This window comes from Harpia harpyja, chromosome 9 (genome assembly GCF_026419915.1).
Source record: "Harpia harpyja isolate bHarHar1 chromosome 9, bHarHar1 primary haplotype, whole genome shotgun sequence".
Taxonomy (NCBI): domain Eukaryota; kingdom Metazoa; phylum Chordata; class Aves; order Accipitriformes; family Accipitridae; genus Harpia; species Harpia harpyja.
Genome location: NC_068948.1, coordinates 47,237,123 through 47,340,162, shown reverse-complemented (window position 1 = coordinate 47,340,162; position 103,040 = coordinate 47,237,123). Strand labels below are relative to the sequence as shown.

At 49.6% G+C, this 103,040-nt stretch overlaps 3 protein-coding genes across 7 annotated transcripts; 1 reads left to right on the top strand and 2 right to left on the bottom strand.

Moving 5' to 3' along the window:
* Positions 1-13,341: 13,341 nt before the first annotated feature.
* On the bottom strand, positions 13,342-15,202 carry LOC128145601 (uncharacterized). The gene is made up of 2 exons (XM_052795955.1): positions 14,267-15,202; positions 13,342-13,971 (listed from the first exon to the last, which is right to left on the bottom strand). Exons 1-2 carry the CDS (start codon positions 15,200-15,202, stop codon positions 13,945-13,947), a joined length of 963 nt encoding a protein of 320 aa, XP_052651915.1. The 3' UTR covers positions 13,342-13,944.
* A 166-nt stretch (positions 15,203-15,368) lies between these two features.
* Positions 15,369-16,511, top strand: LOC128145603 (apelin receptor A-like). The gene has a single exon (XM_052795967.1). The coding sequence runs from the start codon at positions 15,396-15,398 to the stop codon at positions 16,461-16,463; it is 1,068 nt and encodes a 355-aa protein (XP_052651927.1). The 5' UTR covers positions 15,369-15,395; the 3' UTR covers positions 16,464-16,511.
* A 7,812-nt stretch (positions 16,512-24,323) lies between these two features.
* On the bottom strand, positions 24,324-86,069 carry MORC2 (MORC family CW-type zinc finger 2). Of its 5 annotated transcripts, none has more exons than XM_052795947.1 (26): positions 85,889-86,069; positions 79,130-79,183; positions 77,565-77,599; positions 76,530-76,598; positions 59,593-59,683; positions 57,898-58,006; positions 55,822-55,981; positions 55,629-55,740; positions 53,720-53,845; positions 48,269-48,348; positions 42,287-42,369; positions 41,795-41,880; positions 38,378-38,518; positions 37,690-37,844; positions 37,417-37,545; positions 35,973-36,078; positions 30,891-31,023; positions 30,475-30,549; positions 29,969-30,361; positions 29,449-29,592; positions 29,302-29,356; positions 28,371-28,512; positions 27,840-28,031; positions 27,652-27,745; positions 26,196-26,384; positions 24,324-25,272 (listed from the first exon to the last, which is right to left on the bottom strand). In XM_052795947.1, exons 1-26 carry the CDS (start codon positions 85,954-85,956, stop codon positions 25,204-25,206), a joined length of 3,090 nt encoding a protein of 1,029 aa, XP_052651907.1. In that variant the 5' UTR covers positions 85,957-86,069; the 3' UTR covers positions 24,324-25,203. The 5 variants fall into 5 exon arrangements, with proteins under 5 accessions (XP_052651907.1, XP_052651908.1, XP_052651909.1 ...); XM_052795948.1 differs by lacking the exon at positions 85,889-86,069 and adding an exon at positions 85,362-85,519; XM_052795949.1 differs by lacking the exon at positions 85,889-86,069 and adding an exon at positions 85,226-85,347.
* Between the last annotated feature and the right edge of the window lie 16,971 nt (positions 86,070-103,040).

The window sequence follows — 103,040 nt, the reverse complement described above, 5'->3', positions numbered from 1 at the left end:
GCTATAAAGCGGCAATGAAGAACAAGGACGGCCCGTCAAGACGGCAGGAGGAACACAGAGAGCCTCCAGCATTAGCCAGGCAGGGCTTCCAACTCACCTCGTGTCGTGGTTTAACGCCAGCCGGCAACGAAGCCCCACGCGACCGCTCACTCGCTCCCCTGCCCCCAGTGGGACGGGGAGACAATCGGAAGGGCGGAAGTGGGAAAACTCGTGGCTCGAAACAAAAACAGTTGAATCATTAAAAAGAAACAACAACTTGTAAAGAAAAGAAGAAAAAAAATGACAGAGAATGGGGTGCAGGCAGCATGCAGAAGTCTGGAGCCTGACAGATGATGGGGGGGTGGGTGTGTGGAATACAGAGGAGGGAAAAGGGGGTGGGGGCAGGAGATAGGAGAGCAGGGGATGCGGGGGGGAAACAACTCGCGTGGGTGAAGGGGGCGGGCCGGAGCAACAGGGGGGCGTACGGGGGAGAAACACACACGGCAGGAGGGGAGGGGAGGGTACAAAGGTGCACGGGGGGACACGGGTGGGGATGACCTACCCCAGGGAGTCCACCCGGGACGATCCACAGCAGGTAACTCACCTGGGATAACCCGCAACAGAGAATCCACACCAGATCATCCACACTGGGAGGACCCCCAGCAATGCCCCTCAAACTGCCTGTGCTTCACCCCCAATCTTCCCCAAACTGGGGAGTTTTCTGCTTTTTCAAAATACTCAGTTTGGGGTGTGTTTCAGTGCTTTTCCACAACATAAAAAGGGGTGATCTTTTGGTTGTGGTTTTGTGCATGAAAATGGGGTGGGTTTTTTTGCTTTCCAGCTGCACAAATCCAGGCGGATTTGGCTTTCCCGGGAGTCCCAAATTCGTTTGGTCTTTTCCATTGCAGACCCAGAATCAGGGGCTTTGGGGTTGTCCTGGTTTCGGCTGGAATAAAGTTAATTTTCTTCTGAGTAGCTGGTACAGGGCCATTTTGGATTTAGGATGAGAATAATGTTGACAACACACCGACGCTTTAGTTGTTGCTAAGCAGTGTTTATACTAAGTCAAGGACCTTCCAGCTTCTCATACCGCCCTGCCAGCGGAGGCTGGGGGTGCACAAGAAGAGTCGCTGAGCTAAAGGAGGATTCCAGGTAAACAGGTCAGCTCGAAATACACCACCTCCTTTAAAAGTTAAGAGCAATTTGAACGCTTAAAATCAGCATTTAGGCTAATCGATACCATTTTGAACACCTTCTTAGCATACAAGTAAACACTCTTGCCGGTGTTGGAAAACGTCTCCTCCCTTCCTTACAGCACTGCTGCAGGGAGATAACCCTGGGAGGCTGCGGGACGAGGTCGTACGCAATCAGAATCTACGCTTACGGATCCACCGCAACAGCTACGGACACAAAGGGAGGTCAAGGGAGAGAAACACCCACTGACACGGAGCGGGGGGACGGGACGGGACGGGACAACGACACCAACAGATAAGTGTGGGAGCCAAATGTGTCCACCCACCCGCGGTCACTTAGCGAGAGCAGGTAGACGCACCCACAGACATGCAGGGGGGCAGTGGGGGAGGGCCACACCCATGGACATGCCGGGGGGGGGGGGGGGGGGGAAGTGGGAGCACCCCCACAGACAGGCAAGGGAAGGCGGTGACACACCCAGGGACATGCAAGGGGGGTGAGGGACACACCCACAGACACGTGGGGTGGGGGCAGGGGGGAGACACACCCACAGACACACAGTGGGGCTGCGGGGAGACACACCCACGGACACACCGGCAGGGTGGTGGAGGAGACATGCCCACGGAGGGACAAGATGGGCGGGGAGGTAGACACGCCCACATACACACAAGGGGGGCTGGGCAGGAGACACACTGTCATGTCCCAATTTCTCAGGATGACTCAGGTTTGCTGATTCCCAGGTCAGGATTAAGGTGAAACAACACCAGGGATCCTATAAGTCACAAAACTCAATTTTTATTTGCTCACAACAAGAACTGGCATGCTCACCACCAAAACTGGTATGAAACTACGTCAGTAAACTGTGTAACGTGCTAACCCTACATCACCAAACGTATCCTAGACACCTGGCTTATTTGGGAATCAGTTCAGGGAAGACAATAAGGCAAGCCCTCCCGTCGAGTCACGAGGTTCAGAGCAGACCCCCTCACTTTCTAGACTCCTTCTCACAGAGGAGCCCAGGGGTGGCTGGATCCACTCCTAGTCCCAGACTTGGTCAACAAGACAAGGTGTAGGGATTACGGAAAAGGGAAAGAGAGAGAGAGAGAAGGGAAAGATTTCACCGGTCCTGGGTCCAGTGTTGGTTCAGTCAGCCGAGGGGTCCAGTCCTGGTGGGCTTCAGTTTGTGTCCTTTTATCATCCTTGCCCCTCCTTCAGGAGGGTACTCGAACTTATTAGGCTAATTAGGTGTCATGAGCGGTTTCTGAGCCTTTGGGACTTGGGGGTCATTTGAGGAGTAACTTCCCCTTCCCTGCACGGTGAGTTGCCCAGCTCAGCACATCAGACCAGGGAGCTGTGCACCCTCCAGCATGACCTCCCCTCCCCTCCTGTTGCCGATGGGTGCTGATCAGCTCCTTTTCACCTGGGGTTCCTTCCTAGGCAGAGATCCTTGTTATGCAGTCAGTCCTTAAGCAGAACTTGCCCCACCACAATGTTTGAGATATTAACTCTTTCAGTCCCTCACAGAGAGTTTCCTCCAAAGGAGAAAAATCATCTTGGGTAGCTCCCTTGGAGAAGTCTGGGGTGGCTCCAAAAGAAGAAAAGCCCCACTCCTGGCACAACCGAGCCCTGCCGCGGGGGCCCCGCCTTGCCATTACGTTGCCTCACACCCCACCCGCAAAAAGTGTGGAGAGGCAGGGACACAGCGGACTCAGAGCTGCACGCCCTGCTGCGACTGACCCTGCCTTTAGCATTGGACTAGATGATCTCCGGAGGCACCTTCCAATTACAACGATTCTGTGATTCTGTGGTATTAATCATTACAGCATCCATACCATATTTATAGCCTATAACTGTAGAGTTATACCAGCTACTAGGAAGACAATTAACTCTATTCCAGCTGAATCCAGGACAGCCCTGTGATGCTGGGAGTTGTGTACTGCCCACATCAAACTGTGTTCCCAACTATTAACTACACCTTTTGTAAGCCAGCTTCTCAAAAGTTGTTTGCTCCTAGGTATCGGCCAACAATAAAATGCACAGGGAGAGACAAAGTCTCAAAGAAAAGCCGAACCCATTAAAAAGTAAACAGATGTTGCACAAATGCCACTTGGAAATAAGGAAATATGGTGCAGTGTAAGGAATTACAGCGTGCAAGTATCCTCTGGTATATGGTCTGGCAGGCAGCCATTCTCATATCCTCCACATTCAGGGGCCCCAGGCAGAACTCGGTCAGAGATGAGAACTTTCCTTCCTCTTCAGAAATGCTCTCTCCTTGCTTAATACGGAACAAATTAATGAAAGGAATTACACAGCGCGCCACAGCAGAAGGACAGATATCACCCACCCAAGACTTACGCTGTGGTCATGAAGTCTTCATGAATCAGCAGGGTCACAAAAGTACGATTCAGGAAGGGACGCTGCCGTGGTGATGAGGAGAAGAGGGTAGAAAGAATGGAAGAAAGCAAGGAGCAATGACAGACTGCCAAACTCAAACAAATACAGTGCGCTCTCTACTATCAGGAGATCAAACACCTGCAGGCTGTTCAGAAACATACACACACTACTGGCAGTGCCTTCCAAAGGGATTACACTGAGGGAAAGAACCTTAGTCACAGACAAGAGCAACATTTCAAGCATCTTCTGAACACTACACGACACCGCAAGACATACAGCAGAATTTCAAGGACCCAGCCTACTTCTCCAAAGGAGAAAGGAGACAAGTGTGGCACAAGATTTAATGTAGCTTCAGGTCTGGAGACAGCCTAATTGGCATGGTGTTCATAGCACATTCTCTTCAATTCTTCTGCAGCTAACAACAGTCACTTCCAGAGTAAACCCAGGCCCTGGCAATGCCTGTGCACATCTCATTGCAAAAGCAAATTCACTCACACTCATAAAACCACTCTCTAGGCAGAGGCTTGAGTCATTGCCTATGGCATTTTAGCCCTGCTGCAACCGCACTGGCATGAAAACGGGTTTCGGAATGCCACAACGCTGTTCTGTTTCTCTGATGCAGGGATACTTCTGGGCTCAAAAGGATCTCAGTCCTAGTTTCTGCATGGGTGCCACCACCTGAAAAGAGACTTAACCTCAACAGTTTAGAAGACTTTCCAAAAGCCTGTGAGGGCATCAACCTTGAACTGCTGTCTGATGATGATCACAGCCTTGAAGGATGTACACAGGGAGGCAAATTATGCTGAGCTACTGCTTTGGCTTATGAATACTATCGTTATTAATTACTTATCAGAGGCTGAGACAGCCACAACTCATAAAGTTTCAGACCAAGTTTGAGCCCTACAGAACACTCCTTCAGCAGGACCCAATCTATAAGCACCTGCTTTGGAATACCACCCTCAAACCTAAGCAGCTCCAGCTCCTTTTTCAGAGCAGCTCAAACTTCTAGAATTATTATAGATTGCAGCCTCCAGGATTCTCAGTCCCCTCTCGAACTAAAAGCTCCAGAGTTCCTTGAGTGAGCTGGTCAAGGTTTTGCCCACTCACAAAAGCACTTGCCCATCATCTCTGTGTGCCTGACTAGCAGTCAAAAGCAGATTCCTCCAGGGCAATACCCTCAGGGAAACTCTCTTTTTCACTTCTAAAGGACCATCCTCTTCACTCGTTTTACATCTTCCCCAGCTGACCAGACTGGTCAGCACCCTGTGCTTTAGTTACTTTTCCGGCTACTAACTCAAGCTTCCCATTTGAGGCTTACCACACAACTGTTACCTCCCACAACCCTCCTATTAATTGTCCCCTGCATACCCAAAGGCTGCTTTACTTTCTCTGCCTTGCATGCCAGCAGTACCACAGACTAAAACACTCTCCCTTCACTCTCATTTCTCAGGCTTGCCACTACAGTGCCTTCTAGAAACTGAGAGCAGCAGTTATCCTAGAAGTCCTGCTCAGCCCCTCTGCCTGCAGGAGAGGCACGCTGTTGTTTCAAAATAACAGGACGGGTTTGTCACAAACACATTTGAAAGAGGAGTGGCAGTGCAAAGGGAACCTTGCAAGAGAAAAAATCCCAAGAGCACAACAAACAACTACTGCCAGCGAGAGTTTCCAAAGACTCCTTCTACATCCACACTTGAGCGCCAGATTGCCAGGCCAGCAAAAGGCACATTGCTAACAGCTGACAGCCCAAGAAATAAGTACATACTTTGAGTACAGAGCTCCACAGCTGTGCTGGTTTTGACTGGGAGAGAGTTAATTTTCCCCACAGTAGCTTGCATGGGGCTATATTTTGGATTTGTGCTGAAAGCAGTGCTTAAACAGCGTCAAGGCCTTTTCTGCTCCTCACACTGCCCCACCAGAGAGTCAGCTCAGGGGGTGCACAAGAAGCTGGGGGGGGGGACAAGGCTGGGATGGCTGACCCCAACTGACCCAAGGGATATTCCAGACCATAGGATGTCACGCTCAGCAATAAAACTGGGGGAAGAAGAAGGAAGGGGGGACATGCCCAAGTAACCGTTAGGCATGATGGAGCCCTGCTTTCCTGCAAATTAAACACCTGCCAGACAATGGGAAGCAGTGAATGAATTCCTGATTTTGCTTTGCTCGCATGCACAGCTTTTGGTTTACTTATTAAACCATCTTTATCCCAACCTGCGAGTTGATTCACCCTTCCGATTCTTTCCCTCTTCCCACTGCAGGGCAGCGAGCGGGCGTGCAGGGCTTAGCTGCTGGCTGGGGTTAAACCACTACAAAGGCTCTAGAGCTTCTCAGTTGAACGCTTTAAACAAAATTTCAAAATACCGTCAGTAAAACCAGCCTCTTTTCCCACTGAAGCACGAAATCCACACACGGCAGTGAAACAGGAGCGTTTTTTACAGCGCACATTACTCTCTCAGGCCAATGCTCAGCCTGTGCAAGGGCAGTAGCCACTCGGAAGTGACCGCTTCCATGGTCAGTGAAAGAAGGCAGGAAAAGAGCAGCCCCCACCGTCTGAATTTAGGGTCTCCTATGAACTCACTGCTACCTGCAGTCACCAACCTGCAGGCTGTAGCTTCAACATGCTCACCTGCTGGATTTTAAGTCTGTACACAAGCCTGCCTGCATGAAGAAACCTGGTTTCAGGCAACCAACAGGTACCTGCTTTCGAGGACATCCTCCTTTCTCCCGGAACGCCAGCCTAGGGAAGGAAGCAGGAGAGCCAACGGGACGGGACTGCTCTGCAAATGCCGCTGCCGACCTCCCTGAAGCCTGACAGGCCTCTTGCCCCGGGGGCTGCCAAGAACGCCCGGGCAGGACTGTGTCGCAGCCCGCCACCGACGCCGGGCTGTGAGGGACACCCCCGGCGGCTGCGGGTCCCTGCGGGGACAGCCGGCAGAAACTCCTTTCTCTCCACAGCCGCACGTCTCCGCGGTGCCCCCCCCAGCGGCAGGCAGTCCCCTGCTGCCCCCGCAGCCCCGGGGGCGGCAGGGAGGGGCCGGGGCTGGCCGGGCCTGCGGGGGGAAGGCCGGGACCCGGCGCCCCGGCCTGCCGCGAGGGGAGATGCCGCCGCCGCCGCCTCAGCCCCGCTGCCGGCCTGCGAGGCCCCCGGGCAGCCCCGGCGCTGGCGACCGCCGGGCAGCCCACCGCTCCACGGACGGGGAGGAGCCCCCGCCACGGCCACCGGCCCCGCCGCCCGCCCTTGCCTCAGGCGGGGCCGGGCCGGGGCTGCGGCCAGAGCGGAGCCGAGCCCAGCCGAAACGAGATGAGCGAACGGAGCCGAGCGGAGCCGAGCCCAGCCGAAACGAGGGGAGCCGAGCCCAGCCGAAACGAGGGGAGCCGAGTTCAGCCGAAACGAGATGAGCCGAAGGGAGCCGAAACGAGATCAGCCGAGGGGAGCCGAGCCCAGCCGAAACGAGATCAGCCGAGCGGAGCCGAAACGAGATGAGCCGAGCGGAGCCGAGCCCAGCCGAAACGAGATGAGCCGAGCGGAGCCGAGCCCAGCCGAAACGAGATGAACCGAAACTAGCCGAGGGGAGCCGAGCCCAGCCGAAACGAGATCAGCCGAACGGAGCCGAAACGAGATGAGCCGAGCGGAGCCGAGCCCAACCGAAACGAGATCAGCCGAACGGAGCCGAGCCCAGCCGAAACGAGATCAGCCGAACGGAGCCGAGCCCAGCCGAAACGAGATCAGCCGAACGGAGCCGAGTCCAGCCGAAACGAGATGAGCCGAGCGGAGCCGAGCCCAGCCGAAACGAGATGAGCGGAGCCGAGCCCGGCCCGGGCGCCCCCTCCCTCTGCTCCAGCTCCCCACGGCCTCACGCAGCTCTGCACTGGCTGCTGCTGCTGCTGCGCTGCAGAGGCAGCTGCATTTTGGGGCTTGGAGCGCTTTGGGTTCCAGCGTGAGCCCGAAGCATCAGAGGAGTTGGCCTGTACCTCGTGGCAGGTCTTGCAGCTGCTTTCAGGGGGGTCTGGGCTCTGCCCAGGCCTCTCGAGTCAACGTTAACTCTGGTGCCTAATGACAGTATGCTGGCAGTGGCCCTGGTAGCTCAGCCCTTTTTTTCCCAAATTGCGATGATGTCAGCAGGTTTGCCCTTTCTTGGTTTAGGCACCCTTAATGCAAAGATTCCCAGAGATTTTTTCATTCCTCCCCTACACACACACTGGGATTCCTGGAGGGCCACAGAAATGCAACAGCAGCAGCATTAGGATCTTCTGGGGTTTGGGGGAGGAAATGCCCTCGTAGATAGCTGTCAGGAGCCTTTCTAGCAGACACCTTTTACTTCTCAAACAGACACAACCAGAAAAGCTCCGATGGTCAGTGACCTAGCTGAGCAATGATCAAAAAAGAAGCCACTTTTTATCCCATGAAAGCCTAACAGCGACGTTTGTAGGAAAAACAAATGTCCCCATTAGTTCTCTTGTGCCAAACACAAAAACAGATTTTGGTGTAAAAGAAGAGGCTCCTAATGAACTAAATAAAAACCTAAACACAGAATGAAAGCAGACACTGATTTGCCTCCTCGGGGCAGGACAGTCAGCATTTCCCTTTGCTCTGTAAAGTACATCCTTTCCATTAAAATGAGTAGCTCCTTTGTTGAACCAGGAGGCAGTCAGTGTTCACAGGCTTCTGACAGCAGCCCTGCCTGGGGAACCGGGCTCAGACAAGCACTTGCACCACTTTGGTGCTGCTCGGGAGCATCTGGACTCCTCCTGCCTTTCAGGAAATGCCTGGATCAGAAATGAGCTCAGCCCTTCTACTCTGTCTGGGGAACTGCTCGCTGGAAACTGGAGTGGCATTTTTTCCAGGAGGAATCCGCTTTTCTGATTGCTTTACCTCACAACTCACGTACCCGGGCATCTAGGGTCAAGGTAGGTTTTCCATCCCACTTCCTCATGTCCTCTCCATGGTCCCACAGGTAAAACCACAGGGTACACCATGGTGTGTACCTTCTAGCTCCTCTCTCCTGAGCAGAGGAACGCTTACTCCTAATAGCAGAGATGCAGGCCCATACAGGTGGGGAGAAGGACATAGCCTCTTTGAATTGCTGGAACTCCCGGGACAGCTCCTCTACAGCCGAGACACAGGCCCATCAGGAGGAAGAGAGACTTCCTTTGTATTGCCGGAGTTGGCCAGCCACTTCATCCACCGTTTGTCCCTCGCCTTCTTTCCAGGACATCACTGCCAATGAGTTGGCATACGATGCTGGTGCACGTTGTAGAAACTTCCACCACATTGGACTTCATCTGGATCTGTGGGTAACTGCTCGTTATCTGGATCATTATAAATCACCTCCAGCATGGCTAATTCCCTCAGGTACTGGATAGCTCTCTCCATAGTGGTCCACTTGCCTAGATGACATGTAACATCTTCCTTGAAGGGGCACCTTTCCGTCATGCCTGACAGAAGTTGCCTCCAGAGGCTGAGGACTTGAGTCTTTTTCCCAATCGCCTTGTCAATGGCCCCTTCCCTAGACAGGGATCCCACCTGCTTGCCTTCCCTACCCTCTAATTCCAAGCTACTGGCCCGTTACCCCAGCATCGGAGCAGCCAGGTAACAATGTGCTCACCTGGATAGCGGCTGAAATCCTTTCTCATACCTCGCAGCTCAGTCAGGGATCAGGATTGGGTGATTATCTCAGGTTCTGCCTCTTTCTCCTGTTCTCGTGATGACCCTGGTTCACCTTCATCCCTCGCTAAGCAAACTGATTTCTCCGTGTATTTCTTCTTCTGCATAGGGGCGACTGACACCGGCACAGGTTGGTTCTCTGGTTCAGCTGCAGTGCCTGGCGCCAGGTTTGGGGTAGCTGCAGTGCTTGTCATGAGGGTTGGAATAGCTGCAGTGCCTGTTGGTCTGTTTGGCCTCCCTTCCACCTCAGGGTGCTGCATAACATCAAGCAGTGTTTGGCAGATACTGGTCAGGGCCCGGCACAACGCGGTTCCTTTCCAATATTCTATCACTTCACCAGGGTCCTGTAGCTGTTTGGGAGTGAAATCCCAAACCACTGGAGGCGAGAAGTTCTCTAGATACCTGCCCATCTTCTCCCATATGCCACACCACCCATGACTATCCAGCCTTGGGGCAGCTCTCTGGGTGGTATTCTTAAAAAACTTCTTTGGAGCCCTTAAACAAGACCTGAAACACATTCGGGAGACATAGCAAGACAAGCATGCTGGCTTGAACATCCCAATTATGTTCAGACTTCTCGAAAGCTGTTTTAATTAGCCTGAAGGAGGAAGGGGAGGTGAATGAGCAGGGAGAAATTATCCCCCCCATCTTCCCCACAGATTGGTTGCGATTACCAACAAATTCCGAGAGAGGGCGCCCGAGGTTCAGGAATGACATCGACGCCACACAGCTACCAGCTTAACCTCAGGACCCGTGACGTAATCATTTTGTAAGTCGACGTCACCCAGTACAGCAAAATGACAGTCCTGAGCCCGCGCCCAGAGGTGTTAAACATCACCGCAGGGAACACAGAGTGCATGTAAGAACTCACATAACACCGCCACGTGAACAAATGAGCCAACACTGGGACCAGCGACTATTTAACTAATATAAGAAATGCGTATAACAAATTTAACACGCTCTGGCCAGATCAGGAGGAAACAGGGAAGCCAGCGTTACCTTAGCAGGGCGGGAAACAAGGCTTATCCGATCGACGCCGAAGTGCTGTGTGAAGCCAGAGCGCAAAGCTGGGCAAAACCGGGGGGGCGGGGGGAAAGCCCGGCCCGGCCCCTTGGGAGCCCCGAGGGTCCCCGGGGAGCGCAAAGCCGGGCAGCTGCCCTTCCTCACGCTCCCGGCCCGCTCCTCCCTGTTAAAGCGGGCACCGGCCTCCTCAGCCATCCCGGGGGCCCGGCCGGGAAGACCCCCGCCAGGGACAGCCCCGGGCGGTGCTGCCCAGAGCCCACCCAGCCCCGCCGCTCTCCCCTCCGCCGCACCCACCCCTTCTCCCCCGGGGGTTTGTCCCCGCGGCAGCTGCAGCAGCATCGCGCCGCTTGCCGTCCCCAGCGTGCGGGGCAGGGCTGCCCAAACGGAGCCCGAGGGGTCACGGCCCGCGGGCCGGGACCAGCGGAGAGCCGCCAGGGAAACCGCCGCCTCCGTCCATCGCACGGAAGGGAGCCGCAGCAGCCGGAGAACGCTCCCGAGCCGTGCCGCTCCCAGGGCAAGCCCAGGCACCGCTTCACGCGTGGGACGTGCCGTCCCGAGAGCGGGGCTAGCCCAGGGGCGGCGGGGACAGGCTGGCCAGCAGCGCGGAGCCCGAGGCAAAGTCTGCCGAGGGTGCAGCCTTAGTCCTGGCTGGCCCTCGGCGCCTCTGGAGAGCGCCGGAGCCACGAGAACCGGCTCGGTCCCTTTGCATCGGTGTCCTTGCCACCGGGGCAATCGCTGCCAGAGACGCGGGGCCCCCCGGGCCGCTCCCCGGCCCCTGGCAGTGTCCCTCTCCATCTGCCCGCCCGCCCCTGCCGTGGGCAGGAGGTCTCCGCGCCCGCGCTCCCCCGGACGAGGAGCTGCAGCGCCCGGTGCGCGGTGCCGAGGGGCCGGCTCCTGCCCACCATCACCTGCGGCTGGAGGAGCCGCACCGCGCCCGCAGGCAGCGCTGCCCGCCCTGCCCGCCCATGCCGCTGCGCCCGACCGCCCCCGCTCGGCTCGGCTCGGCTCGGCAAAGCTCGGCAAAGCTCGGCTTCGGCTCGGCAAAGCTCGGCTCCATTCGGCTCGGCTCGGCTTCGCTGGGCTTGGCTCCGCTCGGCTCGGCTCGGCGGAGCTCGGCACAGCGCCGGAGCCCCCCCCAAGGCGAAGCGGTCAGGATGCTGACCAAGCAGGAGCTCTCCTTCGGCGGGTCCCGGGACGTCCCTGCTGAGCTCAGCCGAACCCTCCTCGCTGGGCAGCAGCTGGCAGGACAAAGAAACCCGGGTGGGCGCAGGACAGAGACACGGCGAGAGCGACCTGCCCTTCCCGGGAAAGAGGAGTCAGCGACGGCTCTCCCGGGACCGATGTCCCACGCCCACCCGTGCCTCTGCACCGAACAGGCTGGAAAAGGTCCCTGGCTGCCGATCCCCAACGCGCTCCCCCGCAGGAGCTCCCCGGACCCTGCTCGGGGCACCAGGGCTGGGCTCAGGAAGGAGTTTTTTTGGCACAGGTCCCGGGGGGGTTTGGCCTCCCTCTGCAGCACTGAGCACAGCCCCTTGCCAGGGTCCTCGGGGCCATTTCTGGCCAGCGAGTCCCTGCTGTTGCAGGAGCAGGAGTCCAGCTGTGCCCTCCAGCCCTCCGCCTCTCTTCCCTGGGCCAGCTTGGCAGGGGAACCGCAGGGACCTCCTCGTCCCCAGGTCACCTGGGGCTCCTCCCTCTTTCCTCTGCAAAACATGGCCTGCTTGGAAAGGCTGCAGGCAGGCGTGACGCTCCGTCAGGAAGGAGCTGCCGCTGCCTGCCCGGCCGTGCATGCCATGAAAGCTGCTGCTGGGGCCGGGGGTCTGGCGGGGCCCTCGCAGGCACTGGGCTGTCCGCTGGGCAGTGGGGATGCGGAGGGGGGGTCGGGCTCTGGCAAGAGGCTCCTGTCCCATCCCTGCCCGCGGGGACAGGCCCTGGGAAAGCCAGGCTGCCGGCATGGCAGAGGCTGCCAGACCCCCCTGGAGTGGGCTGCTGGAGATTGACGCCTGTGGAGCACCAGGCACCCAAGGCACCCCTTTGCCTGGTACAACAGCCCGACCCCCAGTGTCCAGGAGACAGCAGATGAACACACTGTGGGCAGACACTGCTGACGGAACCTCCCCCCCCAGGATAAAACTCCTTCCTGACCCAAGAACTGGCCATCGGCTGTTCCCTGAGCACATGAGCAAGACTTGCCGCCCAGCCCCCTGGGGCTGCCACGGCTCCAGGGGACACCAGCACTGCCCGACCGCTTTCCTTCCTCCCCTGGAAGCATCTCAGGGGCTTCCCAGCATGGACACCTGATACAGGTTTCTTCCTCTGGCAGGTCTCTCTAATCCCAGGTAGCCACCATGGGCTCCTCCCAGGCAGCTGCCTGAGCTGTTGGGTCTCTTTTGGAGGAACCTTTCTCCTCTGAGATCCGCCTGAGACTCCTCCCAGGCATCTCCCGGAGTCTTCTGACCTTTTTTTATAGGGACCAGAGATCACAGGTAGCAGTCCCAGACTCCTCCAAGGAAGCTACCCTAGATGTTTTTTTCTCCTCTGGAGGAAACTCTCTCCTCCCGGATCTACCCGAGACTCCTCCCCGAGTCTTTTGACCTTTTGTTATAGGGACCTGAGATCTCAGGTAGCAGCCCCAGAATCCTCCAAGGAAGATACCCGAGGTGATTTTTCTCTTTTGGAGGAAGTTGCCACTGCAATTTCCCTACCTGACAGCAATTTTAAGACCTCCACTGTGCACTGGCCCTTCCTTATTGAATTCTGTTGTAAACTGAAAAGAACCAAATGTGAATCCATTCTATTGAATCACAGAATCACAGGATGGTTTACGTTGGAGAGGACCTTTGCAGATCACCTAGTCCAACCTCCTAGCATGGGCAGGCACTCCTTTCTCTAGATCAGGTTGCTCAAAGCCCCATCCAACCTGACCTTGAACACTTCCAGGGATGGGGCATCTACCACCTCTCTGGGCAGTCTTTTCCAGTGTCTCACCACCCTCATTGTAAAAAAATGTCTTCCTCCTATCTAGTCTAACTCTACTCAACACAACCCTGCCCTTGGCAGTGCCTGTGCGGCGGTGGAAAACTCTTCACCTCCTCGGAGCACCACCTCCCCTGCACCTGTCACAGCTCCAGGTGGTGACCAAAGACATCTCCATCTTCTCCTAGGGTGCACCTCATCACCGTGCAGCCATGAGGGCTTGGAGAGCCCTCCTGCGTGTATGTGCAGCACAGCCCCAGGATGTCCTCAGTGGCACCGACATGTCCTCACTGCCCGCAGCACCCCAGCACAGACACCACTGCCCACTCACAAGCTGCCGCAGGTGTGGGGCACCCTCCCTGCTCAACCCGCAGCCCCCTATGACCCCAAGCTTTGTGCAGCGTGGCAGCTGAGGCTGAGGAAAGGCTCTCCAGTGTTGGGCACACAGTCCAGAGGACGAAGAAGACCCAGAAATGTCCCTGCTGCCCAGGGAGGTCCTCTTGCCTGGCTCCCAGGTACTTACTGCCCATGGTCCAGGGTTCAGGTTGCCCTCTTCCCACTGTGGGACAGGAGCCACTCCCCTCCCAGTGAGGGAAAAACCTCTGCTGGGAGCAAGCAGCCCACCACAGCCCAGCACTCCCTCCCTGCTCCTGGCAGCGCTGCAGCTGGCCACCCGCCACGTCGGGACCAACACAGGGGAAGCATCTTCTGCGAGGCTCTCCTCAGACAAGGATGTTTTTATGGTGTGTCTGAGAGGGGGAAAAGAAAGAAAAGAAAATTTCTCTGAAATAAAGTGACCATGATCTGTAGGAAACCAGCCCAGTGGAGAGAGAACTTGCTTCCGGAGACCTTGCAGATGCTGCTGGCTCCGGGGCTCCCAACAATCCCACCTGCTCCCCACCCTCCGTGCAGCTGCAGAAGGGGAGAGTGAGGATCCTTAGTGGGTGCAGTCTCATTGGGGAATGTATAAACACTTGACAAAGGGCCCTGCTGCCGCTGAATGCTGCGAACCAGGGGGTGGCCCAGCATGTCCAGGTAACCCACCTGCAATTTCAAAAGGAAGTCTGCGCTCTCAGCTGCAGCATCAGCCTCTCCTTCCGACTTTCCTGTACCGAGCGGTGCTAAGAGCTCCTTCCCCTGCTTCAGCGCAGGCTCACTCTTCTCCTGTGCTCGGCACATAGAGATTGCTTTGCAGGAGGCGGCCACCTTCTCCTTATCACCAGGTCCAGTGGGAACAAGGACCTGACAGCTCTTACAAAACACTGGCCAGAACGGAACAAACTCGCCTCTGCCTTTGAGAAAGCACAGTAAATGTGCAGGTCTCTGCAGAAAGCAGTAGGAGGGACGTCCCGCCACCTCTCCTCCAATCCTCTGCGCTTGAACAGGGAGGTGAGAGCAGGTTTGGTGCCGGAGGTAGCCGCTGGAGGAAGGCATGAGGTGCTGGTGGAGAGGTGGGGGATGGTGCTTCACGAGGCCAGGATGCTCTTGGCCCTGCTTCATCTCCTTCCCCCAGACCTCCAAGTCCCAGTCGGCCAAGGCTGTGCTCCAGCACAGCAACACCAAGGAGCACCTGGCGCAAGGACAGAGTGCCGACATGCCCGGAGCAGGGACCCCACAGGCTCCCCACGCTGAGTGCTGCCCTGCTTCCCTGCCGTGCTCACCGGGAGGCTTTTGCGCCCTTTGCTTTCCGCATCTTTGCCTGCTCATCCTGCCTGATGCCTGGCACTCTGCTCCAGTCTTCAGCTCCGGCACCGCGCCGGGCGCGCGCTCGCTTTTAAAGGCTGCGGGAACGTGGATTCGGGGTGCGTTGGCACCGCATCCCCCTCGGGGGGCACCGCAGGAGGCATCGTGCGTTTTATACCGAAATCCCCCCGCGCCTGCCGGCCGCCCCTCCTCGCCCGTCGCCCTCGGTGCCCCGCGGGCAGCGGTGCGGGGATCGGGCGGCGAACCGCTCCTGCCGCCGCTCCGCTCCTCGTGCATCCCGGTGCGGGATGCCGGCGGCGGCTGGGGCCGGGGGCGAGCGGGGCAGCACCCGGCCGGGGCGGTGCGGGGGGCGGCTGTTGCGCCGGGGCGGAGCGACGGCCCCGGGGCCGCCCCAGGGCGGGGGCGGCGGCGGGGCCGACGGCCCCCTTATAGCGGCGCGGCGGGGCGCGGGGGGGCGGCGGTGGTCGCGATGGAGTACGCGGAGGCAGAGGAGTACTACTACGGGGAGGAGACGGCGGGCAACGCGACGGGGGAGGCGTGCGAGTGGCAGGCGGACTGGGAGGCATCCTTCTCGCTGCTGCCGCTGCTCTACCTGCTGGTCTTCGCCCTAGGGCTGTCGGGCAACGGGCTGGTGCTGCTGACGGTGTGGCGCGGCCCGCGGGCGCGGCGCCGCTCCGCCGACGCCTACATCGGGAACCTGGCGCTGGCCGACCTGGCCTTCGTGGCCACGCTGCCGCTCTGGGCCGCCTACACGGCGCTGCGCTTCCACTGGCCCTTCGGCGCGGCGCTCTGCAAGCTCAGCAGCTTCCTGGTGCTGCTCAGCATGTTCGCCTCCGCCTTCTGCCTGGGCGGCCTCAGCGCCGAGCGCTGCCGCGCCGCCGCCCGCGCCGCCCCGCCGGCCCGCGCCGCCCCCCGCCGCCGCCCCGCCGGGCTGGGCCCGCTGGCCGCGCTCTGGGCGGCGGCGGCGGCGGCGGCGCTGCCGGCGCTGCTGCTGCGGGAGGCGCGGCGGGGGCCGCGCAACCGGACGCTCTGCGAGCTGGCGGCGGGCGGCGCGGGGCGGGCGGCGGCGCTCAGCCTGGGCGCCACGGCGCTGGGCTTCGCCGCCCCGCTGCTGCTGATGGCCGTCTGCTACTGCTGCGTGGGCGCCGCCGTCCGCCGCCACCTCCGCCCGCGGCGTGCCGAGGCGGCGGCGCGGCGGCGGCTGCTGCGGCTGATCGCGGCGCTGGTGGCCGTCTTCGCCGGCTGCTGGCTGCCCTTCCACCTGCTCAAGAGCCTCTTCGCGCTGGCGGCCGCCGGGCTGCTGGAGCTGCCCTGCGCGCTGCTGGGGCTCATCGCCCGCCTGCACCCCTACGCCACCTGCCTGGCCTACCTCAACAGCTGCCTCAACCCGCTGCTCTACGCCTTCCTCGACGGCCGCTTCCGCGCCCGCTGCCGCCTGCTGCTGGGGCCGCGCCGCCCGCCCGCCGCCACCGCCTCCTCCACGCTCAGCGGCCCCACGCAGCGCTCCGAGCTGCCCTCGGCCGGCACCAAGCTGTAGCGCCCGCGGCCCCGCCGCGCCCCAATAAATGCCCTTTCAGCCGCCGGAGCCCGCTGCCTTCTTCCTCCGGCTCGGCAGCTCACACGCAAAACCCCCCGCCCCGCCCCGCCCCACCGCCGGCGGGGGAGGGCAGAGACCCGAGGCGGGGGGGGGTCGGGGGCGCAGCACCCGCGGCCTCGGGTCACCCGGGGGCGCCGCCAGCCTCGCCCCCACCTCCCTACCCCGCCCCGACCCCCCGCCGAAGCGCCGGCGGCTGGCCCCGGGCCTCCCGGGCGGCGCCACGACCGGGCGCTGCTCCCCGCGAAGCTCCGGCCGGGACCGCCCGTTTGCCAGCCCCGGGTCAGCCCCTGTGCCGCCGGCCCCGGGCCCGGCCCCCCCGCCACCGCCCGGGGCCGCGCCTGCCCTCCACCGGCGGCTCCCTGCGGCGAGGGGGCTCTGGCACGGCCGCTGTCACCTTTCTAAGCCACCGCTCTCACGGCCGTCCAGGCAGTGTCCCCTCTGCCCCGCTTGCCTTGGGGGCCCATCCAGCCTCTGTAGAGCCACGTCTGGAGGCGGCTCAGCTCTTCTCCTCGCAGACAGAAGCTCCTTGAGGGTTGTCCAAGACAGCTGGGCGAGGACACGGGCATGCTGCCATCCCCTGGGCATGGTTGTCCCCGAGGGGCCCGGTGGTCCGCTGGACCCAGCGTGCAGGGAGCTGGGTGCATTTTCCTTGAGCTCAGGCAAGCCAGCCTTTCCCCAGGCACCATCTGGTGCTGCAGGTGTCCTCTAGGAAAACCCTTCCTATATGCAAGGGGTGACACCTGGGGCACCAGGTGTCTGCCTGCTGAGCCGACACCAGGCAGGCAGCACAGGGTCTTTGGAGCATTGCATTGGGTAGAAGAGTTACCCGTCCCATGCTGCTGCCAGCATGAGCATGCCGTACTTTGGGCTGTGATGGTATCTCATTTCTGGAACACCACGGACGTGTCACCCCTTTCTGGCTGGCAACGGGCAGTCCTTTCATGGAGTCTAATGGCCATCTCTGAGGGCTGAGCTTCTCCGAGGATGCAGCTGCTGATGCGGGAGCTGCAACAGGGCCAGCCAAGCCTTGTGGTGGCGATGCTGCCCCACTAGAGAAGTTGCACTAGAGAAAGCTGGGTCTGAGCTGAGTGGATGCCCCACTTGGCAGCGCTTCACATGCTGGTGGATGTGCTTTCCTCCTCCCCCTGGCTCTGCAAATCCTGCTGCGTTTTGCCATCTTGTCTCGGCACCCACAGATACCTCTGCAGGCACAGCCTGCTGGGTCCAGACCGAAGTGAGACCTGTGCCCTTGCAGAGAGTGACAGGCTGTGCTCCTCAGAGCCATGCATGCAGGGTGACAGGGGAACCTCAGGCAGCACAGACATAGGTAGGAGATCCTCAGGCCCACATGGTCAGGGCAGCGTAACACAGGGCTGTAAGCACTGTCCCACCGAGGCACCGGTGAAGAGTCCCTCCCTGTAGCAGTCCCTGCTGCTGCTCTCCTGTGGAAAGCTGCTGTCTCTCCATGCCCAGGCCAGCCCAGGGCATCAGCACCAAACTGGGGCAGGGTCACACTCCATAGCCTCCTGTTGCTCCTCTTTCCCCTTCAGCTCAGCTGGGCAGCTCTACCTAACCAACAGCATGTTAAAAAAACCCAAATCCTGCCCATCCCTCCTTCCAGGCATTGCCTGCCCCTGCCCAAGCCTTGCTTCTGTAGGGCTGTGGACTTTTCTTTCCCTGTGAAATGTTTAAACGATTTGGGACACCTGCCAGGGCAGCCATGGACATGGCTCCAGAGCACGCAAGGGGAACATGAATCCCAGTAAGGAGAGCCCTTGAAGAAGGGTGGAGGGTGCAGGGGGATCCCAGGAGGGGCAGGCACCCACCACAGCCCCCTTCCTCCACAGAAGCACAGCAGAGAAGAGATGGCAACGGTAGGGCTGGCAGGTGGGAGCTGTCCCACTGCAGGCACCTCTTTCCCTCGAGGGAAGGCCAGGAAAAAGGGCCTGCTGCCCTCGGGGTGGCCCCACACGCTTGCGTCCATGCCAGTCACCTGCTCTGTCCCCAGACCCTCCCTGGAAGACCCACTGTCTGTGTCGCACCCCAGCACAAGACGCGCTCGCTGTCCTCCAGCCCACGCCCTGAGGCACCTGCCCCACAGCAGCCCTGTGGGCTGCAGGGCCTGGTCCTGCGCTCCAGGGACAGAGCGGGCTCTGCCATCACCCTCACCATCCTCCGGGGCTTTCCCTGGGGAAAGGTCGGAGCGATGCTCGGGGCCAAAGCCCACGCAGAGGCGACTGGGGCTGGCCCCGCTGCGCTCCAGCAACCATCACAGCCCCTGTGCAGGGTGAAGCCATGTGAGACCCACCTGTCCTCCAGGCTGGTGGCAACACAGACCCTGAGCATCAGCTATTCAGGCACGGTGTCAGCACGGGGACAGGCTGGGGCCATGCGAGGAGTAACCAAGCCAGCCAGGGCATATGCCTTCCCTGCTCTGGGGTGCAAGCACCTGTGCAGAGGAAGAGCAGAGACAGCTCTGTGTCCGTCCAGGGTTTCTGCTCCACGTGCATCCACTGCTTTGCACTTGGAAGATGCATCCAGAGTATCCGTGCTCCTGCTGCCCACAGATGCTACATCCAGCTTCAAAACCAGCTCTCAAAGCTCAGGCTCTCTGGGCAACGGCTGGTTTGGACCTGCAGCATGAGTTTGGGGGAAACTGAGAGGTGGGAGGCTGGTCCTGCCCATGCCGTGGGGCAGCGCAGCTCTCCTCTTCAGCTACCGCTGTGCCTGAAGGCAGGCAAGCAGCTCTGAGGAGTGGAGGGCTGCCAGGAGCGGACAGTGCTGAGGTCATGGCCCCACCTAAGCCAAAGGCCAGCAAGGCAAGAGCAGGATCTGGGAGAAGCAGTTGGGAGCTGGGCCCCAAGGCACCCGGGGAGTCCCAGGGTGGCTGCACAAGGAGGAACAGTGCTCCCCCCCCGCCAGCACCGCTCCATACACTGAATGCTGTCACATCTTCTCTATCTCACTGCAGCTGCCTGCCCCAGCACCCCAGAGGAACATGCCTGTACCATGGCACTCCAGCAGGGAGCTGGGCTGATGGTGGGGGCAAGGGAGATGTGAGAAACCTCCTATGGTCACCCTCAGGTGCTGCAGGAAGAGGATTTAAAAAAAAAAACCCACAACCCAGCCTGCTCCAGCCATCCCCAGCTCGGTACATCAGGGCAGTGGCTTGTGCCAGACAGGCTCAGGAGGGGCAGAAGCAAAAGAGGGGAAACAACCATGTGGGAGTCTCAGTGGCCCAGAGCCAGCACCTGCACCCTGGCACCCAGGCTGCACCCAGGGCAAAGCAGCACCAGCATCATCTCTGCTGTGCCCTGGCGGCTCCTCCTTCCCGGGCTGGAGCAGCTGGACCGGGCAGAGGATGCCCAGCTGCCTGCAGGGCCCGGGACAAGGAGCTGCCAGTGGCTCCTGATGCTCTGACAAGGGCCCCACTGTGTGCTCAGCCACAGGCAGCCCCGGGCACTGCTGCACCTTGGCCCAGGGCTGGCTCCAGCGCTGAGTGCCTGCCTTCACTCCTCCGGGGAGATGCCAGCTGACCCTTTCAGGGCAAGGGGAGCCGCTTCCAGGCAGCTGCAGCAGGAGCTGGCGGCTGGCAGGAAAAGGAAGACTTTATCCCCTTGTCTCCCAAAGAAATGCGGCGGAGCCAACAAAGGCATGGTAGGGGTGCCCTGGCAGGGGCCGGGGATGCCTCTCCCGCTGGGGGATGTTTCCCTGGAGACAGGGCAGCACCAGGGGCTGATGCCTCCACACGTGTCCTGTATTCCCAGGCGCTGCATAGACAAAGAGGCACTTGATGAGCCATTGGCAGTGCCCTCGCTCGAGGGGTCCTGCCATGCAGCCCAGGCCTGGCGGCTGAGCCGGGAGCTTCACCTCAGCCTGGCCGAGTGTGACCCAGGGGAGGCAGAAGGGGAATGGCCCTGGTGTCAGAGCCACCCTGGCGGGGAGGGCACGAGGCCACCGGACCTGCAGCACCGCAGCTGCCCGGGCCTTCCTTGGTGAGCAAAACCAAAGCCATGTACTCTTGAGATCAGACAGGGATGCAGGCAGCAGGAGCCAGTGTGGTGGCACTGGCCCCCAGCCTAGCTTCTTGCTGCAGCTTCTCAGCAGCAGTTTGCAGAGCCCAGCCAGACCAGAGCCCACCCCATCACCTGCGCACACAGCACAGGCTCATCTGCGCGTCCAGCCCCAGGCACAGCAGCCCTGCGCACAGTAGCACAGCACCATCGCTGCTCGCTGCCGGTGGCCACAGCTTCTCAGAGACAGGGAAAACAAAGGGCTGTGGCCTCGGTGCACCATGCAAACACCCTGCACTGGTACCCACCTTCCCTTCTTCCAGGCTGAGCCAAGGCTTCTGGGTTTTTTTTTCTTCCAGTCCCAGCTGCCCATGACACTGGGAGTCAGGCTCCTCCTTCCCAAAGAGAGCTATGGGCTCTGCAGCACTGTACTCCTGCTGTACTTATACAACTCAACACGTCCCTCCCTGCCCAGATGCTTTGCTCAGCGTGTTCAAGTAACGGCAGCCTTAGAAGGGTCCCAAGATCCCCAGCCCTGTCCCCTGCCCTCTTCTGGGGCAGCCAGAGTGGTGGTACCCCTCAGTGGGGGGCTCCTGGCAGGACAAGGAGACAGTGAATCTACAATTTGTTCTGCTCAGTGGGCTGCAGCCCAGGGAGAAGAGGGAGCATTTGAGGTCTGGAGTGGCCCAAAGCGCCTGGTTTCTGCACACACCGAAACCACAGGGCAGGGACCCCTGGAGATGCAGCCTGGGCTCCCAGAGGTCCCCATGAACCTGGTCTTTCATTCCACTAATGTGGCAGGTGCCCAGAGCCCTCTAGGCCTCCCAAGGGGTGCTGAAGAGCTTTCTTGGAGCCTTCCCTCCATTGCAGGCTTAGAGGAGGGTCTCCTCTGCTCCTGCCGTGCAGCTGCAGCTTTGCTGATGAGAAAGGGCATAGCAAGATCATCCAAGAGTTGCCTGTCTAGTCTCATCCCACACAGTGGGCACTGGTCAAGTTAGGTTGCATATGACCAGGACTCTCAGACCATGAACAAATTCAGATGCTGCTCAGAGGGATTTTGAGATAACTGGCACTCTCCTGAGTAGATCAAGATACCCTGGGGCCTGGAGACCAGAAAGACTTTCTTGGCAGAGAAGTTTGCTGTGCCTTTCAGGTAAGGCAGTGGCAGAAGAGGAGACTGAGTATGCCCCACTGCATGAGAAAAAATAGCCCTGTAAGGTAGCTGGAAGCAAGCAGCACCCCAACACCCAGCCAGTCCTCGCTATAGGCTGCAGGAATGACTTGCAAAAAAAGGAAATGTTGATCATGTTGCTGTAAAATCAAACCCCGGATCTGACGCTGGTGACATGGAGTTTCAAGCCTTAAGGAACAGCAGCAATACATGACCCTTCAAAGACGTGCAGGCAGGACCGTGTCCCTCACACCGGGAGAGGGACCAGTTGCCACGAGCTCAGGTGTTCTTGTTCCACTCTGCAAGAGAACTGGGCAAATCTGTACGAGGTGGAGGATCACCAGCAAAGACCTCGGGTTCCAGGGTAAGGCTGGCAGGACAATCACGGTCCTGCTGGCAGGAGCCCCCGAAGGCTGTGCGCTACAGCAGGTGAGAAGCCGAGGCAAAGTTGGCCTGTAACAATAATCATCGCGAGACCCAGAAGTTCACGCTAAAAAAGTTATTTTCCTGCCTCGTTGTTAAATACATAAATGAGCAACCTTACCAATAGAAATATGTATGTTACGAAGTATCTAGGTGATGGCTGTGGGAAGACTTTCCAAAATGGATGACTGTAACAACGGCACAAAGGAGGGACTTAAGGTGGTCTTATAAAGAGAGGGGACATTGTACAAAATGCAACTCGCATACTTAGTATTTCTGCTGTAAGAACCAGCTGGAAGCAGAGGAAGACTGAGGGAACTGACCACAGACGTGACATCAACAGGCTTTACTGTAGCATGAAGGTGTAACTGCCAAGGCTGCAGCAGGTGAGATTTTTTCAACAGGCAGCTGCAACAGCCTCCAAAGCTGCAGCAGGGACACCCTTGTTAGATGCAAGGGAAGAACACACTCATGGGAGAGGTGTGCGATGCAGAAAAGTGGTGCAACCTCCACCCCTTGAAGATTTTAAGAGCTCAATTGGAAAAGGCCCTGAGCAACGTGATACAGCTTTTGGGTACACCTTGCTTGGAGCAGGTTATTTAGATGACCTCCAGAGGTCATTTTGTTCCTATGTTTTTTAAAGGCACTACTAAACCTTAATGTTACACATAGGTCTACCTAAAGTTACAAAAAAAAAAAAAAATCAAATTGAAGTAGCTGCAGAGAAGTTACAGGAAAGTTTTGAGAACGAAGAAAGTTTTATTGGGAATTAAAAGTTCTTGGCTTGCTTTTCCTAGCAAAACGGAATTTTAGAGAGGACACATCAATTGTACTGATGAAAGTAACTCCAGGGAAGAAATGTAACTGAAACAAAAATACTTGGTACAACATCAAAAAAATGAAATGCCATAAAAAGAAGTTAAAACTGGAAATGAGAAGTTTCCAGAGAACAGAAGAAAAAAACCTGAGTAACACCTTCCTAACAGAAGAGTGGGAGTAGGGGATCAAACTGCGTCAGGAAGCTCAAGAAATGTGTAAGAGCTATTTGTCCCACAATGGTATACTCCGGGTGTTAGGAATTAAAGTTTGCAAGCAGCAGCATCTCTGAACTGTATTTTAATGAAATCTTGTTCTTTAGAATTTCTGCTGGCCACCTGGAAAGGACAAAGATTTCTTCTTTCACTTTAATATAAAACTCAGCTTCTACAGAAGGATCACTTTCATCTGAAGCACTAGTGCGCCGTCACAATTAACAAAACCTCCAATATGCGTAAGGAAATCAAGAAGACTGGTGGAACTTGCTCCTACATTTAAGGAACACTGCCCCTCTGTCCAGGAAGGTGTAGGGGGGTGGGGGGATGCTCCTTACTTTCATTTATACCAGGATGCCCAGACCCAGATCCTGAATGAAAGCAGTTATTACCATACCTGGAATTCAGGTAATAAGCAAAAGTCTTCCCTCTCTCCTGCAGTATGTAGAGCTTGAGAGTTTTCCAGGACTATAAACCATTAGTGCTTAAGATCCTCTGTGCAACGGATGTTTAATTTGGAAATTTTTTTGCAGAACATCTATTACACATTTAGCTGTCCAAAGAACCCCAATGGTCCATTTAATTTGATGTTCCTGAAGGTGGGTACTTCTTGGTCATGCTGTGTTTTTTCAAACCGCCAGGCTGTAGGGGATTTCCATTTTCTGAGCACCGAGTTCATACACATCTTGTCCTACCAGACCTGAGAAGCTGGCTAGCCAGCGAATTCAAACCAAGCCACCTTGGCCACAAGTGGTCTGCCAGGAGCTGTAGTGGGACCTGGGGAGGGGGGTTCACTGCCAACTGAGGTGAGAGACCGCTAGGACCCCCATCGGGGAGTGGCCAGGTGCCAGCCATGCCTGCCCCCCATTCATTCTGCCCTGACAGAAAACCTGCGGCAGGACTTTGTTTAATCACTGGGTTGTGACAGGATTAAACGATTAAAGCTGCAGTTCCTCCCCGGTGCCGACACCGTGTTCGGATGACCTTTAGCAGTGGCGGGGATCCAAACGGCGGGGTGGTGGGTGGCAGAGCATTGTCCTTGCTGCTGACCCAGGGCCAGATGTGACTCAGCGATGCAGGGCTCCAAAGGCTCAAAATTCCAGCACTCTAATAAAATTACCCGAAAGAGCAAGTTGATCAAAGCAATGCAAGCCTGAAGAAGTGACAACAGAACAGAGGGTCACTTTATTTTCAGCTGGTCGAGGAGTTCTGCTGTTGCAACTTCGCCTCAAAGAAATAGCAGCAAAAGTGTGCAATAAGGTGACTGCTAGAAAAGAATCTGCTCCAGCTTTCTCCCTCTGATGATCACAACCCACTGTGAGCAGCCTAAGAGGCCATCTTCTTCTAAAAGGATCCTCAGCCTCTGACTGTTAGCATGGTGACAACTCCACCTGCTTATAGAGGAGACCTCATATTCAGGAACCTCACTGCACTGGCAAGTGCCAATCCCCTGCCCCTAACCCTCTCAGAACCACCAAGATTTCATCCCCTCCACTCACGCTTACACAGGGAATGTGTTTTGATCTCCTCCGTGTAGCTCAAATTCCTGACTTCACTATCTCTAGCCCAAGTTCAGTATCTTCAAAGTCTAAGTCCTAACCTCTTCTTCCATAACTCAAGGCTTATTTTTAAGTTGCTGCCAGGTTCTTACTTGAGACAACCTACTAGGCAGGATGTTCTCGTCTTCCAGGTTCAGCACATGAATATACCCCAGATGCAAAAAGGGTACTCACACTTTTACCTCACTAAAAACACACAGCAACCCTCCCATCATATCAGGCACAGTTCCTATTTCTTTTAAAAATAAATATTTATAAACAAAAGGAAGAGATTCAGAGAACTACAATGTTAAAAATTTTCCTGCCAACAGCACGAATCTCTTTTTTATGTAAAGTCACAAGAACAAGTTGTACACCAACACAAGTACTGTCTAAAAACCCTCTCTCCTCATCAGCTGCCACAGTCCTCTACTGCAGGAATCCACATCTCCCATCGCAGCAACCAGCTCCTCTGCACTTCTCTAGAACTTGTACTGGGGCTGCTCAGTCTCCTTTTGTGATCAAGTCCTCAATATATGCATCCAGTTCATCATCTGTATTAATATCAATGTCCTGAAACCAAAAGCACAAGAAATACCAGTGAAAAGTGAATCTTGAAGAACAGTGCAAGAAGGGATAAGACAGAGCAACACAGCATCATCTGCAACATCTGTGCTGGTCAGCCTTTATGCCCTGACTTCCAGGACTCTCCAGCTGCTGACATCTGCTGTGAAAGCACCACTAGCTTTCTTTGTCAGAGCCTGCCTGACCGTGCCCGGAAACCAGTCAGCATTTGATGCTCAAACACCACATTCAAGCAACAGTTTTACTGTGCTGATCTGGTTCAAGTATTTTTTTTTTTAGCTTTAAAACACATTTTCCTAATAGGGAGCAACTGCTTCCATCTGCCTTCAGTAGCTTTTCCATTGGGTGGTCTTAATTTTCTGTAAAGTACTTTTTTATTTAAAGTTTATTTATTTAAAGCTTTTATTTAAATATATATTTGCTATTTTAATTTACTATTTAATAGTATAATTAATAGATTTCACCATAAAATTTTTATATTATTTGTTTAAAGGTTTGCATTTCTATACATGGGGTTCAGAATCTAGCACATTTCTGCCCAAGAATGGAGCAGAAATACCCTGCAGAACACTGCCTATGCCCAGAGAAATTTTCCTGCAGCCCCATGTTTCATAGCAGAAAGTAGAAAACAAATGGAAGCTGTGCACTATGGACACACCATGAAAAATCCATCTGTGAAAATCAGCACTCATCAGGACCTCCACGGCCTGGGATCCCAAAAGATGGGCAGCGACAGCAGCTACGCACTCAGCTGCTTCTGATGGTCTAAGACCAAGTTGCACCCAATTGAGAAAAAGCTGAAGCCCAGTTAAATGCTGGACTAAAACATCTCAAGTGCCTGGCGGGGCCTGGGTCTGGGGAAGGTTGCTGCTTGTGGGGCAGCTTTGGTTTTGCACCCCTTCCTCACCCACCTCCTGCACTTTCTGCAGAAGGGCCACAATGTTAGTCCTCAGCTTCTGCAGTTTCTCCTCCGTTTCCTTCAGCTTTCTCTCTGAGTTGCGGAGGTTTTCTTCACAGGCTTTGGCCCGGGCATCAGCACGTGTCTGATATGAATTGCACAGGTTCTGCAGACCTACCTCATACTGTTTGAAATATTCTTTCTGTAGAAGACAAAACACAGCAGATGACGCATTAAGAAGCACCGAGCATCAAGAAAAGCCCAGCACTCGCAGCTTGTAGAAGAGTTCAGCTACCGGCACCCCGTGACCACACACCCTGCCTGCGGTCGTTACCACACTCACATTTACATTCCTGATTTGCCTACTGCAGGCAGCACAAAAATCGTATGGGTTTTCACATTCCTCAAAGACCAGAACTGCAACAAAAGCTGCCTGAATTCAGATTAAGGATGCAGCATGTTTTAAAAAGCCTAAAACCGCAGTTAGGCTGCAGAAAGATCTGACAGGCTCTGTACGCAGTGAGTTTCTTTAGTATAGACCACCCAGACAACACAGCTTATTATTGCAAGGTAGGAACATCTATACTTGCAGAAAACTCCAGACAAGACCAACATGACCTGCAGAAGCAGCAGGACCGGTAACTCAAAGCAGACACCTGAATTAGCAAGAGAAAAGAGGAAGAGACAAGAGAGACTGCCAACACATACACTCCAAGTGAGGGAGTAGGGCGTTTTGAAGACTACCAAATAAGCAGTGGCTGTTGTCATTTGGTCATTTGTAGGTGGCTTTTGTCATTTGTAGGTGGCTTTTGTCGCCTACAGATGCCTCCTGAAAAGGTCTCCCTTTGTGGTATGTCAGAGAAGAGAGAAGTCAAGAGAAGCCAGTACCATTTCTCTGCATTTCAGCCTGCACTGGACCTTCCAATACCAGCACGCAGACACTGGTGCAGGCTCAGTCCCATATGTTCCTTCCTCAAATAAATGGAGGCCACGCCAAAAGCCTTAAGATGTACAGCTGACTCACAGGTGGTCAGCCTGCTCACCTGGAGAAGTGTGAGGGGGGTGGCTTCTGTGTTCTCTCCCATTTTTAAGATTGCCTCTGCAGAAGTTAGATTTATAAGGCTGGGGACAAAACAAACGTGTACCTACATCCTATTTCTACAAACCTCTGACCTGGCCTTTCTTTTTTAAAAGCTTAATAGCAATGGACAAGATGTTAGGATAATAGCAGCCAACAGCTTTCCCACACAGAAGTATGGTAATTAAAAAAATCCTCAGACAACAACTGCCAAAAGACCTAAGGCATGTTTCAGAGGCTCTCATTCTTTTTCTCAGCTATGTTAGTCTAAGGATCCAAATAACCTTTTGCAGAGTGCGATCTTGCATCAACAGGATGCACACTTGCTGTAAGAATGGAATGTGTGTGTGGAAAAATCCCAAACTTACTTTTCTAGAAATACTGAACTCACCAAGGGAAACGCCAACAACCCTTCCGAGCTCATGGAACTCAGCTCCTTCTTGGAGATAGGAAAATTTGGAGGTAAGAAGTACCGCAAACAATTTCTATGCAGGAAAGAAAAACACAAAGCCAGAATTGGAGTTTAAAAGACTAAAGCAATCAGACTGTAGCAGCTCACAAGAACTGCAGTGAACCCACCGAAGAATCTGGACTAGTAAGTCTACTGTTTCTTGGCTGCTGCTGGGACCAGTGGTATCTGGCTCAATTCTGACACAGTCTGAGGTAGAAGGTTCAGCCACAACAAACTCCCCTTCCTGCTGTGTATCTGGAGCCTGGTACTCGGGAGAGGGAGGCTTCATCAACCTCACATCCTCACTGCCCTTCTCTACCCTGAAAAAAAAAAAATTAAGGGAAAGTCATATATCTTTTTCTACACTGGCCATACCTGAAACACTGTTAATGGCTTCATCAGAACCCGTACCCAGCTGTCACTCTAAGACCTCTAGATTATACAACAGCTGCCTCCATCAAAGCGATGGGCAGACTGTATGGAATCTGTCATGCTCATTGGAATCAGTCTGGTCATGAAGCAGCTGGACAGTCCTGAGCACACACACGCTCCCTGACATGACAGCAACATATTTGTCTTCAGCATCCATGGAAGTAAAATGGGGTCTTCCTCCTGAAAGCAAAACAAGCCTCCAAAATCCAGTAGCTAGAGATAGTTACCAGCGATCCCTTGGTGTGGTGTCTGTAGGAACATAATCAAACTTCACCTTCCAGCGTACTGCATGCTTGCCCATTTCCACAGCTGTGACACGGCCCGTGAACCACTCCTTGTTCACACGCACTTCCACATGCAGCCCTTTATCTGCAAGGAGGATAACAGTAAGGATGTTTGCAAACATTCAGATGCTGGAGAGCACATTCTGCATGAGCTCTAGAAAAGAGAGCCACCCTCAGCGGGGAGCAAACCTAAACCTGTGACAATTCCTTCAAATGGTATGTAAACCATAAAAACACCACTGTCCTACTTAAGAGTCGGAAGATGCAAGGAAATTATATGGCATTTTCAGACAGAGGGTTTCTCCTGTACTCTGGGCTGTTTGACATGGGCTTTCCACGTTTGTGTTGGCCACTAGGACAATTTGCCACGTGCTCCTAGTGGCTCACTTTCCGGACAGCTCCTTGGGATCAAGCTGAAGAAATGCCCTGCTCTGGCAGAAGGTGCAATACCATCCTGGCTATCATCTTTCCTGGGGGTCTCTCAGCATCTCTTCTCTCACAGCAGCACAGCAGGTCTAGATACAGTCCTCAGCATTTCCCAGCTAACATAGCTCCATGATCCATTCAGTTAGGAAGGGTGAGCACGACATCAGTCTACACCACGCAGCCAAGCATCACACCCGTCAATGTGATGCAGCCCTCAGATTACAGATGTTCCCACGCCACAGCTGCCTCTTGTCTACTCAAGGGGTTCCTGGCCAAAAAGTTTCATGTGAGTTAGAGTCATCTCGGGGTTTGGGACCCAAATTTACACTAATTCTTATTTTAAAAAGCTCATTAATCAAATTACACGTTTAACCAGTGAGCCTAGTTCTGCAACAGTTCTTTTCCACTGTGTTAGATGACAGAGGCAGTTCAAGGGTTCATTTCTCACCTTTCTGAGCCTTCTTCAGTTCTGCCAGATCTTCTTCCCCAGCACTGTCTGTGAGCTGTGAGCAGAGAGGGCTCAGATTAGCTGTCTCCCACCAACATTATAAACACTTGACAAATACTTTCTGCTGGGAAACCAGTTTACTCTCACCTCTACCACCACCTCACTGGAATCCTTCTTCTCTTCTTTCACTGCCACAAATTTGCCCCGTTTTGCCTTCTCCTTCTTGTGCTCCCCCTCATCCTCAGACCCATCCTCTGTGGTGTTCAAGGTCCTCTTCCGAGTGGTGGAGGCCTGTAGGAAGCAAACAAGCTCTAGCTATAATTCCAGCATGCTACCAACCAAAACCTTCCTTCAGCCAAGTTAAAAAAAAATGCACAGCATCCAGTATTTCATTTGATAGTTAATTAGCTTTTCCAGAAGGTTTTAGCAGGTGCTACGTGATCATGCAAATGCTCACCCCACCACTCCACATTCTTTTTTTTTTCTAGAGAAACAATCTGGTCTAACAGGAAAGAGATGAAACAGGTCTTCACCCTAACCCAAGAGTAAAGTAAAAGTTATCTTGTCCCGCACAGGGACTATAGTGCAAATCCCATGCAACAGAGCAAGACAGGCTACGCAGAATAGTAGGTAAGGAGCTGATAGCTTTCATCCCATCGAGTCTCACCTGTGGGTATTTGACAGTGGCAGATTTCTTCAGTGCTGGCACTTTGGCAGCTTTTGGGCTGGGTGTCTCACGTGAGCTTTTGGGGCTCTGCAGGACAGCAGAAGGTGGTTTCGTTGTTGTACCTGGTTTGGCAAGAGTTTTTAAAGCGCTGTTGGACTTTCCAGCTGTCACAGTGTGCTGGTGTGTCCTGGAAGTGCTGGCCTCCTCCTTGGAGAGCATGCTTGCCAGTTTGGGAGTGCTGATGTTTGGCCAAGGTGAAGAGCTCTTTTTCAGCTGACTGATGGACTTGGGAAGAGACACAGGTGGTGGTGGTGGTCTGCTGGGAGCGTTCTTGATTACATCAGGTAAAGGAGGAGATCGTGGGCGCTGAGGTCGGGTCTGTGACTGGGTGTTCTGAAACAAATGAGGGTATACAGAGAGAAAGGACGGAAGAGTCAGGCACTGCTTTTCAGAGCAGCTAAGGACAGCACAGAAGAGTACAAAGCCTACAGTGGTATCCCATTTACCTCCTCTGCAGGCCGTGTGGTCACTTCCAGAGGCAGTTTCTTTAAGTCAGCTTGAGATCGAATGGGAGTGGTTTTCTATTTTTATTAAAAAAAAAAAAAAAATCAGAAAGGCCATCTTTAAAAGCTGTCAGGGCCTGCCTGACCCCAGCCCCGCAAACAGTTTTCAAGTTTAAAATCAACAATTATAAGAAGGCTTTTTCTGTGTCCTTCATCCGAACACCAGCAGTCACTCCCATTTTCCTAGCAGAAAATGAAATGCAAGCTGAAATGCTTGTTTTCTGTTATTAAAACAACCCCTACCCCATGAAGGAGCACAGGTGGCATTAGAGGCTGAGACAGACATGACTCAGCATCAACCATCTGCACTAGGAGGTCCCTCAAACCTGCTGTGCTTAGCTGGAGACCTCCAGATTCACCTGCAGTGCTTCCAGCTTCTCCTGCTGCTGGCGGATTTTCTCTGTCAGTTGTTTCTGCTTTTCCTCCTGTGATTTCAAGTCTTTCTTCAGAGTTCCCAATGGCACCTTCTGCTTCTGCTCTGCAGCTTCACATCTAGCACGAAGGGAATGCAAGACAACCTCAGCAACGACAGCAGAACCTGCATTGCCTTATACACACAGCATTGTCCCCATATCCCATCCCAAATGCAGCAGTAAAACCACTTTCCTTTCTGCAGTAGCCACAATCTCAAAAACAGTGGTTTTCTTCTTGGGAATCATATATATGATTTAAGGATCAAAAGCATAGTTAAAAAACAAGCCATTTACACTGGGAATTACCAATTCAGAGCCCAGGAGCTAAACAAAGCTTAGGAATGAACAGCTGTGACTGGTTTTGTGTAATTTCTGTACTCTGGACTTTTACAGCAATTTTCCTTCCTATCAACTTATGTCTTCATATCAATTCTTCTTTTTACAGACTTCCTTTCCATTTAGAAAGGAAAGCTTATTACCAGTAACCTGTGATTAAGACGTCATTTACATGAGTCTTCCAATAGAAGATGCACTTTGCCTTGTCGCCCAAGGCCACAAAGTTTTCCTTTGCAATATCCCTTAACTATTTGCTTTTCCCATCCTCTTCAGCTCACAGCCTACAGAACAGTGGCGAGTATTCTACTCCCTCAGGTCCTCTCAGGTGCAGAATCCTGGAAGAGTCCTTGAGAGAGGAGGAAAACGCAGGTAGGAAATACATGAAAGTGGACTGGCATCACCTTCAAATTTCTGGCTGAGCAGCTGGTTATCAGGAGCATTGCCAGAGGAAGAAGAGGGGACTGAGGGGTTCCCAGGCTCACCTCCTGTCACAGAACTGAGTCACAGACAGACACACCAGGATCAAACCCTTCAGGACAAAGTCACGCAGGGATAATGTGAGACAGGAAAGCAGCAGTCCCAAAACAACTCTTGCACAACGCAAGAGATCCAGCTGACTCCTACACTTCCTTGGAGGCAAGCCGTTAAAAACTTCCCACAAGTGTGAGTCTTACAGATAAAGGGAGGACCCCGCTCTCCTTGTGGATCACACAGAGCTCCAAGAGGCTGATGAGAGATGATTTTAATCTCGATCTCTGATCCTGAACCTGCCAATTGATGGGATATCCCCTAGCCTGCGAGATACGTACTGTGATCAGCTTTGTCAGTGGAAAGGAGCACAAGCAGCAGTTTCTCCATCAGCCTCTTCTCAGCTGAAGCACTGCAGGGGATTTTTTCATAGAACGATTACTTCCTCCGCTAAGAAAGCATCTGTCATCACTGCAAAATGACTGCCTGACACCAAAGCTGCAATTCCCAAAGATAAAGCTGAACAAGTGGCACCATATGCAAGTTTCCCAGCAAATGCCATCTCCTATGCCATTGCATGGATTGAGGCTGAAAATATTGTTAAGCTGTATCTTACAGCACAAGAAAGTACAAAAGTGCCTGTTAGTTCTGCCGACAGGAAAAAATTAAGACTACTCATGACACTCAAAACCACAGATTGCATCACTAGAGGCAGCAAGTCAGAAAAAAGGAATTATCTTTGTAGTCAGAATAGTCTGCAACTCAGCACCGAGACTTTCATAGTCTTCTGGTGCCAGGAGACAGTCTGAACATCAACTCTGACAGTGCTTCATCTTCAACTCAGCTGGATGAGATTCTGCACAGACCCTTATGCCGCGCAACCTTGAGGACCCCCCCCACCATGGTGGCAACACCAATGCTTCCCAAATCCTCAGTCCTCCCTCAGACAGTACAAATACATGGAATGGAACAACTGGGGCACATGGTCAAGACACGGAGGTGAAAGTGTCCAAACCCATGGCACAAGGACACAGCAAGAAACACCAGGCAGTAGAGGACTTAGAAGGGAAGTTCAGAAGTGCAGTGACTGCAAGGAAGCCCTGCTTTGTACTGGCACCAACCAAGCCACAGGAGTGCTAGTGCAACTTCTGTAGAAAACTTTCTGCCTTGTGTAAAAGGACACAATCACACTCACTGTTGGAAGGTGCACGTGAGCCTACTCAATCCAAAAATATTCTAGTTATTTATCCTCCCAGAGTAAGACTCCTGAGATCCCTTTCAAAGAAGCTGAAATGACCAGAAGTTTGGATCACCTGCCCAAAGCACCTCACCCGCCCTTTACCACCTCTCTGCAAGGCGGATGTGGGACGACAGCATGCGTGCGCACACTGCGGAGGCACTCTAACTCACGCCAACCAATGTCCCAACATGTTCTCACATGAAATGCAGCCAAACCCCTCCAAATTTTCAAGGTATTACAAATACAAAATTTAAATTCTTTCATTAGTACATCACATTCCTTTTAGGTTATATGATAAAAAAATCTCATCTGCACATACACAGAAGAGCACAAAGACAATGGCAGGTGGGGGAACCTGAGTAACACCCTTCCCTGGCTACTCCCAGGCCATCCCAGGAACCACCAGCCCATCCAAGGCCTATTTCCACAAGCCCAGAGGCCCAAAGGCAGATCAGGAGATGCAAATTAGGTACTTAGAAGAACAGATACCCAGCCTGGGCTCCTGCCAGGGCTGCCCCAGGGCAGCCTCAGCCCCAGTGTCCAGTCAACAAGAGCGGCTCTCCGAAGCATCTTTTGGACCAATGGGAGGAACCAAAAGCAGGTAAAGGAAGGGACTGAGATGATTTGCGGAGGAACAAACATGGAAAAACAGAGAAATAAAAGGCTAAAGAGGGCCAGTTGTACATAAACAGTTGGCTGATCAGTGCACTTGCCTTTGTACTAAATTCCATTTCTAACTGTTTTCCTGGGCGAGGGGCTCTATTCTGCATGCACATGTGTGTATGGGGGTCCAAGTGCCGGCAGCTGGAGCGAGACCACTGGTCGCAGGGGCCTGGGTGCCACCAGCTGCAGTGATTGCAGGCATGCACATGAACATGTGATTCACAGCAATCAGGCAGCCAGACAAGCCAGCAAGGAGGTGGCCTGGGAGCAAGGGGAGGGGGTGTCTAAGGGTGAGCTAGCAGGAGCTGACTACTGGACGGACCAGGGAGTCCTGCCAGACTGCAGGAGACAGGTATGGGAGTGTAGGCAGAGCTGTGGGCACCTCTAGGCAGGAAGCACCTGGGAAGAGCAAGAATCCAGATCCGCTATGGGATGGAGAGCGTTCCTAAGGCGAGACGCTAGGAGGTCTGTAGTGTGTATGTGTTATTTGTGTCCACGTGAGGAGGTCTGTACCCCTCACCCCCTGGAGCTGCAAGCCTCGGGCCTCATCTATTGCAGTGTAAGTAACCAGAGGGACAGGATCCAGCAGCCAGCTATGGACATATTTCCACTAGTGGTCCTTCGTCCTGATCAGCCAAGAGGGAGAAGGATGAGGCTGCTGGTGTGGTTTGCGTTGAGTGCTGCGCATGTCCGGCTGTGTTGATCTGCATGGCTGGACACGCATACACATGTGGTCTATCTGTGTTTGTGTGTGTGTCTACCAGCAACACATTCCCAGCCTCGCTACTGCTTCCACCTGGGTAGCTGGAGGTGTAGCAGCCTCTCCTCGGGCTTGCAGATTCATCCCTGCCCCAGCAGTTTAGTCAGAAGACATCCTCAGCACAACCACACTCTTCGTAGCTCCACACCAGGGCACAAATACGTGCAGCAACAGGGAAGCTAACATTGGTACTTTTCCAATGACAGGTGCCAAAAGGAAGAAGCCAGAAAATCAATACTTTCCAAATATCAACATCAACACTTCTTTGCAGACTTTTCAGCCACAGATGTTAAAATTTTTATTCCAATTAAAAGTTACCACCTGTATTCATTCCCTTTGTCATTAAGCACTGAGCCAAGGTACCTGAATTACAGCTGAGCAGCTTCCCCCGTTACACAATAAAGACAAGAATCGGCTTCTAGCAGTGTCTCTCTCCACACAGAAGCAGCAGCCTAGAGCAATCATTTTCCTCATTCAAATAATGACTAGGTTCTACCTAAATTTTCTAACTGTGAAACACACCGCTGGGAAATGAATCGACGCGTTGCTCCCTCAAATGTGCAAATGTCATTCTTGGGCTCACTGCAACTCAGAGGTGTTGCTGCAGTTTGCGTGTTTAATGGGTTGGAGCTATAGTAGCAATAAAAACAATTGCTGAGATCCCACTGAATATATATTGCTCCTGGCCTGCGCTTATGACTATTCTTCAATTGCTGTCTATGCTACCTACATTAAAATTAACATGCATAAACTAAGGCTACAATCATTATTTCCAGTGGCAGTGCAGAAAAAACATAAAGGAACTTAATTCACCAAGTCACTGGTTGAGGTGTGAGAGGCCTCCAGAGGTCATCTGGTCCAACCCCCTGCTTAGGCAGGGCCACTTGGAACGGGTTGCCCAGGACCGTGTCCTGGAATATCTCCATGGATGGAGACTGCACGTCCTCCCTGGGCAAGCTGTGCCTGTGCTTGGTCACCCTCACAGGGAGAAAGTGTTTCCCGATGTTCAGAGGGAACCTCCTGTGTTCCGGTTTGTGCCCATTGCCTCTGGTCCTGCCACTGGGCACCACTGAGAAGAGCCAGGCTCCGTCCTCTGTGCACTCTCCCTTCAGGTATTTATATACATTGATGAGATCCCCTTGAGCCTTCTCTGCTCCAGGCTGAACAGCATGTATTGGTGCCTGGGGTTGTTCCTCCCCAGGGGCAGGACGTTGCACTTCTCCTGGTTGAACCTCATGAGGTTCCTGTTGGCCCATTTCTCCAGCCTGTCCAGGTCCCTCTGGATGGATGCATCACCCTCTGGCCTATCAGCCACTCGTTTGGTGTCATCTACAAACTTGCTGAGGGTGCGCTCTGCAATTTGTGTATTGCACAAATGCCCACCAACATGTCAGTTCCAAATATGTACGTCATCACTATTTCACAGATTGAGCACAGCTTAAAGGTATAGAATTACTGCCTATCCCTCCAATTGTTCTCAAAGAAGAGATGACCAGAAAAAAACCCCAAACATGCAGATAAGGCGTACTGCAGGAAAGTCTTTATATTAACTGATTCTTACCTGTCTTGTTCAGGATCAGGGTTCATAGAGCATACCCAGGTATCAGGGTAATTCTTCTCCACTGAACTCAGCTGGAATGGGAGAGTCCGCCATTTCAGACATACATCTGTTAGAGAAACACTTCAGAAGTCAGAAATATACAGCCTGAGCCACAAGATCATTTTTTTCCATAGCACTTCTCAAGCCCATTTAACGCCCAAGGACCACACCAATTTCCAAAGTATATCCAACGATAATAAGACCAGTGGCCAAAAAAAAAAAGTGAGACAGCCACAGGACATACTGAGCGAATTCTTGCTTCATGCTCACAAAATGCTTGGAGGAAGACCTCAGATCTTGTACAAGGCATTCATTACAAGAATCTGATGAAGCCTGGCATCAACCGATACTAAAGGACCTCACATTCACTGCTGCAATGACAGCACGTACAAACCAAACTGAACAGCCAGTCCTGAAATGACTGCTCATCTCAGAAGTCAGTCTCTTACTGCTATCAACACAAAACAAGGTCAGAGATTTATCCGTTAAAAAAAATAATTTATAATAATCTAATACATTTTAGATGAGCCAGGAAGACAAATTTGGCTTCCAGAGCATTGCTGGCTTACCAGGAAATCACCAGCTTAAAAAAATCAAGTTTTGCCAAGAAAATGCAAACATTCTTAAATCAGGCTCTGGAAGGATGTCAACAGCAGAGGACAAGAAGAATGACAGGAAAGCCCCTCCTCTTTGGGAGGAACTTGGAAAGGACTGAGAAAACTGTCAAGGCAGGAGGACCTAACAAAATAATTCCACAAGACTGGCCTCACATTCCTTGCTACATCCTCATCCCCAAGTCCTGTGGGGAAAATGAGGTCGACGGAGTCTGGTGCCTCTCTACTAAGAGACAAAGTAGTTGTGTTGAGATCTCCCTTACCCCCAGAAGCGCTTAGCCAGAGCTGTTCAGAGGTGCGCAGAAGAGAACCTGCATTAAATTTGAAAGTCGACTGTAAACGGTTCCCTTCTGTGCTCACACCTAGTACCGATTAGCAGGCCAGTGCATCAGAATACAAATTACTTGGCTACTTTCCATTGCCTATGGGGAAGTTTCAGATCTTATTCTAGTGTTGGGATGGGTGGCTTTGGCCAGTTCCAGTTCATATGACATTTCTAAGCCCATTCTCAATACTGCTACTGGCCACACCTGCCCCATTCTGTACGGGCACCCGAAGAACATCATGGTTAGTAAACTGTGCAGGAAAGGAACCTTGTGCCAAGATGCCTAAGTGCACCATCAAGTGCAGACAAAGGCAACTCACAGAAGGAGACAAGACCTAGAAGGGGATAATGATAGCGAAGCTCATCTCAAATCTACCCATTGAGCTGCTCCCCAACTGCAGCCAGGAGTCCCTCCCCACTTCCCCAGGGAGGACCAGCCTCCTACTCGCAACCTGGTCGGACGCACCGCACTGAATTGTGGTAGGGATCTCCATGGCTCTCCGGCGCTTGTAGCGGAGTTCACTGGATGGCGGCTGGTTCCAGTTTGCTGACAAATAACCAAATTCATCCCAGAACTTGATGATACCTCTCTGGGCTGGAAAACAAACAAGCCCTCACTCTGTAAGCAGCCACTACAACAAAAATCACCACCTGCACTCCTGGCTGCCCTCCCCCTTAGCTGCCTTCCAGCCACCAAAGTTTCCCCTTCCAGCCCCTGGTAATTGTGAAGCTTCATTACCTATAGCAACATCCTTCCAATACTGAGCCAAATGCTCTCCCATGGCCTTCAGCAAGTGTCGATACTCTTTGGCATCAGCGAAGTCTTGTTTATTATGGGTAGGCTCCAGAACCAAATAGGGCACGTCCACCACGCCTACTACTCCACCACATGCCCTGGAAGAGGGACACACAGTCACAAACATCATTAAACTACCAGGTCATTGTTCAGAGAAACAACATTGAGAATAGCAGGTTACATAGCACTCAATCACCCACCCATTCCTGCAGCAGTACTGGTTTTAATTCATCAGCTTTCTAAATCAGACTCGAGCCGGCATGCAAAAAGTAAAGTGGGCTCAAATATTTGTATTTGCTTTCAAGACCTATTCTCCCTGTCCCTAGAATAAGGCAGTACTGCTCCCAGTATTCATCAGCCCCAAATGCCAGCACTGAGCACAAAAGCCTCGTAGTGCTGCAGGTATGACCAAAATCTGTGTAAAGAACTCTCTGTCAAGAAACCAGGGAAATATTGGGCAATATTAAATATAATTTATTTTTCAGAATCCAAATTAAAAGCTGACAAAATGAGTAAGCCTCATGCTCGTGCAGAACGATTAATGCAGAACAAGGTTATTGCACAGCCTGTTACATGTAGGAACATGCCAGGCTTAAGCAAAGAGATTGCTGAAAAATCTCCAAGAACTCACATGCCACCCTCCAGCTGTGGGCCCACCTTCTCATACATCTTTATCAGTCGACTGCAATTATAAATGAACATGCCATCCAATTCGCGCTGCTCAATATTCACACCAAAGATAAAATTCAGTTCTTTGGGTTCCTTCAGCGCCCTATAAGAGAAAGAAACAGAGTCTCAGAGATGTTGAAAATAAAACTAATTATTGGCCGTCATTAGAGAGAGGGTATGGAAAACCAGCACCTTTGAGCATTATGGGTTTACTAACACCAGTCCTGTAGTCTGCTATTTCTAAAAAACACAAAGCTTTTGTTTAATGTGCATTACAACTAAACATGAACAAAATACAAAAACTTTGCAATACAGACACCAATTTAGGCTGGACAGTATCTGTTCAGATAATTTAATGATTCATTTGGGTATGTTTTCTCCTTCAGGAGTGGATTCTGGTTTTTATTTCAGATCTGCTTGTTCAAAAAAATTACAGTTAACTAGTTTTATGAAAGTACTGTTAGGTACAGACTGGTCCTCTCCAATGCTATTTTGGTTTGTATTTTCCAGATGTAGATGTCTATGCTAGACAAAGCATGGAAATTAAGATTTTGATACAAAACTACAGTCTTGATATTCAGATTCTGGAAAAGCTATCGTAATCACAGTTTTTACAATGCTATTACTCTAAGTTCGAAAGCTGGAAGATACAACACACAGCCCAAGCAGAGCTTTTTTTCTGGAAATGACAGGATAGCAACTTGTATGATTTCTACTTTATCTATGCAGCAGATGACTTCAACAAAAGTTGGCCTCAAGTATGTTTGTGAGCACATACGGATTTCTGAATCTGAATCTTTGATTATCAGGAATTATATCTCCTGTGATGCAGAAAGCCTCAAGAGATTTAGATCCAACAAAATCCCCATGTCTCACAAACAGAACTACTGCTCTTTAATAGACTAAATTAAGTAAGTTTCACAGCATCCACGAAATCCATGCTAAGGATTTTTCACAGTGAGGATCCTCAGTTTCAGGCTGAAGGCATCATCAAACGTGAGGTCCAAACTTTTAACTATTGAAAGGCATAGTCTATACCACAGTCCCACCCACCCCTCTCATTTCTGATCCCCCTTATTCCCCCCACCAAATTCTTAGCACTTACATGCTTTATCCCAATTAGGAATTTGACTTCTCCTTAAGTGACCAGTTGAAGATAGTGGAATTCTTTAAAATGATCTGTTGACTGTCTACTAATATTAGATATTAAAAGAACCTGAGCTGTGCATGCATGAGCGCTGCGCAATAATAATCTGCAGATATAAGATGTAAGTCTGTCTTAAGGGTCAGCATCTCAAAATACATCCCAGAAATAGATTCATTTCATGTTCATTTTCTGTTTAAAGCCATCCTCTTTCCCACACAGACGTACAGGTACCCCATAACATACCTTCCTTTAAAACAGATGATTCTAAATAAGTTAGTAGGAAAACACCTGGAATAGCAGCTTTCAGTAATTTTAAACCTAAACCTTTGCCAAGAGGTGTTCTGAACACTGTCAAAAATAGAAGCTGGGCTAGAATGTTACCCTTTTGGCCTCAGCTCATGCAGGTGGTCAACTGTGATTTGAAAACGCGAGTAGGTGTGGCAAAACACCCATCTCATGGATTAATTTTCTTTTTCTAACTTCTGGAAAAGGATGTAGAGCCTTAAATTTCAAGTAACAATGTGCACTCACCTACAAAATAGGAAGGGCATCTCCTCATTTTTATTGGAGAGGACAGGAAGTCAAATTATCATCCAAACCATGGAAAATTAAGTGGTGGGCCAAAAGCCCAGGATTTTATTACTAGGACTTTAGTATCTGTCCTATCTGCTGGATTTATAACCTGACCTTACACAGGCTTTGGAAACCAGAAAGCATTTCTTTCATTGATGCACCCAGCACCAGAGAAACAGCAGAAAACTGTCCTAGGACATTCTCTGTAACTCAAGAGTTTTCTGAGAGGCTACAGAAATTATTTTGTACAGAAGGTTTCCCATTATACACATTTTTCAGCAATTTCTTCTGTTTGCTGGATAAAATACAAGATTATGGAAAAGCACGACCCTCTGAACTCTGATCTCTGGTGATGAATGCAGGGACACAGGGAAAGTCATATGCCTGCCCAGAGCTGGTGGAGCACCTGGCAGTTCTCGCCTGGGAGCACACATGGCCGAGTCTGTACAGAAATCCGGACAAAAGGCCTTTTCCTCTGCTGTGGGTTAGCTGTCACATATATGTATTTTCCTCATTATCACATATTTGAAATGTGACTAGAGATAACCTTTTGACATACCTACAACTGTGGTATCCTTCCAAACCAGCTGGTTTACATTTTGTGGCCTACAAACCCTCTTAGATTCAAACAGAAAGAACTGCTGAAGAAAACTTGGAATCTCTCATTTCCAACTAATCAATAAAGGCCATAGAGAAGCTATTTTCAAACAAACTTGTATTGTCCAAGTTCTTTGTTTGTTGTTCAGCTTTTTAAAAGGAAAAAGCAGGAAGGCCAGAAGACCATTCACAAAATTTTACTCTGTGCATTAATGTCATCAAAACCAAGAATTAAAAGACAAGCTGTACATGGAAGAGTACATGGAAGCTGAAGAAAAGAGCTTCTCCCAAGGGTTTCTGCATCCTTCAGATCACAGCTCTAGCACTTTTAAATTAAAGCTGTATTTATTTATTTATTTTTAGCATCTTAAGATGCATTAGGTCTATCTCTGGCAACAAGTCTGGGATAGTTCTGACCTAAGCAGCCATGTAAACTAGCATGCAAAACAACTGGGTGGGAACAGAGACTTGATATATACAAATCCCTAACTTTCTCAGACTCAGCATTTGTTTTAAGAGCATTTGTTTCTGGTTATGACTTCATTTGTTAAATGCATATGACAAATTTGCAAAAAAACTGTATACAAATAGTGAAATATTCCTGTGAGTACGTCAATAGCGAGGTTAATTGCAACCAGAGCTAAGTTAGAACAATGTCTTGGGATTTCACAGCACTGACTGTAACAGAATTCAGCAAGTTTTTAGAAAACACCTCTACAACTCTAAAAGCCATTTCACTCTAACTTGCTAACATTTGTTTGCCTCCCTGAATCTTACCTGCAGATGAAAAAGCAAGAGTGTGAAAAAAGCTGACATGAAAACCACAGAAAACAAGCCAAATCCAAAGATGTCTTTCAGCAAGTAAGAGGGGAATAGCAGAAGCAACCAGAATAGCAAACTCAATCCCCTTGGTTTAACAGCCAGGGCATACAGGATGCCCACAGATATTTAAGCTTTGAGCCGAACTGCTCCCTCCACCACACAGGCAAAGTAGGAGAGACATCTGACCACGTGGAGTGAGCAGCCTGGGAAAATCAGAGCTTTGAACCACCCTGCACTCACCGCTGCTTTGCATCCTTGATCCTTTTCTTGACATCAGCCTCCCGGCGCATGGTTATTGCGGAGTTTTGGACTTGACGTAGCGTCACCTGCAAACAGGCATCACATAGTAAAACTGCTGCTGTGAAATTCATGAAATTAACTCACATTCCCCTGGCCTCTTCTCAGAGGCTGACATCAAACAAAGCACCTGGGGGCTGTGGGTTGCCCTTCCCACTCAGGATATCCTGGAGCTTGTGGGCAGAGAAACATCAGCACGCTTCCCACTTGGGCTGGAAACCACATGCAGATGTTGAAGCATGTCCAGTGGTGATGAGACCACAGAGCTGCCTGAACGCTCCTGGCAACTCACCACTGACTGAAGTCGCCCCCTGCTAAACCTACACACCAGCTGCTACCACCGGGTGCTGACCAGCCAGTGCTGCTCCAAAGCCACCACTCTGAATTGTTCCTCAGTGCCTAAAACGTGATGTGCTGCCAAAGCACAAGGCTCACCCTGGACTCTCGCGTGAGATCCCCTCCTAGGCGCAGCTCAAGGGCACGGGCTTTACTCTCCGCCTCACGAGCCTTCTCCTCCGCTGAAGCACACAGGGAAAAGGATGATGTCAGCCATTCAGTACAGACAGCGTATCATAAGGCATTCACCTGAGAAGACCGATTTCCAGAGAGCCTTTGCTGGACTGACAAGCACAAGGGTACAAAGGTAACACAAAAAGGTACAAAATAAAACCCTACATATGAGAGGGCACCACCGACATGCCATCTTAAACTTGCTCAGAGTTCACAGTCAACATGGGCATAATAGCAGGGCTAAACTCTGTGAAAGCACGTTTAAAGGAAGGACCCACGAGCAAGTTGAAAGAGTAAGGATGCAAGTGGCCCTGCCTGCTCTGCCTGGAAGCATGAAGGCAGAGAAAGGCCCTCACAAAATGAAGACTGAGTTCAGGCTTGAAAAGGAGTTACAAAGAGGTAACTTTCTTGCAGGGATGAAGGGAAAGGACTACTCTCAGAAATGCCTTTAGCTTTGATAATTGCTAAATTTTGCCTGGAAAACAACAATCCGTGCTACACACAAAACAGGACACAGTGTTCTGAAAACCTACCACTACACATGATCTTTGCACGCAAAAAGTTTACGGCTTAAAAGAAACTCCCCTTTTCGCTTCTCTCCCAGACTACCAACAAGACTGCCTGGCAATAGGTACACATCACCCTCATATTGCTTAAGATTCATCCAACAAATTTCATTTTCAGTGAAAAGATCCCTTCCTAAAATTGAGACACAAGGTGCTTTGGTAAATTAGCACCATGTACCTTGCATCTGCATGCTCTCCATCCACAAGCCCATTGGCTACAACTCTCTCATGTTCCCTTTCAGGTCAGACGCCTGTTCTGCTCACAGCTGTATAAGAACTAGTTGAGTGAGTCACCTTCCTCTGTCCCACAGGCTATGAGGTCCACGGGGGTAAACGTGGACTGGCAAGTAATGCCCTGCTTGGGCAGGGCAAGTTGGAGCTGCAGCTGCCACCTGCAAGCACCCGACTCCGGCATGTGTGCTGTGGATGCAGCACTAACCTTGCTGCAATGCTCCTCACGCTCGCTTCCGAGGACAGAAATTTCTGAAAGAGGATGCAGCGACACTGCAGCCTTCATGAACTGTAGAGATTTTTAAAAGAAATAGACTGGTATAAATAAAGTATGAATGGAACTGTTTATGTGCAAGATGACTAGAAGAAACAATAAAGCACAGGTTAAAAGAGTGGTATGTGCTGACAGGCACAGATACGATTTGTGTCACAATTTGTGCCATTATCCATCGTATTTGAGAAGTTGTGGTGGTCCGGTTAAGTTCCCACCAACTGGAAAAGGGGAAACATAACCCCCATTTTTAAAAAGGGAAAAAAGTAAGACATGGGGAACTACAGGCCAGTCAGTGTCACCTCTGTGCCCAGCAAGATCATTGAGGACATCCTCCTGGAAAATATGCTAGGGCACATGGAAAATAAGGAGGTGACTGGTGACAGCCAACATGGCTTCACTAAGGGCAAACTGTACCTGACAAACTTGGTGGCCTTCTATGATAGAGTTACAGCATCAGTGGATAAGGGAAGAGCAACTGACATCATCTACCTGGACTTGTGCAAAGCGTTTGACACTGTCCCACATGACATCCTTGTCTCTAAATTGGAGAGAAATGGATTTCAGGGATGGACCACTTGGTGGATGAGGGATTGGCTGGGTGGTTGTACTCAAAGAGTTGTGGTCAATGGCTTGATGTCCAAGTGAAGACCAGCGACGAGTGGCATTCCTCAGGGGTCAGTACTGGGACCGGTACTGTTTAACATCTTTGTTGGTGACATGGACAGCGGGATTGAGTGCACCCTGAGCAAGTCTGCTGACACCACCAAGCTGTGTGGTGTGGTCAACACACAGGAGGGAAGGGATGCCATCAGAGGGACATTGACAGGCTTGAGAGGCAGGCCCCTGTGAACCTCATGAAGTTCACCAAGACCAAGTGTAAGGTCCTGCACATGGATCGGGGCAATCCCAAACACAAATACAGGCTGGGTGATGAGTGGATTGAGAGCAGCCCTTCAGAGAAGGACTTGGGGGTGTTGGTTGACAGGAAGCTCAACATGACCCAGCAATGTGCACTTGCAGCCCAGAAAGCCAACCGTATCCCTGGCTGCATCAAAAGAAGCGTGACCAGCAGGTTGAGGGAGATGATTTTCCCCCTCTACTCCGCTCTTGTGAGACCCCACCTGCAGTACCGCGTTCAGCTCTGGGGCCCCCAACATAAGAAGGACATGGTCCTGGTGGAGCAGGTCCAGAGGAGGGCCACGAGGATGATCAGAGGGCTGGAGCACCTCTCCTGTGAAGACAGGCTGAGAGACTTGGGTTCTTCAGCCTGGAGAAGAGAAGCTCCGCAGACACTTTATTAGCAGTCACCCAGTACCTAAAGGGAGCCTACAAGAAAGCTGGAGAGGGACTTTTTACGAGTGCATGTAGTGATAGGACAAGGGATAATGGCTTTGAACTGAAAGAGGGTAGATTTAGATTAGATCTAAGGAAGTTCTTTACTAGTGAGACACTGGAACAGGTTGCCCAGAGAGGTTGTGGCTGCCCCATCCCTGGCAGTGTTCAAGGCCAGGTTGGATGGGGCTTTGAGCAACCTGGTCTAGTGGAAGGTGTCCCTGCCCATGGCAGGGGCATTGGAACTACATGATCTTTAAGGTCCCTTCCAACCCAAACCATTCTATGATTCTATAATTTGGAAATACAACTGGTACGCACTGAGGGATAGTGCGGCTTACAACAAGGTGAGCCGTAGGCCTGCAGCCTCATAGCAGGAGGGCAGCAGCGTGGCTGCAGCACACCCTACGAGCCATCTCCCTCCCTGCTCTCCCAACAGGGAGACAAACTGCAGGTGAGACACCCAGAACAAGGAAACACAACAGTGGAGGAGCGACCTCGCCTAAGACTTACAGAGGATGAGGTAAGCAAGAAGATGACAGGATAGCAACTGGCTCCTAGAGATTACCAAGCACCTCTCCAAAAAACAGCACTCAGTTGCCAGCCAGAAGGCATACAGAATGCCGTAGCCAGTGTTTGATAACCGGCATCCACCGTCCTCCATGGCATGGTCAGCATTACTTGTGGAAATGCACATTTTTGGTGTGTGCAGCTACGGGAATGCAAAAGGGCACACTCAACTTACTTAAACCATTACAATAAAAATCACCTTTCTTTTCTATGCAGTGTTACATTTGAGTTTGGTTCCACTCATTCGCACAGAAACACTCTGAGGTTCACAGCAGCTTACCAAGCAAGTCACAGCAGAACTGCACTGTGCAGCCGACTTCATCATCAAGAGACAGCTTGGCTAAATGTGAAAACACAGGTGTTTGGAGACTGCTTAAAACACTTGGTCCATTTAAATCAAAGCTTGTACAGTAGAAGCTGCTGGGCTAAATGCAACTGTGTCTAGAGGGAAGAACACAGCGGTGACCCGTAAGGGCACAGGTCAAACCTGCTCCACTAATGCAAACTGAGAAGGCATGGTTGACAGGGAATGATTCAGTTACGAGTCTGAAGGTTGAGGCCCTAATAGGCAAAAACGCATACCCTAAGCAGGACGATGAGCATACAGCGGCTAGAATCTGCATTCATGTCCTCCCAGGGGACAACAGGCACGGCATACCCATGGTACTGCCAAGCAAGTCACTGGACACACAAAAATACTCCAGACTAACATCCAGTGCAGAACACAGCTGTTAACGACTTTCAATATTGGACACCGACATAACTCCTCACCTTTTCTGTTTGTCTGCTTTTCAAACTTTGTAAGAGGAATTCTTGAAACTAGGCAATGGCAATACCGAGATGCCTCGGTGCAATATTCAGTCTTGGTTCAGAAATACACAGAAAGCAGCTGATGATCTTTCACAGATACCTTGCCCAGGAATGGTTCTTTTTCCCTGTGTCCATCCACTCACTTAGGGATCTGGATGCTACAGCTTATCACATGAGGCAGGAAAGTCAGTTCCCAGGGAACGAAGAGTGGCTTTTCCTCATCTTAAATACATGCTTGTCTTCACTCCTGAGCCATGGCTCTTTTTGGATATGCCAAAGTCATGTCACCAATAGTCATAGCTGCTCATACGTCTTTTTTTCTTTTTTTTTTTCTTCCCCCTTTCCGCCCCTATAGCTCTTTTTCAGTTATTGTAAGTTTTGGTTCAACAAGCTCATAAGCTACTTCCAGAGACTCATCAATCCCTCAGTATGATGGATTCCAACACATCCCTGGCAGGCAGCCACAGCACACTGGAACTGCAGTTAGCTCAGCTGAGACCCACCATTTCTCACAACGCACCCCTAGTTTTGAAAGAGAAAACTGCAAATCATTCCCTGGTGAAGATCCCTCCTAAAAGCGGTGTGCATGCTCAAGAGAAAACGTATGCTGGAGATGACAAGAAATTAACCTTTTCTATCAACAGCAGAACAACAGAACTTGGTTGTTACAGATTAAATTCATTTTACTAGAAGCAAAGAAAGGAGATCTGTGCCACTGAAGCTGAGGCTAATGCTACAAGAATGTTTTAGTCCTGGAGGCTTCATGTGATCAAATCTTGTAGAAAACAGTTTGAGGTCTGCCATGAGTTTTCACCACCATGTTCAAAGCCCTTTTCAAAACCCACTTCAGCACCAGAAGCAGCGGGCTAGCTTTGGTGATGAAAATGAGTTTATGTTTCTGTGCCAATGGTATCTGTTCTTAGCACTAGGACATCGAATGGCAGTATTCTTCAGTGTCAAGACACTAAAGCTCACCTTTTAAACATCATGAAGGCCTCATGGACTGCTGCAAGAAAGAAGCCTCTCTAAATCATGCTATTTGCACTTGGATTGCATTCTTGAAAAGCAATGGCAGTGTGTGCTGAACATAATCTAAATCTAAAAAATAATTCATCTATGAGGATTGAGGCACAGGATAATACCCGCTTAAACTTCATAGTTTCAAGTCTATCTTGTTAGGTTGTACTTCGTAAAGAAGGAATAAGGAACATCACAATTTACACAATTTCATTTTGCTGCTTTGCTTTGGGCGGGGTCGAAATCATGCTGCCCTTAATGTCTCTGCACAGGCTGAACGTGGCACTGTCACTTGTGTATCTGACCTGCGCACACATGCATACGTGCCTAGAGCAGCTTTTACACAGGGAGAGAGGACACATGCCTCTGATTGATTTATGATGTTTATTTATGAAACCTACTAGAAGATATAGGTCAACATGTCTTACAACTTCCAGGATTCTTCCTTCACTACAGCATTTCCCCATCAGAGGTTAGGGAGACCGCTTTGTATGTTAAATTTGTGCAAATTTAATGAAGTGATATGTTATATTTATATGCTTATATAATTTCTATATGATGAACATCCAATAATGACAAATTGGGCTTCTCCTGAGGACTACAGGATTAAAAGGAAGGGAAGACTAGATGGACAAAAGGATGTCTTGAAGGGGAAAAAAAACCAAGAAACAAACCAGGACTCCCTTGTACACCCAGAATCACTTTACATCAAGTGACAGAATCAAAATCTACTTTTTGAACAACTGCCTCAACAGGGAAGGAGCAGAAGAACAGAACCAAAAGCTAATGATATGCAAAAGGTGAGAGCAGAACTGTGGGATAACAGGTGGCCAGGCTTCATATGGAGCAAGGCCAGACAGCTGTGACTCCAAGGGTTATTCTGTACATGTATTCCCCAGGGGAAATGGTCTTAGGGAACAATGTACATTCCTTCCATTGCATGGAAGTAAGTCTGGGTCATCTGTAGTCGTTGTAATAACTAATTTCCTGAGCAACCATAATGATCAAGACCGGAGCAATTTCAGGTCACATCCAGCAAGGCAGCCTCTTTCTGTTCTTTCCTTCACTACAGCAAAATCAGGATGCATGCATACCCCAAAAACTCACCTATCCTCGCCATGTGCTCTGCTTTCTTCACCTCTTGTTCTGCACGGGTCTTGAAACGGTTCGAAGTATATTTGTACATCCTGTGATGATCAAAACTTATTAATCAGCAAAGTCAGCAGTAAGGTCAAACCAAGATTTCATCACTGTAAGAGAGAATAAGGTCTCCACACGTTACTCTACTCTCTCAATAGATTCAACAAATGGAGAAGGAGGTCTACGTATCAGGAACTGGGCATTTTTGGATGCAGTTAGGCAAAAACTTAAGTCAGAGATGCTTTAGTAGTAGCTGCAACCACAACACCCCCTTTTGCATTAGCCAGTGGGGGCAAAATATATCCATATTCTTGGAGGAAATCCCAAGGTTTAGAGGAATAACGTCTTCAGAAGCAGAAAGGAGGAGTGAATACATATGGAAAGCTTGTCAAAAAACTCCCATTACAGATAAATAACCCTTCCTTTCTCCTGCAAACAGCTGTCCACAGGTGCAGTCTGGCAGTGCCCATCTCCACACTGGGCTAGCTCAGAGCCTCTAAGTGGCAGACCAACTCTCTGAACAAAGCTTCAAGTTTCAGCTCTAAAGTTTCAGGACATTTCTGTATGCTACACATCTGACTAACAACCTTGTAAACCGTGCTTGAGTTGCAGTGGTTTGTTTCACCTTCCCTATATCATAACATGCCAAATGTGGATCACAATCTGACTGACTACTGCAGAGTGAAAGAGGCAGGCATGTGTAAGAGGCAGAAGCTCGTGAGTATGCGTCACCTCTGTGCAGAGGCATGTAATTAGGGAAGAGATGACACCAAGAAGGATGATCAGAGCCTGCAGGAGCTCAAACCGCCTTAAGACACGAGGTTTGGGATGTATTGAGAGGAGAATCTCATCCCAAATAACTTTTTATGAAAAAATAAACCTCTCCAGGATTTAGCCAAAGAAAAGTCACTAGAAATGCTGATTTGAGAGCGAGGTGGAAACAAATAAGGACGTAAGGCTTGACTGACTAACTCATTAACATAGGAGGAACTACATTTAGATCCCAATGAGAGACAAGATCCCCCCAAACGGCAGATAATCCATCAGGATCCATGAGAAATCACTTTGCACAGATGAAAAGTTTCGTTTAGGTATGTTTCTGTGGGCGAGCGCACATGGGTGTCGATACTGATGTTAGAAATAGTCTCACCAACAGAAATTCCTTGTTCCCAAATCCAGAAAATTGACACCACAAGCACAGTCCACTTAAATACATTTCTGCATTTACTAAACTCATTTTCTGCTCTTCATAAGGATCTCCTCACTGGGGAAAAAGCAAGCAGGTGCTAACTCTTCCAGAAATCACCCAATAACCATGTTAGGAGATACAGAGTCAGGTTTTTGGTGGCACCACCTCCTCAAATCTACTTAAGTGTGATTAAAGCTACCTGGGTCTGAGAGACAGAACACATTCTGAAAACCAGACTGCTTTCAACATGTCGGCATAATTAAATTACCTCATCCACATCCCGCCTGACTTTCAGGGGGAAAAAAAAAAAAAGAGAAGCAGGGTGAAGCTGTATTATCTCAACATGCCCAGCTCGTGAGGCAGGGCAGTACCTGAAGAGGACCTTAGGGACAGCATCCCCTTTGCAACAGGGTACAGTGTAAGCAATTGCAGGGTGTCCCAGACAGGCACAATGAGCCATCACCATGCCAGCCCTCCTGTTTCATTTTCTTTTCCAACACCAGATGGCTTCAGTCACAGCCAGGAAAGCCCCTAGTCAAGTGGTCTGGAATAGTGTATCTAGCAAAGATGTACGGAAATAGGTCAGACAGACAAGAAGTCTGCAGGACTTTCCCAGCTTCAAGACGTTCATTATGACTGCCTTGGAGTGCCCTCGTGAAGGGACACCCTTGCATGTGGCCTGGCTATCTTCTCAGCCCACACTGCTAAACATGGTCAAACAGTTACTGCAGGGGGCAACAGATGGAAGCAATCCTTCAGGAGACACAAGCCCTTCCCAGGGAGGCTGGTACTGTGGTATCACACCTGCAAACACTGGTGAAGGATCTGCACAAAACCAGCCTGCCCCTGCCACCGGGATGTTACAGGCTCCAGGAAGGTATGGAGAAGCCTCACCCATAGAACCACAGCTTCCAGAAAAGGCAGATGACAAACCAAAAACAAGTGCCCCACTCAGGAGACAAGCTTTTATTCCTGATGAAGAACAGCGCAACAGCAGCAAACCCTCAATTTTCAGAAAAGGCACTTAAGTACCCTAAAGCCCACAATGGATTTCCATTCTTTGTTCTCTAACACCAACACACTAACCTGCAGACAAGCCGCTGTACAAGCTTTTCCTTCAGAGATGAAGGCAATCTTACAGCCCTACTGTAGGAGGGGAGCCACCACCTCCTGAAGGCAACCTTCCTGAGCAGATCTTGAAAGCAGAGCAGAGGGCATAGAAACAAGCTAATGGCTGTACCTACCAATGTCCAACATAAGGCATGAAAGCATCACTTTGAACAGAAAGACACCTGGCCCAAAGTTTGCCAAGAAGTATGTAAAAAGACCACAATCAGGAGTCATTTGTCAGCTCACCATCAAGTAATGACCTGCCCTTTGCATGCCAGGCTGGTTTATAACAGACTTTCTTATAAAACCAACCATATAGATGGACAGAGGTGTCTCCATGACAGATGAATGGCATTTCCTTACAATAGTTCACTGGCCTTTATCAGGAGGATATGAACAAAATTAAAACCTGTTTAGGCTCAGGCATCATGATACTTCCCCAAAGACTAACAAAAAGTCCCTAAGTACATACCACACGCAGCACACCATCTACTTGGGCTGTAGGACAGGAGAACCTTCACTGCCTGTTACCCATCCCTTTGCTGGACCAGGAAAGTTCAACAGTTACCTGGCCTAGGCTACTGAGGCTCTGCAACAAACAGCTATGCTAAAAAGCTGAGCACTGCTGCCGCATCAACTGTCCTCTAAAGGAACACCTTAATGGTGGTACACTTCCCCCGTGTGCCCCTATACCAATTGGAGTCCCTGTACAAGTGCAGGGGAGTAGTATTAACCTGCAGAGCACTCAAAGCCCAGTAGCTAAATGGGGATGCGTGAGGTCTGGCTCCAACTCTAAAAGGAAAATCCAGGGCATAAGCAACCCTCTTCAGCAGGTTTAGGGAGAAAAAAGAAAAAAAAATCACCTATAGCTGCAAAAGCACAATAATTCCACTCTCAGAATGGACTGATTTACTGGTTTTCCCTCAGGAAAGAGTCACTCAGGGCAGACTAAGCTCTGCTCAGGTGTCTGAAGGTAAAAGATAGAGTTTCCACAACCTGTCCAGGACACAGTGTGGGCACCTACCCCAAGGGCTGTGCTGGCTCTCAGAACCCACAGTGAAGGCTTCGATGGCTCATCCTGATGGCCACACAGCTTCTGGAGCCCAAACCTGGTGTCAGGAGTCTGAGACCAGAAGGAAGCAGTCTGGACACTCTCCAGAAAGACCTGGTAAGGCTACGATAATTGCCCCAAGTCCAAGAAGATCTACACTGTGCTCTACAGGAAGGCCTTGTTTGCACAGTCTTTACTACACTGCTGCAGGAGCGGGGATTTTAAATGTAAATGTCTTTACAGTGTTGGGGAATTTTTACTGGCCTACCACCATAAGCTGATCTACAAGGAGTCTGCAAAGATGTGGCACAAGCAGATTTGTTAGATACACCTGCACCAGGACCGATCCCGTGAGTGTCAGCATGGGAAACCTTAGCCCACTGTTGGGTTCATCCTCCAGCACCAGCTCTGTTTACCACAATTGGCCCCTGAGCACTTGGCATTACACCATTGTTATAAGACAATACCACAGCATTTCTTATCTCATCAGCCAGTGTAACCCATTCTGTGGTTGGGCCTTCTTGTCCTCCATGCCAGATCATTCCTTGATCACAAATTACGATGGCTGAGCAGTTACAATTTGAATTTCCCCTTCTACAACTACAACTATTCCCCAAAGACAATGAAAAGCAGATACAGAATTGGTGATAGGGACCCAGAAGAGCTGCTGTCTAAATTGTCTAAAAACACAGTCTCTTTTCAACAGAAAACAGTCCTACGGTGTAGAACAAAATTTTCATATCCCTCCTCAGGCATCAACTACTGACCACTTAAGAAGAAGATACTGAGGCAGATGAACATCTAGGGTGAAAAGGTCCATGTTATATTGCCATGACAATGCTAGCACCCTCCCATAACGATGGCATCCTGTCTTTGAGTCTTGCAAGAAGCTGGTCTCTGATGAGATAAAAACCTGTACCCTCCTCCTCTGCTTTCTCTCTAGAGTACTTTCGTTGGACTGCAGCACCAGAGGAAGCAGCACATGGCACTCACATGTAGGTAAAACGCAGTCAGAAATTCAGAGATTCTCTACCCAGCAAACCAGGATTTACAGTGGCAGTTCAAGCTGCATCTACCGACTGCCTTTTACAATGAAACAACTGGCTTAGTTAACAAGGGGAGAGCAGTGGCTGTAATATCCCCGACTTCAGTCAAGTTTCTGATACCATTTCACACATTTTCATTTAAGAAGCTGAGGAAGTATGAGCTTGACAGCCAGACCATGCTGAGTTGAAAACTGGCCAGGCTCTTAGGGCAGCAATCAGTGGTGTGACATCGGATTACAGTTAGTAAAAGTACCTAACAAGTTGATAGTGGGCCCATACTATTGAAACACTACTGCAATCTGAAATGCTACATTAAAACAATCGACAAATACTCTACGAAATTACTACTATTTTATTAAGACAAATCATGTTAAGTTATCTAGAATGCAGCCTGTGTGCTCCCAGGGACAGAAGAACACTATTGCCTCAAGCAGACTTAAATACATGTTTTCCTTTCCCCTCCCATCCTTATAACCTTTTCCAGTCCCTATTAAGCCAACTGGCAGCACACCTCAGCTCACTTCCAAATTTTTTGTTTGAGGGAATTTAAAAGGAAGATAGGGAAAGTTATTTCCCAATCTCTCTTCAAACCTACATCAGCTACATATAAAAGTTAATTTTCAAAGCAACTGTTTCAAAGTGCTCAATCTAGTTTCTTTTCAGTAATAATTCTAACATCCATCATATGCATTTCCTTGTCTTACTTAAAAAAAAAAAAAAGTTACCCAACAGTTTTGTATGGATATGGCATTTTGAACAATCAGTATCTTCATTTCTTTGTTTGCTCTGAAGGGGAGCCAAATTGCACAAATTACTCGTGCAATTTTCAAAGGCATCAGATTTTCCACTATCTGCCTCTTTTTCCATGACGTCAATACCACATCCCATTCTCTTACGATCTGTTTCTGTGGCTTTAACATGGAATTATGCAGAATACAGCTGGAGAACAAAATGCTAAACCTTTTCTGTAAAGAAACTCCAAAAGGTTCCACACATCTGCAGACTTTGGGTCCAACACTTACCTTGGCTTGTACAGGCAGCATGAAAGTCGTTTGGTTTGTACTTTGTGTCCATTTATGAAGATCCTCATTCTGGGATCAATATAAAGCACAGCAGCATAGGCACGGAAGGACCGGCGCTCAGGCTTTCTGCAAGAGAGGGATGCTTACAGAGACTGAGCAGTTTGTTTCTTCATACGACTACCAGCAGACATTCTCCCAGTCTGGTCCATATAGCCCAAAGATGACTCCATTGATTCACCCCCTGAGTGATCAGTGTCTCTCTACTCAGAGTGCTCATCTTGGAGTCTCTTTCAGTCTGCACTCTGCTTCCTCTTTCCTTCGTGTTTTTTTCCCCTTCATTCCCCTCCAATTAAGAAGAGCCATGACATACTACTGTCACAGAGCCTCCTTCTCTATCCAAACCTAATGAACAAGTTTCTCCATAGACAAAACTTGTAAGATTCTCATTTCCCAATAAACTGCTACCTAGGAGCCAACTGACCAACAGAAGCACCTCCCCATGCTGCTCTGCACTACCCCTGGTGTATTTTAAGCACCTATAACAGAATTCACACCTCATGAACTGTAACTGTTACCATCTCACCTCATAGCCATCTACTTCAAAATATGCCAGAGACAACCTTCAGCAAGAAAGCTAGATAAAAGAAAAGGCCTTTCTACTTTAATTACCATACAGCTGCATTAAGTGAGGCTTTTCTTTTAAATTTCTTCTACCTACGACTTCTGCAGATTTTCTATTGAGCTGTACATTTTAAATACTGTTACAAAACACTGATGCGCACATTACTGTAGCTTGAAAAGGATGTTTTGAATACAGCTGGATAATAAAGGTCAAACCTATAAACTGGACCATTTAACACTAAGTGTGTGCCCCACTTGCTAGTGTGTTCTCTTACCCTTTGGTTAGTCAGTAGTATGCTCTGACCGAAACTGCACTGATCACATGCAGAAATGGTATCACAAGGTCAGGAGGAAGAAGCTCCTTCCAGTGATCAGTGGTAATCATGAAAACTCACCAGCAGGCATTAAAGAAACTGAGAAGCATATTAGAACACCGGAGGTCCCCAGGGAGTTTGCTGCACCTGAGTACTCAATAACATCAAGCTAACACATACAGAAATAGCTAGGTTTACAGTGTTTGAAACTGTATTTCTATGGGAAATTCAAGCAATTCAGGGAAGAAGCATGTAATCTCATAAAAAAAAAAAAAGGTAAAGCTTGCTAGGTGTGCCCATGGAGCTTTGAGATTTCATCAAGTATTTGGCTCAGTTCAGCTCAGTTTTTCCTTTTCAGGCTACAAGTGAACAACCCGGCAAACACTCAGCTCTCCCTGAACAGGGCCCTCTGCTCCTCCAGCTGCCCTCTGAGCACATCCTTCTTCCTCCTCTGCAGGGAAGTCCAGGAGCTGCCCCTGCTCCCAGAAAGATGTGGTGATATGCCCCACCTGCACCCACCTGTACCATTCGCTCCTGGAGGCTGACCTGCGCAGCGCCCCACGTTTTGCCAGGGTTCATTTAATCACAAAACTGAAGATCAGTTTGAGAGCAGCACAGGCTCACAACCAGCTGTCATTCTGACAAACACATCTTTGATGAGTGTAGAAAATTAAACCTATAACTTAGGGCTCCTTTGTTTTAAGGTGCCTGAAGAAGGGCATCGAGTTTGCTGCTTTGACTAAGCTGAGACAAGCCAATGCAGGCAACCACACCAAACACACAACCGTCACGCCTGCAGGCCGTTTACACGCATGAACTCCAAACTGCTGAAGAACAAACTAAAGATCTTCTAAACTCTCCAATTCACCATAGAAAGAGAAGCTTTTTAAAAACACACACACACAGAGCATACAGCCAAACCCTACACATAATTTGAACAGAGCCCAAGGGCCTGTAACACCTGTCACACTTACGTGCCCTCTGGGGGTGTTTCTGCCATCTGAATGTCTTGGGGGTCAGAAGTCACATCCAGCTCTGGCTCTCCATTATCCATTAGTTTGAGGTTAAAGATGATCACAAGGGTGCCTGAGCAAGTAACAAGTTCATCAGGTGAATCCCCGTCAAACCCCAAATTCCTTGCCCGTGACCAGCACTGTCCATAAGTACCTTTCTCACCACAGATCTTATTAAACTGCTCCATCACTTCCTGTTCTGATTTGAAAGGGGAATACTTGTAAATTAGCTCCGTCTCAATAGAAAACTTCTCCATGTTGTCAGTCACAGGCTCCCAGCTTCGTGCGTTCCAGGTGGGCAGGGGAACAATGACCTGCAAATGACATCGTACCAAGAGCAACTCAGGCTTACCCACTCCAGTCAGCCCCTTCTGCAGATCATGGCCAAGCAGCTTACCCCTTCTGACAGCCCCCTAAGTCACTGCAAGAGTCCTTCCTAGCTTTTCAGTGGTTTGCACATCTGCCAAATGCTCAAGGACCCCTCTTTGCCAGCCTCTGAGCTGCCTTCCTACAACACCTAGCCTTAGACTGAACCATTCCCAAGTAACCTGTATGGTACTGGCTACTCACACACTCAGTGTCTTTTTTCCCCTCCTCTTGTAACAACTTTTATAATACTAAAAAACCACCCAAACTTTGCTTCTTTAAAAATGTCAACCTTTATGCTTAAGGTCTCTCTTGAACTCAAATATCCTTCACTCATATTTATCCTGATCTCACTCTTTATTATTTTTATAGGATTCTAGCAAGGTTATTAGTGTTTTCTGTCATTTAGAACAAAAACACAGATAGAATTATAGACTGAAGCTGCCTATCAAGGACAGGGGAATCCTGTCCTCACTTTAGAATTGAGGTCAAGCCAAAATATCTGGCTCCAGAGTTGCTGTGGGAACTACATCACTGTTCCCAACTTGCTTCAGCCATCAGCATTGCTCCCTCAACAGCTTCTTTGCAGAGCTCCCTCCACTATCACAATGGAAAATGCTTTCTGTCATGGTTTAAGCCCAGCTAGCAACTAGGCACCACACAGCTGCTTGCTCACTCTGCCCCCTCCCAGTGGGATGGGGAGGAGAATCAAGAAAAAAAGTAAAATTCGTAGGTTGAGATAAGAACGATACAATAACTAAAGTAAAATAAAATATAACACTAATAATAAAAATAAAATATAATAACAATCATTCTAATGAAAAGGAATATAATAAAATAAATTTTAAAAAACCATCCAAACAAAAAAACCCAAGAAAAGACAAGTGATGCACAATGCAATTGCTCACCACCTGCTGAACGATGTCCAAGCACTGATCCGCCCCTCCTGGCCAACTCCCCCCAGTTTATATACTGAGCATTATGTTCTATGGTATGGAATATTTGGCTAGTTCGGGTCAGCTGCCCCGGCTATGCTCACTCTCAGCTTCTTGTACATCTGCTTGCTGGCAGAGCATGGGAAACTGAAAAATCCTTAACTTAGGATAAGCACTACTTAGCAACAACTAGAACATCAGTGTGTTATCAACATTATTCTCACGTGAAATCCAAAACACACTGTACCAGCCACTAAGAAAATTAACTCTATCCCAGCCGAAACCAGGACACTTTCTTAGATACCATCCCAGTGCATATTTAAAACTTCTCATTATTGGCCTTGCCTGGAAAATACTTGTGCTTGAGCACAAAAATACTTCCATATTAAGAGTCTAGATACAGAACAATAACGCCCGAATTATCCATTAAGATATACAAGTTTTCAATAGGTAGAACCACGTTCATTTTTTATTAAGGAAAAAAAAAAAGATCCAAAGGAAGAGACGTGTCTGGGTTTTATGACCTGCAGGTAGCAACTTCAATCACACCTTTAATTCTCCACAGAAAATCAAATCAGAACAATAAATTTAAGTATATCTCAAACTCAAATTTTGTGGGAAAAGGAAAATGCAAGAAGCCTGGGCATGTCCTGCACTCAGCATAAGCAACTTCAAGCGATCGAAACAAGCCCTTCAAGCTTGCTGTAGTTTACAGAGACCTCTCAAACAGAATTAAAACCAAAAGGAAAAAATCTTTGATGAATTCGCAGAACCCCTACAAGTGTATCACCAAGAGAAAACCATACACTGATCCAACCAGAGTGGCAACAACACTGACACAGACTCTTCTCCTGTGACAACTAGGGAAGTTCAGATAAGATGAGACAGCATTCACCATATTAGTTCATTACAACAAAGTACATGCAAACCTCATCGATGCCTTCTTCCTCATGGAATGTCCGTGACAAGAGGAGGCAAGTCATGGTGTTGTCTTTCTTCGTGAACAGGATAAAATCCTTCCCAATCCGCATGGAACCCCTGGAGACAGATTTCAGGCTGCATGTTACACCTGATGCACAACACTTTCTAGAAAGCAGACCACATTACTGAGTTTTCTTCCCACTATGTTCAATTATCAGATGCCAAAACCAGGTAAGGCAGAAGAAGGGCTTAAACGGCAACTACCATTTCTCTCTAAACTTATCATTCCTTTCAAAAGGCATCTCAATACGGACATTTTCATAATGTTTCAAAACATTTAACACTAGTCACAATCAAAAGGTGCAGAAGTACAGTATGGCTTTCCAGGTTCATACTATGTAGAAAATTTAAAAAGAAAAAAAAATTTTTTTTTAAATCTAAAAAAAGATGACAAAGGTCAGATGTGACAATAACCTTCAAATATACGAGCAGAAATGTAAGTCAGAAAGCGAATGGACGCTTCATTTCACTGTACACAAAATGAATAGCAGCAGACAAGTTTCTGGGAGACAGACAATTTATTTCCTAATGTCTAACTTGAAAGACTCACTGACACTTCAGCTAACGCAACTTAGCAGCTAGTTGTCACAAAAAGGGACAGTCTCACCTTCCTCCCCACTCTCCTATCCCCAATAGTGCTTTCCCCATCTTCTCCTTTACCCTATTATGCAACTCATCCAAAAAACTGAGAGCAATTAACATTGCATCAAAAGAAGGATTAGTGTTCTGTCAGTTTATTTCTCTTTAGATTGACTTAATGCAATACCAAAGTCCACCGTTTGCATCTTCAGGCTTCAGTCTGCATTTCTCAGCTGTAATATAGTATGCCTCTTGCTCAAGGTTAAGAACAGGACAGAGATCTGTCCTGGAAGTGCACAGGCAGGATCCGGGATCTGTCCTGCACTGCAGCTGGATCAGTAGTATCTCAAGATCCCTTAAACCCCCTTTTTTTCTTTCCTCCCAGATTATAGAGTCCCACAGATTTCCCCACTAGGATGCATATAAATAATCAAGCCACATGGAACAGCATAAAGCAGAACAGCCGATCAGAGTAAGCCATAAAAGCCCTCTAACTTTCCCAAAGACATCAGTTCAGCACAGCAAACACCTTTCTCCTTCCTAGCAAATCCCCTCCAACCAGTAAGATTTCCTTCCCGCCTCTGCTCCTCTGCCACTTAATCCCACTCCTCCTCTTATTCCTTCCATCATTCCCCTTCTCCTCCATGCATTTGTCTGATTTAAGAAAAAAAGAAAAGATTTAAGTCTATCTGACTTGCACCAGACAACTTTCCTAGTGAGAGGCTGCAGCACTGTTTTGCTCCAATTTTACTATCTGTCTGTCAAAGGCATATTAAGGTTTTGTTTCCTGCTCCTCCCTCCCCCCAGCTCTGATCTGTATCCTCTGCATCATGCAAACATAATGGCAAAACACTGTCATCAGCTTTGAACAGACTTCTCTGCCACTGAAGAACTACAGCAGATGTTCACTGAGCTCCTGTCTACCAAACCATGGCATCTTTATTTAGATTTCTTAATTTATTTTTCTCCTAGAAAACAAGATATACACCTCCAATCAAAAAATACATTTACTAACTGAACTCTAACCTCCATAATCTCAGGAGGCTGGCTTTTGTTATACCTACGATTTCAAGCCGTTCCCATACTGCCCAATTTGAGTTGACTCAGGTGATCGCTTGGCTGATTTACCAAATTGAATAACACTGGCAGCTTCGTCTGGAACGAGAGACAGGGAACAAAAAAAGTTTATTTTAATATAAAGACACACACACATATCTTTTAGATAAACTTACTCACCACTGTAAGTAGCGCAGAAAGACTATAGCATGGAAGAGGCCAGAAGCCCACGCCAAAGTCTCATCCTGAAGCTCTACCATACAGCCCCGTAAGATACACATTGCTCGATGGCATTTACATTATCAAAAGCTTTGTACCGGTGCCATTATGCCGACAAAATAAGTTTCAGGCTGCCGTGGTTTCAGCCCAGCCGGCAACAAAGCACCAGGAGGCCGCTCGCTCACTGCGCCAACCCCCCCTCCGGTGGGATGGGGAGGAGAATATCAGAAAGGAGACAAAAGAAAGAAGATAAGGACCTCGTGGGTCGAGATAAGGACGGGGAGGGATCGCTCCCCGCTTACGGTCACGGGCAAAGGACGGGCTCAGCTTGGGGAAGAAACAAAATCAATTTCATTTACTAACAACCAAGTCAAAACAAGGATCTGAGGAAGTAAAACGAAACCTGAGAACACCTTCCCCCCCCCAGCCCTCCCTCCTTCCCGCCTCCGCTCCCGGTTCTCTCCACCTCCTCCCGCCGGCGGCGCAGGGGAGCGGGGGCCGGGGTCGGTCCCTCGTACCGGGTCTCTGCCGCTCCCTCCTCCTCAGGGCGAGGAGGGCTCCGCACTCGGCCCCTGCTCCAGCCCTCACATCCCACTCCCCTCTCAGCTGCAGGTTCCCCTCTTCACTCCGCTCTCCCAGCGGCGCTGCCGCCGTCGCGGAGGGGCTCGGCCTGGGCCAGCGGCGGGTCCGGCTCCCAGCCGGGGGGGCTTCGAGCAGCTTCTCCCAGGAGCCGGCCCTGCGGACCCTCCCCGCCACACAAAAACCCCGCCACACACACCCGTAACACAGACTAGCCCAGTGCCCCGTGCACACTGCACGAAGACGCTTCTTTTTACAAAAAAATGTCCACAGGATGATCTGTTGTGTCCACCACAATTACCAACGTGCGCATAAACCAAAACAGCCTGGGACGCTGCAGCTCTGCTGTGCTGCATGTACTGCTGACACCACAGATTCAAAACCGCTGGCACTGGAGCATAAGTCAGTACTATAAAAAGGTCTTGAATTCGGGATAAACATTACTTTTTCTTCATGGCGTTGAACTGAACGCTATGATTAATTAATGCACTAGTAAGACAAAAGCTAATTTTCGCAGCAGATTGCTGGACTACTGACAGCAGGACAGCTGTGGGTGAAAAGGCAGTATGAGCAAGTACTGCAGGAATTAACAGAGTATTTTATTAGCACAGGACAAAATTAAAGGACATGATGGCTTAACAGCTGAGAGGGTCTGTCATTTTTAGTTCAAGCCTTTCTATTGTTCGAGGGATAAAGCCTTTTAACATCATCCATAGGACAGAACAATTCCTCTCCCTTCCCCCAAGAGATAGCAATCATTTCACCATAGAGTTTACTTGGAGAAATGCAATTCCAGAGACAAGGAACACAAAGTGCCTTAACAGGAAGGCTAACAACAATTACAGCCCTCAAATGCGTATACAAGCTGTGAGGGAGCACAGGACATCACTCCATCAGCTACGTGGAGGCTGAGCCTGTGGACAAGCTGGATTTAAGCATACAGGAGACTTACCTGGGTCCACTAGTACTGACAGTGAGTTTTTACAGTAAGATGTTTAGTACTAACACCATTGGTATAACACAAAATCACTGAGCTGCGTGTCAGAATGCCATTTTCCGTTGAAATGACATGCAGATTTAAAGCCACAAATTACAAGGTGAAAATACAGGAGAAAAACTGTGCAAGCACCTTGCTGCCTCAATTCAGTATGTTCATAAGGGACGTCCACAACTATTTCAAAACCAACTTTTGACTAGATGAAAGTACCTCTTCCTTTCCTTCAGCCTACTACAGTATTTTCTAGTCAAACAAAGAAAACATTAGATTATCTTGTATTTGAGATCTGGGTAAGGATATTAATGATGATATTATTATTATTGTCGTTATTACTACTACTACTACTACTACTACTACTACTACTACTACTACTATTACTGTGTTAGTTTTAAGGCCTGGTCAGAAAAGGGGATATTCTAAGAAGAGAAGGCTATTGGAGACCTTTTACTATACAAAAAATTGTCTCAACAACTATTTTTAAGAAAACTTTGAGAAGCCTAAAAAGGGTAAAGACTAATTGTCCAAAGCACTTCCTCTCTCAGAAAAGGTGACCATATGGTTTATCACTCAATGCTGGATGTCCAAAACCACCCTATAAAGATTCTTCTTTCTGAGCAGAGGGACAAAGATGATGCCAAGCAGAGGGGAGCGAGGGAGCATCTCTCTCTGCTCCAGGCTTGCTGTCTTTGGGAGAGATTTAACCTTTACCTCCTCCCAAGAATCAAGGTACAAATTACTTTTTTTCCAGCTTTTTTGAGTTAAGGCTCTGGATGGAGTTTCACTTAAGGCTATTTTAGTCACAATGTTTTCATTTTGTCATGCCTCAGAGTTACTGGCTTTAAAAAACCCAAACTCCCTGGCAACAAAAAGGGGGGTGATGTGATCTATGCCAAACAGAAGAGAGAAAAAACAATCCGAAGGAATTCACTCAAAGTGGCAGACTGATCTTCAGAGCCCAAGAAAAGGAATCAAGGGCACAGATAAAAAGTTTCCTAATGAGAAACATCAGATGCCTGGAATGAAGAACTGAGGGACGGAGCTGTTTAATTCCTAACTGTTAGTCGTCCAAGACAGCAACAGAGAATCCTCCTGAACGACAGACAGGCTGTTACAGCACACAAGCTGGCTGACACACAACACATCGCGGACATCCCCGCAGGCAGCTGCCTGCTCCCCTGCTATGGGTCACAAGCCATACCTCCCCACTCCTCTGTTATGGGTCACAAAGCCACTGAAATCAGATCTGGCTTCACCCTTTGAGGACAGTCCTCTCATATTTCCAAGTTCTCCAGTTGAGAATACACTAAAGAAGGTCCCAACCCGATCACAGAAAATTATCCTTCCTGCCTTCTCCATAAATTCATCTGCTATATTCGCATTAGGTAGAGTACTTGCAGGGGACTTGACAGCATCCTCTAAAAATATTCCAGAGCCAAAGTATCTAATTTACTACCTGTGAGAAATCAGCCTAAACCAAATTGCTTCCAGTCAAGCTTTCAGTGGGACAGGGGAACAGGGGAGAAGCTCTGGGGTCTTTCATCACCATAACAAACACAAGACACTCAGGCACCTGACGGAAATGGCTGAACGCAGCTAGCGACTGACAAATCAGTTTGATGTAAGTTATTGCAATTTATTTCAAAAATCTGTCAACTTGAGAGGTATCCTGGTTTCAGCTGGGATGGAGTTAATTGTCTTCCTAGTAGCTGGTATAGTGCTAGGTTTCTGAGTCAGGTATGAGAAGAATGCTGATAACACTGATGTTTTCAGTTGTTGCTAAGTAATATTTAGTCTAAAGTCAAGGATTTTTCAGCTTCTCATGCCCAGCCAGCAAGAAGGCTGGAGGGGCACAAGAAGTGGGGACGGGACACAGCCAGGACAGCTGACCCAAGGTGGCCAACGGGGTATTCCATACCATGTGACATCACATCTAGTATATAAACTGGGGGGAGTGGGGGCAAGGGGATCACTGCTCAGGGACTAACTGGGCGTCGACTGGCGGGTGGTGAGCAATTGCATTGTGCATGACTTGTATATTCTAATCCTTTTATTATTACTATTGTCATTTTATTAGTGTTATCATTATCATTATTAGTTTCTTCTTTTTTGCTCTATTAAACCGTTCTTATCTCAACCCACGAGTTTTACTTCTTTTCCCGATTTTCTCCCCAATCCCACTGGGTGGCAGGGGGAAGTGAGTGAGCGGCTGCATGGTGCTCAGTTGCTGGCTGGGGTTAAACCACGACAAGAGGAAATGTCAATGTGCTACAAGGTTAAAGAGATTTTCCCCTGAGAAATATGTAGACCACTCCCCTCGAGAGTGGTTCCCTAAGTGTCACTGCCTACACACAAAAGTGTGTATACACACTTTACAGTAAGTGCTAGAACCCCAGTTACATTTAAACGTTGTTCCTCACCACTGTGAGCCTTGGATCAACAGTATTTTGCAAGAACTGATACCTTTACTTCAATCCCTGGCAAAGCAATGAACGAATCCTCTTAAAAAGTATTACAAGCCAAATGAAGCAGGTGATTGGGATAAGCCAGCATGGATCTACTACAGGCAAGTCACACTTGACTGACCTGGTCACCTTCTACAAGGCAGGACTTTCTGTCCACATGGAGAGAGCAGTGGATGTTGTTTAGCCGGGCTTCAGGAAAGCATTGGACACTGTTTCCCACAGCCTCTTCCTGGACAAACTGGCAAGACACAGACCGGTTGGGGGGTATGCAAGGTGGGTAGGGAACTGGCTCCCAGGTCGCGCTCAGAGGGTGATCCTCAATGGTTTTTACTCCAGTTGGCAGCCTGTCACAAGGGGGGTCCCCCAGGGATCGATGTCGTGCCCCATGCTGTTCAACATCTTCATAAGGGATCTGGATGACGGGATCAAAAGCACCCTCACCAGGTTTGCTGATGGTGGTGAGCTGGACGCATCGGAAGGGAGAGCCATCTTAAAAAGAGACCTGGACAGGCTGGAAAAGTGGGCAAGCAAGAACTGTATGAAGTTGAAGGGAAGGGCAAGGTCCTGCACCTGGGATGAAATAACCAAAGAGCCCAGTACAGGCTGGGATCTGTGTGGCTGGGGAGCAGCCTTGCTGAAAGGGACCTGCCAGTCCTGGTGGACTACAAGCTGAACATGAGTCAGCAGTGTGCCACTGCAGCAATGAAGGCAAACGGGATCCCAGGCTGCATCCACAGGGGCATTACTACAGAGATAGAGATGTGATCATCCCACTCTGCTCAGTGCTGGTCAGGCTGCGGCTGGAGTAGTGTGTTCAGTTGTGGTCTCCTCAATTCAAGAAAGACACAGACAGGCTGGACAGGGTCCAAAGGAGAAGATGATCAAAGGACTGGAGAACCTGCCCTATGAGAAAAGACTAAAGGAGCTAAGTCTCTTCTTCCTGGAGAGGAGAGGGCTCAGGGGGAATCTCATCACAGTATTCCAGTACTTAAAGGGCAGCTACAAAGAGGATGAAGGCTCTGTCTTCACAAGGAGCCACATGGAAAAGACAAGGGGCACCAGGTACAAGTTGCACTGGGAGAGGTTTCATCTCAATATAAGAAAGAAATTTTTTAGAGCGAGAACAATCAATCACTGGAACAACCTCCCCAGGGATGTGGTGGAGTCCCCATTGCTGGAGGTTTTCAAGACACGACAGGTACAGGGTACTAAATCATCTCATCTAGGCTCCCTTTCCCACAAAAGGCTGGACCAGATGATCTTTGAGGTCCCTTCCAACCTGGGCTGTTCTGTGGTTGTATGATTCTAAAATGCAAGTTAGACTTATTTTCTTCAATCCTTTAAGAATACAATTACAGATCACTTCCTAAATTAGTTGTTATACTTTTTCAACCTACAAGGTGATTTACTGAATCATTCAACCTACATTTTCATTCATTAAATTCATGCAGCACTTTCAGAACCCAAGCAGTAGGTAAAATTCTCAAGCCTAAGTATCCTTAGTAGCAATGTCACTGGCAATATGGGAAATTCCGACCTAAGATGTGCTGCATGAGATCTATTGTTTGGTTTTCTAATTGACTGCTATTTAGTCCCTTATGAAAAAGCCAAACATTTGGACCTATTATCCTAATGTCTCCCTGTGGGACGTGATGCTTTTTTAGAAAAGATCTGTACTGTGGCACCACTGAATCCTCAGATCTTTTGATAATTTACGACTCTACAGCATAAGACGTTTGCAGCTTGAGTACAAACGTATTTTGATCTTCAGACCACACAATCCAGTGTGATCATTAAGAGAGCCAATGCAGCAAGTTCTGAATGCAATTGTAGTAGAAGTCACTTGACAAACACACCTAGTTTTTAGAAATGATAGTCACTTACACCTCAGACTACTGGAAATTAAGAAGGGCTTTTTTGAAAGCACTAAACAAAGTCGCATACCAATTTTACATTCTGAAATGCAATGTCCTGGAAAGGAGCAAAGATAACTTCACAGCCTATTTAAAATAAAAAATTTTAAAATTTTTTTTTCACACATAGAATGAACCACACTTTGATGCAAGCATCAAGACAGTCAAAGGACAAAAATTATATCGTATTTGCTGTGAAATACCACTACAACCCGCAGTATCTGCCAATCTCCTTTACAGAGTCTCTCAGACTACCGAAGTCAGGATAAAATCCTTCAAGATTTAGCAGAAAGATCAGTCAGAAGAAGCAACTTAATACTTAGCCAATATGTAAATCCCACTTTGTCACAAAATCAGCAATACAGGAGCAACAACAGTGTAAAAGCTGCTATTAGACTCTGCAGCATCAGAATAGACATTCGTCACCTTCTACTCTCAATCCAGAGACAAACATGTACTTTTCAAGACACGTAGAAAAGGTTCTATTTCTTCTCCTTGATCCAAAGGCTTGTGAGAAGGCCACAGCTGAGTCTCTGAACTTGTTTTATGAATGCGGCTTAATTGCTTCCTTCAATCCATTGGTGACAGAAAAGTACTCTCAGAAGACCTGTTTAGCATCCTTAATTGTATTCCAGAGAATACAGAGAAGGTATCTAGAGTTCAAACTAAATTCCTTCATGCAGGTCACAAATCTGCATATCAAAGATGTTAATGTATTTTCATAAGCGTTAATATACAGAAAAATATGCTTCATATCTGTACTGGTTTTGGTTGTTGTATTTATGTTGAGTTGTATTTCTTTGTAGTAGCGTGGATGGGACTATGTTTTGGATTTGTGATGAAAACAATGTTGGTGATACAGGGATGTTTTAGTTACTGCTGAGCAGTGCTTACACAGCATCAAGGCCTTTTCTGCTCCTCACACCGACCCACCAGCGAGTCGGCTGGGGGTGCACAAGAAGTTGGGAGGGGACACAGCTGGGACAGCTGACCCCAACGGCTATTCCAGACCATATGATGTCATGCTCAGCAATAAAAGCTGGGGGGGAAGAAGAAGGACAGGGGGACATTTGGAGTGATGGTGTTTGTCTTCTGTTGTGGTTTAGGCCCAGCTGGCAACTAAGCACCATGCAGCCGCTCGCTCACTTCTCCCCCCCCAACCCAGTGGGATGGGGAGGAAAATCAGAAGGAAAAAGGTGAAAACTCGTGGGTTGAGATAAGGACAGTTTAATAGGACAACACAAGGAAAGAAGAAATAATAACAACGATAATACTAATAAAAGAGTATATGAAGCAAGTGATGCACAATGCAAGTGCTCACCACCCAGAACCCGATGCCCAGCCCGTTCCCGAGCCGCAATCCCCCCGCCCCCCCCCCCAGCCAGCTCTCCAGTTATATACAGAGCATGATGTCATATGGCATGGAATATATTGTTGGCTAGGTCAGGTCAGCTCTCCTGGGAGTGCCCCTCCCAGTTTCTTGTGAAAAATAACTCTATCCCAGCCAAACCCACGACATTATCCGCCCCTTATTCTATACCACCTACGTCACACCCAGATCCTACACTTTCCAATTATTTACCACCACTTTTACTGTCTTTGAGATATATATATACACAGATACCTTTCCCTTAGTCTATGGCCTACGCCTCTAACATGTCTATTGAGTTCATTTAATCCATGACTTTGGGGCTCCATCTGTCATAACAGTCTTTCAGGGCAGGAGAGATGGTGTATGGTGTTGGATTGTTGCATGCTGCATCCGGAGCTCATGGCTGGTGTATTTGGCGTGGCCCATGCCCACGGTCTGCAGGTCGAAGATGTCAGTCTTGAGGAAGTTGCTGGGCACCAGCTGCTGAAGCCAGTTCAAGTTCCATCACTGCTGCACTTCACTCGGTTTCATCAAAGTCCACCCTTCAGTGACTGGGGTGATTCTTACTGTAATACCATTGATATGGCATATAGCAACTATAGCAGTGATGACATACAGCGGCAGGGTTATTTAGCAATTAACATCATACAGTCCAATTCACTGGCTGTCCTCACCCAAAATCAAATCCCCTTGAGGTACGCATTGAACTTCGCCATCCTGCCACACCACCCACCAAGTGCATCCAGGTCCTTGAGCAAAAGCAATCCTGCAGATGGGTTTGTCTCTGCCCGAGGCAGGACTAACTCAGACTGTCTTCCCTAACATATTCTTCATGCCCACTACAGGGACTTTATCCCTTTCTACAGTATATGGAAGATGTGATTGGGCAGGGCCAGCTTGATTGGTAGATCCTCCAGTGTTAACTAACCACGTGGTTTTTGCTAAACGTGTATCCCGATGTTTGAAGGTCCCACCCCCCAGTGCTCTCACTGTAGTTTTTAACAGTCCATTGTATCGTTCCATTTTCCCGGAGGCTGGTGCATGATAGGGGATGTGATATACCCACTCAATGCCATGCTCTTTGGCCCAGGTGTCTATGAGGTTGTTTCGGAAATGAGTCCCGTTGTCTGACTCAATTCTTTCTAGGGAGCCATGTCGCCGTAAGACTTGTTTTTCAAGGCCCAGCATAGTGTTCCGGGCAGTGTCATGGAGCACAGGATATGTTTCCAGCCATCTGGTGGTTGCTTCCACCACCGTAAGCACATGGCACTTGCCTTGGCAGGTTTGTGCAAGTGTGATATAGTTGATCTGCCAGGCCTCCCCATACTTTCATTTCAGCCATCATCCTCCATACCACAGGGGCTTTAACTGCTAGGCTTGCTTGCTTGCAGCACATTTCACACTCATGGATATCCTGTGCAATAGTGTCCATGGTCAAGTCCACCCCTAGATCACAAGCCCATCTATATGTTGCATCTCTTCCCTGATGGCCTGAGGTGTCATGGGCCCACCGAGCCGTAAATAACTCACCCTTATGTTGCCAGTCCAGATCCACGTGAGCCACTTCAATCTTAGCAGCCTGATCCAGCTGCTGGATGTTTTGATGTTCTTCAGTGGCCCGACTGTTGGGTACGTGAGCACCCATCTACGTGATGTACTTTTACAACCGGCTTCTCTAGCCGGGCAGTAGTATCTTGCCACAGTGCAGCAGCCCAGATGGGTTTGCCTCTGCGTTGCCAGTTGCTCTGCTTCCATTGCTGCAACCACCCCATGGGGTATTTGCCACCATCCATGACTCAGTACAGAGATAGAGCGCTGGCCACTTTTCTCTGTCAGCAATGTCTAAAGTCAGCTGGATGGCTTTCACTTCTGCAAACTGGCTCGATTCACCTTCTCCTTCAGCAGTTTCTGCAACTTGTCGTATAGGACTCCATACAGCAGCCTTTCACCTCCAATGTTTTCCCACAATGTGACAGGACCCATCGGTGAACTGGGCATATTGCCTCTCATTTTCTGGCAGTTTATTACACAGTGGGGCCCCTTCAGCACGCATCACCTCCTCCTCTGGCGATATTCCGAAATCTTTGCCTTCTGGCCAGTCCATGATCACTTCCAAAATTCCTGGGCGACTGGGGTGTCCTATGCAAGCCTGTTGTGCAATCAGTGCGACCCACTTACTCCACGTGCCATCGGTTGTATGATGTGTAGAGGAGACCGTCCCTTTGAACATCCAGCCCAGCACAGGCAGTTGGGGTGTTAAAAGGAGCTGTGCTTCAGTACCAACCACTTCCAAGGCAACTCGAACTCCTCCATGTGCTGCCAATATCCCTTTTTCAGTTGGAGTATAGCGAGCCTCGGATCCTTGATATCCCCGACTCCAAAACCCCGGGAGTCAGCCTCGGGTCTCCTTCAGTGCTTTCTGCCAGAGGCTCCAGGTAGGGCCATTCTCTCCGGCTGCAGTATAGAGCACATTTTTAACATCTTGTCCTGCCCAGACTGGTCCAAGGGCTACTGCATGAACAATCTCCCGCTTAATTTGTTCAAAGGCTTGTTGTTGCTCGGGGCCCCATTTAAAATTGTTCTTCTTCCGGGTCACTTGATAGAGAGGGCTTACAATCAGACTGTAATTTGGAATATGCATTCTCCAAAAACCCACAACGCCCAAGAAAGCTTGTGTTTCTTTTTTGCTGGTCGGTGGAGACATAGCTGCTATTTTGCTGATCACATCCATTGGGATCTGACAACGCCCATCTTGCCCTTTTAGGAATAATCCTAAAAACTGGATCTCCTGTGAAGGTCCCTTGACCTTACTTCGCTTTATGGCAAAACCGGCCTTCAGAAGGATTTAAACTATTTTCTTCCCTTTCTCAAAAACTTATTCTGCTGTGTTGCCCCATTCAAAGATGTCATCAATGTACTGGAGGTGTTCCGGAGCTTCACCCTGTTCCAGTGCAGCCTGGATCAGTCCATGGCAAATGCTGGGGCTGTGTTTCCACCCCTGGGGCAGTTGATTCCAGGTGTACCAGACACCCCTCCAAGTAAAAGCAAACTGTGGCCAGCACTCTGCTGCCAGAGGGATTGAGAAAAATGCATTGGCGATGTCAATTGTGGCATACCACTTGGCTGCCTTCGACTCCAGTTTGTATGGAAGTTCTAGCATGTCCAGCACGGCAGCACTCAGCAGCAGTGTGACTTCATTCAGGCCACGATAGTCAACTGTTAGTCTCCACTCTCCATTAGATTTCCACACTGGCCATATGGGACTTAAAGGGTGAGCGAGTTTTGCTGATCACTCCTTGGCTCTCCAGTTGAAAAATCAGCTTATGGATGGGAATCAGAGAGTCTCAGTTGGTGCAATATTGCTGCCGGTGCACTGTTGTGGTAGCAATTGGCACTTGTTGTTCTTCAACCCTCAGCAACCCCAAAAGTGAAGGGTCCTCAGAGAGACTGGGCAAGGTGAAGAGCTGTTTAATTTCCTCCGTCTCCAAGGCAGCTATACCAAAGGCCCACCGGTACCCTTTTGGGTCCTTGAAATACCCTCTCCTGAGGTAGTCTATGCCAAGGATGCACAGGGCCTCTGAGCCAGTCACAAGGGGGTGTTTCTGCCATTCATTCCCAGTTAGACTCACTTCAGCTTCCAATACAGTTAGCTGTTGGGATCCCCGTCACTCCAGAAATACAGATGGGTTCTGCCCCTTTATAGCTTGATGGCACTAGGGTACCTTGTGCACCGGTGTCCACTAGAGCCTTATACTCCTGTGGGTCTGACATGCCAGGCTGTAGAATCCACACAGTCCAATAAACTCGGTTGTCCCTTTCCTCCCCCTGGCTGGAGTCAGGGCCCCTCTAATCCTGGCCATAGTATTCATTACTCACTTTTTGTAAATGTGAATCAGAAGTCCCTTCAAGAGGATCAGAAGTGAGATCAACCCTTCTACTCTGTCTGGGGAACTGCCTTCTGGAAACTGGAGTGGCGTTTTTCCAGGAGGAATCCTCTTTTCTGATTGCTTTTCCTCGCAACTCACATACCCATGCATCTAGGGTCGAGGTAGGTTTTCCATCCCACTTCCTCATGTCCTCTCCATGGTCATGCAGGTAAAACCACAGGGTACACCACGGTGTGTACCTTCTATCTCCTCTCTCTTGAGCAGAGGAATGCTTACTCCTAATAGCTGAGATATGGGCCCACACAGGTTGGGGGCAGAACTTAATCCTCGAATTGCTGGAATTCTCGGGACAGTTTCTTGGCTAGCATGTCTGGCAGTTTGTCCACAGCTTAGACACAGGCCCGTCAGGAGGAAGAGAGACTTCCTTCATATTGCTGGAGTTGGCCAGCCACTTCATCCACCATTTGTCCCTCGCCTTCTTTCCAGGACATCACTGCCAATGAGTTGGCATACGATGCTGGTGCATGTTGTAGAAACTTCCACCACATTGGACTTCATCTGGATCTGTGGGTAACTGCTCGTTATCTGGATCATTATAAATCACCTCCAGCATGGCTAATTCCCTCAGGTACTGGATAGCTCTCTCCATGGTGGTCCACTTGCCTAGGTGACATGTAACATCTTCCTTGAAGGGGCACCTTTCCGTCACGCCTGACAGAAGTTGCCTCCAGAGGCTGAGGACTTGAGTCTTTTTCCCAATCGCCTTGTCAATGGCCCCTTCCCTAGACAGGGATCCCACCTGCTTGCCTTCCCTACCCTCTAATTCCAAGCTACTGGCCCGTTACCCCAGCATCAGAGCAGCCAGGTGACAATGTGCTCACCTGGATGGCGGCTGAAATCCTTTCTCATACCTCGCAGCTCAGTCAGGGATCAGGATTGGGTGATTATCTCAGGTTCTGCCTCTTCCTCCTGTTCTCGTGATGACCCTGGTTCACCTTCATCCCTCGCTAAGCAAACTGATTTCTCCGTGTATTTCTTCTTCTGCATAGGGGCGACTGACACCGGCACAGGTTGGTTCTCTGTGCCTGGCGCCGGAGTTGGGGTAGCTGCAGTGCTTGTCACGAGGGCTGGTATAGCCGCAGTGCCTGTTGGTCTGTTTTCCCTCCCTTCCCCCTCAGGGTGCTGCATAATATCAAGCAGTGTTTGGTAGATACTGGCCAGCACCTAGCACCGTGCGGTAAGTTGTGCCTCTTTGGAATAGGCACCGCATTTTCCTTTCAAATATTCTATTGCTTCATCAGGGTCCTGTAGTTCTTCGGGAGTGAATTTCCAAACCATTGGAGGTGAGAAGTTCTCTAGATACCTGCCCATATTCTCCTACATGCCATGCCACCCATGACTATCCAGCCTTGGGGCAGATCCCTTGGTGGTATTCTTAAAAACCTTTTTTGTAGCCCTAAACAAGACCTGAAACACATTCGGGAGACACAGCAGTAAGAGCATGCTGGCTTGAACATCCCAAGGATATTCAAACTTCTCAAAAGCTGTTTTAATTAGCCTGGAGGAGGAAGGGGAGGTGAATGAGCGGGAGAAAGTATCCCCCCCATCTTCCCCATAGACTGGGTGTGATTACTAATAAATTCTGAGAGAAGGCGCCCAAGGTATGGGCATGACAACAATGCCACACACAAATACCAGCTTAACCTCATGACCAGTGATGCAATCATATCATAAGTTGACATTACCCAGTACATCAAAATGATAGTCCTGATCCCTCACCCAGAAGTGATAAACATCACCACAGGGAATACATAGTGAACAAATAAACCAACATTGTGACTAGTGACTATTTAACTAATATAAGAAATGCATATTAAAAATTTGTTTTAACACGCTCTGGTCATATCTGTCATTATCTCAATGCTTTGGGCCCCATGTTGGGCACAAAAAGGACTGTTGTGGTTTAAGCCCAGCCAGCAACCAGCCACCACATGGCTGTTCGTTCATTCCTCCCCGACCCTGGTGGGATGGGGAAGAGAATCAGAAGAAAAAGTTAAAAACTCATGGGTTGAGATAAGGACAGTGTAATACGACAACACAAGGAGAGAATAAATAATAACAACAATAATACTTGAGATTATGACAGATCTGATTGGAATCTGCTAGATAGAATTTATAGCTGTTACTGCTGTTTAGCTATTAATTGGCAGGCTGCTGTGCTTACCTTACTGTGTATTAGAGTCTAGTGCTTGTTAGTGGCTGCCTTTTGCTTTCGCTGCTTGCAGTACTGCTTATCATCCGACTCTGCTGTGCCTGGGAACATTTTGATAATAGCAATGGCGATGTGCCTGGGCTGGCAGATGGCCAGGGTATCACTGCTGTTTCTGTGCTCCTATACTGAACAGGTTGGAAATCCACTGTGAACTTGAGTTGAAGGGACTGTGACCTGTGGATGAGTCCACGTGGGAGCAGGACACCCCAAAGTGTCTGTGGCCATGGACAAGTCCACGCCAGAGCAGGTATATCCTGAAGTGTCTGTGGCCATGGTTATGTCTATTCCACAGCAGGTATACCTCTGAAGGTATTGTGGCCCAAGGATAAGTCCACACTGGAGAAGGTACACCTTGAAGCATCTATGACTGTGGATAAGTCCATGCTGCAGCAGGTACACCTTGAAGCATCAGTGGCTGTGAGTGAGGTCATGCTGGAACATCTCAAAGTGTGTGGCCATGGATAAGCCCACATGCCCTGGTTTCAGCTGGGATAGAGTTAATTTTCTTTCTAGCAGCTGGTATAGTGTTATGTCTTGGATTTAGTATGAGAAGAATGTTGATAACACACTGATGTTTTCAGTTGTTGCTAAGCAGTGTTTAGACTTAAGTCAAGGATTTTTCAGCTTCTCATGCCCAGCCAACAAGAAGGCTGGAGGGCCACAAGAAGTTGGGAGGGGACACAGCCAGGGCAGCTGACCCCAACTGGCCAAAGGAATATTCCATACCATGTGATGTCATGCCCAGTATATAAACTGGGGGGAGTTGGCCTGGGAGGGATCACTGCTTGGGAACTAACTGGGCATTGGACGGCGAGTGGTGAGCAATTGCATTGTGCATCGCTTCTTTTGTATATTCCAATCCTTTTATTATTATTATTGTCATTTTGTTATTGTTATTATCATTATTATTGTCTTCCTTTCTGTTCTATTAAACTGTTCTTATCTCAACCCACGAGTTTTACTTTTTTTTTTCCCAATCCTCTCCCCCATCCCACTGGGTTGGGGGGGAAGTGAGTGAGTGGCTGTGTGGTGCTTAGTTGCCGGCTGGGATTAAACCATGACACCACGACAGAGCAGGTACACCCCTGAAGGGACTATGGCCATGAGTAAGGCCGTGTTGGAGCAGGTACACTCCTGACAGGGCTGTGGGTAAGGCCACGCTGGAAGAGATGTATCTCTGAAGGCACTGTGGCCCATGGATAAGACTGTGCTGGAGCAGGTGCACCTCAAAGCAGCTGTGGATAAGTCGATGCTGCAGCAGGTATACCCCTGAAGACTGTGGCTCATTGATAAGGCTCCACTTGGAGCAAGTATACCCCTAAGGGACTGCGGTCCGCAGATAAGTCCAAGCCGGAGCAGGGGCAAGGGGAGTTGTTCATTACAATGTTAAACCCTATGACCTGGTCCAAAGGGAGCAGGTGTGAAGACTGTAATGGAAATACCTTTAAGTTGTTGTAACCCATGACTTGAGTTACATGTTATAGGAATTACTATAGCAGGAATCACCTGAACCAATGGAGGATGAGCTGCACAAGAAGCAGTACAAGTGCAGCAGTGACCTGACCAGGGCTTTGGTGCCCAATAACTCTGTGCAACACACCACCTCTCCTGTCCTGAGTGATCACCATAACAGATGGTTCCCAAAGTCATGGACTAAGTTAACTCAATGGACGTTTTGTGGACGTTTATGGACATTTTACAGACATTTCACAGAGGTGGTCCATAGACTAAGAGAACGGTATCTGTGTATGTATCAAAGGATGGGAATGGAGGGGAGTGGTTAATGAGGATGTATTGGATAATGTGTGACCTGAGCATGATGTAAATGGTATGGAATAAGGCATGGAGAATGTCCTGGGTTTAGCTGGGATAGAGTTAAATTTCTTCGTAACAGCTTGGATGGGGTTATGTTTTGGATTTGTGATGAAAACAATGTTGATGATACAGGGATGTTTTAGTCACTGCTGAGCAGTGCTTACACAGTGTCAAGGTCTTTTCTGCTCCTCACACCGACCCACCAGCGAGTCGGCTGGGGGTGCACAAGAAGTTGGGAGGGGACACAGCTGGGACAGCTGACCCAAACTGACCCAAGGGATATTCCAAACCGTATGATGCCATGCTCAGCAATAAAAGCTGGGGGGGGAAGAAGGAGGAGGGGGGGGGACACATTTGGAGTGATGGTATCTGTCTTCCCAAGTAACCATTACGTGTGATGGAGCCCTGGAGATGGCTGAACACCTGCCTGCCGATGGGAAGTAGTGAATGAATTCCTTGTTTTGTTTTGCTTGCGTGTGCAGCTTTTACTTTCCCTATTAAACTGTCTTTATCTCAACCCACAAGTTTTCTCGCTTTTACCCTTCCAATTCTCTCCCCCATCCTACTGGAGGAGGAGTGAGCGAGCAGCTATGTGCTGCTTAGTTGCCGGCTGAGGTTAAGCCACGACAATATCATAAGAGGATCTTAAAGTACTGAAGGATCAGAACAAAAATGTTAGTCGATGCATATTCACCCATCTCCCCTGCCTTCTCCAAAACCTTCCTATTTAGCCCAACTCTTCTGCCCAGTAGAGAGCTCCTCACAGGAGGATTTACCCGTTGTCAAGACAATTAAGAAGGTGGTGTGGGTTGACAGCGCTGTTCACTGACGCTAAAGCAAAGCAAGAAGGCTTTTCTCCTGCTAGATACAACACAGATTTACACTGATTGTTACGATGAGGCAGAATTACATTTGTTACATTCTTCTCATACTCCTACGATTTTGTACTGTCAAGTATTGATCTCAATCACAATGCCAACGATGAAACAATGGCAAAATGCTTTCAAAGCTAAACTTTCAATTTCTGCCATGGCACACTTTCTTATGAGAGCTGAGATACACTAAGCGCTTGGCAGCCTCTAATGGGGAAAAGGCTTACGCCCATCAAAGCTTGTGCTTGTTCCCTTTTCTGGCTACACTATTCTCCCTCCAGCCCCAAGGCCAACTTTGGTGTGCTGGAAAACCATGGGCCAGGCTGACTCAACTCCATAATGCGGCAAAACAATTTTCTTTTGGCCAGATTAGGTTTCTGCAACAGAAGAGGTGAATACTTTGATATATGATACAGTGCAAAAGAGCTGATACAGAGGCAGGAACATGTATCCAGGCACAGAACATGCCCCTTTCAACAGAACCAAGCTGTTAATTCAGCTTAGCCATAACATGAAACCTCAGCTTGAAAATGCAAGTGTAACTTCCTGTCACTTACTTGAATCCATTCCTGTTCCATCATCCAAAAAACACAGCATGAATCCACCTCGTAGGTCTTCCCGTCGTTCTACAAGAGAAGAGTTATTCACTACTCCCACAAGCAAAAGTTAAAATTTCTGTAAAATGGAATCAGTGTTCACGACAGAAGCCACACAACAAACAGGATTTTCACACCCCCAATATGGCTAAGCTGTAAGAAAGAACACCAGATTTTTGCTACAGAATGACTAACAACTTCTCCTGCACTTTAAACGGTATGTAAATACATGCTACAAGAGTATATCGTAAAAGCAGGTTTCTTAAGCATCCAGTACAAACAGCTACTCACTTTACCTGACCTCACCTGAAGGCTGATCTAAGTGCTTGCCCAACTTATTTGTAAAGGTACTACCTTCTGAAAGATAACAGCCACTGGGGCACAGGACAAACAGTAGAATCACAGAATTATTTACGTTGCAAAAGACCCTGAAGATCATCAAGTCCACCCATAAACCTAACACTGCCACGTCCACCACTAAACCATGTCTCTAGCACCACATGTCTTTTAAATACCTCCAGGGATGGTGACTCAACCACTTCCCTGGGCAGCCTGTTCCAGTGCTTGATAGCCCTTTCAGTGAAGAAGTTTTTCCTAATATGCAATCTAAACCTCACCTGGCACAACTTGAGGCCATTTCCTCTCATCATATCACTTGTTACTTGGCAAAAGGGACTGACACCCACTACTTTCAGGTAGTTGTAGAGAGCAATAAGGTCTCCCCTCAGCCTCCTTTCCCCCAAACAACCCCAGTTCCCTCAGCCACTCCTCATAAGACTTGTTCTCCAGACCCTTCACCAGCTTCATTGCTCTTCTTTGGACACACTCCAGCACCTCAATGTCTTTCTTGTAGTGAGGGGCCCAAAACTGAACACAGTATTGGGCATGAACACCCTCACTCTTATTCTACCAGGTACAATACACATTTGAAGCCTAAATCCAAGTTAACTACTGATTTAACTGCCAACATGCAAGGAAGCAGCAGGAGTGACTTACCAGTATAAATGTCTATTCTTGTGGCATCTGCATCTCTACAAAGCAATAAAAAGACAATCAGTATTCAAATGTCAAATAGAAATTAAGCTAAAATCTAGGCACATGCAATAATTTCCAAAATTAACTGGCTGCACAGATCAAAGTCCACAAAGGCCCCACAGTCAGCACTGACAGATTAAGAGCCACATTGTTCTACTTTTTGCCTACTTGAACCCAAACTCCAGCACAAGTCATTGCTGCCACACAACTAAACCTAGTTACAGTGAGCATCACTGGCTTTTTAACAAAAGTCGGGGGGGGGAGGGGGCAGTCAAATAAGCACACACTTCTGAGCTCCCTCCTGTATGAAACAAACAATAACTACATTTTTTCTGTCAAGCTGCCTATGAAAAGTTAAGTAACTCCACATAAAACTCCACCCAAATACATTCAAAGTTGTCACAGGAAACTGTATCATTACAAGATCATTTAAGTAAAGCCCTTCATACACTCTCCATCCTCCTTTGTATTTGAAAAAGCAGCATATACAGCACTACTGCCCTCTTCTCAAAACCAATTTTTAATTTTTTTTTTTATGTAGACCATCATATACCCTTGGTTTGCTGATCAGAAGAGTGCAGCTGTAGTGCTGTAATAAAACCCCACTTCCCAAATGCCAAAGTCACTTTGTCTTGCCTTTGTATCTCCAGCCAAGTACAGCTACCTCCTTCCCAGAAGGCCAACCTCTCTTTTGCCAGAGGAGGAACCAAGAGGTTGAAGAGAAAACCACCCATTAATCTCAAAGATGCTACATTTAACTATGTTGTAGCAAAAGTGAAAACAGCAACAGTGTGCACACACATATGGCCGATTCCCTACACAGAATTTTTCCTACACAAGAAATCTTCCAGTTTCAGCTCCTTACATTACAAACCGCATAGTGTGACAATTCTTGCTTGGTAGAAAATGATCTCAAAATATTTCCATAATGCCACATCAAAATATTTTGTGAAGCTCGAGAGATAAGTATGCAAGGCTTGGGACGCAGCTATAGCCTGGATTCCCGAGTGCAAACATGAGAAATGTGGCCTAAAACCTGCAATTTCCAAACACCAATTCTCCTTTCAAGTGTTACAATTGCTTTAACTGCTCTTGCTCTATTTTTCAGCATCCCACTTCTGATTTCATTTTCATCCTATCACCATGCTTGATACTAGGAGTCAAGGGTTAGGAGAGTCCCAGCTCCAGTAATTATTATTTTACCAATTTCTTTTAAAAAAAAAGGCAGACTTATTTCCTTAAATCTGTCTTGTGTCTTCTAACAATTTCCCTTCCGATCTGAGTTGTTCTGATTCATTCAAACATACCTTTTCAAGAATAATACTTTCTTTTTTTTTTAAAGGGGGTAGATGTGGCAGTATGAGAGGACCAAGGGAAATATTCATACTAAACTACAGCAAAGTCTTCTATTTTGTATTTTTTGTAATGTCTACTGGAAGTGAAAATTGCTTAAGATCAACAAATAGACAGGCTAATTAAATCTTAACCAAATTTACCTTGGGAATTAGGCAGTCTCAGGTACATACCTGGCATTATCTACAAGTTCAGCAAGGGCACCAAACAAGAACTCATGGGTAGTTCTGCAACAAAACACAGAATCAGCAGGGTTACACTGACAAAAAGAGAGACCTTTAATTAAACAAGAATCTCAACTACATTTTAAAAGAAACCAATCGTATGTCTACAATACTAACATCTGCCGCTGAGAGCAGACTAGAAATGAGAGTTACGTTACTGTCTACCAGAGGCAGACACGCAGCAGATGGGCTGACCTGTGAAGAGTCTGATTCAACAAACTGCTGCTCACTATTGTCTAAAAAAACATCACATGGTAAACACACACAGCAGAGAAAATTATTGACCTAATGAACCAGCCTATGAACCAGTCAACAACTCATATAAATCCTTAATTATTCACCACAGTGACAAGTCTCTTCATGGCAACTAAACACTGCCTCTACGTAAAACACGGACAGATGAGGATTATGCATAAGGTCTGTCTCCCCCATGCACATATCACTTTACAGAAGTTATTTCTGACAGGAAGAAGCTTCCAGATCCTGGAAGACTTCCAATAGCTGCAACTGCTCCTAATCCAGAGAAAGACAGTCTTCTGCCACCACTGTACCATACCACCTTCCAAACTCAACACTAAAATCATCTAGCCGGGTGCCACTTCAGCACAATCTCAAAAGCCATGTTTAGTTTCCAGCCTCTTAACTGCCACCTTTTTTAAGCTGCACACATTTTAAAGCCATTAGTTATGTGCCTCAGCCTTGAAAGATCCATTGTGAGAAAACCTTGAAGAGCTAATAAAATCATTACAATACATTGTCTGCCAACATTAATGTAATATCTCCATTGAACACTCTATTTGGTGACCTATCTTCCAAATTTAACAATTATTTCAAATGTAGATGAGCCACATCGACCCAATATTAACAGCAGCTACAAGACCTGGAGAAACAGTTGCTGGAATTTGTTGCTCCTCTAGGATGCTTGATGAAGAAACTGAGTCCTCAGAAACTGTTTTTATCAACATGTTTCAGTTTGCCTGAAACTTCTTCACATACAACCTGCTTTTGCTACTACACAGAAGGGCCAACAGGTGACCAAACAGAAAGTGATACTTATTCCTATTCTCAGCTTTCGAAGAACAGATACATAGGTACTTCCCACACATAAAATATATAGCTGTCCATAACGCTAATAATCACAAAATGAACTTTCACACCCATCTTCAATGTCACGACACCTAACCTGTCAACACAGCTCCAATCAGAGGTAAAACACATCAGCCTTCAAAGTTATCACTAGAACCACGAGAATGGAGATTTCCATCTCTGCAAGTTCCCACTTGCCCACGCAGAGACAAGAGACAGAAGGGAATGGTGTTTTGAACACTATCCTCCCAATCAGAAAGCTTCCACAGAAGCTCAAACCTGGCATTCTTTCCTTTGAGCAGGATTTCATGTGCACAGATTCCAAGTGCTCCCTCGAGGCTCCACAAATCAACATCCCAGAGTTTATTTAGGAAGTAACCCATGTCAAGAAAAACCCACAAGCAAATGGATGTTTTAGCACCAGTAACTACGCTTCATTAGCAGCTTTTACTCTACAATTTAAAGAATGCTTCAAACAAAGGAAAAGATGCAAATCAGATATAAACAGGGATTTCCAAAGAAAGATATTGGAACAAAACAGCTGAAAACATAGCTGTTGATGATAAGAAGAGAGGCAAGAGAAAATATGATTTCCACATAGCCTGATACCATACTCAACTTGAGTATCTACCAAAACTGGAACCTCTTGCGCTGACACAGGCAAAGTGAAACCTTGCTACAAGCAAGTGAAATCCACTCCAGCTATTTATCTCTAACAAAAAAATTATATACACTATAAGTATCTTCTATTCAGTATATTAATCTCAACACTTACACTTATCTTGTCAATATCTCATTAAAGTCAGATGAAGTGCTTTGGCCTGATACAATCAACTCAGCTTTAACAAAAACCATTGTCTTGCCTTACGGTCAAAAGTGCCTGAAATACTTAACATCCACCATTATCAACTGGTGACAATTTCCCCCCATGTCCCAAAAAAAGTTTGGGATTATTTTACTTGCAACATAAATTTAAAAAAACATGAGGCAAGCTGTTGGCAAAATGGAGTCTATCAGAGCTTGCACATAACCTGGAAACACTTAAATGTGAGCTACATGAGCATCATCAGAAGCAATAGTAAGCTCCATCAGTCAGAGCACTTGAAATGCAACTATTACGGGTCACACAACTGATGAAATGACACATGGAAGTGGGGGAAGTATTATCAAAATCTGTAGTCTCAGCAACAACTCATCTTGGCAGAAGCAGACTGGCTTGGACCTTCCTACAACTTCCAACTTTCATTCAAGACAGCTCCATGCAGGAGTGCAGGCTTGACAAGGAATAGAACATGGAAGTCCAATGCTGCCAATTTATTGAAATTTGGGTTACAAAACGTCCAGTCAGACGACTCTGTAGAACATGACCAATTTCAAACACCTCTACAAACAACCATTTGGAGTAACATCCCAAGGGAAGAAAAGCTTATTTTGTGAGCAGTTCTTAGAGGATCACCCCTGTTTGAACCCAGTTGGACTTCATTGTTGTTCTGAAGGAGGCAACACGTGGGAAAATGTTTTAAGTTTGGCATCTGCATCGGGAACAAGAGCTATCCTCTCAGTACTGCGCTCTGTTTCAGGTCAGAACAGAAAACATGCACAAGAAATGTGAGAGCTTGAGGGGTGGGCAGATGTTGTTGGTCTGTTATTACTAGTATTCCTCAAGTCCACCATTTGGTCATTTTGAGTCTTTCTATTTGAGTGACCTTCTTCCACTTCTGCTGTATTCAACAGGACAATTCTAGTAACAGAAAAAAAACTCAAGTTCAATCACAAGCTAAATCCTACCTACTGTTAGAAGACAATTTCAGCTGTTCAACTTTTAAGAAAGTCCTTCAATTTTGCATTACAAATATTCAAAATATGCAAAAACAAGTTGGTTGGGCTCATGTGTGTTTTTGTGATCATGCCAATGAATGGCTTTGGAAGTATTTTGAAGTAGCAGCATTTAATTTTTAATGAAAACCAATGTGAAGGCAAGTGGGTGGCTCTGGGAAGTCGTAAGAACAATGCACAGGTAACTTTCACATGCTTATGCACAGTGATTTTCATTCAACTTTCACATGGAATCATGGAATAGTTTGGGTTAGGACCTTTAAAGGTCATCTAGTCCAACTCCCCCTGCAATGAGCAGGGACATCTTTCACCAGATCAGGTTGCTCAGAGCCCCATCCAACCTGACCTTGAACGTTTCTAGGGATGGGGCATCCACCACCTCTCTGGGCAGCCTGTGCCAGTGTTTCACCACCCTCATTGTAAAAAATGTCTTTCTCCTCTCTAGTCTGAATCTACCCTCTTTTAGTCTAAAACCATTACCCCTTGTCCTATCGCTACAGGCCCTACCAAAAAGTCTGTCCCCAACTCAACTATTCATCAGGAAAAGCACTTGGAAAGCTTGGAAAAGCACAGTGGTATTTTTATCAAAAAAAAAATATGGCAACTGGAGTGATTCAGGTACATGCTGTGAAATTTGCCATCAAACAGAAGCATTAAGAAGCTACTGAAAAGATCTGCTGCAAGTACTCTGTGTTAGACATACTAAAACTTTTCCTAAAGAAAGCCTTAAAAAAGGAGGAAAAAAAAAAAAAAAAAGTCATGGCTTCCTTCTGCACCTCAACAGCTAGATGGCTGATTTTTAACTGCTATTTAAAGAACTTCTATCTCCATGACTACGAGAACATCTTTAGCACTGAAATGAAATTTGGCTGAGATGGTATGGTTTTCCTCAGCAAGAAAGAATAGTCCAAAAGACAAGAGTCTCCATTACCAAAAGACCTATGCTGCTTTTGGGTTGGTTTGGTTGTTTTTTTGTTTGGTTGGGGTTTTTTTGTTTGGTTTTGGTTGTGGGGTTTTTGGGGGGGGTGAGGTCCCCTCATTTTTCCCTTGGGGGAGCAGGAGGGTTGTTTATTTGTCATGGGTTGGTTTGGGGTTTTTTTTGTTGCTTTTAAAAATGACTTCCATTGTTTCCATTCCCATGCTTAGGGGAGCATTTGGCTTACGCACCGAACCCCATAATCTCAAAAGGCTCTTCACTCATGATGGACGAAAAGCCCTGGCTTTGGCTTATTCATATGCATTAGCTTCCAGCTCCTCTTAACAATTTTGTTATGCATCGCAGACATGTAGCACACCGGAAATAGACCAGCAGCATAAGCAGAACAGAAAGTATGGTAGCAACACGATGTAGCTTTAATATTTAACACTTCAGGGCAGCAACAACACATCAGCCTTTTCCGCAGCATAGACATTATCTTCTTACGCAGACAGCTAGAGTTCTGGTGTTCTGCAGGCAAACACAAGCTGCTGACAGAGCTCTGCCATACGGTCTTCTAATCCATAAAAACGCTTGTTTTCTGCAGCTGGACATGAGAATTTCACAAATCGGTGGCAGCACCAGGAACGTGACTCAGTATTGTCCATCATCTTTAGGCACCAGACTGTTCACTCCACATGCAACCGCTACCAGCCAAGCCGGAGAGGGAAGCCACGGGACACGGACCCAAGGGTGACACCAGGCTGTTACTAGGCTTCTTCTCCTGTGCAAAACCCATTACTTTCCCGATTCTGAAAAGAAATGGATCATAACGCTCTTGGCATATGTGAGATTCGTCTTAGTTGCTCTTGCAGATGTATCCTGTGCTACCAACAAAACCAGTCAGATCTACTTTGAAATCAAGTTGCATGTATTTCCGTGCATCGGAAGTCTTTATACTGGTGCAGACCACTTCAGTCCTTCACTCTAAGCTTGCCTTCACACGTTGAAAAGGGAAAGCAAAAAGATAAGCCGGCACTTTGTTTCTTCTTCTACTGGTGGTAACTTTAACAGTCAACTCTTCCACAAAATGTTAGAAGATAATCTTATGCTGGTGACCAGCTGATGGAAATGAAGAAATGCTAAGTGTGGTTCACATTGTTCTTCCAGGGCAGTTCGGCCAGAACAAGCTCTTTCTTTAAACCCTTCTGTACACGGCAGTACAAGGTTTATGTGTAATACGCAGATCTCAGATAGGTGTTTGACCCTGCTAAGCACTGTTTTCTGGTGGCACTTCCCATCTTCTAGGCATGCACTCAGAAATAACCCATTTTAAACAAGAACTCTGCCTCTTCTCAGGAGATTTTCTTTTGGGGGATTCATCAGTGAATGCAAAAACCACAGCAGCTTCAAAAAGCTGATCGGAAGAAGAATCTCATATTCCTGCTTGAAATATATCTGCACAAAATACAAAATATTTGGGCGCAAATGAAACCAGATGCCATGGAGGGATGTGTTGTGGTTTAGGCCCAGCTGACAACTAAACACCACATGGCTGCTCACTCACTCCTCCCCCTCTCCCCGGAGGGATGAGGAGAAGAATCAGAAGGAAAAAGGTAAAAACTTGTGGGTTGAGATAAGGATCATTTAACAGGACAACACAAGGAGAGCAGAAATAATAATAATAACAACAATAACAAAAGAATATACAAAATGAGTGATGCACAAGGGAATTGCTCACCACCAGGAACCCGATGCCCAGCCCATTCCTGAGCTGCAATCCATGCCCCCGCTGGCCAGCTCCCCCAGTTTATGTACTGAGCATGACATCATATGGCATCGAATATCCCCTTGTCTAGTTGGGGCCAGCTCTCCTGGCTGTGCCGCCTTCCAGTTCTTGTGAAAATTAACTCTAACCCAGCCAAAACCCAGGACAGATGACAGCCACTATGGCCAGCGGACATGCTTCTACAGAACAGAGAGGGGGGCAGCCGTAAAGCTACTGCTGACCTAAGGGCTACACCCTCCTCCTCTCATGACAGCCCCCCCAGAGGCCTGTCCTCTCCGCACACCGGTATCCTCTACACACCGCAGGCCTGTCCAGAGTACAGCCACAGCCTGGCCCTGGCCAGTCTGGCCACCGGAGCCAGGAGCAGCCGACGAGGCGCCCAGGACGTGCCCCGCCAGGCCGGCATACCCATACTCACCCGCCACCCCAGGCGCCGCAGCGCGGGAGGGCAGCACAGCCACTGCCACGGGCACGCAGAGGGGTCACCCTGGGAGGCGTGGGCCGCGGCACCACCCTGCCGCAGCCCCGCCCGGTGGCCACGGCCCGGTACTCACGAGTTGGTGTGCAGGTACTCGAAGGCGAGCTGGGCCCGGTTCAGGATGCTGTAATTGGCCAAGGCCATGGCGGCGGCGGCAGCGACCGGGCCCAGGCCGAGCTCCGCGTGTGCCGGCGGCCCTGCGCACCTCGAGGCCTCCCTGCCCACCACCCCTCACCCCCGGCGGGAGGCCGGCGCGGGGCCCCCGCCGGGCCGCGGCCGCCGGCCGCTCCTGCCGCCCGCCCGCCCACCGGCCCCGCTTTGTTCTCGGCCGCGACTGCGATCGCACCCCGCAGCCGCAGCCGCAGCCACCCCCGCCCGAGGGGGCGGGGCCGAACCGCTCACCGCCCATTGGGCGGGCCGTGGCACGTGACGGGAGGGCCATGGCGCGGGCCGCTGCGGCCATACTCGCCCGCCGCCCCGGGGGCGGGGGGGGCGGGGCAGCCGCTGCCGCGGGCACGCGGGGGGCGTCCCCGACGGGGGGGGCGCGGGCCGCAGCCCCGCCCTGCCGCAGCCCCGCCCGGTGGCCGCGGCCCCGGTACTCACGAGTTGGTGTGCAGGTACTCGAAGGTGAGCTGGGCCCGGTTCAGGCTGCTGTAATTGGCCAAGGCCATGGCGGCGGCGGCGACGACGACCGGGCCCGGGCCCGGGCCGCGCTCCGCGTGCGCCGGCGGCCCCCGCGCGCCTCGAAGCCTCCCCGCCTACCACCCCCCGCCGCCGGTCGATGCCCCCCGCCGGGAGGCCGGCGTGGGGCCCCCACCGGGCCGCGGCCGCCGGCTGCTCCTGCCGGGCGGGCCCCGCCCGCCCCCCGGCCCCGTTTTGTCTCCGCCGCGATCGCGATCGCGCCCCGCAGCCGCGGTCGCCCCCGCCCGGGGGAGGGCGGGGCCGAATCGCTCACCGCCTATTGGGTGGGCCCTGCCACGTGACGGGAGAGCCGTGCTGCGGGCCGCCGCGGCTTCTCCGCGGCCGCGTGACGGGCGCGCTCGGCCGGCGAGAGGCGGGTGGGAGCGGGTGAGTGCGGCGCGCGCGGGCGCCACGCCAACCGCCCCGCAGGGCGCGGAGGCCCCGCGGCCGCCCGCGAGACCCCCCCCACCCCCCGCCCTTCCCCGGGCTTCCGCCCCGCCGGGAGCCGAGCGCCTCAGCGCCGCGGCAGCGGGAGCAGCCGCCGCGGCCTCCCCGAGGGCGGGAGGGGAGGGGAGGGGAGGGCCGCGCCGGGGAGGCCGCCCGGTAGCGGGAGCAGCGTCCAGCCCGCGCGTCCTGAGGAAACCCTGCCGGAACGGTGGGGCTCGACCGCCGCGTGGGGGGCGGGGGGGGGGGGTGCACCGGGGCTTGTCCCGGCCCGGTGCGTCTCGGACGGGGGAGGCGGCTGCGGCGGGCGGGGCTCGGCGGGTCCAGCCGATCGTCAGTCTCGCGCGCCGGGGCGGAGGGGGAGAAGCCTCCCCGTCCCCCGGAGTCGCGGTCGCGGCCGCAGCGGCTCTGGGCGCCCTGCGAAGGGGCCGCGGCTCCGTCAGAAGGACGCGGCTGGATGGAGGGACCCCGCCGCTGAAATCCGTCTGGAGACTGTCGGCCTCTGGCCTGCGAGAGAGTGCGCGGACTTCAACGTTGGGCAGTCTGGTTCCTGCAGCTGGCGGTGTGTGCAGTCAGTGAAGGCGCTGGGAAGTCATTAATGAGAAGCGGCTGAATGCACCATACTTATTAAAATATATTAAGAGAGAGGGTATATAAAATCATAAGTATTCTTGCTTCAATCCAGTGCCTTTGATTCATCTTGAAATCCAAAGGGATTGAGAGAAGTGGGGCTGTCTTCCTTGTATCCTGTGCACACCTTGTCCCTGTCTAAACCACAGGCTGAACCCAGGAATCCTGAAGGCCAGAAATACTTTGCTGAGCACTTGAGTTGCCCAGTGGAAAAACATAACCAAATTCTCCTTCTGAAATGGACTTTAAAACACAACGGCTGCGTCTCCTGTATCTCGGACAATAGGAATCTGAACTAAAGATCCAAAATCTGAAGGAATTCAGTCTGTGCAGAAACCCATCTGGTGTATCTGAGCTATGCGGTGAAAAGTTAAAGTTAATGATCTATTAATCGTGGTTGGTGATTGGCTAAAATCTGAGCTTCATATTTCAGTTGCTTGCCTCCCATTTTGTTTGCCATACCTTCTGATCTGTGTGTTTATGTGAAATGGGTCCCCAGTGGTATGCAAGCCAGAGCTGACAAGTCTGCGGCTTTGACCTGTGAGACCTTCACTGCCCAGCACGGCATTTAGTTCTGTTCATCCTCAGTTCAACCTGTTCAGGTCTAAAGATTCCTTCAAGCCAGCAAGTCATGTCATTCCTGCTGATGAGGATTGCTCTGTAGTCATCAAAAAGTCACTGCGTACGCGCATGCAGTGGCTCTTTTAGGCCTTATCTCTGAAAAGCTATGCACAGCAGAACATCACACCTGCATGAAAGAATTAGGAAAATTACTGGCAGCAGCTGCGTTTAGGTGTCATTAGGTTTATGACAGAATATAATGTATCTACCTGAGTCTTTTAAAGATTGTAGCATAATCTATTGTGCTCAGCTTTTATCTCATCATATGGCAGTCAATATCAGAAGCAGATGTTCAAAAGCAATATAAACCCCATCAGTGTAAGGGCAAAGTAACTACCTAGATACATGTTCCTAAGCAACATGAACCTGAACTTGTGCATCTCATCAGCCTTGCCCTCTTTGGTACTCTGGGTATCTCCTTTTTTCCTAACAGGAACTTTGTCTCATCATCTTACCTTTGGGGAAGGAACCAGTGTTCCTCTCCTGACATTGGAGAGGTTGACACCTTCCTGCTGCTCCTGTGGGATCTGACCTGCTCCTAGGACTGGCTGCCAGTCCTTTCCATCTGGCCCTTGGGAGAAGACCAGTACATTGCAGTTCCATTTTATTTGGCCAGTCCCAGGCAGGAAATTACTCTTTTTCATCCCACCATTTGGTGGTGTTGAATTCCATGTCTTTTTCATTTTCTTTCACAAAAGTGAAATGAAAACTTAGTTCTTACAGTTTCCATAGCCATTCTGAAGTAGGTTTCAGACATGTTTCTGACTTCTGCTCTTTTGTCTCTCTTGCCCAAGTCTTGAAAGGATTATATCATTGTTCACTGGCCCTCTGAGCTGCCAGACGTTATCCCAAGGAGTAATGAAGTGTATTTACCTTTTGCAAAACAGCATTTGGATCACGCCACAGCAGAGCTATTCTTTGGTGGGAACCTGTCTGTCAGCGGATGGAGAGATGATAACGCTCTTTTTGCCCATGTGCCACTGCTGCAAACTGCTGAGTTCTTCAGTGCTTTTGAGATGGAAGTCTTCCCACTGCAAATTCACCTTTATCTTCTTTTGGGGCAACTGTTTTACTTTGGAAACTCTCTCTCCAAACTTTGTTTAAATAGTTCTAGATTTCTCTGTTATACTGATTACGACAGGTAACTTCCCTTTTTCTTCCATCTGCTACCAGCACCATTTCCCTGAGTTCCTGTTCAGGACCGTGGTCTCTGCAGCCATCTTAGGTGAATGGGCAGAACAGGTCTGGCTCCTTAAGTGTCACAGGCAATGCCCTCTCACCCTTGAGGGGCTCTTGTTGCAGCAGAAAGCAGCAGTTTGCTCTGGTGCACATAACTTTCCTGATAAATCACCTGTGGATTGGTGGTTTGTCCAGCCTGTACATGTGGAGCTTCAGGCAAACTGTACTGCTCTTATTTAACCTGTGGCTGAGTTTCTTACTCTGAAATACTCCCCAAATCCCTTTGTTAAACTAGTCTTTTTATTCCACGCTGGTCAAATTTTGCATTTCTAGGTTGGGGAGTGAGAGTTCCTAAGCAGTCCTGCATAGTGTTTGCTGGGTCCTTAGTCTGGCATAGTATTTTGCTAAGCCTCTTTCCACTGGAGTCTGGGCCATAGCCTGAGGTCGTTGAACAGCTTATTTGTGTGGCCCTTATTCTGAAATTTGGAGATAACTGCTTCTAACACCTGTGTGGGTCTTGATTTAACACTTATGCTTTGTCTCCCCTAATTTTTAAGAAACTAGTCTTCCAAGCCAGTGAGTTTGGCTGAGTCATCATAGCAGTAAGTACTATATTCTGCACCAGACAAGTGCCATGAGTGTAGCAAAGTGTCTTTTCCACAATCCTATGAGGTTTCCTGAGTTAACTGTTAGTGGCTTTATTCTGTGTTTATGCACATGAAGAATCGTAAACCTTTGCATTGTATAGATGAGGTTTTCACTGTCGGAGTGAAATAATCACTGCGGGCAGTGGAATATAAATCCGAGAACATCACCAGTAATGCTCAGGGACTTACTGGTCCTTCCTTTTTCTGGAAGGAAAAAGTAGCATCCAACACTGTCTTTGGGTATAAGGTCCTCTGTATGCCTTGTGACAGAAGTTGCTGAAGTTCTAGGTCTGTGCTGTTTTTCTACTGAGCATTCACTTTTGAGATAACTTGTCTTAAGAAGTTTGGGTGCAGTTACAGGCTCCAGTAACTTAAGTGGCACGGATCTGTTTTCCACTGCCCTGAATTTATAGAAGGAATTTCAAAGTACCTTCTATTAACGGGCTGTGAAATCATCGTGTTGGCTCGCAGCTTTTTGGTTCATTCCTTCCTGTTGTGCCACACCCTGGCTCTGCTGTGTGATTCGCTCTGATTATCTCCCTGTATAAAATGGAAGCTTCCTGCTGTGAAATACGCTACCCCCTCAAAACAGCATAAGGTATTCTTTAAATGGAGCATGCCTGTCTCACTCACAGAGAAGAGCTGCATTATTCATCAAAACATTCTGACTTTTCTTGGGCGTGAGTTGAATTTCAGGGTCAACTCAATACAATACAAGAATACAAGCCATGAAGTCAAGAATTCAGAAGAAGGAAGTGTTTTTCCACCGGCTTTTCCTAGTGAGGAGTTCTGCCTTACGTGACCTGGGGTAGACCTCTTTCTTGTGTTCATACTCAAGTCTGTCCAGCCCCTCCGTCATTCATGTCAAGTAGCAGAGCAATTTGCTGACTAAATGCAAAGGAGTCATGAAGTGAGACTTCTCTTCATGGAAGTGTCTTTTTTCTCCTATGTTGGGAGACCTAAATCCTGCCTTTCTTCTCTCTGGAACAGTCATTTAATGAGCAGTCAGTCAATCCTCACAAGACGTGTAGAGGACCTCGGCTGGACCGAGGGGCCTGGGGAGGATATTGACCTTGACAAGATTGCAGTGTTCCCGTGAGAGAACAAGAAAGGATGAGAAGCATGCCTGGGAAGCTAAGTTTAAGGAATGTGTTGACCGTTTGCAGTTGTGATAAGGAACCTGAAAAAGTCACCCAATGAGGGGTGAGAAAAACAACTTCTGACAACTTTCTGACCAATAAGGGACAGACATATGTACAGGGTAACAAGTATAATGGGTATAAATTTGCTGGCTTGTAGTAATAAAAAAACTTTCTTTCCTTGTACTATAAGAATGCGTACTTGTTGTTTGTCCGTCTCGACCACGACAAAGACGTGCCGACCAAGATGTTCAGATGCGAGTACCTAAACGTGTATGGGAGGCACTGGCATAAAAATTCAGAGACCTTTTCCGTAGTGCCAATTGTCAGCCTTTTGCTTCTTTGTCTCCAGGGAAAGTCACACCATGGGTTTAAATTCATTATTTCAGTCTAGGTACCATTCTCAGTGAGACACTGGCTGTCAGAAGTGACTTTGTGAATGAGTTTGCAGGGGAATGGAAAGGGTAAGAATACGTGAGAGCAGGGAGACATCCTGAAGTGAGAACCAGGAAATTGTCAGTGGAATGGTGGATGATGAGGATCTTCCACTACCAGTCAGGCTCCCCCTGTCCTGAGTCCAGCTTTGGTTAATGAACTAAGCAAAGAACGGAATTAACAGACGTGAAAAAAATGTAAAATATCAGTATAGCATTAGTTCAGCACCTCAGGCCTAAGACAGAAAATACTCTGTGTCTTTGTGAGAATGATGTGCAGAAGAGCACATGAGAAGCTAGTAGAAGAGGAGCAATGGCGTCTTAAAAAAATTTAGCTGACAGACTTGGAAGAGTTACTGAACATGGCATGAACTGATCATTTGTCAGAGATTTACAGTTTGGCCTAGGTTCCATGGACTTCCACAGGGATGCTGAAAAGGACCCAAGCCTGGGGGCTTCTTTCTTTCTAAGCTGTGACTGCATGACACTTTTAGTGGCCTCTACCAACATGAGGTGTGCAGGCTTCTTAACAAGGTGACTAACTAGCAGAATTAATTTTTTTCATGAGTAAATAGTTTTCCCTGTCTCATTATTTGAAATGTGTGGACTATGTTACCCATGGGGTTTTGTTAAGAGTATCTTTTTAAACCAGCCTGATGGATGTGCCTAACGTGGGCAGCTCAAGTAATTTCAGTTTGTCAAACTTGCAAGCAACCAAAAACATGATCTTGTAGTGAAAAGCTTAGGGAAATCTCATGTGTGGGTGCCTCTTAGAAGTAGCATCCGTGTAGATTGAGCTGTGATACGAATGAAGAGATGAACAGCTGTATGACCACATCTGGTACAGAACATGCTTGGGCAGTGCTAGGGAGGGAGCAAGGCTCTACAGGTTCTTCCCATTAAAACATCTCTCAGTGATGACTGACAATAGATAACTGCTCCTTTAGTATGTGCTGTGAATGCTACCATGTGTTAAACATCTTGTTTCATTTCCAAAGGCGTTCATCTCCCCTAACTTTAGATGTAGACAGGTACAAGGTACACCAGAACCCCAGACTGCCCTTCTGCGTTATGTGAAGACAGGCTTGGCTGCCTTGGTGGGAGAGAATGAGGGGAACTTTACAGATGCATAGCATCTTCTCTGGCATGTGATGGTTTGCAGAAAGCTTGTCAGTCTGACAATTGGAAACATAAAGGGAAGAGGTGGTGTGAGGAACAAAAGTACCGTAGCAGCAGACCATAGCGGAAGGCTGTCGGTCAGCACTGTGTCAGTACACAGCTCGAGAGACAGTCCCTAGCCTGAGCAGGGACTGTCAGGAAGCCTGGAGGTTCTCAGGAGGCAAAAAAAAATGAAGCTGTGGGGCAATGGCATTGTTTTCAGCAACTTCACCCTGAAGTTATTTGTTCTTGTCGCTCAGATATTTCATCCAGACATGGTTATTTTCATTAAGAGAAAGCAGCTCAGGAAAGGTTTTATCAGCACAGTTGGATCATCTAATGTGATGGTTTGACCAGTCCTCAGCAACCCTGTAATCCCATCAGTGTCCAGTTTGGACAATGTGTGGAGATGTCACCATGCTTGTTCAATACATTCTGAGCTCCCCTTCTTCGTGGGGTCTGGCTTTGTCCTATGCTAATGATCTGGATAGTACATGTTCTTTTCTCATGTGAGCCTAAATATTTTAAAAAGACAAAGACCTTTGCTCTGTAAAGGTTGCTTTGCCTGTGTGCCTCTCCCAAACTATTTCTCTCCCCCCTCCCCACCTAACCTGACCTGACAAGGAAGAGCAAAGTATCTGTAGGCTCACAAGGAGTGTGGTAGTGGCATGTTTCCTACAGGCATGCGGGATAGTGGCCATGTGAAAGCCAGTGAAAAGACACTGTCTCCAGCCTGCACTGAAAGTCGGCTTAGATGCTGCAGCAGCCGTGGCGGCAGTTGAAATGTAGGAAAATACCAGCATTAATGACATTAGTGCAAAGTTGCAGGCAGATGGCTGGCCCTGGCCTGAGGTTAAATGGAGGGGTGACTGCCAGGCACTGCAGAGAGTGGAGAGGCTAAAGGGGGGGGGCAGCCCTCAGCGGGCCTAAGCAAACAGAGCAAGAAACAACCAGAAAAAGGGGTGAGAGGTAGTGTCAGACGTGCCCTGGATGGAGAGCGCGTAAGGGCAGTGCTGCCTGACTGAGATCACTCACCAAGGCTGTAATTACTCAACAAGGGTGCAAAATCAGCAAAACTTGAGCCTGCAGGGGAGCAGGTGGAAGGGGGAAAGAACTGGGGTGGGTTGTTCATATGGCGGGGGGAAACAGGGGCAAAATAGAGGGCAAAGCAAACATGTGGTTGGGGCTTTTTGGGGCCAGAGTGGGCATCAGCTCAGATGCGGTCAGGAGCAGGACAGTAAATCTGCTGTGGCCATACGGGTGGGTTTGCCTTGCTTCTGCATCCAGGGGGATGGGGTGCAGTCCCCAGCACCACTGAACAAGTTCCCCGATGATGTCCGCAGTAAGTGTGGCTCAAATGAGCATCTCAGTTCATCTGAATCTCAGAAAAGGCCTTCTAAGGAATCTCGTTTGTGTCCACATTGGTCTGCAGAGTCCTCCATACAAACAGACTGGAATGTCACAAAGTGTGCCCTCCTCCCACCTCCCAGGGAGAGCTGCCTGCAGGCCCTTCCCCAAGCTGCTGCTGCTGGCAGTGTCTTTTTGAACTGAAGGCAGTACACCTCCTTATAGACCCCACCACCAGACTCCACAGCTCACCCAGGCATTTGGCTCAAACTGGGAGGTGATCCTTGCCGAGAGGAGCTCTGCCATTTCCAGGCAGCAGGGACACGTGCCACCAGACCTCTCAGTGCACCTCAGTGCCACCAGAAGCCATCCCGACTCCAAACCCTACATGGGGAAGCTGCCTGAAAAATGAGGGAAAACTTTTGCATTAGGAATGACTCAGGGCTTTGGTATACTGTGTTCTCAAATATTTATTTCGGTATTCTTATAAATGTTTTATTTGAAGAAAAATATTGTAATTGGCCAATATTCCACAGAATCTAAATATTTTGCTCTAAGACAGTGCTTCCTTCCCCTTCTCACAGAGATTTGATTCTTTGCTGATTATGCTGTTCAAGCTCTGGGCATGACGAGGGCTTCCCCCCACTCTGCTGTCTGTTTACATGTGACTAAGGCCTTAATCCAACCACTGTCATAGCAATGGGGAGAAAAGGCAATTTACCCTTGGTTAATCCTGAAAAATAGCTTTTCATCTGACAGACTCTTCCACTGAGAAAGAGGAACATGGGAAGAGTGCACATGGGTGGAGGATGGGACAACTGCCGGGCAAAAGTCGAGCCTCCCTGTCCCATCTGTGCTGGCTGTGCAGGGAAGGGGGCACTTGCCAGGAACGAGGTGCCCTTGCAAGAGAGGCCATGCGATCTCAGAGCTCGTGCAACATGGGGAGCCCAGAGTGGTGGGGAGCAGGCAGTGTGGACTGTGTGCCACACCGGCGCTTGTCCCTGCGAGCTCCTCTCTGAGGGTCTTCAAAGCCTGAACAGCCTGCGGAGGGGCTTGCCTTCCCTCTGGTTTGGCAAAGGTGTTGCTGGTTTTATAGTGCTGGAAGGGTTTCAGGCACACCGCGTGGTTCCTGCTGTGGATAAATGTCCTACCCTACGCCCAGGGCTCTGCTGTGTGCTGGTTTCATGGTCCAGAGATCCACTGGGCAGAGAGGGGTGCAAACCTGCCCTGAGTACGCTGAGGGCCCCACCTTTGCAGGACTCTTGCTGCAGCACACGAGGGGCTGGCCCTGCGCTCCCCTCTCCCGACCCCGTGGCAGAGCTGAGGTCAGGCTGCCGGGCTGTGGCTGTTGGAACGAGCAGGCATCAGCTCCCAGGCATGCAGACAAGTGAAGAACAGCTTGCTTTTAGGAGCGCTGATAACTGGTAGGAGCCAGACATCTTTTGAGCAAGTGCTTCCCTGAAACAAGGAGGAAGATGCAGGGACTGGAGGCCAGACGATTCAGGGATAGGAACAACAGTGTGCAGCGTGTTGGTGCAATCTCTGCCCAGCATGGAGAAGCGCTCTCAGCTGAGAGTCCACCACACCAGCCTGCTGTTGAGCTGTAGCTAATGAGTTTTGGATCAGCTGGAGGTCCCTGCTGCCACTGAGAGGTCATGGCTTTCACAGGGCCACCAGGCTAGGCATGGTGTGTGGTTGTTAAGGGGACCTGGAGTGAGGGTGTCCTTAACTGCATGAGGTGCTTGGTGGGACTAGCTGCCTACTTTTTTTTGCTTCCAGCAGGACCCAAAGTATAAGGCAGTATTTGTTCTGTGGTGCCTCCTAAGTGACCAGTCTGGAAGTACCCACTGTATTTACATGGGGTGGGTAGGAAAGTCCATAGCATGAGCATCATAAGAATTGTAAGGTGTTTTTTGTAACATCAGCTGGAGACTTTGATCCCTTGTATGGATCCCAGTGGATGTTGCTGATATCCTTCATCATTCTGCTGGGTTCACTTTACCACATGTACCCAGGATGAAGAAACATCTTAACAGGTACTGGAGAAGAGAAGGAAGCTTGTAACAACAACCCGCTGATTTGCAGGATGGCAAAGGCATGTATGTGTGTAAGAATGAAAGGTAAACACTGTGAGTAGATCAGGGGAAGCTTCACTTTGTGACAGCTGGTTTTTGTGTCCTGCATCACAGCTGCTGGAGTGGGGACAGGAATGGGGCACATTTTGGGTGGCTGGCAGAGCAGCTTCCCTGAGGCACCAGACACAGCACAAGAGGCCTCTGACTGTGGGCACAGCTTGTGAGAAATGTCAGAGTTTTTGCGAAAGGTTATTTTAAGACTTCTGCATGTGTCATCATACCAATGGGCAGAGAGAAGAAATTTTGTAGTGGCAGGCAATAGCTGTCGGTCGCATATTTCTAGCTGGGTTACACAGTGTGTTTTGCTGTGAAATGTGGCTGGTGTTCAAGAGGTGTCTGTGGGGATGTCAAGATAGCAAAACTCCTCAAGAGAGAGCAAACTGCAGCGTTCAAAACTATGAAGTAAAATCCCCAGCAGCTTTTACAAGTAGAACTGGAAATACACCTAAGAAGAGTCCATCGGCCTTGGAGGGTGCTGTGAGGCATCTGATGCTGGGAAGGCTGGCGTTCCTGCAGTGACGTTCATCGCTCCTCTGCCCAGTGCTAGAGAAACCCTTCTCGCTCCTTTGCTTTGGATGGAAGATAAATTTTAAAATTACTTCAAAGTTACCTCCAGTAATTTCTTTAAAGGAGGTCTATTGTAGTCTTTGTTGCAGGTAACAGTCTCTCCCCTCACTAAGGCTCTCTAAAGTACTGGATTTTTGCAAGGTGATGGTGGCAGAGGTGGGAAGCCAGAGAGACTGCAGAGCACCACAAACAGGAGGCAGCTGCTCTTCTGTTCCCATGGTATGGTGAAAAAGGATGGAGAAACGGTACCCTTCTGGGCAGAGCCTTTATTCTGAAAGAGAGCAAAGAGGCCCTGAGACACAGAAAATAGTAGCTCAAGAGCAGGAAGGCCAGAGGGTCCGGCCAGGACGGGGTCCAAGCTTCCGCAGCACGGCCAGGCTCAGGGCTGCTGGATGCACTCTGCAGCCAATGTCCATGTCACTGGCTCAGCCGGAGAGCACGCAGCTGGCTGCGGTGCTGTGGGGAGACTGGGAGCTGGATGCAGCCACATTCAGTGTAGTGGCAGTGACGAACTCGGGTGCTTGTCTGCATCTGAGTTGTTTGCAGCCTGGGTAACTGGAGCAGGAGCTTGGCAATCACTGAAGCACAGGATCTCCTGTTGGATTGAGGTGCGATGGTCAGCTGTAACTGAGTCACATGGAGTACAGCACTGGTTTGTGACCTCCACAGGTGCTGGAGCTGCAGAGGACCCCAATTTAGTGACTGAAGTTGGGACTTACAAGAATGACCTCCAGAAAAGGAAAGGGTAGGAAAGCACATCATAGGAAGCCAGGGAGCCAGAGCATTTGCTGTGGGATAAAGACCTGTTCATACTGGCTTTGCAGTGGATAAATTAATCTTCCATCTCCAGAGTGAATTTGAGACCACATATGAAATGCCAAATGGTGTGCTAGCAATCTTTTTTGTGTGGACAGGGCATTTTAATGCAACATAGCTCAGCCTGCCTGCAGCGGACTAGACATACCAACAAGGATTAAGAGTCCAGTGCAAGACTTGGCAGAGTCACAGCTGGGCAGGGAAGATTCCTGACCAGGTGGCTGCTCGGTTCTTTCTTGTATAAGCTGTCTAGACCAGACAAGAAGAAATGAAGCCAACCCTGGCATAAGACTACCGCTCCCTCCACAGATGGTCTCCAACCTACAGATTTCATATTTGAGCTTGTGCAAAGCAAGGGGGTGAACAGAAGAAGGATGTTAGTAGTCAAGCCAGCTATGCGTCAGAGAAAAGTCTATGAACAACTGTAAAAATACTGGAAAAGAACAGTAACTAGTGAGATTTATTACAACTAGGAAAACATTTGATGTTTTGCACACAGAAGGTACAGTGTTGCCAAGAAATGTCGCCTTACAGTGAGCCCCCGAGACTCAGGTAGTGCAGGAGGACACAGCACCGAGCCATGGGAGAGGTGAAGGATGGTCCTGGGGAGGACTGACCCCGAAGAGCACGCGCACACTCAGAAATGTTTCGCTAAGTTTTCTTAATTTCTTGTGACTGTCCCAGTGGAGAATCAAGTGACTATAAGGAGAAAATGTGATCAGAAAAGAGCCTGGTCTTGAAATAGTTCACATGGCGAATGAGACAGAAGGGCTCGTGGCTGGAACAGGTGCTGAAGCAACCAGACCTGTCACCAGAGAGCAGCAGAGCAGGGCTCATTCCCTTGGTCCATAAGGACATGATAGTCCCGGAGCGTGGGTCAGCCACCACTGACCGGCAGGCTGAGGGAAGCCCGGAGATGTGACACACATCCAAGCCTTGCAACCGAGTGGCAGGACGTGACCCACTGGGTGCAGCACACCCGACAGCCCGTTGTCAGCACGTGATTTGGCTCATTAGCAAATACCAGGACTGGTCTCTTACGCATTTTCCATAACGTTAGAGCTTCCAGATTTCTTGGAGCAATGTGGCACTGGTGCCTGTGATGCTGTTTCTGCGCTGCCAGGGGCCCAAGAGAAAGCAGCCACTGAGCGACGAGGCACAAGGAGCCCTGCCTGGGCTTCGCGCCTGCCCGCAGCCTCTCTGGGGCTGTTTGCAGGAGCAGGTTTGTCCCCAACTCCCCAGTCCCGGAGGAGAAGCTGTGCCCCTTGTTGGGGCTGCGTGCACCCTGTCTGCGAGAGTGGGTTGTGCAGGACCCCCAGGGTAGCCCTGGGCTTGGTGCTGCGTCTTCTTCCACACAGGCAGTTTTGCTGCTCTGGGACAAGCGGTCCGTTTGCCTTGGCAGGAGGCTGCGGAGAGGACTTGGAGAGTCCAGAGGGTTTGGCCATCTCTGCCCAGGACTGTTTGGCCTTGCTTGTGGCACAGTGGTGCCACTTTTGTGTCTCTCCTCTAGTCCCAGTGACCCTGAGGACCTTCCCCAAACCCATCCCTGCAAGAAGAGTCGTCCTGTTCTCAACACACAGCTTGTGAATGAAGCCAGTTTTTAGGGCAGTCTGAAAAACTGATTCCTTGGCTCCCCTTCAGCACCCTGATGGCCAAAAGCCCTAACTGACAGGCAAGGTCCTCTGGAGATGCAGGTGGCTGCTGTGAGGTCTTCTGGGAAGCCCCTGGAAGGGCTGGCATGCTTGGGGGTGTCTGGAGCCTGGGTTTTAGGGGTAAGTTACCAGGAGTGGCATCTTTCCTGAACCCCTGTCCTTTTTCCAAACCCTTCCTTTCTTGGCCACAGCAGATCTCAGCATGGTGATTTATGGGCTCTAGAGGTGTCCCAAAAAGGGAAAAAATAGCTGTGTTCACTCAGTGTGACAAAGAAATTGGAAAGGCGAGGGGGGGGGGTGCTGGGGAGGGACGGGTCACCTCTTAGGAATGTCCTGCCTGTGGAAATACTGAAGCAGCCTCCCTCCCCATCACACACAGCCAGGGCGTCGTGCAAGCTCCAGAGCTGAGGCTGAGCTGCAGCCTCCCTCTGGTCTGAAAGCACCAAGGTCTTTTTCTCCAGCTCCAAGTGGGGCTTTTGAGATGGCCAAGAGCTATGGTCTCCCTGGGCCCTGGTTCCCACAGCCGCCCTAGTTGCAAACCACAGCAGGGTGAGACCCTGTGGGTCTGTGTCCCCGTACTTGGGGAAGGTTACAACCCCTTGGAGGAAAGAGGAAAGGCAGACACGTGACATTTGGGGGTCTGGGCAGGCTGGAGGGGGAAGCTCTGAAGCCCAGCAGCGCTGGCTGTGCATGTCGCAGCTGCGCAGCAAGCTCAGATGCCAGCGCTGCAGGGAGCAACGCCACAGAGTGCCTCTGCGGGCACCCAGCAGCTGCAGCTGTGCAGCCAGGACAGACCGTGTGCTCGGCTTGGGCACACGTGTTGCCGTGGGCAGATCCATCTGGAAATGCCAACGTACAGCAGGGAAACGAGGTGCCCGCTCTTCCTCACAGGGCAGGCAACCCTGTTAGTGCTGGAGATGCTGACACCAAAGCCCTGACCGTTCTCAAGCACTCCAGTCCCCCAGGCCCTCTGCCAGGGAGTAGGCTGCAACCTCGGGGGCCATGTCCTGAGCAGATGCCAGCTCTGCTCCAGCCTTTGCCTCTGAGCTCCCTCTGCTCCGGGCGGACACGGTGTCCTGCCTGCAGCCGTGTCCTGCGCTGCGGGGTGCTGTGAAGCGCCGTGGTCCATCCCTGGACTGCTGGGCTCCTGCAGCACTGGGGGCTGACGGTGTTTCCCCTCTCCTCTCCTTCCTGGGGGCATGGGCAAGGTGGATTCAAGAGGTCCCCAGGGAGGAGCAGGCAGTGTCAGAGTCACTGCAGCAGGAGCAGATCCAGGCTTCCACGGTGGATGTGGTGCCACAGGACAGACCCTGGCAGAGGGCTCTGCACGGTCCTGCTGGGCCCTTTGCTGGCTCCTTTGGCAGTGCAGGGAGTGGGACAGGCTATGCTTGTTTCACAGGATCCCCTGGGGACTCTGCACAGGACAAGGGCCAAAGGTGAGCAGAGGGAAAAATCCAGGCAGTAGATTCACTCATCTGGGGTTTAACTCCTGCTAGCCAAGGCCATGGCGGGGCAGGAGCTCAGTGCCACGGCACTGCAGCTGCCGCAGCAGGACATGAGCTGGACCAGGGTGGGCATGGTGCAGGCAGAAAGGGTGCACTGGCTGACCCAGCGCATGCATGTGCAGTGCAGGATCCTCCCTCTGCAAGAGGCTCCCGCCAAGGAGTGCGGGTGCATGCCCCATGCAGGCTGAGCCCCCCAGGCACTCTGTTTGCAGCGTGGCACCAGTGCAGAGTCAGGCCCCTGGCACAGCGAGATGTGTGACGTGCACTGATGCTCAGCATGCCCTCACTCTGCAGCACACCACAGCCGCCTGCCTCGCACACCTGGCCTTAGGCTGGTGTGCCCGCACCTGTGTGGGCAGCATGAACAGACAGACCAGAGCCTGGAGACAGACAAACCTGTCCATTCTCTTCCTTGTGTGCAGGTAGGTAGAGATACACGACAGAGATCCAGCCCTGGAGATCCACACTTGGGGCAAATTGCTTCTAGCTCATAGAGAAGCGGTGTGTGCTTTCTGCATCCTCGTTCCCATATGTGCCAGCCAGGCATGACGACTGGAGTCCTCAGTGCCCACAACAGCGTTGATCCTCCTCAGGCAGTGTGCCGCCCCATAAGCGTGACCTTCCTTGTCACACAGCTCCTTCCCATCCCAGGTGATGCAGCACCCCTAGGGCAGGCAGGAGGCTGCCCGGTGCCCACGCCAGCAGCAGGATGTGAAGAATCCATCACACCTGATCCTGCCCTGGCTCCCAGCAGGACGTGAGTCATGCCTGAGAAATGGGGACATGTGCTTAGGCATGAGTGTCCTGTCCTAAGCAAATGGCACCCGTTCACCAGTTCTGTGCAGGCAGATGGTCCCTGTGGCTGGTCTGGCCGCAGTAGAGCTGCCATGCTGCTGCCCTCTCCCACCTCCGGCTGCACTGCTTGTCCCACTGCTTCACGGACATCCTTCCACGTGTCCCCCCCGGCCACCCACCCTGCCCTGCCCAGCCTTCATCCACACCCCAAGGGGAGAGCTGGGGGACAGCCCTTCACCCATCCCTTGTCCTGCCATGTCTCTGTGGGGTGCACTCACCCCCAGGTCCTGCCACCTCTCGGGGGGGCACAGCCCTACATCCACCCCCAGGTCCTGCTGCTCTGGCCCATCTTCACGCCAGTCTCAGCCCTAACCCAGTCACGTGGTGCCCAGGGACCTGCCGTCCGGGAAGATCTTGGCACATCCTCACACCCAACGGTGCAATCCCCAGGAGGGAGAGGAGGAGGAGACGGAGGCACAGAGAGCCCCGCTGCTCCCACAGCACCATGGATCCGGAGGAGCTTCACCCCTGCCCGGGAGCTGGGCACTGCTAGGGCCCTCTGCTGTGGGGTGCCCTTGCAAGCGGGTCTGAGCGCCCCAAAACTCAGTCAGCACGATGTCACTGTTTATAATAGCACGGTGCTCCACGGGAGCAGCCCTGGTGTTGGCACACAGAGGAGTGGCAGCATCAGGCTACACGTGTGCTTGCCATGGGCAAACATCGTGGTGCAGTGAAGCCAAGAGCTGTCCTCCTCCTCCTCCTCCCCCTCCTCCCTGAGCACATCCAGCTGCCTTTGTCAGCCAGCGGTGGGGGCCTGGCCCAAGCATCCCCCTGGGGTGGCAGGTCCCCCTGTCCCTGGCTTCCTCTGGGAGATGGGGCCAGCCAGGTCCAGCCGATTTGTGACCTTGGGAGTGGTGACAAAGTGTTGAGTGTGGGGAGTGTGGGAACAACGCAGGTCTGTGGGTGTCAGGTGTTCCCAGGGGAGGAGAGGCGAGGCTGGGAAACCTGCACGCTGCTGAAGCAGGTAGAAGGAGGGAGGAGAGAGGGGTCCTGGGACCCTCCTCTCCCCACTGCCAGGGCTCCGGCAGCCTGTGCAGCTCTGTGCTGCCTGTGGGTCTGTGCTGCCAGGGCGGCACTGGCCGGACAGCGGGGTAACAACTGCCTCTGTACTTTTCTCTGCTGCCATGCCCAGGGGAAAGGCCACGGACTCAGAAGAGACTGGATTCTCCTTGCCTGCCGCTGTAGCCAGGTCTTTACCCTGGTCTGCATCGTCCCACCCTTGAGTCAGGCAGGTATTCCTGGGCCAGACCAGTCCCAGACACATGCTGGCACTGGTATTTAACATTACGTTTAGCACCTACAAAGGGAACCCAAAGGACTCCTGACCCTCCTCCCCTTGCTGCACTTGTCCCCTGGCTGGGGCAGCCCCCAGGGACCAGCCCCCTTGCACCCGCCCAGCCCCTGCTCCCTGGCACGGGTTTGTCCCATCTGCTGGGCAATCTACCTGCCTGCGCTGGCACATGACGGCTGCCCTGTGATTTCTGCAAGAGGGTGAGATCACACCCTCACCTGCCCAGTGCCGACGTGCTGGGCGGCAGCTCGCAGCCCTCCCTGCTCTCCTCAGAGCCAGGCCTGGAGCCAGAGCCCCTGTGCTCCCCGTGGGTTTGTAAATCTCTCCTTGCTCCACTTTCACAGGAATAAAGAGGTCTGCTTCTCTGACGCTGTGGTCAGCTGGATGCATACACACCTCACCGCCCTGGGGAGCCTGGAGGGGGATGCTGAGTGGAGTGGAGCCGGGCTGAGGGCTCCCAGCTGTGCTGGCCCTTTGCGGTGGGTCTCTGAGGATGTGGCTGGGTCATTCATTACCTGGAGTGAATGAAACCAGGAGAGGTGTAGACCTGGGGGAGTGGAGGCAGGATAAATACCGCTGCACGTGCTGAGAACTGTGCATCCAAGGCTGCTTCATCAGCATAGCTCAGCGTGCTTTTGCAGCTGGGTGCTCTGT

Bases quoted from the DNA above. Each gene is read 5' to 3' on its own strand.
- LOC128145601 (XM_052795955.1), bottom strand. From the start codon at position 15,202: ATGCACGAGGAGCGGAGCGGCGGCAGGAGCGGTTCGCCGCCCGATCCC. The intron at 13,972-14,266 runs GTGGGTTACCTG...TCCCCCTCTCAG, and splicing joins ACTTCCTTTTGAAATTGCAG to ACACACCATAAAAACATCCT.
- LOC128145603 (XM_052795967.1), top strand. From the start codon at position 15,396: ATGGAGTACGCGGAGGCAGAGGAGTACTACTACGGGGAGGAGACGGCG.
- MORC2 (XM_052795947.1), bottom strand. From the start codon at position 85,956: ATGGCCTTGGCCAATTACAGCAGCCTGAACCGGGCCCAGCTCACCTTC. The intron at 37,845-38,377 runs GTGAGTTCTTGG...TCCCTCTTCCAG, and splicing joins CCACAGCTGGAGGGTGGCAT to GGCATGTGGTGGAGTAGTAG. The intron at 36,079-37,416 runs GTGCGTCCGACC...TTTCTCTAACAG, and splicing joins CCCTACCACAATTCAGTGCG to ATGTATGTCTGAAATGGCGG.